This window comes from Musca autumnalis, unplaced genomic scaffold (genome assembly GCF_047663935.1).
Source record: "Musca autumnalis isolate F117 unplaced genomic scaffold, ASM4766393v1 scaffold_4, whole genome shotgun sequence".
Lineage (NCBI taxonomy): Eukaryota > Metazoa > Arthropoda > Insecta > Diptera > Muscidae > Musca > Musca autumnalis.
Genome location: NW_027411977.1, coordinates 73,195,951 through 73,340,129, shown reverse-complemented (window position 1 = coordinate 73,340,129; position 144,179 = coordinate 73,195,951). Strand labels below are relative to the sequence as shown.

General features: G+C 35.7%; 9 long non-coding RNA genes across 11 annotated transcripts; 2 read left to right on the top strand and 7 right to left on the bottom strand.

Annotated features, from left to right (window-relative positions):
* Positions 1-49,457: 49,457 nt before the first annotated feature.
* Positions 49,458-49,894, bottom strand: LOC141403511 (uncharacterized). Its single transcript, XR_012412825.1, has 3 exons — positions 49,768-49,894; positions 49,660-49,698; positions 49,458-49,568 (listed from the first exon to the last, which is right to left on the bottom strand). It is a non-coding gene; the product is annotated as an uncharacterized lncRNA (long non-coding RNA).
* Positions 49,895-64,939: 15,045 nt separating this feature from the next.
* On the bottom strand, positions 64,940-65,399 carry LOC141402245 (uncharacterized). Its single transcript, XR_012412572.1, has 3 exons — positions 65,227-65,399; positions 65,121-65,153; positions 64,940-65,045 (listed from the first exon to the last, which is right to left on the bottom strand). It is a non-coding gene; the product is annotated as an uncharacterized lncRNA (long non-coding RNA).
* A 6,775-nt stretch (positions 65,400-72,174) lies between these two features.
* On the bottom strand, positions 72,175-72,604 carry LOC141403510 (uncharacterized). The gene is made up of 3 exons (XR_012412824.1): positions 72,480-72,604; positions 72,365-72,406; positions 72,175-72,289 (listed from the first exon to the last, which is right to left on the bottom strand). It is a non-coding gene; the product is annotated as an uncharacterized lncRNA (long non-coding RNA).
* Positions 72,605-80,023: 7,419 nt separating this feature from the next.
* On the top strand, positions 80,024-80,448 carry LOC141403509 (uncharacterized). Its single transcript, XR_012412823.1, has 3 exons — positions 80,024-80,139; positions 80,213-80,254; positions 80,330-80,448. It is a non-coding gene; the product is annotated as an uncharacterized lncRNA (long non-coding RNA).
* A 3,556-nt stretch (positions 80,449-84,004) lies between these two features.
* Positions 84,005-84,439, bottom strand: LOC141403512 (uncharacterized). Its single transcript, XR_012412826.1, has 3 exons — positions 84,309-84,439; positions 84,199-84,237; positions 84,005-84,123 (listed from the first exon to the last, which is right to left on the bottom strand). It is a non-coding gene; the product is annotated as an uncharacterized lncRNA (long non-coding RNA).
* A 6,709-nt stretch (positions 84,440-91,148) lies between these two features.
* Positions 91,149-91,583, bottom strand: LOC141403513 (uncharacterized). The gene is made up of 3 exons (XR_012412827.1): positions 91,456-91,583; positions 91,349-91,387; positions 91,149-91,252 (listed from the first exon to the last, which is right to left on the bottom strand). It is a non-coding gene; the product is annotated as an uncharacterized lncRNA (long non-coding RNA).
* A 151-nt stretch (positions 91,584-91,734) lies between these two features.
* On the top strand, positions 91,735-92,419 carry LOC141402828 (uncharacterized). The gene is made up of 2 exons (XR_012412733.1): positions 91,735-92,209; positions 92,283-92,419. It is a non-coding gene; the product is annotated as an uncharacterized lncRNA (long non-coding RNA).
* A 6,251-nt stretch (positions 92,420-98,670) lies between these two features.
* LOC141403508 (uncharacterized) lies at positions 98,671-99,339 on the bottom strand. Of its 3 annotated transcripts, none has more exons than XR_012412821.1 (4): positions 99,325-99,339; positions 98,967-99,075; positions 98,864-98,902; positions 98,671-98,789 (listed from the first exon to the last, which is right to left on the bottom strand). It is a non-coding gene; the product is annotated as an uncharacterized lncRNA (long non-coding RNA). The 3 variants fall into 3 exon arrangements; XR_012412822.1 differs by lacking the exon at positions 99,325-99,339 and adding an exon at positions 99,202-99,216; XR_012412820.1 differs by lacking the exon at positions 99,325-99,339 and having other exon boundaries at positions 98,967-99,084.
* Positions 99,340-107,639: 8,300 nt separating this feature from the next.
* On the bottom strand, positions 107,640-108,054 carry LOC141402213 (uncharacterized). The gene is made up of 3 exons (XR_012412564.1): positions 107,937-108,054; positions 107,830-107,868; positions 107,640-107,735 (listed from the first exon to the last, which is right to left on the bottom strand). It is a non-coding gene; the product is annotated as an uncharacterized lncRNA (long non-coding RNA).
* Between the last annotated feature and the right edge of the window lie 36,125 nt (positions 108,055-144,179).

Sequence of the window (144,179 nt, the reverse complement as noted above, 5' to 3'; positions counted from 1 at the left end):
GAAATCGGGCGAAAATATATATGGGAGCTATATCCAAATCTAACCCGATTTTCACCAAAATCAATAGCGTTCTTCCTATGGCTAAAAAATTATATTAACCAATTTTCAGCTGAATCGGAAAAAATGCGACCTGTACGTTGCGAACAAAAATACATGGACAGACGGACATGTATAAATCGACTCAGAAAGTGATTATATGAACATCCCCAAAAGGAACTATTGGTCTGTTTCGTTTCCTATTGTATGTTACATACAAATGCAGAAAGACATACCCCTTACCACAGTGTGGTGTAGGGTATAAACAGGGTAAATGCACAAAACGACCACGAAAATGCCACAAAATCGATTAGTTGTCAATGAGAGCCTTACCTAAATTTTCTGAGCTACACTTTTGCAGAAAATTTAAAGCTGAAAAACGTCATCTTGTGGTACTTTTATAGCGGCTCTTAAAATAAAGGACGACAAGGACATTGAAGGAAGCGAGTTAGAAGCTTGAAGTGCGCTACGAAAATAATCCTCATTCGATTCGACTGAAGACATGTCATCACAAAAATAAGCTAAAGCAACAGTGAACAAAGACATAACGCTAATTCCTGACGGGTTACAGGGTCTCTAGCAAAAACTTCATCATGGCATAACGCGGATGTTCGACTCACGGCGGATCTGTCCTTCGGGGTGCTTAATATACTCAGTAAGGCCCTTCTTCAACAAGAGGAATTTTCCGTGCCCCAGACTTTCACCTCCATTTTGTTGCACAGTGTTATCTTTAAAACTAACGGGAATTGTCGTTACATTGACATATTTAATATAAACAAAAAAACAATTTAAATCTTTTTCTTATTATTTTTATTAGTTTTTTAGCTTACTGACCTTTTGTTATGTTTTTGCAAATAAAAGAATTTGTTTTATTGCATTTTTCCCGACGTTTCGTCGATGTTATGTCGACATCTTCTGGGGAATTCGTCTATTCGAAGAATTAATTTTACAATTTTCATAAATTCAAAACACAATTATTATAAACAACATCTTAACTTACAATGATAATTTATAAATCGCGGTTACATTAAACTTACATTTAAATTGAATATAAAACAATGAACAACGGCTTAAAATTACTGGTATCGCAGATTTGTTTATGTTATTGCCACTCTATAGCTTGCACTTATGTTATCGGTGTCTTCCTGTAAGTTCATCGTTACGTCAATTTGTTGCTGGATTCTTAATCTTTTTTTTTTCTTAATAAACACAATAAAGTTATATTATAAAATAGACTTTGTTCGAGCATCGTGTAAGGACATTTTGTTTTACTTATTCCGTTTCTAAGAATTTAAATGTTGTCAATATTTTCAACCCTAAATGCGTCAAGACACAGAAACAAGACTTTTCGCAATATTCACCCATATAATTAATTTATTTGAATTTGTTATTTTTATTTTTTTAAAAATCAATGATTTTTCATTAATTTGAAAGGGGCTCTCATCTGATTTTTAACCTTGGAAATACCGAAAATAAGGAAGACTGAATATCAAAAATCAGCCATTTATACGTGACAATGAGGCTGAACCCTTGAAAATACCGAAAATCGGGAGGCACCGTTTTATAGGGCCTATATCAAAACGTGGATCTGTACTAACGACAAAACGCCAAATTTCAACCACATTTTTGTGATAAGGAGGCTAAACGCATAAACATAGCGAAAATATGGAAGAAGTTTCTATGGTGAATATGTATATCAAATAGTAGACCTGAACGAACAAATTTCTAGGAAAAAGTTTTCAGCCCCAAAAAAGGCTAAACACCAAATTTCAGCCATTTCGTTGTGATAATGAGTTTACGAGTAAAACCTTCAAAATACTTAAAAAGGGAAGGTGCCGTTTCATATATCAAAACGTGGACCTGTACTGACCAATTTCTGGAGACAATTTTGCAGCCCAAAGGAAGTCTAAATGCCAAATTTCAGCCATCGATGAAATTCGGTATTTCGTATTCGGTGGGGGTATACAATTTTCCCCTAAAATTCGTCTTTATATGTCAAAGTTTTAAATTAGCCCTTGTAGAAGGGTACCCCTCCCGATTTCCGGTTTTTTGAAGGTTTCAGCGTCATTATCAAACCGAAACAGATACCATCTACTAAACTTTCCCCTAGAAATTTTGTTAGTACAGGTCCACGTTCTGATTTTTGTTGGGGGGTAGTGCCCCTCGTATTATGGTGGAGCGTATAATAACAATAAATCTTTGAACCTATAAAAACGACGTTACGTCCTATTCTTAAAAGTACCGACAGCGCTGGTCGATCGAGTTATTTTCAACTTCGGAAACAGTTTTTCTCTATCAGCTCTGAAGGCCCTGAACAATATATCAAGTTCAGGGCCTTCAGGGCCCTATTTTGGGGTTTGTACCCAGATTTTCGTCATCATTGGCCACCAGAAATATTTGTCGTTGTCTTTTAAACATCAGTTTGTTAAGAAGATGTCATTTGATTGATCTAAACTGTTTTTGTAACATTAATATTAAAAAGTTAAAAAAGTATCAGTCGGCTTTGCCGACCGAGATCTACCCTCAGCCTGTGTGAAGGTACCCTAAAGAGAAGACCGATTTGGTCAAAATATCAGCAGATCTTTGGATCCCATATTGTATCCCTTGGTCCACATCGGCATGTCCGTTTAAGAGATATAGTCCGTACCATTTTAGTGAATTTTTTTAAGATTTGTGGGGGAGGTACCCGAAGGAGTGGACCGATATGGCTCACCTTCGAACTTAAACCAAGTTTGGACCAAGTAGTACGAAGGCCAAACTTTGGGGCGAATCGCCTGATCCGTTCGAAAGTTACCGTGCTCCTGCGACTGATGTCGTAGGGGGTTTTACAGCTTTCCGGTCATTTTCTCAGGAACTATAGACTTGCCGCTGAAAAAACTTGTGCTTTCATAATGGGGACAACGAATACAAACTGCTACAACAGAATTTAAAGGGATTCGAGAGCAGCTCTTAAACTGCACTTTTCGGAAATTTTGTATGGGAGGTATCCGAAGGAGTTTACATGTATAGTCCATACTCGAATCTAATCTATGTCTCGTAGAAATATTGTGATGTACACAGTATGGACCAACTCGGTTACTACCTTCGAGAGTTACCGTGCTCACCAATTTAGCCAAAAGTTTAGAACTTTTGTGAGGAAGGTACCAGAAGGAGTGGGCCGATATGGCTCATTTTCGAACTTAAATCAAGCATGGATAAAATATTACGAAGTCCAAATTTTGGACCGAATCGGCAGATCCGTTCAAGAGGTATCTTGCGCTCCAAACATTACACGCGGCGTCATAGGGGTTTTTTGCACCTTTCAGGCTATTTTCTCAGGAAGTATGGACTTGCCCCCGATGAAACATGTAAGGTCGTATAAGGGACAGTGAATACAAGTTGTTACAACAAAAATCAAAGCGATTCGAGAGCAGGCCCTAAACTGAACTTTTCCGAAATTTTGTGTGGGAGGTATCCGAAGGAGTGGACCGATTGAGTCCATATTGGAACCTCATCTAAGTCTGGTAGAAATTTCACCATGTGCAATGGTATGGACCAAATCGATTACTCCCTTAAGTAGTTATCGTGCGAACTAATTTTCCGAACATTTTCAAACTTTTGTAGGGGAGGTACCGGAACTTCGAACTTAAACTAAGTTTGGACAAAATATTACGAAAGCCAGGTCCACAATTTTTTGTGGAAACGTTTTGTGACCACTAGGAACCCTAAGTACCAAATTGCAGCTAATTTAGTAGGAAAAGGTGGCATAAATCTTCAAAATACTGAAAACCGGGAGGTACCGGTATAAGGGGGCTATACCGAAATATTATCCGATATTGTTCCTATTCATCCAAAAATAATGCTACTGCATCTTTTGGTCAATACAAAATTCAAATATTAGCAAATGAGCTATTCACAAAAGAGTGGTAGAGGACGGCTTATTCAGTCGACGAACCACAAAAAAACTTTCATATCGACAAAAAAAAAAAGAAAAAGCCAGACTGGATTTCGCCAAGACCCATCTGAACTGTAGTATCCAAAAATGGAGGACTATGCTGTCTTCGGATGTATCTAAGTTTAATTTAAAGGACCAAATTATTGCAGAGGTGGAAAACGATGGTCTGGATTTTTTTTCTCGGGGCAAGGGATTGGGCCAATTCATAAAATTATTTGAATTATGGATCGTTTCAAATATCGTAACGTATTAAAAGGTGTGATGTTGTGTTAAGCTGAAGAAGATATGGCGCTTATATGGACATTCCTGGAATACAGCGAGCCAAAACATGTACCGAAAGTCGTTAAGGAGGGATTTCAAAACAATTCTACAGAAGTTTTCCATTGGCCTGCCCAATACCCTTATCTAAGCTCCCGACTAGGACTTGGTGGAGATCGTTAACACAAAAAATCAACCGAAAAAACTGCAAAACCAAAGAAGATTTATTTAATCCGCAAAAATAGCCTGGGAAGCAATATCGCCTGCAATAATTAATAATATATTATCCTATATGCCTAAAAGATGTACTTGTGTCATCCAGAATAGAGTATACGCAACGAAATATTGATTTCAATAGTATTTGTTGTACCTCATATTGTTATTTTAATTTTAACTTTTTTTATTATATTCTAAATTCTTATGTTTGTGATTTCCAATAATAAAGATATCTATATAAATAAAAATCAAATGTCGTTCGTTGGTAATGGCATCAGTTGTGAACGGCTGCACCGATTTCGATAATTCTTTCTGTAAAATGTGCGCCATAACCCGACTTGGGTTTTTATGTAAAGAAAATTTGGCCACGCACACTTTTATGCCACTTTTTTCAATTTTAAATTTTCCCATTTCTACAAAAACTACTGAACCGATTTTTCTGAAATTGCCAGGGAATGTACAAGGATGGCTCCCGGTTAACCCATTTCGTACTTGGTGTTCGATTTTTCGAACCGTAAAATCACTTTTTTCAAAAAAATATTTATGGATGAAAAAGGTTAAATTTTAAACAAGTTTTGGTATATCAGGAAATATGTCTAAAATTGTCTTTTCCATTTCAAAAAAATCAAAAAAAATTGTTGATACTACATCAATGATGTTTGGTACATAGATTAAGAAAAAAATCAGCATTCCAAATCTGTTTTCGTTACTAATTTTGATCGTTGCGCGCAAAAGATATGACCGTTTTAATTATGATAATTAGAAAAAATTCTAACAAAATCGCGGCTTAAAATAGTTAGCTGTTATATCCTATTATCGTTAACTGAATTCGTACCCTTCGCGATGATGCAAAAAATAATCGCAAAGTCTCAATGGATTCGCGAAAAATCAAATTTGTTAAATAATTTCACGTATTTACAAACATATTTTTAAAACAATAGCGCTCATACCTACGAAAAATATATAAAAAAAATTATAACAGCATCCAGACATTTTGAGGAATAAAATGAAACCTAAGTTGTGAAGGTTGGAGCTATAGTATTCATGTTATTTGCAAAAATACAAAGAAAATATGACGAAAAAAATAAAAATCATGTTATTCTAATTTTATTTTTTATGTTTTTATAGGAAAAGCTGGAGAAAAAATGTTTGAGTTCTTCGACATTTTCGTCAAAATTTCACGCAATAATGAAGATATTCCGTTGTAACAAATTTTTCGCTTATAGTTTTCCTATTGGATAATATTATTAGAACCTTATATTAAATCACAAGGAATTCCAATTGTGGCATAACGTTAAAATAATGTTATATTAAATATTACAACATTTGAGACGCATATAAACCGCGTAATTATGAAAATGACATGATGCGCATCCGATTTTCCAACACAGCGAATCAATCCCTTTTATTTGATGTACAGTTGGTCAAATTCTATTTGGCGGCCACGATGTAGCATCCGCTGCATATTAGGGTGCAAAATACAGTAAAATGGTCATAATTTCCGCGATGTTCATTTACATTTTATGCGCATCCGATTTCAATAATCACCATTAAAAAATACATCATTCTATGCCGTTTCAATGCGATCTATCAAGAACCGTGGATGTAGCATCGCACTCAATTTTTAGAAAAAATCTAGTATATCTCTGGATTTACGAGAGTTTTTAAATATCTGTTTTCGCGCAGTTTAAACACGCGTATCGATCTATTTATTTAAGAAGAACTGACACATCCAAAACGCGTTTTAATATGCGATATTTTCAAAATAATTTTTTGCAAATTTTCGAAATTTGAGGGGTATCATATCCGCCGATCTAGTGGGTGGATTTTTACGCGTCGTGGCTTGTTAGATTCAGAACGTAAAAAAACTAAATTTACGCGGGTTTCCACGGAAATCGAAAGACGTTTGTAAATTTTAAACCAAAAAAATAGGTTTTTGAGAAAAATTTACGCACAAAAATTTCGTGTTTGGGCGCAGATTACTGTGATTCTGTGAGGGCTACACCCTCATGTTATACATTAGAAAATGCGAAATCGCGAGTACTACAATCAAATAATAAGCTTTTAGGGAAATCCAGTTGCGCGTCGCGATTAAAGCAAAAATTCAAAAAACCCCATTTTTCAGGTTTCAAAATGTCAGCATCCGTTTGAGACAGATACAGTGGATATATTAAAAAATCATACATTAGAAGCTTCAACTCTGAAGTGCGCTCTTTAACTTTTCCTTTGAGCATTAAGCTCTACATTGTGTCGTAAAACCACTAATTGGAAAATAACATAATGAAACTCGTTTATTTCAACGATTTTTTCCGATTTTTTTACCTTAGTACGACCACAGCTTCCGCTCAAATTATTATTTTAAGAAACCCCTCGGTGAATTGGGCTAAAACAATTTATTTTACCGAAATGCGGTCAAAAGTTATGGTATAGTAAAACTGATCGCGAGTTACAATACCCCATACCTCAGTTTCAACATAAGTTAATTTTCTACAAAAAGCTTGATATGTATAAAGTATAATCTGTCAGCAAATAAAAAAAATGTTCCCTTGAAAACCCCTCCTCCCCCTCGATGTTAAAGGTAGATTTTTGAAATTAAACAAGTAAAAAAGCGTTAAGTTCCGCCGGGCCGAACTTTTCATACCCTCCACCATAAAATATTCTGAACTAAAATGGAATAATTAGTTTTCATTCCTGTCCCCAACTTTAAGTGGGTACGTTAAAATGTCAGATAATGTACATAAAATGTTTTATTCGGTAGGCCATTTTTTATGGTGCCTATATCTAACTATGTATGTTGACAATTTTTGGTGGGCTAGAAATTGGGAGGTACCGTTATATAGGGGTTATAATAAAACATGGACCTATGTTGACAGTTTTTGATGGGAGTCTTTAATGTCAAATAACTCCTAATTCGGTTAAAAATTGTAGCTAGAATCCTCAAAATACCGAAAATGGATACATAGCGTGGGAACTTCAAATGCCATTAACAGCTAGTTCGGAGATATGTGGGCTATACGAAAATATGAACTTAAATGAACAATTTTTGTTGGCTTTTAAATTTCTAATTACAGAAAGTTCGTCCAAAAAATAAAGCTAAGGTACGGAAAATCGGGAGGTTTGTTTTGGGGCTATACCAAAACATGGACCTAAGTTCGGTTAAACATTTTAAGTAAAATCCTCAAAGTACCTTCAATCGGGGGGTACCGTTATATGGGGGCTATACCAAAACGTGGATCTATGTCCACTAGTTTTGTTATATAAGTTTATTGACACTTAAGAACCCTAAATGTCAATTTATAGCTAAATCGGTCTGAAAAGGTAGTTAAAAACGTCAAAATACCGTAAATCGGGGGTACCGTTATATGGGGGCTATACCAAAACGTGGACCTATGTCCACAACTTTTGTTATATAAGTTTATTGACACCTAATAACCCTAAATGTCACATTATAGATAAATCGGTCTGAAAATGTAGCTGAAAACGTCAAAATACCGTAAATCGGGGGGTACCGTTATATAGCGGCTATACCAAAACGTCGATCTATGTCCACAACTTTTGTTGTATAAGTTTAGTGACGCTTAAGAGCCCTAAATGTCAAATTAGATCTAAATTGGTCTGAAAATGTAGCTAAAAACGTCAAAATACCGTAAATCGGGGGGTACCGTTATATGGGGGCTATACCAAAACGTGGACCTATGTCCACAACTTTTGTTATATAAGTTTATTGACACTTAAGAACCCTAAGTGTCAAATTATAGCTAAATCGGTTTGAAAATGTAGCTAAAAACGCCAAAATACCGTAAATCGGGGGGTACCGTTATATGGGGACTGCAAACAAAAGACGCATTTTTCCAAAATTTCAGCGTCCTATCTCCATTTTTGTGGATGCTAGAGTGATAACCACAGACGGACGGACGGACGTGCACAGATCGCCTCAGAATTTTACCCTGATCAAGAATATATATACTTTATAGGGTCGCAAATGAGTATTTCAATGCGTTACAAACGGAAAAACAAACTTAATATACCCTCCATACTATGGTGGAGGGTATAAAAAGTAATCATGGGGAATTATTGCCAATATATGTAGCCGTTTCACAAAATATAGAGAACATGATTTACATGCACAAGCGCGACTTTACAAATGTGCAAAGTTGACTGTTCGAAATTTCGAACGCTGGCACTTAACCTACATATCAATGGGTATATCAAAACGTGGAAATTTACTGACAAATTGCGGGGAAATGTTATTATAGTACCATATAAGACTAAATACTAAATTTCAGCCATTTCTAAAGGATAGTGCGGAAAGTTAAGTAGCCTCAAAAAAGAAAAAATATGTATTAATTTACATCCATTCCTGTAGGATAATGCAGCTAAATCCTTTAAATCACCCGAAATTCGATCGGTACCGTTCTATGGGGGGCAATCCAAAACGTAGACCAGTGCTGGCATATTTCGGGGAAAAGTTTTGTTGGCCCAAAGAAGTCTCAGTACTAATCTTTAACCATTTCATACAAAAATGTTGAAATAAATCAATAAAACGACAAATAATTCAATTTTATTTTACTTCCATACATATAGCTTAAGCGCCAGTGTTCGAAAATTCGAACATCACTTTCCGGGAAAACGAAAAATCGGGAAAAAATGTTTACTTGATTTTTGAGTGGCTCTTAATTATCCTAAAAACGTGCTTTGTTTTTAAAAAATAAATAAATATTTTGTCTCGGTACGATATGGGTAAAAATAGACTACAAATTTTGTTGAATTTCAGAAGGGGCGGGGTACTTCCCCTATACCTTATGTCTTTAAAAATTATATATAATATATAAAAGACAATGTGTGTATGTTTGTATGTTCCGTATAGACTCAAAACGGCTGAACCGATTTTCTTGAAAATTTCAGGGAATGTAGAGGAAACACCCTTGGTGAAAATAGGCAATGTATTTTTTTTAATTTCGGAGATGCCGGAGTACCTCCCCCATGCCCTATTTTTATAAAAACTGTATTTTATCACGCCCACTTTTTATATACATTGGGTTGAATTTCGAAGGCGTTTGGTAACTCCACTATGTCTGATTTAATAAAACCGCTATTTTAGCAAAAATGAAACGATTGATTGAATTAATTCTTCCGAACAACCACCCTGTGAACCACCCCGTTCGGAACCACCCTGCTGCGGACTTGCATTCTCTGAACCACTCCGCTCCGAACTTCTACCCTCCGAACCACCCCGCCCCGAACTTCCACCTTCCGATCCATCCTGCTTCGATCTACCACACTGCTGCGGACTTCCACCCTCCGAACCAACCCGCATTGAACTTCCACCCTCCGATCCACGCTGCTCGGAATTTCCACCCTCCGAACCGAAACCTCCCATCCACCACGCTCCGAACTTCTACATATCGAACCACTTCCACCCTTCGATTATCCGACCCTAGGTACTCCTTTTTGGACCATAAGACCCGACCACGCCCAATTTCTATCTCTGAAACTTCTAAACCGATTTTCCTACGAATTTCAGGGAATGTACCGGGATAATCCAGGTGAAAATAGGCTGCATATATGACCCACCCTGTGCTTGGTGAAAATAAACTATATATGTTGTGGAATTTCGGCGGAGCGTGGTTTGAAATTAATTCGATAGACAATGGTGGTTGTGTCTCCGACCCGAGGGACTTATTTGTGGCTTTAAGACGCGGCCACGCCCACTTTTTTAAATGTGTTATATCTTCAAAACTTCTAAACCGATTTCCATGTAATTTTCAGATGATGCACAGGGATGATCCTTGGTGGAAAAACTCTATAAATTTTGTTAAATTTCGGAGGTGTGGGTTATACACTGCGTCCTATTTTTTAAATGCGCTATATACGTAAAACCACTGCTATTATCTTAAATATGTTAAAAATCAATGAAAATACCAGATGTTATGCATAGCGAAGCTTTGGTCTTATTGGAAAGAAAGTATTTAAATTAGAAGGCAACATATCGATAGCTATGGCTTCATCAGGTATGTACATTCTAAGAAGGTGGAAGTTGGCCCTTAAGTTGCCACTGAACATTCATGTTACTGAAGGGCACATGTGCAATATTAAATATAAGTTATCACCTGGAACGAATTTACAATGGCATTTACGAAGCAATTCACCTTTAGATTTCAGACAAACACTTCCAATTATAATATTCCAACAGATGAAATAAATGCATGCCTCAAGTCATCAGCTTTTTGGCGGTATGTTAAAATTGCATATAGACACAAACATATCTGAAGATTTTTTTAATTAATTCTCTTTCGAGTTGAGTTGTTAGACCTTACATATACATTGAAAAATTAGGAGTCTACGCATCCAACCATTACGCTACGTTTCACGGGTGGTTAAATCGATCTTCAGACGTATTAGGATGTTTTTGTGGCAGACGAAGGCAAAGCTTGGTAACTAGTATATATATCGCACTTCATGAAGATTTTTTATTTATAATCACTTGCAGATCCCGACTAATTAGCGATGCAATAAAAATACAATCGCTGACTTAAGGTAGCATGAAACTGCTTCAAGGGCCAGCAACGCGGACCGGGTCGGCTAGGAAATAAATAAAATGAAAAATAAATTTATAACTTTGTTTTCTTAAAAAATTATCATTTTAAAAAAATGTACTAAGGGGGTGCTTTAGTTTTGGCCGACACTTTATAACGAAAAAATTGTCGCCATTACTTATTTTACATGCAATTTAATTGTAAACAACAACATTTTATATTTATTTTTTATTTCCTCAAACCAAACTTCCACAATTTTAAGACTTTTTATTGAGAAATAATCGGGCTTTGAAACGTAGTAATACCAATGCAGAAGAGTTTCAGTAATGTGTTATATGTGACAAAATCACGGCCAAACACGACCAATTTAGTAAAATTCTATATGAAGTGAGTTTAAGAAAAATAAAATATTCATTTCGGGCTTTTTGTGTTTTCTGAGTAGTTACACAAAATGTTTAAGCTATATTATACATATATTAAATAAATTCCACTCACAATTGCCAATCTAATCCATTTTACATATATTTATATTTGGTTTAGTTTTCGCGGTTTTCAACAAATTGAAATATGCCTTATAAGTTATTTTTTAGTTTTTCTTCGAAATATTCACTTTGACTGGAATTTAAACAGCGATAATGGTGCTCCCTTGTCCCGCCTGGGATGTTTGTGGAACAATTATTATTAATTATAATGGCGCCATTTTGAAAAATATCAATTATATTAATAAATTTTGACATGCTCTTTTTTCAATGTCAACTAAATAAATATTATTATTAAGATTTTAAAATCCAAAAATTAATTTATATACATATGTTATATAAAGTATGCATAACATACATAAGTATAGGCTGTCTTATTATATAAATACATATATGTGATATTCTCAAACAATCGTACACATCAACTTGCTATCGTACTAATGCGTGGTTTCTAAGGGCTTATAATAAGGATTTAAGTTGTCAACATATAAACGATATTTATTACTCAAAAATTATTATCGATTAAATTATTCAATAATATTTAAAAAAACATAGAATTATAATTAACCTTTTTATTAAACCTGATTTTCAAAATTCAACAATATCTTACATTAGTATCATCACTCGATGTTAGCCGATAAGATACTGGTGTGGAATATTGCGGATTGAACAAACGGGTGTCTCTGCAAAAAAACAAACATTATATATAGATCGCATTGTTACTTTTTTGACTCTCCCACAAAAAATGTGTATCTTTAACTTGTCTTGAGAATTTTAATTTATAAACAAAAAGATATGCCAATATACATAAACATTTGTATGTATGTATAATCGATAATAAACATTAAAGCTATACAAATAAAATTAAAAACCTTGTTAATGTTAAATACTTTAGTTACGCTTGTGGATTAAATGTTATTCTTAATTTAATTTGAATGACAATTGGATTAATACATAAATAATGTGTTTGTAAAAGTAACAACATGATTGCTGGTTTCTGATTGTCTGATAAATTGACATTTCTTACATATTTTTTGACGTTTCTGCCATTTTTCGTTTCCGTAGTTTTTGAACAAATATGTATGAGGAAACAAGCACGGTGCTCTTGAACCAACTTTAAATGAAAGGATTTTACACCTGGAAACTTCAATGCTCACAGATGAGAAAATTCAAAAAACATAAAAAATAGCCGGAGCACTTATTAAATAAATAGCGGTCAAAGTTCACGTCTTTGGGGTTTTTTTAAGTTATCACGATTTTGCTGGGAAATCACAAGCCCTATCAAAATAAAACTAAAAAGAAAATGTTGTAGCAATGAAAATTCTCTACAAAATTGTCCCTTATGATATTTTTAGAGTTTGAGAATTCCCGACTTCTTTTCATTCCCGGTAAATCGGGAATAAAATTTGCTCATACCCGGAAACCCGGGAATTCCCAGGACTGTGAGAAATCGAGTTTTTGGTTGGGGTTCAGATGGTTGCAGTGATGGGGAGAATGTTTTTACACATTTCGCTTCTTCGATGTCCAATTAATGGAAATCAAGAGCCATGTTGGCAATAGGTGGCAATCAAAAGATATACGAGGGCAGTTCGGAAACTTCTTAGCCTAGCACAAAAAGCGCAGTATAAACAGAAAAAAGTTAAGTGTTTTGGAAACTTCAATCGCTGTTATGAATACATGTTAAATTTTATTTCGATCTGGCAATTTTTTTACAATGGAAACATTAGAAATGCGTGCTGTCATTAAATATTTACATAAAAAAGGTTTATCGGGACAAGAAATTCATAATGATATGGTGAATGTGTTAGGTGAAAGTGCTCCTTCATATGCAACAGTAAAAAATTGGGTTGCTGAATTTAAACGTGGTCATACAAGCATTTAAGATGAACCACGTAGTGGACGTCCCAAAACAGCAACAACAACAGAAATTGTAGCCAAAGTGCATGATATGGTATTAAATGATCGACGAATAAAGGTGCGTGAAATTGCTAATATCATGGGTATCTCAAATGATCGAGTCCATTTAATTTTGCATGAAGAACTACAGATGAAAAAGCTTTCTGCAAGATGGGTGCCTCATTTGTTAACAGTCGATCAAAAACGCATAAGAATGAACATTTCTCAAGCTTGTTTGGATCGTTTTAAGCGAAATAAAATGGATTTTAAGCGTAGTTTCATAACTGTTGATGAGACATGGATCCACCACTATACTCCAGAGACAAAAGAACAATCCAAACAATGGACTGAAGCTGGAGGAAGTGCCCGAAAGAAGGCAAAAACAATTCAATCGGCTGGTAAGGTTATGGCAATGGTTTTTTGGGACTTCAAAGGTATTTTATTGATTGACTATCTGCAAAAGGGTAAAACAATAAATTCAGAGTACTATTGCAACCTTTTGGATCAATTAAATGTACAAATTCGAGAAAAACGTCATGGCTTACAACACAAAAAAATAATTTTTCTTCAAGACAATGCACCAGCACACAAGAGTGTTTTAACAATGGCTAAAATCAACGAATTAAAGTACGAGTTGCTTGACCACCCACCTTATTCTCCTGATTTAGCTCCCAGTGACTTTTACTTGTTCCGAAATCTATAAAAATCCTTGCTGGCAAGCGTTTTACCTCAAATGAAGATGCAATTACAGTTGTAAACCACTATTTTGAAGACCTTGATGAAAACTATTTTAATCAAGGGATAGAATTGCTAGAAAAGCGTTGGACTAAGTGTATTGAAGTTTCAGGAGATTACATTGAAAAATAAAAATATTTTTGAAAAACTAAATATTCTCTTTCATTGATAGGCTCAGAAGTTTCCCAACCGCCCTCGTACTCTACGAAATATTAAGAATTTATATTTTTTTATCAAATTTAATTTTTTAATTCTTGATAACGGTACTTTGTACATGTCCAGTTGATGTCAACTTGTATTAACATTTTATATCTATAGCTCGCCCACCCATCGCCATCGAAAACTTTTAATATTACACTGTGCAACATTTTTAAGGTGATCTTGTGCAAACAATTCGAACTGAGGATTTTTTGAAAGTACAGACCCAAACGACAAGAAACCCTAGTTGGGTTTTGTTGTGTCAGATCCAGCTCGGATTTTATGGCCCCATCTAAACATGGTTAAATATTGAGTTTTTAAAGAAATTCGGGGCTATATCTCTGAAACCAATGCGAATCTTCTTCTGACCTCTGAAACAAATTTGTAGATAAAGACAAGAATAAAATATTTTGAGAAATAATGAACTCGAAAAACTGCATTTATTGCCTCAAATTTCAAAATATATGCAAAAATTCCAAAATTTTTATACATTTCGCACCGTATCTCCAAAACCGTTAATTTTTTCTGAATACATTCTGAACTCTAAAATGCTTACTTCATGCTGTTTAAGCGGTATTTTGCATCATATCTTTTACAACACGTATTTCAAACACAGTTCACACCAACTGTTTATTCTCGTATTTCGGATTTCACTACATTATTGACATTTTTATAAAATCGTCGTTGAAAAATGTACTGAAAACAACGTAATAGAGGCATTTTACAACAATGACATGTTCTGAAGAGTTGTGTATTACATTCCAGGGAATATTTTTCCAAAAGAAAATACTCAAAAAAATTGACGGTTTTGGAGATACGGGGCGAAATGTATAAAAATTGTGGTATTTTTGCATATATTTTGAAATTTGAGGCAATAAATGTAGTTTTTCGAGATCATTATTTCTCCAAATATTTTATTCTTGTCCTTATCTATAAATTTGCTTGAGAGGTCAGAAGAAGATTCACATTGGTTTCAGAGATATAGCCACGAATTTCTTTAAAAACTCAATATTTAGCCATGTTTAGATGGGACCATAAAATCCGAGCTGGATCTGACACAACAAAACCCAACTAGGGTTTCTTGTCGTTTGGGTCTGTACTTTCAAAAAATCATCAGTTTGAATTGTTTGCACAAGATCACCTTAACAATGTTGCACAGTGTTATCATATGATTATCGCTTTAGATTACCTGGGATTTTCATATTTAAAGAGCTATAACTTCGTTATGGATTCACATATCGACGAAATTCTTTCAGATTCGTTTTATCTGATGTGTTTACTGTACACTTTTCAATTTTTGTCCTCTGCGGCAACACTGTGCGGCGTGTCGATCATAGAATAAATCTATTGGTAAAGGATTTTTGCAAGGTTGACCTTTTGTGTACAAGGTTTGACAATTGCACCACGGTGGCACCAAGGATATAGAGGCGTACTTATATGAACATACATGTAGTAATTATTGCTTAATTCCACACATTATACAGCTTTTAATATTACATACAATAATTTTGGAGAAAACAATTCGAATCAATCACAGATCGTAATTTTTACAGTTTGTTACAAATTATCGGGAATTTCGAATTATCTTGGCACGAATAATCGCTATTCCACTTTATTTCCAACATTAAATAAATATAAGAAAAATAATATACGACTTATATATGAAAATACAAATACCCGCATTCCCAAGAATTTCAAAAAATTTCCCGGGAAATCCTGGGTCAGGAATTCCCGACCCCCAACTCTAGATATTTTCGTATGTTTCACCAGTTCAAATTGGGACAATGAACTGACTGTATCCTTATAAAACAATGTCGTGACTGCAATTTCTCAACTTAAACTTATATATCTTAAAAATGGTATAACCTAGGAAAAATTACTAAAGTCAATCTTGTAGAGAAATTTCACAGCTATAAGATTTTTTCTAGTCCCATTTCGATAAGACTTACCGTTTTCAAGCAAATCGTGAAAACCTCGTGAAAAAAAAACAAAAAATCTAAAAATGTGACCTGAACGTCTATATATCAAAAACATAACGGTCAATCTTCTAGAGAATTTTCACAGCTACAAAATTTTCTTTAACCCCATTTCGATAGGGCTTGCGGTTTCCAAGCAAAAAAAAAACAAAAAATCTAAAAATGTGACCTGAACGTCTATATCTCAAACAAGTGAGAAAAGGCTATAGTCGGTACGGGGCCGACTATGTGATACCCTACACCACTACCTCTGTGAATAATCTTTTCACTTGAAAACATTTCTTTTATGGAGATACGAAAGCTTTCACCTATCTGGCTTTTATACCAAATGACTTAAGGCGAACTGAACCAAAATAATTAATATTTAATTTTATATTTGACTACTGTCGACATCACCAACATCAATAGGCTTCTATCTCTGTGAGAAAATTTCGTGATGATCCGATCAAAATTCCGACCTGTAGTGTGATTGCAGAAAAAGTGGAAAAAAGGGATGCATTAACGACTATTGAGATATCTCTATTATTTGACTACCTACGCCAACCTACTTCGCATAATTTCAAAGATGGGATTTTCTACTTTCAGGCTTTGCTTTTAGAAGGTCGCCAACCAAAGGTGTGCTATCCGTCAATATTATTAAAATCGCAAAAATGAGAAGTTGGGTGTTATTAACGACTATTGCGATATCTTCGTTGTTAGACCACCTACGACAACCTACGTTACATTGTTGTAAAGGTGATATTTTATACTTTCATTGCCAGGTTTTGCTTTTTGTAGACCCCTTATAGACGCTGAGATATTTGCTTTGGAATAAAATGTTGACTTTTTCTCCAAATAAGTTTTTGCTCATTCCGACCCCAAAATATTATCCGACCATCATCAAAATCAATAGGCTTCTTCCTCTGTGAGACCCACATTAACCCTCGAAATTTCGTGACAATCCGATCAAAATTGCGCCCAGTAGCGTGATTTCCAAAAAAAAATGGAAAAATGGGATGTATTATCGAATATTGCGATATCTCCGTTATTTGGTAACCTACGCCGACCTAATTTGCATCATTGTAAAGATAGGATATTCTACTTTCATAGTAAGGCTTTGCTTTTGGAAAGTCCCCAGCCAAAGGTGTGATATTCGTCATTATAACTAAAATCGCAAAAATGAAAATTTGGGTTTAATTTGCGACTATTGTGATATCTTCGTTGTTTGATCACCCACGAGAACCTATTTTACATCGTTAGAAAGGTGATATTTTATACTTTTATTGTCAAGTTTTTGGTATACCTCATATAGAAGCTGAGATATTCGCTTTGGAAAAAAACGTTGTATTTTTATCCACATAAGTTTTTTGTCCATTCCGACCCCTAAATATTATTCGACCATCACCAAAATCAATAGGCTTCTTCCCCTCCGGGACCCCGATCAACACCCAAAATTTCGTGACGATCCGATCAAAATTGCGACCTGTAGCGTGATTACAAGGTTTAGATGGACAGACGGACGGACGGACGGACACACATAGCCAGATCGACTCAGCTCGTCGCGACATTCATTTTGATATATATAAGTATGGGTCTACGACCATTATTTCGATGCGTTACAAACTTTTTGGCCAAAACCAACTTATAATACCCTCCCCACACAGTGGTGTAGGATATAAAAACATAAACATCAATCTTCTAGAGAATTTTCACAGCTACAACATTTTCTTTAACCCCATTTCGATAGGGCTTGCGGTTTCCAAGCAAAATCGCGAAAGCCTAGAATAAACCTAAAAATGTTAACTTTGACCGCGATTTATTTAAAAATCCCTCCAGCATTTTTTTCTTGTTTTTGGATTTTTCTCATCTATGAACATTAATGTTTCAGAATCCGCAAAAACTTCCCAGGTGTAAGCGGTTTTTATTTAAAGTTAGTTAAGGTGACATTGTTTATAAGGAGGCGATACTCTCAGCGCTTTGTCCCAATTTAAACTTCCATATCTCAAAAATGTTAAAACCTACGAAAATATCATAAAGGTCAATCTTGTAGAGCATTCTTACAGTTACAATATTTTCTCTAATCCTTTTGCGATAGGACTTGCGGTTTCGAAGCAAAATCGTGAGAACCTAAAAAAACCCTAAGAATGTAAACTATGATCGGGATTTATTTAAAAAGCGCTCCGGCGATATTTTTTGTTTGTATTTTGGTTATTCTCATCTACGAACATTGTAGTTTCAGAATCCGCAAAAAAATTACCCAGGTGTATGTTCCTTTCATTTAAAGTTGGCTCAAGAGCACCGTGCAGGTTTTGACACTGAACACTATGCATAAAAAACAATTGGGGACAGAAATTACATATTTTTGTATTCGTACCATCACCATCAGAATCAGTTTTATATTTATATATACATACATACATATGATTCTGCACCCATGCTTGGAAAAGCCATTGGTGGTACTGCACTACTTAATAAAACGGTTTTCATGTACTTACTTCAATCGTGAAATAATTCTCATTTACTTGGTAACAATGACTACTTAAGTAGTTAAAGGGCTTTGCTAAATAAGAAGGCCATTCTGGGTCCGCCAACTGACACGGAAGTGTAGCGGGTGTTGGAAATTTATTTTGTAGCATACTCATTAACTTGTGGTGGGCATTGTTTAACTCCACTTTAGAGTCTTGTTCCACTTCTTTCCCATTGTTGTCCCACTCCACCTTAGGGTTTAGTACCTCCTCGAAACATGGTTGTGTTCTGTATGTCACAACTACATCCATCGCAGGTCAGAATCGGTGCAATGCGAATGATCCCAGCAAACCAAATGTCTGATGTCCGACACGTCTGAACAATTTCGGAAACAAAGTCGTTCAGATTTCGTTCCGATTTCTAAACGATTTTTCGGAGAGGAAATAGTTCAGATTTTGTACCGATTTCGTTCCGATGTCGGAACGAATGTCGGCAAGAAATTTCCTTTCCGAATTTCCCAAGGATTTTCTTCAGATTTCGTTACGAAATCGGACCGAAAACGATCCGATGTCGCTCCGATATTTTGTTCCGAAATTATGTCAACCACTTCATACAACTTTCGTTAAGATATAGTTAAGATTTCGGATCAGATATTGGACGTATCGTCCGAATTTTGTTCCGATTTCGTTACGATGTCGGTACGATTGGTTTGCTGGGATGTATGGTTCGGGTGCACTGTTCCGGATTACGAGTAGGCCGGGTCTGAGACAACGACAATAGAGATTTTAAATTTTGAATTTATCAGAATTATGAGCCATTTTTTGAAGTCACTGTAAGCAGAAACATATATAATTGAAAACATATTTTAGAGCCACATGAGATGACCAAACTGACAAACATTCGGTTCTTACTAATTTTCTTTGTCATAAACGCTTTTTTATACCCTCAGCCTTTAGGCTAAGGAGGGTATATACACTTTGATACGATGAAAATGTGCCTCATCGAAATAATGGTTTTAGACCCCAAGTATGCTTGGACCAAATGTGTTTCAGACAATTTGAAGTCGATCTAGCCATGTCCGTCCGTCTGTCTGTCCGTCTGTCCTGCTGGCTGGAGCGCACGATAACTCTCGAACGGATGAACCGATTCGGTTCAAATTTTGGATTTCGTAATATTTTGTCCAAACTTAGTTTAAGTTCGAAGATGAGCTACATCGGTCCACTGCTTGCGGTACCTCCCCCACAAAAGTTTGAAAATGTTCGGAAAGTTTGTGCGCACGATTACTCTTGAAGCGAGTGACCGATTTGGTCCATACTTTGTATAACGTAAACTTTCTACCAGAGTAATATGAAGTTTCAATATGGTCTCAATAGGTCCACTCCTTCGGGTACCTCACACACAAATTTTCGGAAAAGTTCAGTTTAAGGTCATCTCTCGAATCGCTTTGATTTTTGTTTTAGCAGCTTGTATTCACTGCCCTCCATACGACAGTACAAGTTTCATCAGGGGCAAGTCCATACTTCCTGAGAAAATAGCATGAAAGTTGCAAAAAAAACCCTATGACACCGTGTGAGGTGGTTGGAGCGCAAAATAACTCTCGTACGGATTTGCCGATTCGGTCCAAAATATGGCCTTAGTAATATTTTGTCCAAACATAGTTTAAGTTTGAAGATAAGCCATATCGGTCCACTCCTTCGGGTACTTCCCCCACAAAAGTTCAAAAATGTTCGGAAAAATTGTTCGTACGGTAACTCTTGAAGGGAGTGGCCGAATTGGTCTATACTTTACACATCCTAATATATCTACCAGATTTAGATCAGGTTAAAATATGGACTATATTTGTCCACTCCATCCGGTACCTCCCACACAAAATTTCGAATAAGTTCACTTTAAGACCTGCTATCGAATCACTTTGATTTTTGTCGAAGCAACTTGGATTGGCTGCCTCAATTACGATGGTAAAAGTTTTTTCAGGGGCACATCCATACTTTTTGAGCAAACATCCCGAAGGGTGATAAAACCTACTATGGCACCATATGTAGTGGCTGGATCCATTCCTTTTAGTATCTCCTCCGAAAAACTTTTGATATTTAATCCTAATCAAAATTTTTGTCGGTTCAAACGCCCAAAGTTGTTAAAAACCCCTAAATACATACGTATTTTGGGAAAAAATTGTTTCAATATACACAGGCTGAGGGTATATCTCTGTCGGCAAAGCCGACTGATACTTTTTTACTTGTTCAAAAACAAAATTTTTAAAATAAAAACCCCTTGGTAAACATCGCCAATTTTTCCCACTAATAAATTAAAGTTGTTTTAATAAAATATTAAAACAACGAGTATGGGATTATGCCAGACTATTTGGAAAAGCAATAAAAAATCTATTTTTTTTCAAAGTAGTTTGTGGCTGAATAAATTCATGCAACAGGAAATAATTTTTGAGAATTATTGTAATAATGATTGTTGACCTTTGGACTTTTATTATCTTCTTTTTAGTTTTGTTTGGCTCGAGGTCATATGAAAAATAAAAACAAGATTTTGTTTTTTGATTTTTAATATTTATTTTTCCAATATTTCGATCATATCCTATGATCATCATCAGGGATTTTTGGCTTTAAAGTATAAAAACAATAACGAATGGTTCTAAATTAATATTTAAGCAAAAACGTTAACATTTTTATAATAATTACATTTATTTTTCTTTTTTAGCACCACATTTTATGTTGTGTTCACGTTTGAGTTTAAATTTCAACTAAGTTTTTCTGTGCTTTTCGATTATGTTTCTATATATTTGCGCACAGTGTTCAGTATCTGTTTTATAATTCATGCGCTTTTCGCCAGGAATATTTATTATATGTAGCATTTCCAACATATACCTTCTTTTGTAGTTGTTCTCTTGGGTTAAAATATCTACTTTTTCGAAGTTGGGAGTATGTCCTGTTACGGAACAATGAGCCGCTAGAGCTGTTTTTTGTTCTACAGGTTTATTCCTCGCTTTTTGGTCAGATTTGTGACCGCTTATCCTTGTTTTAAGCTTACTTTTTGTAGTACCAACATATACCTTCTGGCATATGTTGGACTTGTCACCATTCCAACTGATCTTGTACACGACGTTGGATTTATCTTCCAGTGGAGTTTTGGATTTTGTTTTACTGAAAAAGGCATTGTTGGTATTGCTGCTCTTTAAGGCAAGCTGAAATTGGTCTTTATTGTATAAATTTGATTTTGAAAAACGTTCGGAAAACCCAGGCACGTACGTAGACCTTTTATATGATTTCTCTATTCTTGGCTCTATATGTTGGGCTTTGTCAGTCTTAACATGTTTTATAAGTTCTGTGATGGTTTTGTTGGGGAAATCATTCATTCTCAGGATTCTTCTGATGTCATTTTCATTTTTAGAATGAAATTTGTTGTCGCTAATCTTAAAAACTCTTCGTATGAAGTTGGTCGCGGTGTTTATTTTTATCCTGCGAGGATGTTTTGAGTAGTAGTTGATTAATCGCCCGGAAGCAGTGGGCTTCTGATACCAATCTAATAATATAGAGTTTTCTTGTCTAATTACTTTGCAGTCAAGATACGGGAGGTGATTATTCGATTCACTTTCCATTGTGAATCGCAGCTGATGGTTATAAGAGTTTAATGCCTTAAGTGTATTGTCAATTTGGTCCTTTTTTATGATGCAAAATATGTCATCGACATATTTTGTCAATAGTCTAGGTTTTTCATTCAGGTTTCTTGTAACTGAGTCAAGTAGGGTTTCCATAATTATGTCGGCAATTACTGGTGAAATTGGTGACCCCATGGGCATTCCCTTTTGTTGCTCATATATTTTGTCCTTGTACATAAAATATCGGGAGTCCTTGATGCACGTAGTTAATATATCAATAAATAATTTTAATGGGATATTTGTACATTCTTTGATTATGTTCCATTTTTCTTTAATTGTGTTGATTGCCAAATTCACGGGTACACTTGGAAAAAGTGATATGACATCGAATGAAACCAGAATTTCCTCTTCGTCGATGTATTGGTTATTAACCCTGGATTTAAATTCTACAGCGTCTTTAATATTATATTTGGAGTCTTTCGTAAGGATTTTCAGTATTGTGGCCATGTATTTTGATAATTCATATATAGGTGAATTCATAAAGGAGCATATAGGTCTTACGGGGATTCCTTCTTTATGGATTTTCGGAAGTCCATAGATTTTTGGTGGCACTGACGTCTTTTTTATTAGTTTATTTTTCTCCATATCATTAATAATCTTAAGTTCGAATAGTTGCATTACCAGTTTATTGCATTTGTCTTGCAATCTTGTTGTTGGATCCTTTTTGATACGTTTATAAGTACACATATCCGAGAGTATTACATTCATTTTGGATTCGTAGTCACTTTTTAGCATTGCCACTGTCTTACCACCCTTGTCCGAATTGAGTATTAGGATATGATTGTTTTCCCTTAAAAACCAGGTCGTTTGTGTCACTGTATCTAATGTGTGACGATCTCTCTTACACAATTTTGTTTTCCTCATCTGGTCATTTATGAGTGTCACAAGGTTTATTCTCGCATTTTCTTGCCGTTCTCGATTTTCCAGAGTCTGAATACACTCTTCTCCTTCTGAAATAATGTTGAATAAAGGGAACGTTGTGTTTGTTGTAGGGAGAGCAAATTTTGGACCGAGAGAGAGAAGCCATTCTACGTTTGTTGGTATGTCAGTTTTTGTTGTATTAACAAACCACTCTTTGTTCTGCTTTAAGTTGAGCTCAGATCGTTGTTGTCGTTTTAATGTGTTTAATTTGGCAATGTGTGTTTGTGTTTGTTTTTTGGTCTCATTTTGCAGAATACTATTCTCACTCTCAATGAGTAAGTTAAAATCGTCTCTTTCTAAGAGATTGCTGAGTCGGTTTTTGGAGTTTTCTATCATCTCTTTTTTTCCATTTGACTGTTTATGTTTTTCTTGTATTAGTAATTTAAGTATTTTAATATGAAAATTGTAAATGAGTGTGTCTAGTGTTGTCCTTGTGTTTGTTGGTATTATGTTGTTGGTTTTGAATATGTCTCGTGTGTTCTTAGTTGAGTTAGAAATGAAGTTTGGTATTGCACCTGTTTGCTTGCATTTAATCAGAAAAGTTGTCGTCGATTTAAGACGTGCTGATTGCCTGTTACATTTTGCATATTCCTTGATGACGTTTTGTGTATCCTTGCTATATTTTTGCTTAATATTTGTATATAGATGCATGTTGATTGTTTAAATTTTACTCGGCGTGCCTTCCGTGTTATGATTATTGTAATAATGATTGTTGACCTTTGGACTTTTATTATCTTCTTTTTAGTTTTGTTTGGCTCGAGGTCATATGAAAAATAAAAACAAGATTTTGTTTTTTGATTTTTAATATTTATTTTTCCAATATTTCGATCATATCCTATGATCATCATCAGGGATTTTTGGCTTTAAAGTATAAAAACAATAACGAATGGTTCTAAATTAATATTTAAGCAAAAACGTTAACATTTTTATAATAATTACATTTATTTTTCTTTTTTAGCACCACATTTTATGTTGTGTTCACGTTTGAGTTTAAATTTCAACTAAGTTTTTCTGTGCTTTTCGATTATGTTTCTATATATTTGCGCACAGTGTTCAGTATCTGTTTTATAATTCATGCGCTTTTCGCCAGGAATATTTATTATATGTAGCATTTACAACATATACCTTCTTTTGTAGTTGTTCTCTTGGGTTAAAATATCTACTTTTTCGAAGTTGGGAGTATGTCCTGTTACGGAACAATGAGCCGCTAGAGCTGTTTTTTGTTCTACAGGTTTATTCCTCGCTTTTTGGTCAGATTTGTGACCGCTTATCCTTGTTTTAAGCTTACTTTTTGTAGTACCAACATATACCTTCTGGCATATGTTGGACTTCATACGAAGAGTTTTTAAGATCAGCGACAACAAATTTCATTCTAAAAATGAAAATGACATCAGAAGAATCCTGAGAATGAATGATTTCCCCAACAAAACCATCACAGAACTTATAAAACATGTTAAGACTGACAAAGCCCAACATATAGAGCCAAGAATAGAGAAATCATATAAAAGGTCTACGTACGTGCCTGGGTTTTCCGAACGTTTTTCAAAATCAAATTTATACAATAAAGACCAATTTCAGCTTGCCTTAAAGAGCAGCAATACCAACAATGCCTTTTTCAGTAAAACAAAATCCAAAACTCCACTGGAAGATAAATCCAACGTCGTGTACAAGATCAGTTGGAATGGTGACAAGTCCAACATATGCCAGAAGGTATATGTTGGTACTACAAAAAGTAAGCTTAAAACAAGGATAAGCGGTCACAAATCTGACCAAAAAGCGAGGAATAAACCTGTAGAACAAAAAACAGCTCTAGCGGCTCATTGTTCCGTAACAGGACATACTCCCAACTTCGAAAAAGTAGATATTTTAACCCAAGAGAACAACTACAAAAGAAGGTATATGTTGGAAATGCTACATATAATAAATATTCCTGGCGAAAAGCGCATGAATTATAAAACAGATACTGAACACTGTGCGCAAATATATGGAAACATAATCGAAAAGCACAGACAAACTTAGTTGAAATTTAAACTCAAACGTGAACACAACATAAAATGTGGTGCTAAAAAAGAAAAATAAATGTAATTATTATAAAAATGTTAACGTTTTTGCTTAAATATTAATTTAGAACCATTCGTTATTGTTTTTATACTTTAAAGCCAAAAATCCCTGATGATGATCATAGGATATGATCGAAATATTGGAAAAATAAATATTAAAAATCAAAAAACAAAATCTTGTTTTTATTTTTCATATGACCTCGAGCCAAACAAAACTAAAAAGAAGATAATTTTTGAGAATTTTTTTCATTTCATACATTTTTTCAAAAAAACTATTTTTTAAAATCGATTTGTGCGGGAACTTTTTTATATCTCAATGGAATAAACTTTATTTCAGTGATAAATAGCAAAAGTTCATTCATTCGTGCTACAGTAAATCGTTTAGATTAGCTGTGTACACTAGGGTTATGACTTTTTGATATTTTTTTTTCAAAAAAAAAAAAAAAAGAATGATTTCCTGTAGTGAGAATGAATGAACTTTGCCTATTAATGCCTCAAATAATATTCATTCCATTTTATTATAAAAAAGGTTCCGCACAAACCACTTTGAAAAAATAGAAAAAATTCTATGAAATGAAAAAATTTTTTTCTCAAAAAAATTATTTTCTGTTGCACGAATAGCCTTTTGTCTATTAATGACTAAAATAAATTTTATTCAAATTATTTATATCAAAAAATCATACAGGGATACGAGGTTGTAAAAAGTCATAACCCTAGTGTCCACGTTATTTGCCCAACATTCTCATTTAAGCCCCAGGTGACCACCAGAGTGGCATTAAGTTGGTTTTGCAGATTTATAACTCCACATTAAGGACTGTGAACGAGAACGCCCCGGACATCACCATCGTGTACCCTGGTTTGATCAACGACATCTCATGGCAAAGCGTCATACCGCTTGGAGCAGGCGTCTTCCTCCTCTAAAAGCCTCATTTTCATAAATGTTAAGAAAGCTAATTATGAAGAATTCGGAGAGATCGTTTCAGGGAACTACCTATACCCGTACATTCTGTGGTCGATCAGAAAATTTTCAGACATATTTTCAACTATGCACTATTCCTGCTGGAATAAAACCGGAGATAAGGCCTGCCTCCACAGCAGAGTCTGTAGAAATCACCTTGGATCGAGATAACGAGCACAAAACAAACATGGTCAGAACACCTGAAAACTGGAACTTAAGTAGGGGCACTTCAAAATAGCGGTCTGGTATTAAATTGCTTTCCAACACTGGTAGGAAAAACGGCCGTACATCTGTCATATTTGGCGACAGTGTCATGACAGATCAGTAGAGGTACGCCTGCCGATTCCACAGACAGTTTGTAAATGACCCGGAAGGTGATAGTACGAAAAAAAGGGTTTCGCGTCGCATTACAACTATTCCAGCAAAAGATAAGCCACCACAGTTCTCAAGTACAGAAGTCATTCAGTAAGCAAAATCTTTTAAAGCAATTAGCCCAAACCGAATCTCCATGGCCATGTTGAAACAATTAGGTGGCTATTAAGTAAAGTATTTAACAAAGGTGGTATATTTATCGTAGCAGCTGCTTTAGTTCACGAAGTGCGGAAAATCGGCAGGGCGATCACCTTTCAAATACCGAAAATCGGGAGGTACCGTTCTATGGGGGCTATTTCTGAACGTGGGCGTTTTGTAGCTGAAAGAAGACTAGATACCAGTTTCCGTCATTTCGTTGTGATAATAAGGCTAAAACCTGTACTGACAAATTTCTGGAGAAAAGTTTTGTAGCCCCAAGGAGAACATTTCGTTGTCATAATAAGGCTAAAACCTTTCAAATACCGAAAATCGGGATGCAGCTTTATATGGGGGTCATCTGAAAACGTGGACCTGTACTGAAAAATTGTTGGGAAAAATTTGTGTGGCCCCCAGGGATACCAAATTCCTCATTTTAGCTATTTCGTTGTGATAATAAGGCTAAAACCTTAAAAATACCGAAAATCGGAAGGTACCCTTCTATGGGGGTTATATCCAAAGGGTGACCTGTACTGACAAATCTTTGGAGCTTTGCGGCAGCATGGAAGACAAAATGCCAGCCAGTTCGTTGTTATAAAAGGACCAAAACATTCAAAATAGCGCAAATCGGGAGCTACAGTTATATGGGGTCATCTGAAAACGTGGACCTGTACTGATACATTTTTGGGGAAAAGATTTGTAGCCCCCAAGAAGACCAAATACATAAAAAGTATCGAAAATCGGGAAGTACCATTCTATAGGGGACACAACAAAAGGTGGACCTGTACTGAAAAATGTCAGCCATTTTGGTGTGATAAGGAAGCCAACATCTTCAAAATACCGAATATACGGAGCACCCGTGGTTTGGGGCTATCTGAAAACGTGAACCAGTACTGACAAATTTCTGGGGAAAGGTTTTGTAACCCCAAAGAAGACCAAATACCAGCCATTTCATTGTGATAATAAGGCTAATATCTTCAAATTTCCGAAAATCGGAGGGACCATTATATGGGGGCCACATGAAGGCATATACCTATACCGACTAATTTTAGGTGGAAAGTTGTTTAACCCCAATGAAAACTAAGTGTGATAATGATGCTAAAACCTTCAAAATACCGCAAATCGGGATGTACCATTTGCCCAAACTTTGTTTATTTTGGAAGATGGGTTATATCGGTCCACTCCTTCCGGTACCTCCCCAACAAAACTGCGGAAATCTTCGGAAAATTTGTGCGCACGATAACTCTTGAAGGGAGTAACCGATTTGGTCCACGTTTTGCACATCGTGAAATTTCTACTAGACTTAGATGAGGTTCCAATATGGACCCAATTGGAAAACTCCTTCGGGTACCTCCCACATAAAATTTCGGAAAAGTTCAGCTTAGAAGCTGTTCTCGAATCGCTTTGATTTTTGTTGTAGCAACTTCCATTCACTATCCCCTATACAAAGGTGCAAGTTTCATCAAGAGCAAGAAATTCATGAGAAATTAGCCTGAAAGTTGCAAAAAACTCCTATGACACCGTGTGTAGTGGTTGGAGCGCAAGATAAATCTCGAATCTGCCAATTCGGTTTAAATTTGGCCTTCGTAATATTTCGTCCAAACTTAGTTTATGTTCGAAGATAAGCCTTGTCGGTCCACCCTTTCAAGTTCAAAAATGTTCGAAAAAATTGTGCGCACGATAACTCTGGAAAGCAGCGATTGATTGGGTTCACACTTTACACATCCTAATATATCTACCAGACATACATTAGGTTCGAATATGGACTATATTTAACCACTCATTCGGATACCTGCCACACAAAATTTCGGTTAAGTTAACTTTAAGACCTGCTCTCGAATCACTTTAATTTTTGTTGAAGCAACTTGCATTCGCTGCCTCCATTACAAGGGAAAAATTTTTTCAAGGGCAAGTCCTTACTTTTTGAGAATATAGCCTGAAAGATGCAAAAAACCCCTTATGGCACCATATGTAATGGTTGGAGAGCACGATAACTCTCGATCAACCGATTTGGTCCAAAATTTGGCCTTTGTTATATGTTGTCCAAACTTAGTATCAGATCAGTTCGAAAATGAGCAATACCGGTTCACAACTTCCGGTAGTTGCTCCCAATATTTAAAAAATTTCACTAAAATGGTATGCATGATATTATGTCCAAATTTAGTTTAACTTATAAAGTGTCCCATATCGGTCCTATCCACCACAAAAGTTCAGTTTCAATTCACATGGACTGAGGGTATATCTCTGTCGGCAAAGCCGACTGATACTTTCTTACTTGTTTTGTAATAAAAAATGGGAATTATAAATAGGTACAATATATTGTTGTAGCAACCATATATTTTGTATCAAATGCCATAATAACTAACGCTATTACCTTTCTGTGTGCTTTATTAAAATGTAAATTTCGACGTGCTTTACTCTGGTGCTGCTAAATACCATGCTTTTGAAATTTGCAATTCTACTCTTAATTTCTCAGAATTAAAAATTAATGACCGAAACGAATTGTGTCAAAGCTTTACAATATGTGACCTTCGTTATTGGAGTAACATTTTCAAAAACAATTTCGTTTTCAAGGTTTGTCATTTATAATTGAATTAGTATATACTTTAAACATAGTAAAATTTTGTCAACTTTACAAACTATTTGAATTTATTGGTATTATGCATATAATTTTCTGTGATACCTTAACAGTGATAAAAATCGAAATTTCAAAAAGAATCCATAATCATAAGATCAACAACGAAAGAATTTTAATATTCTCATCAGATTTGATAATGACCGAGGTTGACATTCTGTATCAAAGTTTTGACATGAATATATGATGAAAAAAACTGAAAAACAGGGGTGGTCGAACGTTCAGAGCAAGGTCATTCTTAATATTTGAGAGACATACATGTGTCTTAATAATTTTTATACATACATACATGCATGCATACATGTACCTGTATGTATACATGTATATGATTTGAACTTATGACAATATTCAATTTGAATATGCTTAGAATTCGATGTTTCAAAATTCTTGTTTTCGAATTGAATTAATCTTCATAAAAATAACATAAATTTACGAATTCCTAATACAACTAGAAATTCAATTAATTAGTTAGGCTGTTTCTGTCAGATTCTTGTCTTGGGATAGTTTGTGGTTTGTGATGAATGAACAGATTAAATTTATTTTTTATTATTTGATTAAATGTTATTTCGTGATTGTTTCTTATCATATTTCGTGAAACTATTTAATTATTTTTTATTCATATTTTTATTTTGTTTTGCTTATTTTTTTAGATATTTCCCACCGAATAGTTCTGTTTGTGATAATACCAATGGTCATAATATATTTTTAGGCATAAAACACAATAGTATTCCATATTGATGTAATGTAAACAAACAATCGACATACAAAATAAGTTATATATATGTATGTGTTAATAAAATATTGATAACATAATTTTATAACATTTCACAATCATTCATAAGGACAGCGACCTAAATCCACATTTTCAATCGTCTTAACTGTATTTTTAAAATTTGGGTTTCGGAAACGTTGTTATTTTCTTTGTACTTCAGTCGGTAGTGCCTTTTTTTATTGGGTTAACAACCTGACACAAAAAATTAATCAGTACGGTTAACAAACAATTTTATTGTTCATTTTTATCTCTTTATTGATGAATATTTTGGAATTTTGTGAGTTCATTGACTCATAGCTCAGAATTATTGTCCATAAACTTCAGGCTAAATATATTTGTTCAGGTTAAATCTAAATTTGCTAGTTTGCTCATATTTCAAACATTGTCAAACGTCAATTTTGCAATTCATCATCACAAAATGAAGAATGCGTAAAAAATTAGAATGAAATATTTTGAGTAAGTAAATTAAATTTGATCAAGATTTATGTCTTCTTTGACACATTGTTAATTTTTGCGTATTAGTCACAAGTGACACTACAACTATTAATGGGTGTTCTTTTAGATGAATTGGTTGGAAATTGATTTTTAACAACTACTAGTTGAAGATTTATAAATGAGGGCTATGAATAATTAATTATAGCATTAAATAAATAAGTTTCAAATAGCATACTGCACTTGACCCATTCTGGATTTTCGTGGGAGCCACAAATAGGTTATAATTGCATATAATAAGTAAATTCATATTCATTCACAAAATCATAGTTGAAAGAAATTCCAATAGAAACCATCAATGATCAATGTTCACGGACGTAGGGTTATTCTATTTAAATTCATTTATAGTTACTTAAATTTGATTGTTGAGTTAAAGTTTTAATAATCACAACTATGTGAGTCCCAACCCTGCGTACGTGAACTCCGTTTGTGTCATCACTGGCCAACATCAATTATCAGTGCTCCCTTTTTCCTTTTGTTTTGTTTTGATCCATCATTAATTTCTTAGATCGTAAGTTGAAATTTAGATTATTAGTTTTTGGCATTCGAGCGAACAAGTTCTTCTCTAATCGTTTTTGTGTGTGCATTATTTAACTTGACAGAAACAAGCAGAATTATTGAAAAGTAGTGAAGAGTGTGTTATGTTCGCTAAATAGAAATAATATTTATTGATTGTAAACCAAAGTGAATTGCATAAACCAAATAAATTGAATGAGAAAATAAGCAAAATCAAATCCGTGTTAAATTATTTCATCAGTCAAATAATATACATACAAAAGTGTAGTGATCGGCATTTTGCTCCAACGCGATTGTTCCATCCTAAACTTGTGAAAGTTCTCTTTTGATGCGTTACAAACGTAAAGAGAAAAGTGTTGATTGGTTTTCTGCCCCATGATGGAGGTTTCAAACGCATAGGTTGTTAGGACGAAAATCGTCACTCATTCTCGGGCACACAAAATGCCTGTGGTGAAATGAGATGAATTTGTAGAGTCCATTATTTGTTTTTTTTTTTTTCTTTCAAATTATTATTTTGTTGTGAATTATTTTTCCCCTTCTCGTCATTAAAGCCTAGCTCTCCATTACATACAATGTATCATTATTGCTAAACAGTGTGGGGGAATCTACAGTTGAGACCAAAACACATATGTAGCTTGAGATCGACCGATTGTTTTTCATTGCCAACCATCTCCCCTTACTCGAAACACAAACAAGCTCCCGTTATTCGAGGGGCCACGTGGTGGGAGTAGAGGCAGAGAGGCAGCGTCGGGAAGGCTGTTGGAAAGAAACCTGGAAGTCAATACCGATGCAATAAAAGCGAGTGAGAAAGTGGGGATCAGTCCTGTACCACCCACCAGTGAACAAAGTACTACCAGCCGCGACACCAGCGAAGATTACAAATAAAGAGGAGGAGAGTTGACCTAGTGAAACAGTGTGAAAGTGCGAAAATTGTATAACATACCAAAGTTTGTTAATTTTTTCCGCGAGTCTTTGAGTCGACGTGGCCACTGACTTTAACATACAAAATTTTGTTAAATTTTCCGGCGAGTCTTTGAGTCGACGTGGCCATTGACTTAAATATATCAAACTTGGTAAAATCTTCCCGCGAGTCTTGGAGTCGTCGAGACCATCGACCATAATATATAGAATTCGGCGCAACGCAAAGCCAACATAGGCCGGAAAATTTTCAAGCTCAACGGAACGCGAGACAACGAAGTGCCCCGTGGACACCGACGAAACTCCAGCCCTTCTGAGACAGAAACGACCGTCGGACATTTCCGCCAAAGCCCAGCAACGACAGAGTTGCAGAGTTACCCTCGTAGAATAAGTTTCCTAATATAATAACCTTTGTGCAGTCGTATATCCACATCAATAAAGATCCTACACAAAACTTGTATCTCAAACCTTATAGTTTCACTCTCAGTCACTGCAAATATAAATTTTCTGTGGCGAGCCCTACCCCCGCAAGCGTATCCCAGCAAACGGAGGCAACTTGTCGTTACAAGGTTTACAGTGGTTTCCCGCCTGTCTCCTTGCGGCCGTTCCTGCATTCTCTTGACAGCTGAAGGTGTGCTGCGCGAGTCTTCAAGTATAACAATATTTGCCCGAAAGTGTTGTGTGGAAGGCGTATCTCCCAGCAAGTTTGGTGCCAGCTGTAAATTTGGTTTGGGTATCTTTGCTCCCCGAGGTTAGTGGTGTGTGGCCCTAACAATCAATTTCAAAGAATGATTACATGAGCATGCAAAGTGACTCAAGCTTTTATAGCATTTAAATGACACAAAACAAAAGAACCACAAGATAAAGTTTTTCAGCTTCGAAATGTTCTGCAAAAATGTCGCTCAGAAAATTTTAGGTACGGCTCTCATTGACAACTAATAGATTTTGTCGCGTTTTTATAGTCGTTTTGACATCTACCCCTGTTTGCTCAGAAAAAAAAACTGTGAAAAAAACCGTCTTTGTTTTGTGTTATTTTATGTTCTGTAACGAATATACAAACAAAGCAAGTTAAATAAAACACTGTAAAAACAAAATATAGTCATTCTAACTGTCGGTAGAACTTTACGACTGTTTTTTTATCGTCGCTAACTTACCGAAAAACATTGGCAATTTCCGAAATTATAAGCATTTTAATTTTACCGACAATTGTCGGTAACTCAGGGTAAATGCACAAAACGACCACGAAAACGCGACAAACTCGATTAGTTGTCAATGAGAGTCGTACCTAAAATTTTCTGAGCGACATTTTTGCAGAACATTTCGAAGCTGGAAAACGTCATCTTGTGGTACTATTATAGCGGCTCTTAAAATAAAGGACGAAAAGGACATTGAAGGAAGCTAGATAGAAGGTCGAAGTGCTCTACGAAAATAATCCTCATTCGATACGACTGAAGACTTGTCATCTCAAAAATAAGCTAAAGCAACAGTGAACAAAGATATAACGCTAATTCTTGATGGCTTACAGGGTCTCTAGCAAAAACTTAATCACGCCATAATTTTCCGTTCCCCAGTCTTTCACCTCCATTTTGTTGTACAGTGTTATCAAATACGAGTATAAATATATTTAAAACATATGGTTTTGAGATAAGAGTTTTATGAATCTAATAGGACAAGTACGTTTGTTGTTCCACGGTCAGGCAACATAAATATACAACGGTGGCAAAATATCCCTCAGTAATGTTGGCGACATTTCCTTCTCTACAAGTGGTGTCTCAGGACACGTCGTTCAGACTCCACGATAACCTACACTTATCATCGAGTCTGAACGGCGTATCCCATATCATTTAGCCAATATGAATCGGCGTGCATTCATTGATATGAGAGAAGTCTCCCTTTTCCCCCTCTTGGATGTTTGTGGAACAATTATTATATTGTTACTAGAATGACAACAAAGACTCTTTGTTTACTGTTCCACACATAGTATTCGGCTTTCTATTCCTCCGAGAGACTTCGGTTTCACTGTGCAACAAAATTAAATTTTTTTCAAAATGATGGGAAAAACCGATTAGATTACACTGTGACACAAAATGGAATTAAAAATCTGGGGGGTGTGTGGAAATTTTCTTTTGAATATGAAAGTCCTTGATGAGTATACTAAGAACCCAAAATGAAATGTTCGCCATAGGTCATGTTTATGAGATATCGCGCGATGAAATTTTTGATTTTTCCCCTATACTACTTGGTAAAATAGCTCCATATCCCTGTTGTTGTTGTAGATTCATTTTGAGGTGGCATGTCTTCAGTCAGAAGTTTGACATACGGCATTACTGTCGTTCCGGGTTCGTAATATTATCTTCATCGACTTTCATCGCCAAAAAGAATAGTTCGCCCCCAGCCGTTGATCACCATATTTGCGCGTAATGATATTTTTCCTTAAAAACGGTTTAAGAAATCGGTTTTTTGTTCTAGAACTGCAACTAAAAAGTTTTTAAAAGCGAATTAATTTGATTGACAACTCTATAAGCTTTATAACGGTATGCATATACGTTTAATCGGTTACTAAAAACCGGTTCAAAAAACCGTTTTAATGTCGGAATATCCGGTAGAATAGTTGGATGCTGAAAAATCTCATCTTGTGGTACTTTCACTATGGCTCAAGAAATAGAGGACGAAAAGGACATGAAAGGCATTGAGTTAGAAGAATGAAATGTTCTAAAAAAGATTCGCCAATCGATTTCACTGAAGACATGTCACCTCAAAATGAAGCTGCAACAACGCCAAACAGAGATATGGCGCTATTGTCCCAAGTATTATAGGGAAAAAATTAAAAATTTTATCGCGCGATGTCTCAGAAATTTGACCTATGGCTTTCATCTCCAAAAGAAATTTTCCACCCCCCAAAACTGCTGCTACACAGGTTTATGAAAGTAGAGCTAAAAATATGATACACGTGTATCGGCGTATCGGACGGGGCAAGTTCCGCCCAGTTCTAGTTTTTTCGAAATATTCCAGTTAAGTTATTATGGAATCCATGCATTTTAGGTATATAGTGTCTGTGGCGACTTTATAGAGGAGGAGGTGGGCAATATTTTTGTCTTTTTGGTTCTTTTTTCGAAAACCTTTCAAAAACTCCAAATATTCTACAAAATTGTTTGTCATAAAATTTTACTGTAGGTCTCAGAATACACCAAATCTGTAAATCTTATCTAATCGCCAGAAATCTCTAAAAATGAAAAACACGTTTAGGGTTAAAGTCCGACTTCATCTGAGTTTATTCAAAATCGGCCCAACAAAAATATTCTTCGATAAATATCACAATGGTTCTCCAAAGAAATGAAATCTCTATTTACATTATATATCATAAAAATAGCAGTATCAATTTTGCTGAAAAAAACATGAAAATATTTCCCAATTTTTTTGATGAAATTTCTTTCCTTCTTTTTTCGAGTTGATACATGAACGTAATATAAAACTTGGTTCTAGGCGAAAAGTTCCAAAAGATGAAAAATTCTACACCAAATTTCACTATGAGTTTCGGAATAAACCATATATCTAGGTATGCCATTTCCTTAAGAAAATTAGATTGCAAATGTATATATAAGGATGAAATTATGTGTTTTAATTTTGGACTGTTAATTTTAAATAATTCCATTCTGGATCAAATTCCAGCATAATCCTTTACTTTTTGGGAATATAGTTGAAGAATGAAATGTTCCAAATGAAATTTCATTATGAGTCTCTGAATAAAAGAAATCTGTAACCATAACATATACAATTTTTAGCAGCCCTTGTTTTTGATATATGGTTAGGACCATATTTTACAATTTTTGATTTAGATTGTCGTTGTGATTAAACACTATAAATATCAAGTTCATGGTTTTTCGTTATGAATTCATACAGAAGATATTGTGCGGTCCATTTAAACAGCTTTTGAAGCATTTATGGTGAAAATTATAGAAAACCCAGATCGGACTTCGTAAATTGCGTATTTTTAGTACATTTAACTTAAATTACGTAGTTAGGATAAGGCATTGGTTGTTTATATAGTATGTGAAAATAAGTGAGTGGTCTACGGCTATGTTGCTGTGTAAATATAAGTGTCATATGGGCTCTCACATGCACGATTTGGCGTGGTCCAAAATAATACAATGATAGGAGTAACTCCTGCTCTGCTGACATTTACGGTATTAACACTAGAAAATTATATAAGCGGCTATATTCTAACTGGATTTTTTATGGTCATTCATGAAACAGCTATTTATGTCTTTTTTAATTCCGTAAATCTGGATTTTTCTATATGTTTCAAAAGCTGTTTAAATGGAACGCACAACATTTTCTATATGAATTTATAACGAAAAATCATCAATGAGATATTTTGTTTTTCAAAATAGTGAGGCTTAATCCCATAGTCGTTGTTTTAATATTTTATTAAAACAACTTTAATTTATTAGTGGGAAAAAATTGGCGGTGTTCACCAAGGGGTAAGGCAGGGAATACTATAGTTTCAGATCTCGCCACAGATCTTCATCAGTTCCCTTATTTCTTGTTTTTTCAACAAGAAACTTTTTATACCCAAGTGTCAATTGCTAGCTCAAATAGATACGTGCGCAAAGAAACACTCTGATCGAGAATAGAAGTCGTCATCCCAAACAAAAAACGCCAACCCTAATTGTGAGACCGGGCACCGTCAAAATGTTGTTTATTGCTGTAGTATGCAATGCCAACAAATTCGTTATGTGTTTTTTCGAGAATCGACGAACACATAGCAGTGGGAAAAATTTGGTTTTGTTTGCAAGTGAAGTTGCTAGAGTTTAGGTAGTGCCAAAGAAATTCTCGATCAGAGTGTTTCTTTGCGCACGTATCTATTTGAGATAGCAATTGGCACTTGGGTATAAAAAGTTTCTTGTTGAAAAACAAGAAATAAGGGAACTGATGAAGATCTGTGGCGAGATCTGAAACTATAGTATTCCCTGCCTTACCCCTTGGTAAACACCGCCAATTTTTTCCCACTAATAAATTAAAGTTGTTTTAATAAAATATTAAAACAACGACTATGGGATTAAGCCTGACTATTTTGAAAAACAAAATAGAAGTCGTCATCCCAAACAAAAAACGCCAACCCTCCATCAATGAGATATTTATAGCGTCCAATCACAACGACAATCTGTATAAAAATTGTAAAATATGGACCTAAACCCTATATCAAAAACAAGGACTGCTAAGAATGTTATATGTTATGGTTACAGATTTCTTTTATTCAGAGACTTATAATTTGGAACATTTCTTTCTTTAACAATATTCCCAAAAAGTAAAGGATTTTGCTAGAATTTGATCCTGTATGGAATTATATAAAATTAACAATCCAAAATTAAAACAAATAATTTCATTCTAAAATATGTACAGTTGTAATCTAATTTTCTTAAGAAAATAGTATACATAGATATATAGTATATTGTGAAACTCATAATGAAATTTGGTGTAGAATTTTTCTTCTTCTGACTCTTTTCACCTAGAACCAAGTTTCATATTACTTTCATGTATCAACTCGAAAATAGAAGAAAAAAATTTCATAAAAAAATTGGGAAATATTTGCATGTTTTTTCAGCAAAATTGATACTGAGATTTTCATGATATACAATGTAAATAGACATTTCATTTCTTTTGCAACCCATAGTGAAATTTGGCGAATACTATTTTTGTCTTTGACGTCATTTCTCTAAAATTATGTTTTGTGGGACAATTTTGAATAAACTCAGATGAAGTCTGACTTTAGCCCTAAAACGTGGTTTTCATTGGCGATTAGATAAGATTTACAGATTTAGTGTATTCTGAGACCTATAGTAAAATTTTATGGCAAACATTTTTGTTGAATATATGGATTTGATTTAATCACATTCTAAAGGAGTTTTTGGAAGATTTTCGAAAAAAAGGACCAAAAAGACCCCTTTAATGAACCGCATGAAGGTTAAGATTCTTAACAAAATAGAAATATTCCCCACATCCTCCTCTGTAAAGTTGCCAAAGATACTATATACCTAAAATGCAAGGATTATAAAATATCTTAACTCGAATATTTCGAAACAACTACACTTTTTTCAGATGTAATTCGAATCATTTTAGTTGTAATTCTAGAATTCAATTTGTAATTCGTAACATTTTATTTGTAATTCGAGAATTACAATTGTAATTCGACTTACTCCATTTGTAATTCGAATTATTCAATTTGTAATTCGATTTATTTCATTTGAAATTCAAATTATTCCATTTGTAATTACAAATAGAATAATTCGAATTTCAAATGAAATAATTCGAATTGCAAATGGAATAATTCGAATTACAAATGAAATAATTCGAATTAAAAATCGAATAATTCAAATTTCAAATGGAATGTTTCGAATTATAAATGGAATAATTTGAATTACAAATGGAATAATTCGAATTACAATTGGAATTCTCGAATTACAAATGAAATGTTACGAATTACAAATAGAATTCTCGAATTACAATTAAAATAATTCGAATTACATCTGAAAAAGGTGTAGAATAATTCGAATAACAAATTGAGATGTTTCGAATTGCAATTGGAATACTCGAATTACAACTAAAATGATTGATAAAATTCCATCTGAAAAAGGTGTAGTTGTTTCGAAATATTCGAGTTAAGATATCTTGGAATCCTTACAATTACAAATAGAATAATCGAATTAAAAATGAAATGTTACGAATTACAACTGGAATGTTTCGAAATACATGTGAAAAAGGTGTAGAAATGGGCGGAACTTGCTCCGCCCACTTTGGTTACTTTCCGATGCAAACTTTAAAAACGCCGATACACTTGTCTCATATTTTTAGCTCTACCTTCATAATCTAATCAGTTTTTCCCATCATTTTGAAAAAAATTTAATTTTATTGCGCAGTGTTATTTTTGTTTCGTACTGTTTGAAATTTTATGTAACGTTTACAAATAGTTAAAGTTTATTACGAAAATTAGCGTTATGTGGGGGGAGTGTGTTTCGAGCCCAATTTTGTTCAGTTATGAGGCACATTACATGATTTATAGGTATGTAAAGAAGCAAAATTGCAAGAAGAGCAACTTATAGAAATTCAAGAGTAGCCACTTCATCCAGAAAAATAACGGTTTGTGGGTCGGTGGAATCGTCGGTAAGGATTTCATGGTCAATGGCGTGATAACCGACTATTTGATGTCTGAAATAGAAGCTCGTAATATCGGCGATATTTGGTTTCAATACAACGGCGCCACTTGCCACACATCGCATCAATTAATTGATTTATTGAAAGAACACTTATGTGAGCACGTTTTGGACCAGTCGATTGGCCACCAAGATAGTCTCATATCCCTCCGTTAGACTTTTTCCTGTGAGAATATCGACACCTCCAAATAATAGTATGCTAAGTCTAAAAAGTGAGTTTTGCAGGAGAAGCTCTCAAAGTGTGGAAATTTTTTTGAACTTCAGTACTATGCTAAGTCAATATTTGTTTATAACTTCTGTTCGGATTGACCGATCATTACCAAAATTTGACAGAATTTAAGTTAAAGGACGTTCGACACCTCCAAATAATAGTTTGCTAATTCTGAACAGTGAGTTTTGCAGGACAAGCTCTAAAAGTTTGGAAATTTCTTTGACCTTCAATACTATGCTAAGTAAATATTTGTTTATAACTTCTGTTCGGATTGTCCGATTATTACCAAAATTTGACAGAATTTAAGTTAAAGGACGTTAAATATAAAAATGTAAAGAACTTGAAAACATGCTAAGTCGACTTAGCATACTATTGTTTGGAGGCGTCGATATGTAAAGTCAAAATTGTATGCGATAAAGCCGCTTCGATTCCGGTCGTGGGGGAAAACATCAGACGTGCCATTCCACAGTGTCCGATTTTCCAAAAAACCTGGCCAAAAATCGAAAAAAAAAATTTATCAATTTACACTAAAAATGGTCAGATATTGCTTATAGGATCCCAGTGCGTGTAGTTATGAAAAAATATATACATTTCTTGTTTAATAAGTGGGTATAAAAGCAGGTCGAAATGACCCTATTTGGTTTTTTTTTCAATATTTAAGTTGTTTATAAATCTATGATAATATGCAAAATAAACAACGGTTATTAAATATTTTCTTTTTTTCTTTTTGTAATTGTAATGAAAGGTATGTGAAACGTATTTAAGAAGTTGTCGCCAATGAGTTGTGCGTTCTTTAATAATTGATGTCCGTACTTCTTAATTTTTTTCAAGATCAATTTTCACAATAAATTATGAAAATAGTTGTGAGTAAGATCGAGTTGGGCCGTGTAATTTATCATTTCAGGAAGGAAGGAAGGAAGGAAGAATATTTTGGTCTGATCCGACCACACTTTTATAGGAGATTTTAAAGATTTGTGGAAAAAGGGACCAAAAGGACCCCTTTTATGACTCGCACGAGGGTTAATTTTTTTAAGACAAATATTCCTCGCATTCTTGTCAGTAAAGTTGCCAAAGACATTATACACCTAAAGTGCAAGGATTCCTATTGATCTTAACTCAAATATTTCCAAAACTGTAGAAATTGTGGAAGCTTGTACCCCTATTTTAGTTTCTTGGTTTTTTGGTATGTAATGCATATTTCCTTGGTATGTAATGCAAATAGAGATTTCATTTCTTTGGTGACTTATAGTGAAATTTAGCTGAGAACATTTTTGTCTTTGACGCCATTCTTCTAAAATGATGCTTTGTATGACAATTTTGACAAAACTTTGATGAAGTACGACATTAACCCTAAAATGTTTTTCTAATTTGCATATTTCTGGAGTTAAGGTAAGATATAGAGTTTTGGTGTATTCTAGGACCTATAGTAAAAATTTATGGCGAAGAAATTTGTAGAATATTTTGATCCGATAAGATCACATTTTATAGGAGAAGGGACCAAAAATACCCCTTAAATGACCGCCTGGGGGTTAAATAATATCAAAAATGAATTCAGCGGCCTGAAAAACATAAGAACCAAAGGTTAGGTCAAAATCCATTCATTTTTAGAGTTTTGGCCAGGTTTTTCGGAAAATCGGACAGTGTGCATTCGCCAGTTACCAGTCGAAAAGCTTGAACGAGTCATTGAAAATTGGACTCAATGGATGGACGGTTTTAGTGGTAGCCTCGGCAAATATTTGTTAGACATAATCTGCAAACAATAAATGTCATCGAATGTTCTTTCGAATGATAATAAACATTCCCCATTCAATTTGATTTTTCTAAAGAAAGTAGGAACCTCTAAATGGATCACCCTTTATAACTGGAAATAAACTTTAGAGCAGCATGAGATAACCAAACTGACACAACATTTGTTTCCCACTAATTTTCTTAAATTTTAAGAATCATAAAAATGTCAAATATTTTCAAAGTGGTTTGTGTGTGACCTCTTTTATACCCTCCACCATAGTATGGAGGGTATATTAAGTTTGTCATTCCGTTTGTAACACATCGAACTAATCATTTGCGACCATATAAAGTATATATATTCTTGATCAGGATAAAATTCTAAGACGATCTAGCCATGTCCGTCTGTCCGTCTGTCTGTCCGTCTGTTGTAATCACTCTAGCGTCCGCAATAATTGAGATAGAGTTTTGCACCCGAGGGTCTTTTTTCCATAGGCAGGTCAAGTTCGAAGATGGGCTATATCGGTCCACTCTTTGGTATATCCCCCTTATAACGGTACCTCCGGATTTGAAGTATTTTAACGTTCTTCGCCACATTTGCAGACCGAATTAGCTATAATTTGGCACTTAGTGTTCCTAGTGATCAACAAACTTATATCCCAAAGGATATGGGCATAGGTTCATGTTTTGGTATAGTTCCCATATAACGGTACCTCCCGATTTTCGGTATTTTCAGAATTTTAGCCACAATTTTTAACCAAACTATCTGCAATTTGACATTTGAGGTTCTCCGTGGTCACGAAACATCTCCACGGAACATCGTCAACATAGGTCCATGTTTTGGTATAGCCCCCATATATCGGTACCTCCCGATTTTCGGTATTTTGAGAATTTTAGCTACAATTTTTAACCGAACTAGCTGTAATTTGCCATTTGAGGTTCCCAGTGGTCATGAAATATCTCCACCAAACATCGTCAACATAGGTCCATGTTTTGGTATAGCCCCCATATAAGGATATCTCACGATTTTCGGTATTTTGAGTATTTTAGCCACAATTTGTAACCGAACTGTCTGCAATTTGACATTTGAGGTTCTCCGTGGTCATTAAACATATACACGAAACATCGTCAACATAGGTCCATGTTTTGTTATGGCCCCCTTAAAACTGTACCTCCCGATTTTCGGTATTTTGAGAATTTTAGCTACAATTTTTAACCGAACTAGCTGTATTTTGCCATTTGAGGTTCTCAGTGGTCATGAAATATCTCCACCAAACATCATCAACATAGGTCCATGTTTTGGTATAGCCCCCATATAAGGATACATCCCGATTTTCGGTATTTTGAGAATTTTAGCCACAATTTGTAACCGAACTATCTGCAATTTGACATTTGAGGTTCTCAGTGGTCATGAAACATCTCCAGTAAACATCGTCAACATAGGTCCATGTTTTGTTATGGCCCCCTTAAAACTGTACCTCCCGATTTTCGGTATTTTGAGAATTTTAGCTGCAATTTTTAGCCGAACTAACTGTAATGATCGGTATTTTGAGAATTTTAGCTACAATTTTGTATATTAAAAAATAATCGTCAATATAGGTCCATGTTTTGGTATATCCCCCCATATAAATGTACCTCCCGATTTTCGGGAATTTTCAGTGGTCATGAAATTTCTTCTCGTCAACATGGGTCCATTTTTGAGGCTCTACATTATTTTGATAAAACTACCCTCAATTTGACTCTTGAAGTTCCCAGCAGCTATAAAACTTTTCCGCCAAAAAATTTAAAGATAGGTTGACTCTTTGATATAGCCCCGTAGGTGGTACCTTTCATCTAGCTGAACACATTTTTTTAGGTTAGATTAGATAACACTGTGCAACAAAATGGAGGTGAAAGTCTGGGGCACGGAAAATTTCTCTTGGGGAAGAAAGGCCTTGGTGACAGATCCACCGTGAGTCAGATCCGCCGTGAGTCGAACTTCCGCGTTATGGCGTGATGAAATTTTTGTTAGAGACCCTGTGGGCCATCAGGAATTAGCGTTATATCTTTGTTCACTGTTGCTTAAGTGCTCTACAAAAACAACAAACAAAGATATAATGCTAATTCATTATAGCTTACAGGGTCTCTTGCCAAAATTGCATCACGCAATAACGCGGAAGTTTGACTCACGGCGCATCTGTCCTTCGGTGTTTTTAATATACACACACCAAGGGCTTTCATCTCCAAAAGGAATTATCTCTGCCCCAACATTTGTGTTCACAGTGTAATTTAAGCAATAGTGGGAGGCAGTAGGATTCTATCCATTGTCGAAAAGTTGTTCCACCTAAAATTGTGAAAGGACCCTAATTATTCCATTTAAATTAAGACTATTTTATGGTGGAAGGTATAAAAAGTTCGGTCCGGCCGAACTTAACGACTTTTTACTTGTTCAATATTTGAATGTAATAAACGTTATTATAGTCATTTTTGAGAAAAAATATCGAATGTACCACTCTCGTAAACCGCATGAGTGGAGTTTATGCTTGAATACTTTATCCCATGCATGCGAATAAATTCATGCATAAAACAAACATTTCTAAATCAATTTAATAGTTTATCAAAAAAAACCCATCTGTTAATGAAAAAAAAATGTCGTTTTAATAAAATAACCTGTTCGGTTGTTTTTAACAAAGATTTATGCTGAAACCATTATCATTAAAGGTGAGAACACAATCAGCTCTTAGCTTAATTTTCCTGCTTAGCTTATTTCTTTACTAGGCCGTTTATTTCCTGGTATCACACATCGAAGCGTAAAATTCATGGGTGATATAATTATAATTATTTCAATATATCAAATAAAATTCAATTTTTTAATATGAATTGTTCGTAAGTAATTAGTACCGAACATAAAAATTACGGCCAAACAGTACAATTTCACTTTTGCGCTTTGAAGCGAGGCGGAAAATATAAGCAACAAAACTCCATTGTGTTCTCGCCTTAAGCGTGTGTTTCAACATAATAGTTGGAATCTTTATTTTAGAATTTGATTAAGAAAAATTACAAAAAGTTCTAGTGGTAACTTGTTGGATACAGGTTTTGAACTACTATCCTGTTATTATTCTTTAAAGAATTACGTAATTCTTTTCGTTGTTCTATTGATATTCTAAAATATTATTTTATATTTTTAGAAATAAAAAATAAATATTTATTGAGTTTAAAATATAAAATTCGAAAATGCATCAAAAGGCGCGTTTTACTTAAAGAGAACGATAAACAAATACGTACATATAACTGCGTTAAAATATTTAAGTTTTGGTTTATGTAGATAAAGGATAGTGACGTACGAGTTGAAAGATACCAAGGAATGGTATTGACTTTAACATGGCAAAGTCCAGGATTTATCTTGGTCCCTCTCGCATCTCAAGTGGACACTGACCTCCCCGTGGTGTCACCTGGGGTAGCTGCCTTTAACACCCGTTAATGGATGTCAGCTAAAATGTTCCGCTATAGGAACGTTTAAAACTTGGGTTTGGGCTCCGGGTTAGTAACCCTACCCTGGAAACAAGCTGCTTACTATGAAAAAACAAAAGAGAAGAAAAACAAATCCCTCTAAAGTTGACGACCCCCGCAAACGTTTTAAGGACTATGATCTGCGAATCTGCACCTGGAATGTTCGCACTCTTTATAGAGAAGGTGCAGTTTACGCATTGGCAGATGTAATTGAAAAGTATAATGCCGATATTACTGCCATGCAGGAAATACGATGGAATGGGACAACAACACCTAAAGATGACACACTGTATTATAGCTGACAAGACACAAAGCTTGAGTTTGTTTGCGGATTTGTAGTTGGTCGGAGGTTAAACCATCTGGTCTTCAGCTTCAAACCAGCAAATGAAAGACTTGCTACAATACGGATAAAGGCAAAATTCTTCAACATTAGCATTATATGCGCTCATGCACCAACCGAAGACAAGGGCGATCAGACCAAAGATAATTTCTACGAGCGCTTTGAAGAAACATATGACCGTTGTCCTGCCCATGACGTTAAAATTATTCTAGGCGATTTTAATGCCAAACTAGGAAAGGAGAATAGAATTGGCCCAACAGTCGGGAAATTCAGTCTCTATAGTGAAACATCTAATAATGGAATGAGGCTGATAGACTTCACAGCGGCAAAAAACATGGTAGTTAGCAGTACCAGATTTAAGCATCTCGATATTCATAAGGTAATCTGGCTGTCGCCAGATCAAAGAAAAAGAAATCAAATTGATCACGTTGTGATAGTTGGAAGATATTCATCAAGCGTATTGGATGTGCGATCGTTCCAAGGTGCAAACATAGACTCGGACCACGTACCAGATTAAACGTAGCAAATAAAGTACGAACAGACACAACACGAAAGTTGGACATCGGTAAGATGCAATCACTACAAATAGCCACAGCATATTCCACTCAACTGGTCCAATTACTTAATCAAAGCACTTCTCGGCCCGATAACATATCAGCACAATGCACTATAGGTCAAACGGGCAATTTTATTGGCCAAAATTTTTAAAGTGAAAACAAGTATTTGGTTTAAGTTAATATAGCGTTTTTAGATTCAGGGAGAAAAATGGAACAACGTGGGCCAAAAAATAACCCTTTATGGACCAAATACACAACTGGTACCTTAAACCTTTGGGGACAAAAACTGGAAGGTATGTTATTTGTCTACAGAATTGAAGGCATCGACGTCAGATAAGTTCAGAAGCTTTTTTGTTGTGTTTCGTTTTAGTTTTAATGTGAATATGCCTTAAAATTATTACCTTGAAAATCGCACAATATGATGTGACATATTTTGACTATAACTGTATATATTTATGAAAGATTTGAAAATAATTTGACTTTAGAACACAGCAGAATGCTGTAGACTCAAATTTGGCCAACATTATTTGGTAAGAGGTTTAACCCTGACTTCAAAAAAATCAATATTATGGAAAATATGGTAACCTAAAAAAAGTTGTATAATTCTTGTCGAGCAAATTTACGCAAAATCACATAAAATTATCTGAATTCGGCACGAGTTAATGAACCAATTCCAATTTTCACTTTCATTGCCGAAGGTGTCCGAGACTTTAAAAGCGTACATAACCTCAAAATGTTCTACTTTCTTCGAAAATTCAAAGTTAACACCCATTTAATAACTATTTATACACATAAACGATGATAGGAGGGCATTTTTGATAAATAGATATCGAATACTTTCTAATCAAATCGTTACTTATGCTAATATTGTGATTTTGTTTCACCCTGGACTTATATAAGTAAGCATATTTCGTTAACAAGTTTTTAAAGATATTTGGATAATACATATTTGACAGCCTGCCATAAAAGGGTATAAGTTCTCATACAAAAACAAAATTTATTTTTATTATATTTGAAGTGTATCTTACAAGAAAAAAAAAACACAAAATAAATGTAAATCATACTTTGGCCAGTAAAATGGGCTATTTGACCTATAGTGCAATGTAAAGGTAGTATTTTCTTCTTCCATTGACAGGCTTTGCCGTTAGAATACCCCTACTACACCTTTTTCAGATGTAATTCGAATTATTTTAATTGTAATTCCAGAATTCTATTTGTAATTCTTAACATTTCATTTGTAATTCGAGAATTCCATTTGTAATTCGAATTATTCCATTTGTAATTGGAATTATCGTCTTTTCCGCACGAAAAAGAGAGATGGAAAAGCGGGAGTGTGAAAAAATCGAGATGTACAGGAGGCAGAATGAAGTCCGTAAATGCTACCAAAGAGTGAAACATCAAACTGATGGCTTTGGTACAGGCACATCCTCTTGTAGAGACCAGCAAGGTAGGAAGAACGCGTACCCGACGATTGGAACCTAAGCATACTGTATCTCATCCATAAGTCTTATCCCTATTGCCTTCAAGATACTGTCAGGGATATTATGCGAACAACTAACGCCTAAGGTCAACGAAATAATTGGACCATAGACCTGGCAAGTCCACCGTTGACCAGATATTTACCCTGCGGCAAATCCTGGAGAAGTCCCAAGAGATGCAGATCGACACCGATCACATTTTTGTCGATTATAAGCCAGCCTTCCAAGCCATATCTGAATTTGGTATCACAGCAAATCTCATTCGGCTTTGTAAAATGACTTTAACTGACACGAGATCCTCAGTTCAAATGGGAAAGAACCTCTCCGAAGAGTTTTGTACCAAAAGAGGTTTCAGGCAAGGAGACAGCATTTCGTGTGATCTCTTTAACTTCCTGCTGGGAAAAGTTAACCGAGAGGCAAACGTTAAAATAAATGGCACAATCTACACCAATAGCCACATGTTACTTGCTTATGCTGATGATATAGACATCATGGGTCGATCAGTAAAAAAAAGCAACTGATTCCTTTATGAAGGTCGAAGCAGAATCTGCGAAAGTGGGTCTGGCGGTAAACGGCGAAAAGACCAAATTGATTGTGTCGACGCGCAAAGCGTCCATTGAGATCGCACCAACGGTGGAAGTTGGTTCCTATAATTTTGAAGTAGTAAAAGACATCGTCTACCTCGGCACCGCCGTAAGCACAACAAACGACATCAGTTGTGAAATAAAAAGAAGAATTGTATTGGCCAACAGATGCTACTTTGGTTTAAGTAAGCAGTTGATAAACAAAGCCACATCTCGTCAAACAAAAAGAACGCTTTACAAAACACTGATGCTACCCGTGCTGATGTATGGTTCCGAAGCCTGGGAACTTGCGCAAGCAGACAAGGCAGTGTTTGGTGTGTTTGAGAGAAAAATTCTTCAAAAGATCTACGGACCAATATGCGTTGGCGGTGAATATCGACGTCCTATGAACCGCGAGCTATATCTGCTATACAACGACACCATTATAGATAAACGCATCGAGATGCAACGATCAGGTATGCCAACTGTTCCGAGGTAAAAATCGCTACAGTAAAGTTTTGTTAAAAACTACCACAAATCTCTACTGGCTAAGACCAGAAAACACTACGAAAATCTGTAAAAACGGCAAAAATTATCAACTGTTACACAGAAAGAGAGAAATTTAAAAAATCGCACACACGTGTTTTTTTTTTTCATTTATCCATCAATAAAATATCCAAATTCCCATGATTTTTTGTATTTTTGAACCCTATCTGCAGTGCGATTCTCTAACTCCTTTTTTGAGTTACCGACAAAAATCGGTAACATTGAAAAGCAAAATTATGAATGAAAAGTTCAAATAAAAGTTGACAATACCGTTGGTATCGGTAGAATATTGCGAATACTTTTTATTGGTCGCTAACTTACCAAATATCATAGTTAGTTACCGAAATTATAAGCATTTTAATTTTAACGATTTTTGTCGGTAACTCCAAAAATGTGTTAGAGAATCGCACTACTGTAGTGGAATTCTGTAACTCATTTTACGAGTTACCGACAAAAATCGGTAAAATCAAAATGCTTATAATTTCGGTAATTAACGACATTTTTTGGTACGTTAACAACCAAAATAAAGTCACCGCTAAGTCCTACCGATAGCGAAAGTGTTGTTAACTTTTATTGATTCTTTTCATTCATAATTTTGCGTTTTAATTTTACCGATTTTTGTCGGTAACTCAAAAATGGGTTACAGAATTGCACTACTGGCCTCTAAATGTATGAATATTTCTCCCGCTGTACAATAACCGCTGTACAATAACAGTAAAAACCGCTACTGTAGCGATTTAAAATAAGTAATCGCTAAAACTCCTAAAAAGTGGTTTTTGTATGCCAAAAAAACCACCAACTTGGCATCTCTGGCAACGATTGCGTTGGCTAGGCCTTGTCATAAGAATGAGCGTTGATGAACTCGCTAAAAAGGCGTATAAACACGTCCCACATGGTGCTGCACGCAGAACTGGCAGGGCAAGGCTTCGATGGAGCAAATAAGTGGAAGAAGAGATGACAAGGCGCGGAATTCCAAAAAGTAAAGCAACAAATGGAGGGATTTGGAGATCTTGTCTTACTTCGGCTTTTGGAACAAATGTTCTGAAATGGGCCAGCTAAGTATGTAAGTAAGATAACGGATAGTATAGAATTTATCCAAGTATAAATTTCGTTATTTTCATTCACTACTCTTGGCAACATTATCCTTCCACAGAGCCTTAGAAAAAAAAAACAATTTAAAAGTTTTTTTTTTTTTGTGCAATATTCAATGATTTTATTAAGAGAAATATTATTCCATATGAACGGTTCACTCCATTGGCTTAATTAAAAACGATGAGATATGTGATTTAGAACCTAAAGAAAGAAAAAGTAATAAACATGTAAGGAAAACAAATACTCGAATGTTTTAAGACTGACAACAATTTTGAGCCCTTATTTAACTTACCTATTTATCACCTCCTCCGCCTGTTGGCCAACCAGGTCCCTATAGAAAAAAAATTGAAAATTTGTATACATTTGTATACACAACAATATAATGTATGTTTCAACTTACACATGGTTCGGCACTTGCATAACCTAAGAATAAGGCTAATGCGACAAATCCAAGAGATAGTAGTTTCATGTTTAAAGCAAGCAACACTGATGACATCTTAAATATCTGAGTGTTTTTATAGTAGAAAGTAAAGTTGTAAATAGTGTTGTGACTAATTTGATGAATGGAATATTCTCAGACAGACGTGAGCAGTAATACATTTTTAAAATTAAAGAAAATTGGACTTTTCTTTTGTTTTAATGCGAATTTGTTCATCCCTAAGTACAATGAAAATGTAAATATGTATACACCATTGTAAATATGTATAAAACATGGTAAAACAAGTAAAAACACACTTCCCCTGAGCACTAGTTTTCCGCGGAATGTATTTATATGATTGACAAGTCTCCCATGTTCCTTCGGGTATGTTGTGTGAAAATATGTATGTCTGTATGATTGCGACACTCATTATTTCGTAATGGACAGATGGAGCATTTTGGCCACATATACATAGATATTTCTGCAAAAAATTAAACATTTGTATTGAGAAAGAAAAAATACCAAATACTTATAATCAGAAGTAGCATGTAATTGTTCCACAAACATCCCAGGCGGGACAAGGGAGACTTCTCTCAAAGTAGCATAAAACAAGTGAGAAAAGGTTATAGTCGGTACGGGGCCGACTATGTGATACCCTACACCACTACCTCTGTGAATAATCTTTTCACTCGAAAACATTTCTTTTATGGAGATTAGAAAGTTTTCACCTATCTGGCTTTTATACCAAATGACTTAAGGCGAATTGAACCAAAATAATTAACGTTTCATTTTATATTTGACTACTGTCGATATCACCAACATCAATAGGCTTCTATCTCTGTGAGAAAATTTCGTGATGATCCGATCAAAATTCCGACCTATACTGTGATTGCAGAAAAAGTGGAAAAAAGGGATGCATTAACGACTATTGCGATATCTCTATTATTTGACTACCTACGCAAACCTACTTTGCATAATTTCAAAGATGGGATTTTCTACTTTCTTAGTCAGGCTTTGCTTTTAGAAGGTCCCCAACCAAAGGTGTGATATCCGTCATTATTATTAAAATCGCAAAAATGAGAAGTTGGGTTTTATTAGCGACTATTGCGATATCTTCGTTGTTAGACCACCTACGTTACATTGTTGTAAAGGTGATATTTTATATATATTGACTTTTTCTCCAAATAAAGTTTTTGCTCATTCCGACCCCTAAATATTATCCGACCATCATCAAAATCAATAGGCTTCTTCCTCTGTGAGACCCTCATTAACCCTCGAAATTTCGTGACGATCCGATCAAAATTGCGCCCAGTAGCGTGATTTCCAAAAAAATGGAAAAATGGGATGTATTATGGAATAATGCGATATCTCCGTTATTTGGTCACCTACGCCGACCTAGTTTGCATCATTGTAAAGGTGGAATCTTCTACTTTCATAGTCAGGCTTTGCTTTTAGAAAGTCCCCAGCCAAGGCTGTGATATTCGTCATTATAACTAAAATCGCAAACATGAAAATTTGGGGTTTATTTGCGACTATTGTGATATCTTCGTTGTTTGATCACCTACAAGAACCTACTTTACATTATTAGAAAGGTGATATTTTCTACTTTCACTGTCAGGTTTTGCTTTTGGTATACCCCATATAGAAGCTGAGATATTCGCTTTGGAAAAAAACGTTGTCTTTTTATCCACATAAGTTTTTTGCCCATTCCGAGCCCTAAATATTATCCGACCATCACCAAAATCAATAGGCTTCTTCCCCTCTGGGACCCCCATCAACACCAAAAATTTCGTGACGATCCGATCAAAATTGCGACCTGTAGCGTGATTACAAGGTTTAGATGGACAGACGGACTGACGGACGAACACACATAGCCAGATCGACTCAGCTCGTCGAGACATTCATTTTGATATATATAAGTATGGGTCTACGACCATTATTTCGATGCGTTACAAACTTTTTGTCCAAAACCAACTTATAATACCCTCCCCACATAGTGGTGTAGGGTATAAAAATGTCATGCACGGTGCGCCTTATCTAACCATAAATGGAAGGTGCTTACACCTGGGAAGTTTTTGCAGATTCTAAATCTACAATGTTCAGAGATGAGACAAATCAAAAAAAATCGACGAAGGGATTTTGAAATAAATCACGGTCGAAGGTCACATTTGAACAAGCGCATTTTTGGCTTAACGGGTTTGTTAATAAGCAAAATTGCCGCATATGGAGTGACACCAATCCACAAGAGACCCTACAGTCTCCATTACATCCAGAAAAATGCACCATATGGTGCGGTTTTCACGCTGGTGGCATCATCGGACCTTATTTCTTCAAAAATGAGGCCGGAGCTCGCGTTACGGTCAATGGAGATCGTTACCGCACCATGATCAATGATTTTTTGTTTGAAAATATGGATGACATTGATCCGGAGGAGATGTGGTTTCAACAGGATGGCGCTACGTGCCATACGGCGAACGCAACCATCGACTTATTGAAATCAAAATTTGGCGATAAGTTGATTTCGAGAAGTGGACCTGTCAATTGGCCTCCAAGGTCGTGCGATTTAACACCTCTCGAATATTTGCTGTGGGGCTACGTGAAGTCACTGGTTTATGCTGATAAACCAGCAACAATTGATGCCTTGGAGGCCAGCATTGTTCGTGTTATTCGTGACATACGGCCAGCAGTGCTCGAAAAAGTGGCCAAAAATTGGACGTCCAGAATGCACTTCGTCAAGAGCAGCCTCGGTGCCCATATGCCCGAAATCATTTTCAAATGTTAATGTCACGTATTGATCTTTCGAATAAAAAAAAAATAGATTACAATTTAATTTTTTGTGTTATTTTTTACAATTTCAAGTTCTATCGGACTTAAAAAAACACCCTATAGCAGTGACATAGTTTACATTGGATTAACATAGTTTCCAAGAATAAACATATGGTCATTGCCCTTAAAAAATTTTCACACAAAAGAAGAAGAAGAAGAATTTTTCTCTCAAACACACCAAGCACTGACTTATCTGCTTGCGCAAGTACCCAGGCTTCGGAACCATACATCAGCACGGGTAGTATCAGTGTTTTGTAAAGCGTTATTTTTGTTTGACGAGATGTGGCTTTGTTTTTAAACTGCTTACTTAAGCCAAAGTAGCATTTGTTGGCCAATACAATTCTTCTTTTTATTTCACAACTGATGTCGTTAGTTTTGTTTACGGAGTTTACGAAGTCTTTTACTACCTTAAAATTATAGGAACCAACGTCGACAGTTGGCCCAATCTCTATGGACGCATTGCGCGTCGACACCATCAACTTAGTCTTCCCGCCGTTTACCGCCAGACCCACTTTAGCAGATTCTCCTTCGACCTTCATAAAGGTATCTGTTACTTCTTTTACTGATCGTCCCATGATGTCTATATCATCAGCATAAGCAAGTAACATGTGGCTATTGGTGTAGATTGTGCCACTTCTTTTGACGTTTGACTCTCGAATAACCTTTTACAGTAGGATGTTTAAGAGATCACACGAGCGGCTGTCTCCTTGCCTGAAACCTCTTTTGGTACAAAATTCTTCGGAGAGGTTGTTTCCTTTATTAACTGAGGATCTCGTGTCAGTTAAAGTCATTTTACAAAGCCGAATGAGCTTTGCTGGGATACCAAATTCAGAAATGGCTTGGAATACCTTTGAAGGTAGTGGAATGTCGAAGGCTGCTCTATAATCGACAAAGAGATGGTAGGTGTCGATCTGCATCTCTTGGGTCTTCTCCAGGATTTGCCGCAGGGTAAATATCTAGTCAATGGTGGACTTGCCAGGTCTAAAGCCGCATTGGTATGGCCCAATTATCTCGTTGACCATAGGCTTTAGTCGTTCGCACAATATCCCGGACACGATCTTGTAGGCAATCGGGAGTAGACCTATGCCCCTACAGTTAGAGCATACAGTCTTATCTCCTTTCTTATGGACCGGGCACAGGTTACTCAGGTTCCAATCGTCGGGTACTCGTTCTTCCTGCCAGATGGTGCTAACTAGCTGATAAATACACCTTATCAGCGTGTCGCCTCCGGTTTTGAGCGGCTGGGCTGGTAAGCCATCGGCTCCTGCTGCCTTATTATTCTTCAGCCGGTTTATTGCTGTCTTTAGCTCATCTTGGCTGAGCGGTATACATTCGATATCATCTTCTGTGATTGGCTCTGTGGTATCTTCGTCGTCTTCGCTGGATACCAACAGGTTTGAAAAATGCTCTTTCCATATCCTGAGCACACTGTCTGTATCAGTTATCAAATTACCTTGCTGGTCTCTACAGGAGGAGGTGCCCGTACCAAAGCCATCAGTTTGATGCTTCACTCTTTGGTAGCATTTCCGGACTTCATTCTGGCTCCTGTACATCTCGATTTTTTCACACTCCCGCTTTTCCATCTCTCTCTTTTTCCTGCGGAAAAGACGTTTCTCCTCTCTCCTTTTCTCCCGATGTCTTTTTCGTGCGCTACGCGTTGCTACGGATTGTAAAGTAGCCGTATATGCCGCATTTTTCTCTTCGGTAGCAGCACGACACTCCTGATCATACCATGGATTCCTTGCGGCTGTTTGCATGGAGTGGGCAATATGTTGCCATTGCGCTGATATGTTATCGGGATGAGGAGTGCTTTGATTAAGCAATTGGGCTAGTTGAGTGGAATATGCTGTGTCTATCTGTTGTGTTTGCAGCTTACCGATGTCTAACTTTGTTTGCTACGTTTAACCGGGTGCGTACCTTTGCTGCAACTAGGTAATGGTCCGAGTGTATCTTTGCTCCTCGGAACGAGCGCACATCCAACACGCTCGATGAATGTCTTCCATCTATCACAACGTGATCAATTTGATTTCTTGTTTTCTGATCTGGAGACAGCCAGGATGTCAAGATGTTTAAATCTGGTGCTGCTAACTACCATGTTTTTTGCCGCTGCGAAGTCTATCAGCCTCATGCCATTATCAGATGTTTCATTGTGGAGACTGAATTTTCCGACTGTTGGGCCAAAGATAGTTTCCTTTCCAATTTTGGCATTCAAATCTAAGCGCTCATAAAATATGTCTCTGGTCTGTTCGTCCTTGTCTTCAGTGAAAGCATGAGCGCAAATAAAGCTGATGTTGAAGAATTTTGCTTTTATTCGAATTGTAGCAAGTCTTTCATTCACTGGTGTGAAGCTGGAGACCAAGTGTTTTAACCTCCGACCAATTACAAATCCGCAACCAAACTCATGCTTTACGTCATGGCAGCTATAATACAGTGCGTCACCTTTAGGTGTTGTTGTGACGCCTTTCCCGTTCCATCGTATTTCCTGTATGGTAGTAATGTCGGCCTTGTACTTTTCAAGTACATCCGCCAATGCGTAAACTGCACCTGCTCTATAAAGTGTGCGAACATTCCAGGTGCCGATTCGCAGATCATGGTCCTTAAAACGTTTGCGGGGTTCGTCAAGTTTAGAGGGATTTGTTTTTCTTTTCTTTTGTTTTTTGTTGAAAGGTCAAAAATTCTTCTTCCAAATATGACTTACGTAGACGGTACATGTCTTCCAGAAGAAGATCTATATTAAGAATTTTACAAATTTTCAAACAAAAATCTTGGCTTAAATTGGTTGGATTTATCTTGTTTTGGAGATTGTTTTGTTTCCCCATGCCTATTTTTGCATCATCAGATATGACATTTTCTATTAACAGCATAAAACAATTCATACCGTATACCACCTGCAGAGGGGAAATAGGGGAGAATGCTACGCTCATGGTATTTAAAACAATCTTGAAAAGATCACACGACAGTCAGTCTCCTTGTCTGAAACCTCTTTTGGTAATAAACTCTTCGGAGAGGTTGTTTCCCATTTCAATTGAGGACCGAGTATCAGTTTATGTCATCTTACAAAGCCGAATGAGCTTTGCGGGAATACCAAAATCAGACATTGTTTGAAACATCTTTGAACGTATAGGGCTGTCGAAGGCTGCTTTATAATCGACAAAAAGATGGAAGGTGTCGATCTGCATTCCTTAGGTCTTTTCCTGGATTTGTCTCACGGTAAATATCTGGTCAATGGTGGATTTGCCCGGTCTAAAGCCGCACTGATAGAGTCCAATTATTTCATTGACCATAGGCCAGATACTCTCTTATATGTAATAGGGAGCAGACTTATGCCCCTGTAATTGCCGCACACAGTCTTATCTACCTTCTTGTGGACTGGACATAGCATGCTCACGTTCCAATCGTCGGGTACGCGTTCTTCCTGCCATATAGTGCTAACTAGCTGATGCATTCACCTTAAAAGCGTTTCGCCTCCGGATTTGAACTGCTCGACTGGCCATCGGCTCCTGCTGCCTTATTATTCTTCAGCCGGTATATTGCTGTCTTTACCTCATCTTGGCCGGGCGGTATACATTCAATACCATCTTCGTTGTCTTCTTTAGTATTGGATACCAGCAGTTTGGAACAATGTTCTTTCCATATCCTCATTACTAGAGTTGGGTCATCTAGTTCCTAGTTCCTGGTACTAGTTCCAATGCGTATGAGTAACATCATTAAATATAACGTGTGATAGTAAGTATACGCAGTTTGTTCAAAGAAAAAAGGTGGGCCATTGGAACTGCGAAGTGAACGAGATAGTTCCATATAGTTCCTTTGGCACAACTCTACTCATTACACTATCTGTATCAGTTACCAAATTACCTTGCTGGCCTCTACAGGAGGATGTGTCTGTACTAAAGCCATCAGTTTGATGCTTCACTCTGCGGTAGAATTTTCGGACTTCATTCTGACTCCTGTACATCTAGACTTTTTCGCACTCACGCTTTTCCATTTCTCTCTTTTTCCTGGGGAAAAGGTGTTTCTCCCCTCTCCTCTTTCGTGCGCTACGCGATGCTACTGATTGTAAAGTAGCCCTATATGCCGCATTTTTCTCTTCGGTAGCAGCACGACTCTTCTGGTCATACCATGGGTTCCTTGGTGGAGGTCTCTGGTATCCGTGTATTGATTTTGCGGCTGTTTGCATGGAGTGGGCAATATTTTGCCATAGCGTTGATATGTTATCGGGACGAGGAGTGCTTTCATTAAGCAATTGGGATAGTTGAGTGGAATATGCTGTGGCTATCTGTTGTGTTTGCAGCATACCGATGTCCAACTTCCGTGTTGTGTCTGTTCGTGCTTTAGTTGCAACATTTAGACGGGTACGTACCTTTGCTGCAACAAGGTAGTGGTCCGAGTCTATGTTTGCTCCTCGGAACGAGCGCACATCCAACACGCTCGATCAATGTCTTCTATCTATCACAACTTGATCAATTCGATTTATTGTTCCTTGATCTGGAGTCAGGTGCCCTTATGAATATCGAGATGCTTAAATCTGGTACTGCTAACTACCATGTTTTTAGCCGCTGCGAAGTCTATCAGCATCATACCATTGCCAGATGTTTCACTGTGGAGACTGAATTTCCCGGCTGTTGGGCCAATTTTGGCATTAAAATCGCCTAGAATAATTTTAATGTCACGGGCAGGACAACGGTCGTATGTTTCTTCTAGGCGACCGCAGAATATAACTTTGGTCTGTTCGTCCTTGTCTTCGGTTGGAGCATGAGCGCAAATAAAGCTAATGTGGAAGAATTTTGCTCTTATCCGTATTGTAGCAAGTCTTTCATTCACTGGTTTGAAGCTGGAGACCAAATGTTTTAACCTCCGACCAACTACAAAACCGCAACCAAACTCATGCTTTGTGTCATGGCAGCTACAATACGTTTTTCCTAATCCAACTTTAGAGGGGTTTGTTTTTCTTTTCTTTCGTTTTTTTCATAGTAGGCTGCTTTTTTCTAGGAGAGGGATACTAACCCGACTCCCAAACTCAAGTTTTAACGTTCTTATGTTCGCGGCACATGTTAGCTCACTACATTTAACGGGTGTTAAAGGTGACACCACGGGGAGATTAGTATCCACTTGAGATGAGAGAGGGACCAAGATAAATCCTGGACTCTGCCATATTAAATTCGGTCAGGACCGTTGTTGTAACTTTCATCCCCTACGTCTTAACTTCACTTTTAAGTGCACCCGAAGGGGTGCACCGATATAGTCCATATTCGAACCTGGGAGAAAATAGTAATAATGCCTTCAACGGCTTTCAATCCATAACAAGTGAGAAAAGGCTATAGTCGGGACTTTGACTTTTCTCCACATAAGCGTTTTGCTTATTCCGACTCCTGAATATTATCCGACTATCACCAAACATAATATGCTTCTTCTTTCGAGGGACCCGCATCAACTCCCAAAAAATTCGTATTGATCCGATCAAAATTGCGAACTGTAGGGTGATTACAAAAAATCTGAAAATGAGATGCATTACCGACTATTGCGATATCTCTGTTGTTTGACCACCTACGAAAACCTACTTTACTTCGTTGTAAAGGTGATATTTTTTCTTTCCTTGCCAGGTTTTGCTTTTGATATACCTCTTAAAGAAACAGAGATATTGACTTTGAAGTAAAACGTTGACCTTTTGTCCAAATAAGTTTTTGCCAACCCCTGAATATTATCCGACCATCATCAAAATCAATGGGCTTCTTCCTCTGTGGGACCCTCATTAACCTGCAAAATTTCGTGACGATCTGATCAAAATTGCGACCTGTAGCGCGATTTCGAAAAAAATTGAAAAATGGGATGTATTACCGACTATTGCTATATATCGGTTATTTGGCCACCTACGCCAACCTACTTTGCAGTATTGTAAAGATGGGATTTTCTACTTTCATAGTCAGGTTTTGCTTTTAAAAGCTCCCCATTCAAAGCTGTGATATTCGTCATTATTATTAAAATCGCAAAAATGAAAAGTTGGGTTGTATTAGCGATTATTACGATATCACCTACGACAACCTACTATACATCGTTGTAAAGGTGATATTTTCCACTTTCATTAGCAGGTTTTGCTTTTGATATACCCCTTATAGATGCGGAGATATGCGCTTTGAAATAAAACGTTGACTTTTTCTCCAAATAAGTTTTTTTCCCATTTATACCCCTGAATATTATCCGACCATCACCAAAATCAATAGGCTTCTTCCCCTCCGGGACCCTAATAAACACCCAAAATTTGGTGACAATCCGATCAAAATTACGACCTGTAGCGTGATTACAAAGTTTAGATGGACAGACGGACGGACGGACACACATAGCCAGATCGACTCAGCTCGTCGAGACATTCATTTTGGTATACATTAAACCAACTTATAATACCCTCCCCACATAGTAGTGTAGGGTATAATGATCGTACATAACAATCATCTCAAGGTCTCATTATCTAAATTTATACGTAGTTTACACAAAATTTATACATAAAGAGATGGTATAAAAATGGTTTGAATAAGAATTGGTGAAGGAATTTATATATTTTTCAAATGTGAACAATGATGACCTTAAGGCATGGGTACATAAGCTACCTCGCCTGCTTGTCTTGCTTTCCTACTTCGTTTCTGACATAATAAAAATAAAAGAATAAAGAAGGGCGATCAAATTTCGAACTGGGTTGCCCTTTCCTTTTTTTGTTCATTTATCAGAAGCTAGCAAGCACCTTTACAATTTTAAATAGAAATAACAACAATACAACTGATCAATTTTACTTTCAATTCTCATTAAAATGTGATACTGATAAAATTTAATGTATTTTTATCTAGAATATTAATGACACAAAATAATCCTATAATCGGTTTATCATTTGGAATAAAACTAGATTTTGATCATCTATTTTCACAATATACTCTAAAAAATTAAAAATACACATACCATAAATATGTCAAGAGAACTTAAAATAAATTGATGAGAAGTATAAATTGTGTATAGTTTGCGAATGTCTGATAAGAAACCTGATTATCCGTCACGAACAATGTCTAGTTTCTGGTTTTCTTTCACGTGAAAACATCATCTTAACTAAGTCCCAACATAAAATGCAATTCCTAATATTTGCATAATTACTTCTTCTACTCATGGCAAATAAATTGACAGAAGAAGATGAAAATATGTCATTTTTGTATGTATTTATTTTGTTGTTGTTGATTTTCTTCTATCTTTGTTGTTCCAATCAATTTCAATTTCGTTTGTTTTGAACTTGACCAGCGCCCACACACTGATCTTAACAGGTTTTTGTTAATTGCTTGGATTATGTTCACATATCGCATTTCTTGGAACTACGAAGAAACATTTGCAATAAATGTCATTAGTGTCAAATCACATCCACAATATTAAAAAAAAAACTATTTTACGATAAAAAATATATTATCTGGCACCTATGTGACATTCAGTATTATATAATGTATTCTAAATCAATAGCACTGTACCATTTATTTATTCTTTAAAGGTTGAGACCTTTCCACCGTTTATTACTGCTTAAGGGGTTACCTCTACTTGTCACTTTCAAAAAATCGAAAAAAATGTACTGGCTTATTTTGAATACAGGTAGTATAGAGTATGTCGATCGGAGCAAATTTAGCTGAGATATGAGCATTGGAAGGGGGCAATTTATTACGAACTGTATGTAGCATGGAAACTTTAAACGCGTGTTTATCGAATTGACAGTTATGAAGTCGATGCCAACGATTTGCTTGAAAACGAATCGACCGATTTTCATATGGTTTGGTGAGCTTATTAAAAACATAACAACCTTGTCTTTAAGCGAGACTGATTTTTATAAAAACAATTTTGCCCGTTTTTGGAAAAGAAACGGTCAATTTTTTTTGTTAAAATCGTTAAAATAGAAGTGTTTGAAAAATTCCATCATGAGAAAGAATATATTTATTGAGGCTAAGCGACAAATTATTTTCTAGTTTTAAGTGCATTTCTAAATAAAACACTGAAACTTAATTTTTATACCCCACACCACTATGTGGAAAGGGTATTATAAGTTTGTTTTGGTAAAAATTCATGTAACACCGCGAAATATTCGTCGGAGACCCCCAAAGTGGTATACCAATCTTCATATCTCGGCGAGATAAAGCGATTTTGAGATGTGTGTCCGTCCGTCCGTCCGTGTGTCCGTCTGTCCATTATAAATTGTAATCAAACTCCAGGCCGCAATTATCGACCGATCGTCACGAAATTTGGTATGGAGGTCGGTTTCACATCAGAATAGATCGCTATTTAAAATGGTGATGATCGTGAAGTATTTAGCGGGTGAAATGGACCAGAAACATAATTTTTATCCGATTTTGTAGCTGCTCTGTAGGTCGCAGTAATAGTCCGATCGCCTCGAAGATTTAAATAAAGTTAGAGTATATGACAAAGAAAAAGCTTGCAATTAGAGATGGCGATCAGATAATATTTAGAGGGTTAAATGGACCACAACTTTTGTTTGAAAATTTTGAACATTTTTAATATACAGCTTATATATTTTTTTCTGGAAAGGACATTCCGGGCAAGTAAGCTATACATGGAAGAGGAACGCTTGACCTTTCCATTGATGCCAATTACTTTGATTTACGTGCTCAGATAACAGAGTTACAGCCTTATATATATAGTTTTTTGCTTGAAGTATAATCAAAAACACACTAGAGGCCGCAATTATAGCTCAATAGTCACGAAATTTTGCACGAGGTAAGGGTTTAGGTCGAAAAAGATGCCTACAATTTTGGATGATGATCCGATATTATGTAGCGGGTGAAATGGGCCATTACTTTTGTATAAAAAATATACAAATTTTATTTTTGGTCCACATTTAAATTCCTGGAGGGCATATACCGGCAAAGTAGCCTACATATGGGAAAATAAATACTGATATTTCCCCTGATGCAAATTACAATAATGTGTCTGCTAGATAACTGGCCTACTGCCCAATATATAATGGGTTTTGTGTAGAGAACCACAATTTCCTCCCATACTACAAATTGTCTCAATCATGACAGAGAAATTTTCAGTTCAGTTATCCAATTGAATTTTTATACAAATATTGCGGCATGGGGTCGCTTCGCCCCCTTATTTTATACCCTTAGCCTTTAGGTTAATACAAAATATACAAAATACTACCAAAGATGTGCCCATCGAAAAAATGGTTTTAGACCCCAAGTATGTTCGGACGAAATTCGTTTCAAACAATTTGGAGTCGATTTAGTACTGTCCGTCCATCTGTCTGTCTTACGATCTAGCTGGCTGGTGCGCACGATAACTCCCGAACGGATCTACCGATTCGAACCAAATTTTGCACTTCGTATTTATACCCTATACCACAATGTGGAAAAGGGTATTATAAGTTTGTTTTGGTATAAATTCATGTAACACCGCGAAATATTCGTCGGAGACCCCCAATGTGGTATACCAATCTTCATATCTCGACGAGATAAAGCTATTTTGAGATGTGTGTCCGTCCGTCAGTCCGTCCGTCCGTCCGTCTGTCCATTATAAATTGTAAACACGCTCCAGGCCGCAATTATGGACCGATCGTCACGAAATTTTGTATGGAGGTCGGGTTCAGATCAGAATAGATCCCTATTCTTATTGGTGATGATCGTGAAATATTTAGCGGGTGAAATGGGCCAAATACATAATATTTATCCAATTTTCTAGCGGCTCTGTAGGTCTCAATAATAGTCCGATCAACGCGTAATTTTAAATAAGGTAAGAGTATGTCACAAAGGAGAAGCTTGCAATTTGAGATGGCGATCGGATAATATTTAGAGGGTTAAATGGACCAAAACTTTTGTGTGAAAATTGTGAAAATTTTTAATATACAGCTTATATCTTAATTTCTGGAAGTGACATTCCGGACAAGTGAGATATACTTGAAAATGGAACGCTTGGCCTTTCAATTGATGTCAATTATGTTGGTGTGCATGATCAGATAACAGAGTTACAGCCTAATATATTCCGATATTTGTTTGTAGTGTAATAATAAACTCGCTAGAAGTCGCAACTATACATCAATAGTCACGAAATTTTGCACCGGTTAAGAGTATAGGTCGAAAAAGATGCCTACAATTTTGAATGATGATCTGATATTCTTTAGCGGGTGAAATGGACCATTACTTATGTATGAAAAATATAAAAATTTTATTTTTGGTCGATATTTTAATTGCTTCAGGACATATATATTTCGCAAAGTAGCCTACATATGGGAAAAACTACTGACCTTTACTCTGATGTAAATTGCAATAAAGTGTTTGCTAGATAACGGGCCTACTGCCTAATATATAATGGGTTCTGTGTAGAGAAACACATTTTTATCCCATGCTACATATTGTCTCTCCAAAAGTTTATGTAACACCACGAAATATTCGTCCTAGACCCCTTATTTGGTATGCCAAAATTCATATCTCGACGAGATAAGGCGATTTAGCGATGTGTGTCCGTCCTTAAAAAATTGTAAACAAGCTTAAGGCCGCAATTATGGACCGATTGTAGCGAATTTCTTAAGGAAGTTGGGTTCGGGCTAGAATAGAAATGATTAGTTTTTGGTGATGATCGTGAAATGTTCAGGGGATGAAATGGACCAAAAACAAAATTTTAACCAATTTTGTAGCGGCTCTGTAGGTCAAAATAATAACCCGCAAAATTTTAAACAAAGTTTGAATTTATGATGAAGAAGAAGCGCACAAACCAACGTGAAGATCAGATAATACTTAGCGGGTTAAATGGACTGAAACTTTTGTGTGAAATTGGTAAAAATTTCAATAACGTAGCGGTTAAACAACGGAAGTAGTAGTACTACATTAGTAGGTTTCATTACATTTTAGTTTGTGTGAACTAAATTTTTCTTCCCTGCTATAAAAATGTCTTCGTCATGCTAGATAACTTTTTGGTTTTGGTCATAAGTATTATACATTACATCTCTGATATTTGATAATTAAATTTTCACAATCATTGAAAATAAGTTCAGTGGAGAGCGATTGTCCAGGGATAGTGGTATAGGGTATCCCATGGTCGGCTCCGTCCGACTATAGACTTTTCTTACTTGTTTTGACTTGCATTTCAAATCTGGCAACTCATTTTTGACACAGTGTCAGTTGACCAATCGAACTAAAACTTTGCACACTTTTCAGATTTGGATGACAATACTCGTACATGAATATGAAATCAAAACCAATACTGGTCCATTCTTACCATTTTTACTGTGTTTGTACGGTGTTTTATTTAACTTGCTTTTCAAATCTGGCAAGTCATTTTCCACACAGTTGCAGTTGACCAATCGAACTGAACCTTTGCACACTTTTCAGATTTGGATGACAATACATAAATATGACCCATTTTTTCCTACAGCCCCCATATAGCTGTATCACCAGATTTCAGGTATTTTGAGGATTTTTTCTTCATTTTTGCCCGAATTAGCTGTCATTTGGCATTTCCAATGATACAGACGTTTCCCCACCAAAAATTGTGAACATAGGTCCAGGTTTTTGTATAGCCCCATTATAGCGGTACCACCCGATTTCAAGTATTATGAGGATTTTATCTCCATTTTTAGGCCGAATTGGCTGTAACTTGGCAATGGGACCCCCTTTGGTACAGAAACTTCCTCACTAAAAATGATGGACATAGGTACAGGTTTTGGTATAGCCCCCATATAGCGGTACCACCTGATTTCAAGTATTTTAAGGATTTTATCTTCATTTTTAACCCGAATAGGCTGTGATTTGGCATTTCGGTATCCCAATGGTACTGAAACTTCCCAACAAAAAATTGTGGACATAGGTCCAGGTTTTGGTACAGCCCTCATATAGCGGTACGGCCCGATTTCAGGTGTTTTAAAGATTTTATCTTCATTTTTAGGCCGAATTGGCTGTAACTTGGCATTTGGAGTCCCCAACGATAATACGATGGAAAAACTATCTATTGTAATATGATGCAATATTGAAAAAATTGATGTACTCGACTTTGGAAATCAAAAGCTTCAATTTAAAATTCAAATGACGAAAATTGTCTAGCAACTACAATATCTAATATGCCTGATGATGTTAACCTAATGAGTTAACGAAACGATCGTCGCATAGTGGTTGGTGTGTAGGACTTCGCTATATATCATTTTAGCAATATAATCTCCTTAGGTCATATAGCTCGATTAATTGAATTAATCTAAAAATCTCGCAACAAAATATTGTAGTTGGTTTGTTTTGTATTTCTAATTGTTAAAATTGTTATTCGACTTATACCATTCCTTAAAAATTAGTTTTATAATAAGAACAAATTTTTATTAAAATATTCAATGCCTTTATTAACACAAAAACATTATTTCATATGAACGTTTCTCACCATTGGTTCAGTTAAAAAGGATAATATATGTGATTTCAAACCTAAGAAAAATAGCAATTAAGAGAAAAAAATATTTTTTAAAACTGATAATAATTAAGACCTTTTATTTAACTTACCTATTTAAAATCATCTGATGGAAAAATAGGAGTCTGTACAAAAAATAAAAAAATTAAATGTTTATACCTTTACATAAATATGTATATAATGTATGTTTTAACTTACACAAGGTTCGGCACTTGCATAACCTAAGAATAAGGCTAATGCGACAAATCCAAGAGATAGTAGTTTCATGTTTACGGCAACACTGATGGCATCTACATTATCTGGGGTGTTTTTATAGTAGCAAGTAAAGTTCTAGTTAGTGTTGCGACTAATTTAATGAATGGAATATTATTCTCAAACAAACATGAGCATTAATACGTGAGCATTAGAACACTTGAGTTTACTTTAGTTTTAATTTGAATTTGTTCTTCCCTAAGTATAATTAACATATTATTCATAATGATAACGTAAACCCCAAACTGTAATAAAATAATTTTAAGATAGCTGATTGTTCATAAATAATCACTAATTAAAATTTGGCTATTATTACTATGCACACTATTATTATGATGCTACATTTTCATACCAAATTAAATGGTACTTAGGGTGCCTAGTTGTCACAAAACTTTTTTACCAAAAATTGTGGACATAGGTCCGCGTTTGGATATATTTGGATATATATTTTCCGACCAAATAAGCTGAACCTTGACATTGGAGGTTCTCACGTTATGATATAGCCCCCATTGTTGCTGCTAGTTACAGCCAAAATTTAGTTATTTGGAATCTAGGAAGTAATTTGTCAAAAAAAATAATTAGACCAAACATCGCAGATCATTTGTAGTTACCATCCAGTAATCAAAGCCAGGAGTATAACGAAGCTGAAAGTAAACTGCGTCAAACCATGATACGCACGAAAAGATGGTTGGATGAGCATGGTCTTCAACTAGCTATGCAAAAAACGGAACTGCTACTTCTTACCAAGCGACATATCCCAACCAAAATAGAGATGAATATAGGCGACATAGTCATCTCCACAAAGCAATCCGTAAAATATTTGGGTGTGCTATTAGACTCGAAGTTAACATACTCAAAACAGATTGAGTATGCAACCACAAAAGCTGCGAAAATAACCTCACAGTTGAGTAGATTGATGGCTAATATTGGTGGTCCCCTATTCAGCAGAAGGAAAATCCTCATGGAGGCGAGCACCAGCATGCTATTGTACGGGTCGGAAATTTGGGCTCCGGCTCGAACAACTCAAGTCAGGGCGAGTAAATTGCTGTCGGTACAAAGAACAGCCTACCGCACAGTATCTGCAGGAGCTATACTTGTTGTTGCGGGAATGATCGATCTGCAGGCAATGGAACACCATAAGATTTTTATTGTCAAACAGTGAAGTCAACTACTACGTAACGCAGATGTTAACTGGTCACGGATATTTCCGGAAGTACCTACACACGGTGTGCCTTAACCAAATTTAAATGAAAGGTGCTTACACCTGGGAAGTTTTTGCAGATTCTGAAACTACAATGCTCATAGATGAGAAATATCAAGAAACAAAAAAATCGCCGGAGGGATTTTCAAATAAATCGGGATTTAAGTTCACATTTTAAGGGGTTCTTTAGATTTTCATGTTTGTGCTTGGAAACCGCGAGTCCTATATAAATGGTCCTAAAGAAAATGTTGTAGAAGTGAAAATTCTCAACAAGATTGACTTTTATGATATTTTCGTAGATTTTACCGTTTTTGAGATGTAGAAGTTCAAATTGAGACAATGCATTGACTGTATCGCCTCCTTATAAAACGAAATCATGTTCAGTGCGCCTTAACTAACTTTTGATGAAAACCACTTACACATGAGAAGATTTCGCGTATTCTGAAACAGCAATGTTCATAGATAAGAAAAATAAAAAAAAAAAAAAAACAAAAAAAAAATCGCCGGAACGCTTTTTAAATAAATCGCGATCAAAATTCACAATTTTAGTGTTTTTTTAGGCAATACATAAAAAGATGTTGGTGAGAAACACCACACGGTTCCGAGGTGGAGCGAACCCCCGGGGAGGAAGGAGGTGGGTTTTAGCCGGTATACTTTTGAGTCCGGCATACGACGACGTAGCCAGATGCGTAAATCATTTTCCCATCTCTAACCGCAACAAATATTATTATTATTATTAGTTTTATTATTATTATAATTAAAATGTGCCTCATCGAAATAATGGTTATAGACCCCAAGTATGTTTGGACTAAATACGATTCAGACAATTTGGAGTCGATTTAGCAATGTCCGTCCGTCTGTCTGGCTGGTGCGCACTATAACTCTCGAACGGATCAACCGATTCGAACAAAACTTTGCACTTCGCAATATTTTGCCCAAACTTAGTTTAAGTTCGAAGATGGGCTATATCGGTCCACTCCTTCCGGTACCTCCACCACAAAAGTTCGAAAATGTTCGAAAACTTTTGAAAGGAGGAACCGATTTGATCCAAATAAAATTTCTACCAGACTTAAATGAAGTTCCGAAATTTTGTGTGGGAGGTACCCGAAGGAGTGGACCGATTGAGTCCATAATCGGTCCACTCCTTCGGGTACCTCACACACAAAATTTCGGATAAGTTCTGATTAGGACCTGGTCTCGAATTGCTTTGATTTTTGTTGCAACAACTTCTATTCACTGCCCTCCCATACGACGGTACAAGTTTCATCAGCGGCCAGTCCATACTTCCTGAGAAAATGGCCTGTAAGGTGCAAGGTGATACAATGTGTAGTGGTTAGAGCGCAAGATAAATCTCGAACGGATCTGCCGATTCGGTCCAAATTTTTGGCAATCGTAATATTTTGTCCGAACTTTAGTTTCAGTTTGAAGATAAGCCGTATCGGTCCAATCCTTCAGATACCTCCTCCACAGATACCTCCTCCACAAATATTCGAAAAAATTGTGCGCACAATAACGTTTGAAGGGAGTGACCGATTTGATCCATACTTTACACCTCCTAATATATATACCAGATATAGTTCCGGTTCGAATATGGACTTTATTTGTGCACTCCTTCGGATACCTATCACACAAAATTTCGGATAACTTCAATTTAAGACCTGTTTTCGAATCGCTTTGATTTTATTTCAAGCAACTTGCATTCGCTTGCTCAATTACGACAGTAAAAGTTTTTAGGGGAAAGTCCATACTTCTTGAGAAAACAACCCGAAAGGTATAAAAACCCCTTTGGTATCATGTGTAGTGGCTGGAGAGCACGAACTGATCAACCGATTTATTCCAAAATTTGGCCTTCGTCATACTTTGTCCAAACTTCTGTTTCAGTTCGAAGATGGGCAATACCGGTCCACAGCTTCCGGTACTTCCCCTAATATTAAAAAAATGTCACTAAAATTCTCTTGAACATTTTGTCCAAATTTAGATAAACTTCTAAAATGTCCCACATCGGTACTCTCCTTACGATACCTTCCCCACAAAAGTTAAACATTTGTGGCTAAGTGCAGTTAACGGTTTGTTCGAAAATCCTTTGGAAACGTATGTATACCAATGCTGTTCGATATGGTCCTGTTTACAGCGATATTATGTTTTCCGTGAACAAGTCGATGCTTTCTGGCATACTGGTCCAAAAGTTATACGATGACCCACTAAAATGACTAGTGGGCGCGATATCTATAGAAAAGATATGACTCCCAAAATAAGATCCACTTCGATAATGGACTATGTCGTTCTATTCCTCCTCCACAACACTTTTGAACTTTAATCCTAATCTACATTTTTGTCGGCAAGTTCAAATGTCCAAAACGTGTTTCATTTCATATGGGCTGAGGGTATATCTCTGTCGGCAAAGCCGACTGATACTTTTTTCTTGTTTTCTTTAGGTTTTAAATCACATGCCGTCCTCTAATTTTAACTGAGCCAATGTAGAGAACCGTTCGTATGAAATATCCCGTTTTTATTTTAAAACATTTTTTAAAGATTGAAATGTGTTGAGTGAATACTCAGAATAAATAAATGCTAAAATGTAAATACTCTGTGAATGGTAAATATGCTTGGATAACTACTACTACGGTCCAATTTATGTAAGCCTTGCATTTTAGGGTATTCTAACTCACTTTTAAATGTTTACCGTTACTCAAGTAAATCAAGTCCATTGAGAAATTTTCGAAATTTGACATTTTATTTATGGGATTGTATAAGAGGGCTATAGTCTGACAGGACCCATTATGTGATACCGTGCACCTCTTCCCCTAGAGACTAGTTCATCACGCAATCTGTTTTACACATACATATTTCTTCCAAAAATGAAAATTTGTTTCGAGAAAAAAACTTTAAAGTTATTTAGAAATAGCCTCTCTAGCCAATATTTCAAGGTATTACACTAATTTGTAATCAAGGACAGCACAAAAACTTCAAGACCCCGTACAGCATTGCAATTAGCATCTATTTATAGAAAAAAATGGAATCTCTGTAACAAATTTCTAAACTTTTCTATCATGATCTAGTTCACAGTTCTCTGTCCTAGTTCAAAAAAATATGAGAAACGTCATACAAACTACCATGTCAAATTACGCATAAGCAAACGACCGGAGTCCATTGATCTAGGTCGATAATTTGAACCAGATTGCCACATGAAAGGAACCCGACCTCTACACAAAATGTCATAACTATTGGTCTATATTTGCGGTCTGGAGTTTGATTACAAATTTTAATTGTTGCGTTTTCTAGTCCCTCAACGAAATAAATGAAGTTAAAGGAATGCGTTTTTGAAGGACATTTTTCTTTAGACTTCATGAAAATAAAACATGTTTTTCTTTTGTTAAATTTGTTTCCAACTTTATCAATAACGTTTTTCTTGTTATAAGAAAGGAAGTAATTAATACCTGCTTCGGTTATATCAAATCTAAATTGGAAGAGTTTTAAATTCATTATATAAATTAATATTCGACAATATTCGTCTCAATTGATCCAACCAATGTGTGGTATTTCGTTTCATCCTGCGTAACTCCAGCATTAGAAATTGACTTTCAATTTGCCGGAACCAAAGCTTAGGATTTGTCTTCCAAATACCAAATTTCATATGGGAAGTTTTTTACTTCAAATGATGACTAAACACCAAATGTCGGTTAATTCGGAGGAATATTGAGACCACAACCTTCAAAATATCGAAAATCGAGAGGTACCGTTCATTGGGGCTATATGAAGGGGTGAACCTATAATGAACAAAATCTGGGGAAAATTTTTATACCCCCAGCGAAGACTAAATAACAAATTTCAGCCATTTCGGTGTAATATTGAGGCCACAACCTTCAAAATACCGAATATAGGGAGGTACCGTTCTATGGGGGCTAAATGAAGGCGTGGACCTATACCGAAAAAATTCCGGGGGAAAGTTTTATACCCTCAGCGAAGACTAAACACCAAATTTTAGCCATTTCGGAGGAATATTGAGGCTCCAACCTTCAAAATACCGATAATCGGGAGGTAACGTTCTATGGGGGCTATATGAAGGTGTGAACCTATACCGAAAAAAATCCAGGGGAAAGTTTTTTACCACCAGCGAAGACTAAATACCAAATTTTAGCCATTTCGGAGGAATACTGAGGCAACAACCTTCATAATACCGAAAATCGGGAGGTACAGTTCTATGGGGGCTATATGAAGGTGTGAACCTATACCGAAAAAAATTCCAGGGGAAAGTTTTATACCCCCAGCGAAGACTAAATATCAAATTTTAGCCTTTTCGGAAGAATATTGAGGCCGTGACAATGCTATCACGTACATACATACCACAACAACACATAATACGGCTACCCCTAACTACGTAGCAGTCATACTGAACAGCCATTCAATAAGCAACAGTCACTGCATTACATCCATTAAACCGTAGTGAAGTAGCATGTAACACAACGGAAAACTCGATTCCTATTTACCATAATCGTTGTTAGCGCTTACGCAACCAATTCTCATTTACTTTATACTTTAGGCCACTAAAGTATTTCAGAAATGGTTGAGGACGGGGAGCTTACTACTTCTGGGGGTTAGCGGTGCTAAAGCGTTGGGAATACTTTTAGAGGGCTACCCATTAAGTTGTGGTGGCTAATACATACACAGGGCTTCCGAGCCAGCTGTTCCACAGGGCCTTCAGCAGTTCCACTGGGCCTTCGGGTCAGCTGTTCCACTGGTCCTTCAGGTCAGCAGTTCCGTAGTTAAACATTAGTAGCGCATGGTAGAAATTAGACTAACTAGACTAACACCCGAACCCGTCGTGTCCCCGAGCATCTGCAGTCGAACACCGAACTCATCGTCATCCCGATCATCTGTAGCCGAACACCGATTTCATCGTCATCCCGATCATCTTTAGCCGAAGACCGATTTCATCGTCTTCCCGATCATCTGCAGCCGAACACCGAATTCATCGTCTTCCCGATCATCTACAGCCGAACACAGAATTCATCGTCTTCCCGATCATCTACAGCCGAACACCGAATATATCGGCATTCAGATCATCTGCAGCCGAACTCCGAATTCTTCGTTTTCCCGATCATCGACAGCCGAACACCGAATTCATCGTATTTCCGATCATCTACAGCCGAACACCGAATACATCGTATTCCCGATCATTCAGACCCGAACACAAACAACACCGTTTCCCTCGAAGAAGAACCCGGTAATTCAACACTAGCTCCTCAGCTGCCAAATCCCAGAATTCATTCTTATCGCATTTAAACACAAGTAGATTGTAAATTGATATTTATTAAATAAATCCCCGATTTAGCCCCCAGGAAGAGGAGAATACTAGTCTTATCATTTCGTAAGGTTTAGTGGGTCCTTATGGAGACACTGGACGCGACTGATCTTACCCCAGCCGACGAGAAAACCACTGATCAAGAATATATATACTTTACAGGGTCTACGATGAATATTTCGAAAATTTAATTATACCCTCCATATTATGGTGGAGAGTATAAAAATGAGGTCGCCTGTGCTCATATTGACATTATACGCTGTTGATTTTGAATCGCCTTTTCCCTATGTGTATTCAAGCATAGGTTCCATCCACAAAGCATTTACTCAACTTCAACTCATGTCAATCCTTTAAACTTTGTTTTATAATAAAAACAGTTTAAAACAAACAGTTTCTGGAATATGCAATGATTTTATTTACAGTAAAATTATTTCATATGAACCGTTCATAACGAACGATTCACTCCATTGGGTCAGTTAAAGAGGATAAGATATGCGATTTGAAACCTAAAGGAGGAAAAATATCAACATATATATTAAGAGAAAAATTACTTTTTAATTAAGACATTTTATTTAACTTACCTATTTATCACCTCCTCCTCCTCCTGTTGGCCAACCAGGTCCCTATAGAAAAAAAAATAAAATTTATATATGTACATTTGTATAATGAATGAATATAATGTATGTTTCAACTTACACATGGTTCGGCACTTGCATAACCTAAGAACAAGGCTAATGCGACAAATCCAAGAGATAGTAGTTTCATGTTTAAGGCAACACTCACTGATGGCATCCAAATTATCTAGGTTGCTTTTATAGTAGAAACTAAACTTCCAAATAGTGTTGTGACTAATTTGATGAATGGAATTAATATACTCAGACAAACGTGAGGAGTAATACAGTTTTGAAATTAGTGACAATTTGAGTTGTTTTAAATTCTAATGTGAATTTATTATTTATCCCTTACTGCAATTAATGTTAATGTAATACCCAAAGAATGAGTGAAAACCTTGTACCTGTTTGCAACCCATAATAATTATAACAACTTTTTCACCCAATATTAACTGTAATAAGATTGTGTTAATATACCCTGCCAGCAATTGGAAGTGAATTTTATCTAATTTTATAAATGAGGATATTTTTGGTGTCTAATTTTCTGTAAAAATGCGACATTTGTCTAATATACAATAACAATTGCATTGTTATCCCATTTGTATCGTATCCAGTCACCATTTAGAAAAGAATACGATAGACAAATAACAACAATAACATATGTATCTAAAAATAAATGTAAGCTATCTCATTTATATCCCAATGAAGGATGGAAATTAGATAGACATATCTATTTTCCATCCTTTATTTGGATACAAATTAGACAGCTTACATTTATTTTTAGAATTGTTGTAAGTTAAAGAAATAAGACATTTGTACACAAATGGTTATATACGCAGGTGGTGCAATGGTAAGCATGATCGCTTTGCAATCTGAATGTCCGGGGTTCGATTACCAGGTCAGGCGACATCACATTTTTCAAATGACAAAATTAATATAAGCGACAATTTCTGAAACAATTATAAAAATATAAATAATGAATTAAATTAAATAATAAAAAACCAAAAAGTCAAAAATAACCCAAACAAAGGATTAACGACACAACAACAACAATAAAACAAAACATAAAATAAAAAGGAATTAAGTTAAAAAGAAAATCAAAATAAAATTTTGTTCTTTTTTATTTATTATTATTTTTATCAAGTTTTTAGCTATATTAATGTTTTATAGTTAAGAAAAAGATTTGTCATTAAAAAAATGTCGACTGGCCTGGGAATCGAACCCGGGCATTCAGATTGCAAAGCGAGCATGCTTACCATTGCTCCACCGATATTATCGTTTTAATAACTTTCTGAAGTGTCCAATTAGACACTCAAAAAAGTATCTAATGAGTGGAACAGTTATTCCCGAGAGCTTTATCTTTTTGGATAAGAATGCGACTATCGCATTCGTTTGTGCAATCTAATTGAAGTGACTCATTGGACAATAAACAGATAGCAAATGTTGGCAGGGTAGACAATTCAAGACTAGACTTGTTCTCTAAACACACATAGAAACAAATTGTTGATATTTATAGCCTACACAAAAGAGGGGAGAGATTATTATGGGTTTGTTTTGCCCAAAATTTATGTAACACCATGATACCTGCAATCGTCCTGGACACATTAAGCGGTATAACATTTCTCATAACTCGACAAACTAAAACGATCAGTTTATAAATTGTAATATAATTTCAGGCCCCAATTCTTGAGCGATCTTCATGTGATTCTAAATAGAGGTTGGGATCCATGCACAATATACACCTGTAATTTTTTGGTGATGATTGTAAAATAATTAGCAGGTTAAATGGACAAGATATGGAACTTTGACCTAAATTTCCCTTTTCACTACAAATTATAATTATACTCCGAGCAGCAGGAAATTACATAAGAGGTTAAAGCTTTTAACACCTAAGAAACCTACTGTATGATGATCAATTAATATTTAGCGGGTGAAATTTATCATAACTTTTGTTTGTTTACGGGAAGTAAGCACCCCGGAAATTTTCTCAACCGGTTGAAAAAATTTTTGGTTAAATACGGGGATTTCTGAGTTAAATCGGACAGTTTTTCAAAATGAGGGTTTTGGTTTGCTTTATTTTTTGCTGTAGTTATGCAGATCATTAGCAAAACATTTCAGTATATTTTCAGATTTTTTTGACCAATGGCTATAGAAATATCGCGCCTTGAAAAAAGTCAAATTCTGCAAAAAACTATATACAGAGAAATACTCATAACTTCTTTAATATTGGTCCAATGTAAAAAAAAAACTTTTTTGTATGCTTTCTTGTTTTACAAGCTATTTAATAAAAAAAATTAAAAAATTGCACAGTGGGCTTAGGTACAATTTCTAACAAAAAATCAATTTGTAACAATGATTGACCCCTTCGATTTTCTTGAAAATTTTTTGTATTAAATTATGATCAATTACAAAAATGTTAATTCCTTTTTGGTAGTGAGATTCGAATTATTACTATTTTTCTTAATTTTTTAAAATTTGTCAATACAATTTTTCTTTTACACCAGTGCACAATGGTCAAATTTCCGAAAAACCTGGCCAAAAATCGAAAAAAAAAACAATTATATCAATTTACACTAAATAGTGTCAAATATTGTTTATAGGATCCCAATTATAAAAAAATATATACGCTTCTTGTTTAATAAATGCCCAGCAAAAATTCGGATCCGTTAGTAATTATGTAACCCATTAAAAAGTAATGTAAACAAAAATAACTACTTAAATTACTTCTTATTAAGTTATGAGAACTGTGGCACAGAGCTAGTGTGGCCGACTACAAATCAGAGTGTTGTGTGTTCAACGCTCACCGCCGGCCGGGTACTGTTTATTTAAAAAACCAATGAACACTTGGAGGTGCACATGTAAACATTGAAACAACCCTTAATGTTCGTGTGCGTGGCCTAGTACGAGTATGTAATGTGTTCGGTTACAAAGCAGAAGTTCGTGTAAGGGGAGAAATAAAATAAAAATATGAAGTCTGTTGAAATTGAAAACAAAATTCCACCTAAACTGTTCTAAAAATAAAAAAAAAAAAATTTTAACATATAGCTTATTTTTCAACTTACAGTGGCCGTAGAATAACCAGTTATTCTAGTGGTCATAGAATAACTAGTAATTCAGCGCGACATGCCCTTGTTAAAATAATGGGTTAGTAGGGGGATTTGTAAGTAGTTACGGCTGCCAAAAATCGCTTACAAAACTTATTATTTTGGGAGGATTTTTTGCTGGGTGGGCATAAAAGCAAGTCAAAGTGACCCTATTTGAAAAACAAAAAAGTTCTCATAATTTAAGTAGTTTTTTAAAATAATATTATATCCAAAATAAACAACGAGTTTTAAATATTTGTTTTTGTAATTGTAATGAAACGTATGTGAAACGAATTTAAAATGTTCAGTATCGCCAACGAAGTCCGCGTTTTGTAATAATTGATGTCCGTACTTGTTGATTTTTTTTCAAGGTAAATTTTCACAATAAATGATGAAAATAGTTGTGAATAAAATCGAGTTGGACTGCGTATCTTATTATTTCATAAAAAGGGAAGACTTTTTTTTACCAATTTCCATCGAAACATCCTGCACTTATTTGCACTTTTCATTTTTATGTGATATTTTGTCTTGCAGATACATACCCAGCAAAATTTGAAGGAAGGGGTTCCATGCGATGACGTGATTTCATGGCATCTATTGCATTGGTTCAAACGAAGTCGTGAAAGATCCGATATTTTCATTATCATTTGAACCCATACAAAGGAAGTCGTGAAAGATCCGATTTGAACCCATGCAAAGGAAGTCATGAAAGATCCGATCTTTTCATCAGCATTTGAAACCATTCCATCGATCCAATAGAGGTGCATTTTTATTTATACACATTTTTCTAAATATATAAAATTAATTATTTACAATAGTCTTGATGTTGTCGGAGACTCGAAATCACACTCGAATTCAACTCTCGTCGTAATGATAATGTCATTGCAAAGAGTTGGTGGAAATGACATGCCAAAGCATTGGAGAAAATGACATGTCAAAACATTGGTGTAAATGACATGCTTTGGATTCAAAAATGAATAGCAACTTTTGGGGTCCATGCTCATGTAAAATTCATCGATGAAGATGCTAAAAAGATGACATGCCAGATCACTTGCACCCATGATTGAATAGCATCTTTGGCATCGAACATTTTGCTGGGTATATACACATTTTCGTTGATTTTGAATGTCAGGGTAACTTTCTGGCGTTTCGGTAATATTTAGAGTTTTGATGTATTCTAGGACCTATAGTAAAATTTTATGGCGAACAAATTTCCAGAATTATTTGATCTGATACGATCACATTTTATAGGTGATTTTAAAGATTTGTTGAAAAAGGGACCAAAAAGGCACCTTTTATTCCTCGCATTGTTGTCAGTAAAGTTGCCAAAGACACCATGTACCTAAAGTGCAAGTAATCTTAACTCAAATATTTCCACAACTGTAGGAATGGTAGGAGCTTGCACCCCTATTTTAGTTTCTTGTTTTTTTTTTTTTTTTTTGCAAACTTGATACCGATTTTTCCTTGGTATGTAATGCAAATAGAGATTTCATTTCTTTGGTGACTTATATTAAATTTAGCGGAGAACATTTTTGTCTTTGACGCCATTCTTTAAATATGTTGTTTTGTATGACAATTTTGCCAAAACTCACATAAAGTACTACCTTAACCCTAACATTTGTTTTTAATTTTGTATATTTCTGGAGTTTAGTAAGATGTAGAGTTTTTGTGTATTCAAAGACTTATAGTAAAAACTGATGGCGAACAAATTTGTAGAATAATTTGATCTGATTCGATTACATTTTATAGGAGAAGGGACCAAAAAACCCATTTAGTGACCTTCTGAGGGTTAAAAAATATGAAAAATTAAACCAGCGACCCGAAAAACATAAGAACCCAAGGTTAGATTTAAGTCCATTCATTTTTAGAGTTATGTTTTGTTGTTTTATTTAGAACTTTGTCTTAAACATCTTAAAAACTTCTTCATTTTGCGATTTTAAGAAAGGTTTAGCAATTAGTGTACCAGCATTAGTGGGTATTACTATTTTTTGTGATCACGGTAGGTTTAGTCATTGCATATTTCAAATTAAAATCCTTTTTCGTATTTTATCCACTTAGTGCCGTGATTTTTTTTTGCGAGAAATCTTAAAATTTTATATGAAAATTATATTTTGAAGTTTTCTAAGCATTTATAATAAAATAATTTTTTCTCTAAGACGTAAAGTTTTCATGTAATCTGGCCTTCTTTTAAAAATGCCGAAAACTTGGAAGGGTGATATCTGTGTATTCTTACATGACACTAACTTGGTTTTTGATGAAGAAAATACTCTTACTATATTCCTAACAAATACCTGACTTTATATGAATGTAACATTTATGATTAAATTTTTAACGCATATATAATGTTTTCATCGAAAAACAAAAATTAGAAAATTTCGGTTTTTCTGAATTGCTTCCGTTTTAGGCCATGGACCGAATAAATCTTTATAAGCGTGGAATGATAGATAACAGGCAATACTATAGCAAAATGCAAAAAAACACACCAAAAAAATGCGAAAATACCATTTTTTGTGGCGTTTAAACGACCAGTGGCTTTAAGTGGGTTATATAATCATTTTCTGAAAAAATATTACTTTAATATTTGGTAGATTATTCGGCTCGGATGCCCAGTCATATAATTCCCGAGATGTATGTATTTGATTATTAATTTAGTTAGTTTATTTTTCGGCTGGTACAATAATTGCTAATCCATTTTCAAAATTGAAAAATGAAGCAGTTTTTTAAGTTGTTTGAGATAAATTCCTAAATAAAACAACTAAACAAATTTTCGAAAATTTAATTTTGTATTTTTTTTTTTTTTTGGTAAAATAACAAATGTTTCAAAACTGTATAAAGGACAAATTGTATTGATAAATTTTAAAAAAATTAGAAAAAATAATAATCATTCTAATCCCACTGCCAAATAGAACTTAAATTTTTTTACCCTGAATGTATTTAAGATATTTTCAGAATTTTGTGGCCCTATTTTGGTAATTTGAATTTGCCGACAAAAATGTGGATTAGGATTGAAGTTCAAAAGTGTTGTGGGGGAGGTACTTGAAGGAATGGACCGACATAGTGCATTATGGAAGTGGATGTTATTTTGGGAGTCATATCTTTTCGATAGATATCGCGCCAACTGGTCGTTTTAGTGGGTCGTCGTATAACTTTGGACCAGGAAGCATGAATTTGTCCACGGAAAACATAATATCGCTGTAAACAGGACCACAACGAACAACAGAATATATTTCCAAAGGATCTTTGAACAGAATCTAAACTGCCCTTAGACACAAATGTTGAATTATTGTGAGGGAGGTACCCTAAGGAGAGGACCGATATGGGCCAATTTAGAAGTTAAACTAAATTTGGACAATATATTAGTAGATCCAAAGTATTTACCAAATTAATTGCCCCGTTTAAGGGTGCATACCATTTTATTGTCATTTTTAAATATTGGGGGAAGTGCCGCAAGTTGTGGACCGGTATTGCCCATCTTCGAACTGAAAATAAGCTTGGACAAAAATACGACGAAAGCCAATTTTTGGGCCGAATCGGCAGATCCATTCGAGAATTATCTTGCGCTCTAACCACAACACACGGTGTCATAGGGGTTTTTTTGCAACTTTCAGGCTATTTTCTCAGGAAGTGTGGACTTGCCCCTGATGACACTTGTCCCGCCGTGTGGGCGGTAGTGAATACAAGTTGATACAAGAAAAAATCAAAGCGTTTCGAGAGCAGGTCCTAAACTGAACTTTTCCGAAATATTGTGAAGGAGGTAGCCGAAGGAGTGGAGCGATTGAGTCCATATTGTAACCTATTGATGATTACCTGATATAAAGTCTTAAAGTAACAATTTTGAAATTTTCAAACAAAAGTTATGGTAAATTTCACCCGCTAAATATTAATTGATCATCATACAGTAGGTTTCTTAGATTTTACAAGCCTTAACGTCTTAAGTAATTTCGTGTTGATCGGACTATAACATTTCGTTTCTTTTTCATTTAACCTGCTAAATATTTACGATCATCTCCAAAAAAAAACTACAGGTGTATATTCTGCATGGAACCCAAACTCTACTCTGAATTACATGACGATCTCTCAAGAATTGGAGCCTGAAATTTTATTACAATTTATAAACTGATCGTTTTAGTTTGTCGAGTTATGAAAAATGTTATACCACTTAAGGGGTCTAGGAAAAATGTATCACGGTGGTACATGAATTTTGGGCAAACCCTCTCCCCATTTTTGCGTAGGCTATAAATATCAACAAGTTGTTTCTATGTGTGTTCAGAAGACAGGTCTAGTCTTGAATTATCTATATTAACATAATCTTATTACAGTTAATATTGAATGAGAAAGTTGCAAACAGATACAAGATTTTCACTTATTCTTTGGGTATTACATTAATATTAATTGTAGTTAAAGATAAATAATAAATTCACATTAGATGTTAAAAAGCTCAAATTGTCATTAATTTCAAAACTGTATTACTGCTCACGTTTGTCTGAGTATATTAATTCCATTCATCAAATTAGTCGCAACACTATTTTGAAGTTTGGTTTCTACTATAAAAGCAAGCCAGATAATTTTGATGCCAACAGTGTTGCCTTAAACATGAAACTACTATCTCTTGGATTTGTCGCATTAGCCTTGTTCTTAGGTTATGCAAGTGCCGAACCATGTGTAAGTTGAAACATACATTATATTCATTCATTATACAAATGTACATATATAAATTTTATTTTTTTTTCTATAGGGACCTGGTTGGCCAACAGGAGGAGGAGGAGGTGATAAATAGGTAAGTTAAATAAAATGTCTTAATTAAAAAGTAATTTTTCTCTTAATATATATGTTGATATTTTTCCTCCTTTAGGTTTCAAATCGCATATCTTATCCTCTTTAACTGACCCAATGGTGTGAATCGTTCATTATGAACGGTTCATGTGAAATAATTTTACTGTAAATAAAATCGTTGGATATTGCAAAAACTAATGTTTAAACTGTTTTTATTATAAAACAAATTTTTAAGGATTGACATGAGTTGAAGTGCTGAAGTGCACAAAGGGAAAAAATTCGATTCAAAATCAACAATAAATGCGGCCTCTAGAGTGATTTTGTGAAAAATTTTCTTTGGTCCCACACAAATTTGTATGTCGCCTTTGGCGAATTTCAAAGAAATCGCTCTATACACCACATTTACTGTCCAATCGATGCAAACAGTTTACCAGTTCTTTGTAGTGGCTAAGTAAGTAATCCTACAAAAAAATTTTGAAAATCGGATCAGATTTTAATATTGGCTATATAAAGGGCCCTTGGAAACTTTGAGGCCCCAGTGGCACGTGTTAACATATTCTGATTGAGCTCAAACTTTGGCAATCTTAATTTTTAACATGACTAAACATTTTAGAAGGGTGCCGCATAAAAAAATCCGACATCGATTTTTTTCCTTTGAGTTAAAACCAGTCAATCAGCACGGGCGAGCTCATTTTTTATACCCTCCACCATCGTATGGAGGGTATATTAAGTTTGATTTTCCGTTTGTAACGCATTGAAATAATCATTTGCGACCCTATAAAATATATATTCTTGATCAGCGTAATGAGTCGATCTGTGCATGTCCGTCCGTCCGTCTGTGGTAATCACTCTAGCATCCATAATAATGGAGATAGGATTAGGAAGATGCGTCTTGAGTTTGCAGGCAGGTCAAGTTCGATGACGGGCTATATAGGTCCACGTTTTGATATAGCCACCATATAACGGTACCGCCCGATTTCAGGTATTTTGCCGTTTTTAGCCACATTTTCAAACCGAATTTGCTATAATTTGACACCTAGGGTCCCTGGTAATCAACAGGCTTATATTTGACATTTGAAGTTCTCAGCGGTCATGAAACTTCTCCACCAAAAATCGTCAACATAGGTCCATGTTTTGGTATAACCCCCATTCAAAGGTACCTCCCGATTTTCGGTATTTTGGGGATTTTACGTACAATTTTTTACCGAACTGCCTGTAATTTAACATTTAATTTTACCAGTGGTCGCAAAACATCTCCACCAAAAACCGCCAACATAGGTTCATGTTTTAGTATAGGCCCCATATAACGGTACCTCACGATTATTGGTATTTTGGGGATTTTAGCTACATTTTTTGACCGAACTGCCTGCAATTTTACATTTGAGATTGCCAGTGGTCACAAAACATCTCCACCAAAAATCATCAACACAGGTCCATGTTTAAGTATAGCCTCCATATAACGGTACCTCCCGATTTTTGGTATTTTGAGGGTTTTAGCTACATTTTTTGGCCTAACTATCTATAATTTGACATTTGAGGTTCCCAGTGATGACAAGACGCCCGCACCAAAAATGTTTCCTAGCGGTCATGACACCTCTCCACTGAAAATTGTCAATACAGTTCTATGTTTTTTGTATAAGCCCCCATATAAAGGTACCTGCGATATTAGGCGTTTTGGGGATTCTATCCACATTTTTTGATCCATGATTTTGTTTAGCTCTTCCTATCTTAGGTATTTTGACAATTTCAATTACATGTTTTCACCGAGCTATCTATAATTTGGCGTTTGAGTTTCCCAATGGTCACTGAACTTCTACCCCAAAAAAATCAACATTGGTCCATGTTTTGATATAGCCCCACATAAAGGTGCCGCCCGATTTAAGAAACCTTTGACACCATCTCGTTGTCAAACTGACAACGGCGTGCTCATTTGATCAGAAACGGTGTTGATACTCTACCGATCTTTTAAGATATTCGAATCCACTTATAAATTGAGGAAGGGTGTATTAAACTCAATGAATACGAGGGCGGTTCGGAAACTTCTTAGCCTATCAATGAAAGAGAATAGTTAGTTTTTTAAAAATATTTTTATTTTTCAATATAATCTCGTGAAACTTCAATATACTTAGTCTAACGCTTTTCTAGCAATTCTATCCCTTGATTAAAATAGTTTTCCTCAAGGTCTTCAAAATAGTGGTTTACAACTGTAATTGCATCTTCATTTGAGGTAAAACGCTTGCCAGCAAGGAATTTTTTTAGATTTGGGAACAAGTAAAAGTCACTCGGAGCTAAATCAGGAGAATAAGGTGGGTGGTCAAGCAACTCGTACTTTAATTCGTTGATTTTAGCCATTGTTAAAACACTCTTGTGCGCTGGTGCGTTGTCTTGATGAAAAATTATTTTTTTGTGTTGTAAGCCAGGACGTTTTTCTCGAATTTGTACATTTAATTCATCCAAAAGTTTGCAATATTACTCTGAATTTATTGTTTTACCCTTTTGCAGATAGTCAATCAATAAAATATCTTTGAAGTCCCAAAAAACCGTTGCCATAACCTTACTAGCCGACTGAATTGTTTTTGCCTTCTTTGGGGCACTTCCTCCAGCTTCAGTCCATTGTTCGGATTGTTCTTTTGTCTCTGGAGTATAGTGGTGGATCCATGTCTCATCAACAGTTATGAAACGACGCTTAAAATCCATTTTATTTCGCTTAAAACGATCCAAACAAGCTTGAGAAATGTTCATTCTTATGCGTTTTTGATCGACTGTTTACAAATGCGGCACCCATCTTGCAGAAAGCTTTTTCATCTGTAGTTCTTCATGCAAAATTAAATGGACTCGATCATTTGATGTTGGCAATTTCACGCACTTTTATTCGTCGATCATTGCACTTTGGCTACAATTTCTGTTGTTGTTGCTGTTTTTGGACGTCCACCACGTGGTTCATCTTCAATGCTTTTACGACCACGTTTAAATTCAGCAACCCCAACACATTCACCATATCATTATGAATTTCTTGTCCCGATAAACCTTTTTTATGTAAATATTTAATGACAGCACGCATTTCTAATTTTTCCATTGTAAAAAAATTGCGGATGCGTCTTTTTTCAACACCTTCAATTTAACATGTGTTCATAACAGAGATGGAAGTTTCCAAAACACTTAACTTTTTCCTGTTTATACCGCGCTTTTTGTGCTAGGCTAAGGAGTTTCCGAACTGCCCTCGTATGTATTTCTTTATTTAAAATATAGAATTAGTCCCAATTTACATTGGGCGAGTTTACTTGCGGCAATTGTCATTTTGTAGGAGAGAGAGGTGAGGCATATGGTAACCCTTTGCCTCTCAGCACCCTCTCTCACCTACAAACTGACAATTGCCGCAAGTAAACTCGCCTAATGTAAATTGGGACTTATCGCTATAGGAAATATGAAAAATCTTCCACGTCCCTTAAAAAAATAACCCAGCATAATAAATTTGATTTGGTTAAGAAAACGGTAGTACTCCACTGCTACCTTATGAAGAAGTCCGCCGATAGTCATGACACTCCTTATAATGTGTTACTGACTAGACAGTTACTGCTGGCGTAGTAACTGCTGTGTTATCCCAGCAATAACACTGCGATGGAAGATCTACCACCTCGGCACTTTCGTAAGGACTTCTGATGCTATTTTGTACATACACGCAGAAAAACATATGTTAGAAATATGTTTGGATCAATCCTTAAAAATGTGGTTTATAATAAAAACAGTTTAAACATTAGTTTTTGAAATATTCAACGATTTTATTTACAGAAAAATTATTTCATATGAACCGTTCATAATGAACGATTCACACCATTGGGTCAGTTAAAGACGATAAGATACGTGATTTGAAACCTAAAGGAGGAAAAATATCAACATATATATTAAGAGAAAAATTACTTTTTAATTAAGACTTTTTATTTAACTTACCTATTTATCACCTCCTCCGCCTGTTGGCCAACCAGGTCCCTACAGAAAAAAAAATTGAAAATTAAATATACATTTGCATACACATGAATATAATGTATGTTTTAACTTACACATGGTTCGGCACTTGCATAACCTAAGAACAAGGCTAATGCGACAAATCCAAGAGATAGTAGTTTCATGTTTAAGGCAACACTGATGACATCTAAATTATCTGGGGTGCTTTTATAGTAGAAACCAAACTTCAAAATAGTAATTTGATGAATGGAATTAATATACTCAGACAAACGTGAACAGTAATACAGTTTTGAAATTAATGACAATTTAAGCTTATTAACTTCTAATGTGAATTTATTATTTATCTCTAACTACAATTAATATTAATGTAATACCCAAAGAATAAGTGTATCTGTTTGAAACCCTAAATAATTATAACAACTTTCTCATTCAATATTAACTGTAATAAGATTATGTTAATATAGATAATTCATGTCTAGACCTGTCTTCTGAACACACATAGAAACAACTGGTTGATAATTATAGCCTACACAAAAATGGGTAGAGGTTTTGCCCAAAATTCATGTACCACCGTGATACATACATTTTTCCTAGACCTCTTAAGTGGTATAATATTTTTCATAACTCAACAAACTTAAACGATCAGTTTATAAATTGTAATTTAATTTTAGGCTCCAATTCCTGAGAGATCGTCATGTAATTCAGAGTAGAGTTTGGGTTCCATGCAGAATATACACCTGTATTTTTTTCGGTGATGATCGTAAAATATTTAGCAGGTTAAATGGACAAGAAACTAAATTTTGGCCTAAATTTCTTAATTCACTACAAATTATAATTATAGTCCGATCAGTACGAAATTACATAAGAGGTTAAGGCTTGTAGCACCTAAGAAACCTACTGCATGATGATCAATTAATATTTAGCGGGTGAAATTTACCATAACTTTTGTTTGAAAATTACAAACTTGTTACTTTAAGTCTGTATATTAGGGAATCATCAGAGAAACAATTGGGCTTTCCAATGATGTTAATAATGCCAATTATGCTGACTTTTGTGGTCGGCTTATTGAGCTATAGCTAAAATATACAAGGCTGCCACTACTAGTATTGTATGTGGTATATAATAGCCATACAGAAGCTTGCAGTTATACACGCAGAGAAAAAATATTTTTCGCTTTTGTTGGAACAAAAATATCTGTTTTGGTTCCAAAAATGTACTTGTTTTGTTCAAACATTGTAATCCAAATCCAAAAATACCATCTTTTGTTCCAAACATAGAAAACAAAAACAACTTTCGAATTTCCGCAATGTTGTAAAAATCGTTAAAAATACCGATTGTAGGAACTATCATAATCTAATTTTGTTTACAAAAACTATTGTCAACCCAGAAAACCAGCCCAGAAATTTTTGATTTGAGTGTATATACTTCTCATATACACTTTTCACATAACTTGGATATAAATGTCGCGTATAATATTGCAATCATTGATGAACACAATAATGGTTTGCTGCATTGGCTGACAACAAAGACAAACAAAAAGCCACAAGCACCCACCACAACATAAGGAATAATTAAACACCATAACAAACTCCGGTATAACACCAAACCTCAAAGCACAATGAAGATAGAAGAATGAAACAAAACAGAAACAAATAAAAACAAGAGTCTCATTGTTGGTATACATACACACAAAAAACAAAGATAAAGGCATCATGTCATACAAACAAAACTCACCATAATTGTTTTTTTTTTTCAACACGGCATCGAATAGCGAGAGAAGAGAAAATATTGTCGAAGAAAAGAGAGAACTATTGTCCAGTTGACAAAAACTATTTTTGGATTTAGCAAAACCCAATTGTTGGAATCACAATACTACATTTGGAATTTAACAATATCTTTACAATACATATTTTGCTCTTCGAATATTGTTGGATCAATCATATTTTATTCTCTGCGTGTAGTTCTATTGCTATGATATTTAGCATGGTAGCAAAGTTACGGGGAAGTAAGAACCCTGCGGAACTTTTCTCAACCGGTTGACAAAATTGTTTGTTAAATTCGGGGATTTCTGAGTGAAATCGGACACTTTTTCAAAATGAGGTTTTTGGTTTCCTTTATATGTTGCTGTAGAGATGCTGATCATCAGCAAAACATTTCAGTATATTTTCAGATTTGTTTTTTTGACCAATGGCTATGGAAATATCGCGCCTTGAAAAAGTCCTATTCTGTAAAAACAGTATACAGAGAAATACTCTAACTTCTTGTAAATGCTCATAACTTTATAATCTACCCAGCAAAATTTGAAGGAAGGGTTCCATGCGATGACGTGATTTCATAGCATCTTTTGCATTGGTTCAAACAAAGTCGTGAAAGATCCGATCTTTTCATTAGCATTTGAACCAATGCAAAGGAAGTCGTGAAAGATCCGATCTTTTCATCAGAATTTTAACCCATTCCATCGATCCAATAGAGATGAATTTTGTGTTTTTATTTATACACATTATTCTAAATATATAAGATTAATTATTTACCGTAGGCTTGATTTTATCGGAGACTCGAAATCACAACCAACGTTGTTAAAACTCTCGTCGTAATGATAATGTCATTTCAAAGTTATGGTGAAAATGACATGAAAAAGCATTGGTGAAAATGACATGTCAAAGAATTGGTATAAATGACACATGCTGTGGATCCAAAAATGAATAGCAACTCCAACTATGGGATTAAGCCTGACTATTTTAAAACCCAAAATAGACGTCGTCATCCCAAATAAAAAACGCCAACCCTCCTAATCAAGAATATATATACTTTATGGGGTCTTCGATGAATATTTCGATGTGTTACAAACGGAATGAAAAATTTCATTATACCCTCCATATTATAGTGGAGGGTATAAAAACGGCATTGAAAAATTTAGAAATAAATTTAACAAAAAAAAAAGAAAAATTGTTTTATCTTCATGTAGTCTAACTATATCAGATCTAGAAGACGCAATAACTATATAATCCAGTTTCTCAGAGATGATGCTTTATTTTATAATAAAGAAATAAATTTCATTGAGCTTTATATAAGTTCTTCAATTAAATAAATAAAATTAACCCTCCATTGGACATCCGAGCCAGGCCTTTTTCATTTTATTTCGAAGTAACATTTGAAATCGAAGTAACTAGCCATATCTTAACTGAATTTCTTATGATCGTTCATTATACATACATGTATGTCAGTTTCTAGGGTTAATTCAGTCAACTTAATCAGAGCAGGAGTAGCTGTCATCATTATAGTATTTAGGACCATGCCATGGATGTTAGGACTCATATGTCAGATATATATTCACTGGACAATAGCCGTAGACTATCCCCGTATTTTCACATACAATATCAGGAACCAACGACTTATCCTGATGACTTTAGTTTAGTTTACAGTACTAAAATACGTAATTTGGCAAAGTCCGATCTGGGTTGTCAATATTTTCCCTATATATATTCACCATAGGTATTTCAAAAGCAGTTTTGGATCGAGCACACATAATCTTCTAAAAGAATTTATTATGAAAAAACATCAATAAAATATATTTTGTGACCGCAGATAACGAAAATGTGAATAAAAACGGTAGAATATGGTCCTAAATCGTATTTAAAAGGGAAAGCTTCGGGAGATGTTAAATATTATAGCTATAAATTTCTTTTGTACAGAGACTCACAATGAAATTTGATTTGGAATATTTCTTCTTTTGAAACAATCCCCAAAAACTGAAGTATTTTAGGAGATTTTGACTCAGTATGGAATAAATTTTAATTAAGAGTCTAAAAGTTTAACAAATAATTTCTACCTATAATATCTAATTTTTTAATGCCATTTTCTTAACAAAGTGTTTTACTTAGATATATAGTTTGTTCTGGAACTTATAGTGAAATTTTGTGTAGAATATTTCTTCTTTTAACAACTTTCGTCTAAAACTAAATTTCATGTTACTTTCATGCATCAACCCGAAAAAAGAACAAAACTAATTTATTCAAAAAATATTTGGGTGTTTTGTTGGCAAACTTGATGTATATATTTTCTTGATATATATTGTAAATACATATTTCATTTATTCGGTGAGTTATATGGAAATTTGATGGAGAATATTGTTGTCTTTGACGCCTTCTATCTAGAATGAAGTTTTGTGGGACAAAACTTAATAAACTCAGATAAAGCACAACATTAACCCTAAAACGTGGTTTTACTTTTGGCAGATTCCTGGCGTTTAGGTACGATTTAGAGTTTCGGTGTATTCGGGGACCTATAGTAAAATTTTATGACAAATAATTTTGTAGAATATTTTGATCTGATGGGATCTCATTTTAAAGGACTTTTTAAACGTTATTGAAAAAATGGACCAAAAAGACCCCTTTAGTTACTCGTATGAGGGTTATTTTTTTCATAAAAAGATACCCCGCATTGTTTCCAGTAATATTGCCAAAGACACTTTACACCTAAAATGCAAGGATTCCAAGGAATCTGTTGTCGAATATTTCAAAACCTGTAGAAATGGGCGAAACTTGCCACGCCTATTTAGGTTACTTCTCGACGTAAACTTTCAAAACGCCGATACACGTGTCTTCTTTTTTTGGGTCCTCTTTCATAATCTGGCCGAATTATATTGTAATTATTTTTTGTGTTGTACAGTGTACAGTTTAGCTTGGATTAAAAGGAGAGAAGCACGCATGGTTGCAATTGAATTCAATGGAGAATTTTCATAATTTGTGTTAATGTAATAAAGTTCTTAATATTTTTGTTTTACACAAATAATAAATGCATTTTATTTGTTCTGGGATATTTTGTAATGACTTGCATACATTCCGCAGAATGTAACAAAACACGTGCTTTGGACTGCATCCTATTCTACCCCCAAAGGGTTAGTTAAAATGCAGTGCCAGAGGGTCAGTTAAAATGCAGTGCCAAAGGGTCAGTTAAAATGCAGTGCAATGGAGTGCATCTTTCAGTAGTCACGCTCTTGTAAAAATCATGAGTGAAAATGCATAATTTGATGCACTTCCGAATCACTTGTACATATGATTTAACTGCCTCTTTGGAGGCAAACTTTTTGCTGGGTATATATCACATCCCAGCAAAATGTTTGCCTCCAAAGATGCAGTTAAATGATATGTACAAGTGATCTGGATGTGCATCAAATTATGCATTTTCACTGATGATTTTTACAAGAGCGTGACTACTGAAAGATGCACTCCAAAGCACTGCATTTTAACTAACCCTTTGGCACTGCATTTTAACTGACCCTTTGGCATTGCATTTTAACTAACCCTTTTGCACTGCATTTTAACTGACCCTCTGGCACTGCATTTTAACTGACCCTTTGGCATTGCATTTTAACTAACCCTTTGGGGTAGAATAGGAGGCAGTCCAAAGCACGTGTTTGGTACAGGCATTCTGCGGAAAGTGTGCAAGCCATTACAAAATATGCCAGAACAAATAAAATGCATTTATTATTTGTGCAAAACAAAAATATTAACAACTTTATTACATTAACATTAACAATTATGAAAATTCTCCATTGAATTCAATCGCAAACATGCGTGTTTCCTCCGCTTGCATTTGTTCCAAGCTGAACTGTTTTTGCTTCATTTGCTAAATGGGTTGTCTTCCCATCACCAGTTAAGATTTCGACACGTACTCCAACAGCACTCCATTCGGAAATTTTCTTCTGGTGAGTTGCCGGAAAAATGTTCACAAATTAAATATTATTTAAATATTATTTAGTTTGTATTAACAAATGTTTGGACATGTTAACATGCTTATCTCTTTTTGGAAAATGAAAGCCGCTGCCTGTAGAGATGTACAATCTGATTTATGTACATATAGGGATCTCTAACAACTGCTAATAAAATGTAGCGAACGGAGTGCCTTTTTCACGACTCCGTTTGGACTGCATCCGGATGCTGTTAAATTGTGAGGAATTGGAGTGCATTTTTCACGACTCCATTGAAGTGCATCCGGATGTTGTTAAAATGTGACAAATGGATGTGATTCTTTGGATTGCATCCAAATGCGGTTAAAATGTGAGGATTGGAGTGCCTTTTTCACGACTCCGTTTGAACGGCATCAAAACATGCCGTGATAGAAGCAGTCTACATTGCACTACTTCCAATTTATTTTGCTGGGATTCGGAACACATGAGTCTTTTTTTGTGAAAAATGTCGGAATTTTTGCATTAGATTTTATTAGGTTTATTCGAACATCATTTGACAAAGTGAACATCCCTTTATGAAATATGTCGCATACCACCCCACCATTTATTCAAAATTACACATAAAGAGGTCGCAAAAGTAGAAGATGGGTGTAAAATCGGTGAAGATACCCCAACCCAAATAATTCATTGGTAGTAGAGTTACGCATTTACGTCAGACAATTTAAGATATTTCTTCTATTTTTGTGGGCTGGATTGGTTAAAATATAGGATACTCCATACGATTGAGAAGACAATCCTTATGATGTATATCTTCATTTACCTCTTGATGCCATCGTTATTACACTGCAATAAACTGTGAAGTTATAAAATAGATCCTTTTCTTTCTGAGTAATCCCCCATAACTAACTATAATGTTGTAAGTTGGAATATAAATAGGTTTTTCGAGAATAGACACAAGAAACATACTAATGTTTATTTCATGGGTACATGCCCGTGTTTCGTAACTCGATCATATTACATATTTAAACTATTAGTTTTTCTCCAATTTTTTTTTCTTCTTTTTTTGACAAGATCCGATTTTTATATAAAATTTCAAATTGAAATACATGTATTTTGTTTTCTAAAACGCACACGCAACACGCAGAGTTATAGGTTTTGACCTTAAGAATTTGTTTTTTTCTCAACATTTTCATTCAACTCATGTCATTCCATAGGGATTTGCTTGAAAATAAAAATAGTTTCAAAGTTTATTTTTACAATATTCAATGATTTTATTCATAATAAAATTATTTCATATAAACATTTTACTCCATTGGTCCAGTTAAAAGGATAAGATATGCGATTTTAAACCTAAAGAAAGAAAAATATTAACATGTGTATGTACATATTTAGTGAAAAATTATTTTTTTTAACTCTGACAATATATAAGACCATTTATTAACTTACCTATTTATCACCTCCTCCGCCTGTTGGCCAACCAGGACCCTACAGAAAAAAATTGAAAATTTGTATACATTTGTATACACATGATTATAATATATGTTTTAACTTACACATGGTTCGGCACTTGCATAACCTAAGAATAAGGCTAATGCGACAAATCCTAGAGGTAGTAGTTTCATGTTTAAGGCAACACTGATGGCATCTAAACTATCTGGGGTGTTTTTATAGTAGAAAATAAAGTTGTAAATAGTGTTGTGATTAATTTGATGAATGGAATATTCGCAGACAAAACGTGAGCAGAAATACACTTTTTTAAATTAAGGAAAATTGGATTTTTCTTAATAACTAATGTGCATTTGTTATTTATTTCGAACTAAAGTTAACGCTAATTTAATAACCAAAGAATAATAGAAAAACTCGTATCTGGTTGCAACACCTCTAAAATAAAAAATAATCTATATAAATAAAAATCAAATGTCGTTCGTTGGTAATGACATCAGTTGAGAACGGCTGGATCGATTTGGATAATTCTTTTTTTGAAATGTTCGCCATAATCCAACTTAGATTTTTGTGCAAAGAAAATCTGACCAAGACAATTTGTAAGCCCACTGTTTAAATTTTCTATTTTAATATTGTCTACAGACTCTACTGACCTGATTTTCCCGAAATTGTCAGGAATTTTACAAAAGCCCAGGTGAAAATAGGCTACAAATTTAGTTTCGGAGGGGACGGGGTACTTCCCCTATACCCTATTTTAAAAAAGGCTATATTTACAATAATTACGAATGTGTCGGTTTGTGAAATTAATTTGCAAGACAATTATGGTTGTGGGTCTGCCCTTGCCTACTTTTTTAGGACCAAAAGGTTTGACCTGGATCACTTTTTAAAATATTTTACATCTACAAAACTACTGAACCTATTTTCCTGACATTTTCAGGGAATATACAGGGTTGCCCCCGATGAAAAAAGGATGCATATGTTCTTGAATTTCGAAGAGGGAGGGGTACTTCCCTTTGCCATATTAAAAAAACGCCATATCTTTATAAATAAAAATAAAATGCCGTCATAACTCAACTTAGGTTTTTATGGAAGAACATTTTAACACTCCCACTTTTTTCAATTTAATTTTTTTCTTCAAAAACTACTGAAACGATTTTTCTGAAATTGTCAGGGAATGTACAGGGATGGCCCCCGAAAACAGGCTACATATTTTATTGAAGACCAGGCGAGCGGGGTAAGCTACATTTGCAAAAATTACGCATGTATCGGTTTAAAAATGTACGGATTAATCTACAATCTAGGTACTTCATTGGGGCCTAAAGACCGGAGCATGCATTTTTATACCCTACACAACACTGTAGTACTACGTCTTTGTGCATTTGTATGTAGAGGAAACGAAATAGACCCATAGTTCCTTTTGTGATTTTCTGAGTCGATTTATGCATGTCCGTCCGTCTGTACATGTATTTTTGTACGCAAACTACAGGTAGCATTTTTTGTCCGATTCAGCTGAAAATTAGAGAGTATAATTTTCTTAGCCATAGGAGGAACGCTATTGCTTTTGGTGAAAATAGGTTCAGATTCGGATATAGCTCCCATATATATTTTCGGCCGATTTGATGTATTTGCTGCACCAAACACGCTATATACGCCCAATGTTGATGAAATTTGGAAGGTGTGACTGAATTCGGTCTGGAAATAAGTGTGTCAAATTATATCGAAATTGGTTAAGATTTGAATATAGCTCCCATATATATTTTCGCCCGATTTCACGTATTTGCTGCACCAGACATGCTATTTATGTTTGATTTCGATGAAATATAGAATGTGTGACTGAATTTGGTCTAAAAATAAATGTGCCAAATTACATCGAAATCGGCTAAGATTTGGATATAGCTTCCATATATATTTTCAGCCGATTTGAGGTATTTGCTCCACCAAACACGCTATATATGTACGTCCGAAGGTACGGAAGTTGTGACTGAATTCGGTCTAGAAATAATTGTGCCAAATTATATCGAAATCGGTTAAGTTTTGGATATAGCTAGCATATATATTTTCGCCCAATCTGTCCAATTTTGATGAAATTTGAATTATATGACGGAATTTTGTCTAGTAATAAGTGTACCATATTATATAGAAATCAGTTCAAATTGATATATATCTAATATATATTTTTTTCATATTCACAGTGTTGTAGGGTTTCATACAGTCGGCCCCGCCCGACTACGATCTTTTCCTTACTGGTTTTTAAATATGTTATATTTCCAAATTTGCAGCAAAAGCTCAATGTTTGCCGTCGTTATGTATATTTTATAAATTTCGGAGGAGGTGGGGTACTTTCCCCACGTCTTTCTTTTAAACGCTATATGTCTAAGCCAAACTTATGATTATATCGGTTTTAGCATACATTTTGGGAGGCAATGGGGTTCTCTGTGCCCTAGGTACATATTTGGAGTCAAAATACCGGCCCACTTTTTTAAATATATTATATCTTGAAACTGATTATTTTTCCAAAACTACTGAAGCCAGTTTCATAGAATTTTCAGAAAATGTTGAAGAATGTCCCGTGGTCCAAAATGCTGTATATTTGTAGACGAATTTCGGGCGCATATTGTTTTATAATCGTTATATTTGCTAAACTTATGAGTAAATCGGCTTACAAATTAATTTTCGAAACAACGATGGTTGGCCCCCGATCAAGAAAAAGAACATATTTACAAATTTCCTTAAATAGTGAGGATCAACGGTCCATCAGCAATGAAAAACCAAAACATATACATAAGTCACAATAAGCAGGAGACTTCGACTTAACCATTTCTTTTAGAATAAAGACAGTGGACATGGGCGATAATAAATCCAAAACAGCATCAATGGGAGAAAAATCCAACAAAGTCCGTAAGCAAAAGAAAGAATACAGACAAAATCTATTGATACATTTTAAATTCTCCTCGATTTTACAATGGACCGAAGAAGTGGTGTAGAAAATACCTATTTTTGAATTGTCAAGCATAAAGTCCATAAAAAGTTGTCATTAAAATTCATTACGACGGGCCAGCAACGCGGACCGGGGTCTGCTAGTTATATAAATATTTTCCGCTGAAAACTAGTGTCCAGGGGAAGTGGTCGGGCCCCTACCGACTATAGCCCGATTTTACTTGATTTTTATTTATTTTTTTTTTTAACATTTTCATTCAACTCATGTTATTCCATTGGGATTTGTTTGAAAATAAAAATAGTTTCAACGTTTATTTTTACAATATTCAATGATTTTATTCAAAATAAAATTATTTCATATAAACATTTTAATCCATTGGTCCAGTTAAATGAATTATATAATAATAATATAAGTCGAATTACAAATGGAATAATTCGAATTCCAAATATAATAATACGAATTGCAAATGAAATGTTACGAAATATAGCTGAAATTTTTTGAATTACATCTGAAAATGGTGTATTTATATGTATTTGCTGGGATTTGGGCAAAATAAATGATTTTATAATTCTTTCATGTACGTTTTCGGTAGTTGGATGTGGGACAACATCGACCAAAAGTATTCTGTACTTTAAATGGGCTTCATATCCATGTTAGAGTTATCTTCGATCTGAATATTCTCTACAAAAAATTTATAGAGGGAAGTTCGGGGTTTCATTGTTCATGCACGATTTTATAGACAATGCACAGTTGACGTTGCCATTGGCCAAAATACAAAAATGGCAATATTTTTTTTTGGTAAAAAATGTGTTTACATCTGCTCTCTAAAATAAATGTGAAATTCATTACTTTTTTTCCGGGGCTGTACTGAACTGTTTGTATTGATAAAGGCATGGGAATTTTATTTATTATTTATTTATTAACAATGTAGTAAATACATAGTTAGTAAAGCAAGATTTAGCATTGGCTACAGGGAATTTTTTTAGCCGTTTTTTCAATAAAAGTTCGGACACAGTGGAAGGAATTGACATGTACAAAATAGCATCCGAAGTCCTTACGAGAGTGCCGAGGTGGTTGATCAATGATCATCCATCGCAGTGTTATTGCTGGGATAACACAGCAGTTACTACGCCAGCAGTAACTGTCTAGTCAGTAACACATTATAAGAAGTGTCATGGCTATCGGCGGACTTCTTCATAAGGTAGCAGTGGAAGTACTACCTTTTCCTTAACCAAATGAAATTTATTATGCTGGGTTATTTCTTTAAGGGACGTGGAAGATTTTTCATATTTTCTAGAAGAATTTCCTATAGCGATGATTCTTTATCTATACTTATAAAAGAGTTCAGTAATGATGACTCACTGACTCACTGACTGACTGATAATCAACGCCCAGGCTAAACGGCTGGAGCTAGAATCTTGAAATTTGGGGTGAGGGTCACTCATGGTCCGAATAGGTCAGATAAGGCTCGGTTTTTGGAAATTCGAACTAGAACAGTACGAAAAGTACTAAGAGGTACTAAATATGGTACCCTTAGTATTAGGCAAACGCGAAGAGCTTTGAATGAGGTTCACTGATGGAGAGTTAGAAAGGTGTACCAAAGGGTTTTTGGAAATTCGAACTATAAGTGTACGAAAAGTACTAAAAGTTACTAAATTTAGTACCATTTGGTATTACGTGAACGGATAGAGCTAAAATCTTGAAATTTGGAATGAAAATCAAGGTTTAGAAGATGAGTTGATATAAGGAGGTGGTTTGAAAATGTGTACTCATGTGTACCAATAGTACTAAATTTGGTAATATGTGAATTTGGGCGAACCGATAAAGTTGGAATTCTGAAATTTGGAATTACTATTACTGTTGGAGTTTGAGATATGGAGGTAGTTTACGAAATTCGTACATATGGGTACGGAAGGTACTAAATAGTACCAAATAAGGTACAATTTGGATTTGGGGGAACGGATGGACCTGGAATCCTGAAATTTAGAATTAGGATTACTGTCGGAGTGTAGGATAGAGGTATTTTGTAAATTCGTACTTTTGGGTTCGAAAAGTACTAAATGGTACCAAATTTGGTACAATATGAATTTAAGTTATCGGATAGAGCAGGAATAATGAAATTTGAAATTATGATTACTATTGGAGTGTGGGATTGGGGTACTTGTGAAAATGTTTACTTATGGCTACGAAAAGTACTATATGGTACCAAATTGGGTACAATTTGTATTTGGGTGATCGGATGCAGCTGTAATCCTGAAATTTAGAATTAAGATTACTGTTGACGTGTAGGATTGAGGTAGTTGTGGAAATTCGTACTCATGGTTACGTATAGTACAAAATTTGGTACAATTTGGATTTGAGTGAACGGATATAGCTGGAATCCCGAGTTTTGGAATAAGGAGTACTGTTGAAGTGTAGGATTGATAAAGTTTTGGAAAGTTTTAGTTATCAGTGGGAAAAGTACTAAATGGTACTAAATGGTACTAAATTTGGTACAATTTGGATTTCAGTGATATGATACATTTGGAATCGTGAGATTCGGAATATAAATTGATGTTGGAATGTCGATAGAGGTAGGTTTGGAAATTCGTACTTTGGATACGAATAGTACTAAATGGTACCAAGTCTGCTACAATTTGGAATTGGGTGAACGGATATAGCTGGAATCCCGAGATTCGGAATAAGGATTACTGTTGGTGTGTAGAATTGATGAAGTTTTTGAAATATGTAGTTATGGGTACGAAAAGTACTAAATGGTACCAAATTTGGTACAATTTTAATTTGTGTGATCGGATACATTTGGAATCCTGAAATTCGGAATTACGATTACTGTTAGAGTGTTGATAGAAGTAGGTTTGGAAATTCGTACGTTGGATATGAAAGTTACTAAATGGTACCAAATTTGGTACAATTTGGATTGCGGTGATTGGATGCAGCTGTAATCCGGAAATTTGGAATTAAGATTACTGTTGGCGTGTAGGATTGAGGTAATTGTAAAAATTCGTACTCATGGGTACGAATAATACTAAGGTACAATTTGGATTTGGGTGAACGGATATAGCTGAAATCCCGAGATTTGAAATAAGGAGTACTGTTGGGGTGTAGCATTGATAATGTTGTGGAAATTTTTAGTTATGGGTAGGATAAGTACTAAATGGTTCTAAATATAGTACAATTTGGATTTCATTGATACGATACATTTGGAATCGTGAAATTGGGAATTAAAATTTATGTTGGAGTGTTGATCGAGGTAGGTTTAGAAATTCGTACTTTGGATACGAATAGTACTAAATGGTACCAAATTTGGATTTGAGTGATCGGATATATCTGGAATCCTGAAATTTGGAATTAAGGTTATTGTTTGAACATAGCACTGAGATAGTTTTGAAAATTTGTACTTATGGGTACGAAAAGTACTAACTGGTACTAAATTTGGTACAATTTGGATTTGTAGAGCTGAAGTCCTGAAATGTGGAATTAAGATTACTGTTTAGTGAAGAATTTAGGTAGTTTTCGAAAACCTTACTTATGGGTACGAAGAGTACGAAATGATACAGTTTGGAGTTGGATGAACGGATACACCTGGAATCTTTAGATTTAGAATTACGATTACTGTTTTTATTTTGTATTCAAGTTAGTGTAGGATTGAGACATATCGTCGAAAAACGTGCTATAAGTGTACTCAATTTGTTGGGTGTAGGGACTGTGCTGGAATCTGTATGTTTTGGAGTTAGAGTGAGTACTGCAACGTTTGTCTCGCTGTTATTGTGTAAAGGTGAGATAAGGCAGATCTTTTTGAAAATCGAACTAAAAAGGGACGAACAGTACTAAAATAAATATTGATTAAAATTCGCCATTTTCATATTATATATTGTTATTTGTTTTTATACCCTTGTCCGCATACGAAGTAGCGGGCACTTTGCTAGTTTTAAATAAAGAAATAAATATTCACTGAGTTTAATACACCCTTCCTCAATTTATAAGTGGATTCGAATATCTTGAAATATCGATAGTGTATCAACACCGTTTGTGATCGAAATGAGCACGCTGTTGTCAATTTGACAACGAGATGGTGTCAACGGTTTCGAGAATTGACAACGTACTGTGGTCGAAGTGAGTACGATTGTGATTGAAATATTAAAAATTGAGAACGCATGTGCTGATATTGACACGATTCGTGGTTAGATTCGAAAATGGCAACAGTCGTGGTCAAAAAAAAAAAAAAATACTACTAATGAGCTCGCCCGTGCTCATGTTGACACTATACGGTGTTGATTTTGAATCGAATTTTTTTCCTTTGTGTATTCAAGCATATGTTCCATCGACAGAGCAGATTCTCTTATGTCAATCCTTAAAAATTTGTTTTATAATAAAAACAGTTTAAAAATTTGTTTTTGCAATATCCAACGATTTTATTTACAGTAAAATTATTTCATATGAACCGTTCATAATGAACCATTCACACCATTGACTCCGTCAAAGAGGATAAGATATGCGATTTGAGACCTAAAGGAGGAAAAATATCAACACATATATTAAGAGAAAAATTACTTTTTAATTAAGACATTTTTTTAACTTACCTATTTATCACCTCCTCCTCCTGTTGGCCAGCCAGGTCCCTATAAAAAAAAATTGAAAATTAGTATACATTTGTACATGAGTATAATGTATGTTTTAACTTACACATGGTTCGGCACTTGCATAACCTAAGAATAAGGCTAATGCGACAAATCCAAGAGATAGTAGTTTCATGTTTAAGGCAACACTGATGACATCCAAATTATCTGTCGTGCTTTTATAGTAGAAAGTAAAGTTGTAAATAGTGTGGTGATTAATTTGATGAATGGAATATTCGCAGACAAAACGTGAGCAGTAATACATTTTTTAAATTAAGGAAAATTGGATTTTTCTGAATTACTTATGTGAATTTGTTATTTATTCCTAACTAAAATTATTGCTAAAGCCATAACCAATGAATAATAGAAAGCCTTGCATCTGGTTGTAACCCATCTAAAAAAAATAATAATAACGGCTTTTTTACTCAATATTAACTGTATTAGCAATACTTAATGTAGGTAATCTATGACTTTGCTTGTCTTCTCAACACACATAGAAAAAATGTTTTTTTTTTTTTTTTTTTTTTGTAAGTTCTTTTGGCCCAAACTCCATCTAACACGGTAAAATATTCGTCTTAGACCCCTTAAGTAGTATACCATTTTTGATATCTCATATCTCTACATTGCAATAAAACTGCAAAATAAAGACTTCAGTTGCCAATCAACATTATAATGGATTTATTATATACACATTTGTTTTAGTAAAGATATTACACAAAACAAGTAAAAAAGTATCAGTCGGCTTGGCCGACAGAGATATACCCTCAGCCTGTGTATATTGAAACAATTTTTTCCCAAAAAAACGCATGTATTTAGGGAATTTTGGGCGTTTGAACTGACAAAAATGTTGATTAGGATTAGAGATCAAAAGTTTTGCGGAGGAGATACTAAAAAGAATGGATCTCCAGCCACTACATATGGTACCATAGGGGGTTTTTACAACTTCAGGGATGTTTGCTCAAGAAGTATGGACTTGCCCCTGAAACAACTTTTACCATCGCAATTGAGGCAGCGAATGCAAGTTGCTTCAACAAAAATCAAAGTGATTCGAAAGCAGGTCTTAAAGTGAACGTATCCGAAATTTTGTGTGGGAGGTACCGGATGGAGTGGACAAATATAGTCCATATTTGAACCTGATCTATATCTGGTAGATATATTAAGATGTGTAAAGTATGGTCCAATTCGGCCACTCTCTTCAAGAGTTATCGTACGCACAATTTTACCGAACATTTTTGAACTTTTGTGGGGGAGGTACCTGAAGGAGTGGACCGATATGGCTTATCTTCGAACTTAAACTATGTTTGGACAAAATATTACTAAGACCAAACTTTGGACCGAATCGGCAGACCTGTTCGATAGTTATTTTGCCCTCCAACCTCCTCACACGGTGTCATAGGGGGTTTTTTCAACTTTCAGGCTATTTTCTCAGGAAGTATGGACTTGCCCCTGATGAAACTTATACCGTCGTATGGAAGGCAGTGAATACAAGTTGCTAAAGCAAAAATCAAAGCGATTCGAGAGATGGTCCTAAACTGAACTTTTCCAAATTTTTGTGTGGGAGGTTCACGACGGAGTGGACCAATTGAGTCCATATTAAAACCTGATCTAAGTCTGGTACACGCTCCACGATGGGCAAAGTATGGACCATATCGGTTACTCCCTTCAAGAGTTATCGTGCGCACAAATTTTCCGAACATTTTCGAACTTTTGTGGGGGAGGTACCGGAAGGAGTGAAAAACACCCCAGATAATTCTCGAATGCAAGCAGTGTTGCCTTAAACATAAAACTACTATCTCTTGGATTTGTCGCATTAGCCTTATTCTTAGGTTATGCCAGTGCCGAACCATGTGTAGTTGAAACATAAATAATATACATACATATTTATGTATATTTATATAAATTTGCACATTTTTTCTCCAGATACCTCATTTGCATGCCGGAATGAAGGAAGTAAGTTAAATAAAGACTCATAACTGTCAGTCAGTTGTAAAAAACCAATAACTTTTCTATTCATATATAAAATCACTTTGAGTAGGTGTGCCGAGTGCCGAAACATATGTAAGTTGAAACATAAATAATATACAAAAATATGTATAAGTATATAAATTAGAACAATTAATTCTACAGGTACTCGTACTACATTGACATAGCGGAGGAGATGAAGTAAGTTAAATAAAGACTCAAAATTGTCAGTCAGTTAAACAAATAAATAACTTTTCTATTAATATATAAAATGTTTTCTTCTTCTTTATTTGCCAATCCGTGTTCGGATGTTAGCGATCATACAATTATAATGCAGTGTTACATAAATTAACTTAACTAATTGTTAATATTATAGTACAATTAAATATGTTCTATTCAATTATCGAAAGGCTTCGGTTTCTGGCGGCATTTAAAAGAATTCGTTCGTTTTGCACACCCGTCCATTCTTTAATGTTACTTATCCATGTTGTTTCTTTTCTTCCTCTGGGTCTTTTTCCTTCGATATTGGTCTGTATAATGGCTTGGAGCAGCTTATATTTTTCATTCCTCATTAAATGGCCCAAATAGGCAGTTTTTCTGGTTTTTATCATACGTGTAATTTGAAGTTCGGTATTCATGCGTCTAAGCACTTCTTCATTTGAGATACGTTCAGTCCAACGAATTTTTAAAATACGGCGATATATCCACATTTCAAACGAATTTAATCTTTTCTGATCTGTTACTTTTACCGTCCAGGTTTCGGCTGAGTATAATAGTACTGGCCATATGTAACATTTAACAAAGCGCATTTTTGTTGTTAGGCTTATATCATGACTTGTAAGCATTTTTTTATATTTAAAAAATGAATTTCGTGCCATTTCAATTCTGCACTTGATTTCTTTCGACATATCCCACTGATCATTAATCTGGACTCCCAGGTATTTAAACGTTTTAACTCTTTCTATTTCGGTATTACTTATTAACATAGGTGCAGTTGTTTCCACAGACTTTCTGCTCACAATCATATATTTGGTCTTTTTTACATTAATACGTAATCCATATATTTCGCTTGTTTTCACAAGTACATCTAATAATCTTTGTAGCCCCGCAAAACTGCTTGCTAGTAACGTAGTATCGTCGGCGTAACGGATGTTATTAATTAGCGTATTGTTTATAGCAATACCAATGTTCTTTCTAGCAATGGATTCTACGAATATTTGTTCTGAATATATGTTGAATTGAAGGGGAGACAAAACACATCTTTGTCTTACACCCTTTGAAATTTGAACATTGTCTGTTAATTCACCATCTACATTAATATTTGCTACTTGATTCCAGTATAAATTTTTAATGCATCTTATATCCCATTCGTCTAGCCCAATAGAAGTCAAGATATTCATCAGTTTATCATGTTTCACCGTATGAAATGCTTTCTCATAATCCACGAAGCAAATATATACGTCTTTTTGAACTTCTCGACATTTTTGTATTAATACGTTAAGTCCAAGTAGTGCTTCTCGCGTTCCCATACCTTCATTGAATCCAAATTGCGTCTGCCCCATGTGTGCCTCACATAGTGGGTATATTCTTCTGTGTATTATTTTTAGAAATATTTTCAGGGCATGGCTCATTAAACTAATTAACCTGAAGTCGCATTATTTTTCTTGGGTATAGGTATAAATGTTGATTGGAGCCAATCTTGCGGATATTCCCCGGTAATATAAATTTGGTTAAACAACCCCAATAGTAGTTGTTTATTGTTTCCTTCTATTAATTTTAGTACTTCGACAGGTATATCATCTGGCCCCGGTGCCTTTTTGTCTTTCATAGATTTTATTGCCGATTCCAATTCTTCCTCATTGATTAGTCTTCCTGGAATACCGATTTGGTGTGTATTGGTTAGGAACTGGGTTCGACTCTCGTCAGTAAATAAATTTCTGATATATCTCTCCCATAGTTTACTCTTATCCTCACGTTCGTAGTGAGCTACATTATTATCGTCGCAAATAAACGCGGACGTTCTTTTTGCATATATACCGGATGCCTCTTTCATTTTTTTGTGGAGATTGAAATCGTCATGGAGAAGTTGTAATCTTTCAATTTCCTGGCATTCTCTGTTTATTTGTGCATTTTTCGCGGCACGAATTGCGGTTTTAATTTCTTGATTCAATTCCCAATATTTTTCATAGTTATTATTTCTGTATTTGCTCCGTTCTTCTCGAAGTGCACGTATTTCTTCTGTTATCCAGTTGTTCTTCTTCCGTCTAGTTGTAGTTGTACCTAATACATCTTTCGACACGTTGTTGATGGATTCTTTTAAACTGTTCCATTGCTGTTCATTGTTGTCCCCAACGAAGGATAGTTTGGCGTTTATTTGATCTTTCATTGTTTGTTTCATAAAGGGGTCGCTAAGCTTTTCGAAATCTATTTTCTTCCGGGGGTTTCTCCTGCGGGTGATAGCCAATTTTATACCAATCTTACAAAGTAGGAGGGTGTGATCTGATGGAACGTCAGCACCGGGATATGTGGAGCATCTACTCACGCAGGAAGAATATCGCTTATTGATAATTATGTAGTCGATTTGGTTTCTGACTATATTATTATTGCTGTCTTGTGGCGACTTCCAAGTATATAATCGTCTCGGATGGAGATTGAACATAGTGTTACTAATTTTAAACTTGTGTTCTTGGCAAAATTGAATTAGCCTTTCTCCTCTTTCGTTACGTTGGCCCAACCCAAATTTACCTGTAACATCAGTTGTTTCTTCCTTTCCAACTTTTGCATTAAAATCCCCCTGTATAATTGTGATATCATGGGGTTTCGTCATTATCAACACTTTTTCCACATCACTGTAAAATTGTTCTACCTCGAGATTGTCGCCATCACATGTGGGTGCATACACTTGTATTACGTTCAAGTTAACCGGTTTTCCGGATATTTTGATCATCATCACCCTATCCGAAATTGGGAAGCATCCTGTCACACTGGGTGCAATGTTACTTTTAACTAAGATAGCAACGCCCTTTCTGTGGATTCCGTCAACATTGCCTGAGTGATAAACCTTTGTATTTTCAGAGAAGAACTCTGAGCTTTCGGTCAACCATGTCTCACTTATACCCAATATATCTATTTGCAGCCGCTTCATCTCGCTTATGGTATTATCCAATTTTCCAAGCTCATAAAGACTTCGAACATTCCATGTTCCGATGTTAAGTTTTGTTTTACCTCCGGGGATTCTTAGCACCCTCGTTTGGCCGGAGACTGAGGGCCGATTGTTATTTTGTGTTTCCATTTTCATTGTATGATTTTCATGGGATATTACTTTAGTGGTTTCCCGTTGCCTTCTAAAGGGTTTGGAGTTTACCGTCTCCGCATTCAGCCGCTCCACTGGAGTACAGACGCTGTTTGCAGTCGCCCAATGTGGGAACAGACACTGCCTTTTCCCCCTTTTTTTTTGGTTCGCCCCGCATATTTTATTTTTGCGGTACCCTTCAGTGAGCAATCGCTGACGAGCATTCCCCTATCCACCACCTGGGGAGGCGTCCGATAGGAGAAAAAAAGTGAAGAAAAACAACTCCGCACGGAATAAAATGTTTGATTATTCCTTAAGTTTGAAATCAAATACATTCCTCATCCTTCCTAATCGAAACAGTGGCGTAAATTCTACAATTAATAAAGTCATTGAATATTGGGAAAAAATAATAAATTGTCTGTCTTATTCTAAAATATGTCATCTTTTGAATGACTATGGTCAACAACACGGTGCTCTTGAACCAACTTTAAATGAAAGTAGCTTATACCTGGGAAGTTGTTGCGGATTCTGAAACTACAATGTTCATATATGAGAACAAGTAAAAAAGTGTCAGTCGGCTTTGCCGACAGATATATACCCTCAGCCAATGTGAAGCGAAACTTTCACCTCCGGACAGATCGAATCTATTTAAGGTGTCTTCAGAATTGTGTGGCCCTTTATGGACATTTGAACTTGCCGACAAACATGTGGATTAGGAATTAACTGCACTAAGGCAGAAATGTTGAACCATTTTAGAAGTTAAACTAAATGTTGATAACATATTAGGAGATCCAAAGTTTGGACCAAATTGGATGCCCCACTTCGTCCTAGGATTTTAGTGACATTTTTTACATATTGAGGAGAAGTACCTAAAGTTGTGGACCGGTATTGCCCATGAAACAAAGTTTGGATATAATATGACGAAGACCAAATTCTGGACCAAATCGGTTGAACAGTTCGATAGTTATCGCGCTCTCCGACCGCCACATATGGTGACATAGGGGTTTTTTTACACCTTTCGGACTGTTTTCCCAAGAAATATGGACTTGCCCCTGAAAAAACTTTTACCGTCGTAATGGAGGTAGTGAATGCAAATCGCTTCAACAAAAATCAAAGTGATTCGATAGCAGGTCTAAAAGTGAACTTATCCGAAATTTTGTGTGAGAGGTACCAGAAGGAGTAGAAAAATATAGTCCATATTCGAACCTGATCTATATCTGGTAGATATATTAGGATGTGCAAAGTATATATTACATCGGTCACTCCCTTCAAGAGTTATCGTGCGCAAAAATTTTCCGAACATTTTTGAAGTTTTGTGGGGGAGGTACCGGAAGGAGTGGACCGATATAGCCCATCTTCGAATTTAAGCTATGCTTTGATAAAATATTACGAAGGCCAAAATTTGAACCTAATCGGTTTATCCGTTCGAGAGTTATCGTGCGCACCAGCCAGCCAGACAGACAGACGGACAGACAGACAGACAGACGGACGGACATTGCTAAATCAACTCCAAATTGTCTGAAACACATTTCGTCCAAACATACTTGGGGTCTAAAACCACTATTTCGATGAGGCACATTTTGCCCGTATGAAAGTGTATATAACCTTTCTAGCCTAAAGGCTGAGGGTATAAAAATCAAAAAACAAAAAAATGGCCATAGCGCTTTTTTATGTCAATCGCGATTAAAGTTCACATTTTTAGGAGTTTTTCAGGTTTTTGCTGGGAAACCGCAATCGCGATTTAATTTAAAAGCGCTCAGGCGATTTTTTTTTCTGATTTTTCTCCTCTATGGACATTGTAGTTTCAGATTCCGCAAAAACTTTCCAGGTGTAAGCACTTTCCATTTAAAGTTGCTTCAAGAGCACCGTGTGCTCTGTTGGGGAACTTCACGTAATGTTGGAAAATATTTAAATCAGCCAGTTTTCCAGCAGCAACATTTTCTATTAATATGTTAGATAGGTTCACTAGCGCTAATTATATTTTAGTAGCATCTTTAAGTGTTTAGAGTCATAAATATAAATGTAGCTGTAATAAAAATATGAAAGTACTTAGCACTTAAGTGATAATACTTTCCTTAGCGGAATGTGCACTGATAATAAAGTGGTAAAGAGATTAGTGATATGTGCGCTTACTTTAAGGAATTATAATTAGTCCCCTTAGAATTCTAATATAACTTAGCTCTTAAGATTAATTTTAACATCAATAAAATCTGAATTGGATATTCAACCAAAAACAATGGTTGTGTTCTCTTCTCGCCTATATAATTGGTTCAAGAACACCGTGACAAGTGTCCAGTATGTTTATAAGTAAATAGTCAAGTCAAAATAGACATGCGTATAAGGGGGCAATAGCTGAATTTTGTGATATCTCCGGAATTGTTGAACCTCTACCTCTCCTGTATTATGCATATTTTCTTGAATTTCGAAAGCTGCGGGATGCTTCCCTTTGCCATATTTAAAAAAGTCATATTTTTATGAATAAAAATCAAATGCCGTCATAACCTAACTTAAGCTTTTATGGAAAGAAAATTTGTTTAAATTTTCAATTTTAATTTATTCAGCAAACCCTACTGAACCGATTTTCCTGAAATTTTCAGGGGATGTACAGGGATGGCCCCCGAAAACAGGCTACATATTTTATTGAATTCCACAGGGGGCGGGGTGCCTTCCCTATGCGATATTAAAAAAACGCTAAATTTGCAAAAAAAAATATGCATGTGTCGGTTTAAAAATTTGCGGATTAATCTACAATGTAGGCCTGTTTTTTTTTAAATATGTTTTATCTTCAATACTATTGAACCGATTTCCAAAATATTTGGAGCAGAAGCTCAATGTTTGCCGTTGTTTTGTATATTTTATGAGGTGGGGTACCTTCCCCACGCCTTTCTTTTAAACGCTATATGTCTAAGCTAAACTTATGATTATATTTCGGTTTCAGCATAACCTTTGGGAGGCATTTGGGAGGAGCCAAAATACCAGACCACGCCCACTTTTTTAAATATGTTATATTTTGAAAACTGGTGACCACGCCCACTCTTTTCAATATATTATTTTTCAAAAGCTACTGAACGTAATTCCATGCTATTTTCAGAAAATATTCAGAAATGTCTTGTGGTCCAAAATGCTATATTTTTGAAGACGAATTTCGGATGCATATTGTTTTATAATCACTATATTTCCTAAACTTATGAATGCATCGGCTTGAAAATTAATTCTCGAAACAACGGTGGTTGAACCCCCAATAAAGAAAAGCGATATATTTACAAATTTCCTTGAATGGTGAGGTTCAACGGTCCATCAGTCATGAAAACCTAAACCATATAAGTCTCAATAAGCGGGAGAATTCGACTTAACCAGTTTTTTTTTAATTTTATGATTAGATCGAATTAGGATAAAGACAGGAGACATATACGATAATAAATCCTAAACAACATCAATGGCAGAAAAATCCGACAACGTCCGTAAGAGAAAAGAAAAAAATACAAGTTGTTTTTATTATGCAATTCTAAATGACTTTATTAACTGCAGAATTTACTCCATTGGTTCAGTTAGGAAGGATGAGGTATGTATTCGATTTCGAACCTGCGGAAAGAAACAAGCATAGCATTTGATACATAAAGAGAAAACTATATTGTTTGTAAGACTGATTGACAACTATGACCCTTTATTAACTTACCTATTTATCACCTCCTCCGCCTGATGGCCAACCAGGTCCCTATAGAAAAAAATTTTAAATGTATATACTTTTGTATACACATGAATATAATGTATGTTTTAACTTACACATGGTTCGGCATTTGCATATCCTAGGAACAAGGCTAATGCGACAAATCCAAGAGATAGTAGTTTCATGTTTAAGGTAACACTGATAGCATTCGAATTGTCTGCGGGTGTTTTTATAGTTAAAAATAGAGTTTTAAATAGTGTGACTAATTGAACTAATAAAATATTAACGTGATCAGTAACACTTATGACTTGACATTATATTTAAACAAATGTGTAGACAAATCAATTATAATGTTAATTAGTATATGGTAAAAAACCAAAATTCCTATGCAATTCTATTTGGAAAAAATCGAAAAAAAATTTTGCACGTCTACGATTTTTGGTATAGAGGTTAGGGAAAAAATTCTAGTTTCAAATCTGTTCGCGTTCACAAAATTGGCCGATGCGCGCAAATTTTAAAATGTTTTATTTTTGTTATGAGAAAATTTATGCATAAATCGTTAACAGCATTCCTTATCTATTCGTAGATGTTTAAATAGATGGAATACCATCTTGTTGCGCGTCCGGATTATTAAAAAAAAAATTCAAAAAACCCCGAAATTCCGGCTTCAAAGTGTCAGCATCAATTTTAGATGAATGCAGTGGATATATAGAAAAATCATATACTAGTATCATGTTGCCCATGGAGTACTTTGTGATTCTTTCTTTTGACATAGGTCTATAAAATGTAAGGTTAAGTCAGAAATCGGAATGGAACCTAAAAAAACTTGTTGGCTTCAACCCGTTTTTACCCATTTTTCTACATTGATGCCAACACAGCTTCCACGTAAATTAATTTTAATGGTCAACATTATGGGATCCATCCTAAAACACTTAATTTTAAAAAGTTTCAGTCATACTATAAAAATATGTTACCAGTTCGCGAGTTCTGAAAGGGTAAAACTCGGATTCATCGATTGTAAAACATTTTTGGTTTTTGCCATATGTAGTTCATCTTTGTCCTAAAGTTACTAAGAAATCAATATAACATTTCTAGAGAAAATAACCGTTTTTGATACACAAAACCTATTTCTACGTTTATTATCAGACTAAGGAACATTTCAAACAAGGTGTAAACAATATTTCAGTGTTCTAATTTGATATTGGTGATTATAGACTAATTAGTCTAATGTGTCATGCCCTAAAAATATTCATTAAAATATTAATTAAAATACTACATAAAAGAATCTACCCTAAGTGTGAGCCAAATATGGGGAGAACACAATTCGGTTTCATAGAAGGCATGGGAACGCGAGAGGCGCTACTAAGTATTCAAGTCCTTATTCAAAACTGTAGAGATGTTCAAAAAGATATATTCTTATGTTTCGTAGACTACGAAAAGGCTTTCGATACGGTCAGACATGAAAAAATGATGGATATCTTGATGGATACCGGAATAACAGAAAAGGAAATAAGATGCATAAAAAACCTTTATTGGCCACAAACTGCAAAAATTCAAGTTGATGGAGAACTCACTGACAATATCCCAATATCCAAAGGCGTTAGACAAGGATGTATCCTATCACCTCTATTATTTAATTTATACTCCAACAAAATATTTCAAGAAGGAGTTGAAAACGAGCAAATTGGCGTAAAGGTCAATTACTCTGAATTAATAAACAATATACGATACGCCGACGACACAGCATTAATTGCCACTAGCCTATACGGTCTACAGAAACTGGTTAACTCACTTACTCAAAAAAGCGAATTATACGGTCTTAAGATTAACATTAAGAAAACGAAATATATGGTAATAAATAGAAAAACTTACCAAAACAACACATCATTGAAAATAAAAAATGACGAAATAGAACGGGTAGAGAGTTTTAAATATCTTGGGGTCCTTATAAATGACCAATGGGATGCCTCGAGAGAAATAAAATGCCAAATAGAAGTAGCTAGGCAATCCTTTTTTTAACCATCGCAAAATATTAACAAGTCATGACGTCAACATCACAACAAAAATGCGCTTCATAAAATGTTATGTATGGTCTACTCTACTATATGCTGCCGAGTCAATAAAGTCAATAGACGAACAAAAATTGAACGCATTTGAAATGTGGATTTATCGCAGAACACTGAAAATTCCTTGGACTGACCGAGTACCAAATGAAGAAGTCCTGAGAAGAATGAACACTAAACGACAACTTCTTGATATCATAAAAAGTAGGAAGATATCCTATATGGGACACATAATGAGAAACGAAAAGTATTCTATCATCCAGAGCATAATTAAATGTCAAATTGAGGGAAAAAGGCCAAGAGGAAGAAGAGAAATATCCTGGATAAAAAACATTTTGGAGTGGACAAATCAACCAAATGAAAGAAGCCTTATCAACGCTGCGAGGAATAGAGAGATCACCATTGCTGAATAATTTACCACAACATATTCATAAACATATATCTATATATACAGCTAAAAAATACTTAATTTGTTATTGTATGATCGCCAAAATCCGAATGCGGATCGGCAAAAAAAAAGAAGAATTTGATATTGCAAAACTTTCATTTACTCAAAGGCTGTCGTAACTACAAGAAAAATCAAGTAAAAAGACGATAGCAAAATGCCCTCAGACTAAGACTCTACAAAAAAGCAATAACAGGAGTGTTGGGCGTATTTGGGCGTATGCACCGACTAAAGCATGGATATGATTAAAGCTCAAAAAAATTGCGGGGATATCGATAGATAGGGCTTTTTTATCACACTAGCCTACGAAAAACATAATATCGCTGTAAACAGGGCCACTAGGAAATAAAAATGTCCAAAGGATCCTCGAACAGACCTTTAACCACACAAAAATGTTGAACATTTGTGTGGGTGGTACCACAAGGATTGGACAGTAGGCCGGGGCGATTTGAAAACCTTAATGAGCCCTTCGCGTTTCTGATTCCTGGGATTGAACTGAGCAAAAAAGTCCACTGGACCATATATCTACCGTGAAAATCGAGCCTCCCGATTTTGACTTTAAGTTTTTTATTGACTTTTTTAGATATTTTGGCATATAACAGCCAAACCATTGAGATTTTAGATTCAACACAAAGACAAAAATTGTAGCCAAGACAGTAATTGAAAACTCTCTAATACATCGCAAAAGCATTGGAATGCTCCCTCAGGCAGTTTTGTCCTTGAGAAGGTACAAACTTTTCGAAAAATGCCGATAAATGACACTGGGCTACAAAAGTTGACCAGAAAAATATTCAAGTGTTCTGATGCAAAATTATATCGTGTTGGGATCCATGGACAACGACAATACCTTTAGTTCGTTGGGATCACATCGTTTAATTTTTTTATAACGGTAAAAGTAGTGAAAATCTGGGTTTCTTACATTTTCAAATTTAAACGGACATATCTTCATTTTTTCACAACGGATTTCTAGTGATCCTTCTTTCTTTTAAAGGGGTGAATAATATCTTTAAAACAAGTTAGTATTTGTTTAAATCGGTTAACAAATGACTAAGTTATAGTGGTTTAAGCCTGAAAACCCCATCAAAAAAACTATAAAGGAATTTCTCATAATTTTCAAAAATATAATGTTTTTTTTAATTAATTCTCTTTCGAGTTGAGCTGTTAGGCCTTTAGAGATACATTGAAAAATTAGGAGTCTACCGAAGTCCCACGCATCCAACCATTACACTACGTTTCACGGGTGGTAAATCCGATCTTCAGGTGTATTAGGATGTTGTTTTTGTGGCAGACGAAGGCAAAGCTTGGTAACTGGTATATATATCGAACTTCATTAGATAAATGTATATGCGAAATTATGTCAGTTAATTGAAACTCCAAACTTTTCCTATAGTCCTGCTTTGGTAATCCCATTGAAACGTAGTGTAATGGTTGGATGCGTGGGACTTCGGTAGACTCCTAATTTTTCAATGTATCTCTAAAGGCCTAACAGCTCAACTCGAAAGAGAATTAATTAAATATCACTATAAATGGCCTTCGCCTTAATAAGGCAAAAATAAAAAATAATTTCAGCATGAGCCAGGCTGGGATTCGAACCTGGGTCTCCGACAACTGAGTGTCAAGGTTGCCGGCGTCTTAGCGTTCTAAGCCACCATCAACTTGTCAAAACTTTAGTAGACAATAATTGATGATCAAAAAATAAAATCTTCTGATATAGAAGAGCAATTACTAATGATGTAGGAATAAAACTTACCATAGTATTTGTGAACATTGAAAAATGGGATTACCAAAGCAGGACTATAGGAAAAGTTTGGAGTTTCAATTAACTGACATAATTTCGCATATACATTTATCTAATGAAGTTCGATATATATACCAGTTACCAAGCTTTGCCTTCGTCTGCCACAAAAACAACATCCTAATACACCTGAAGATCGGATTTACCACCCGTGAAACGTAGTGTAATGGTTGGATGCGTGGGACTTCGGTAGACTCCTAATTTTTCAATTTCAGCATGAGCCAGGCTGGGATTCGAACCTGGGTCTCCGACAACTGAGTGTCAAGGTTGCCGGCGTCTTAGCGTTCTAAGCCACCATCAACTTGTCAAAACTTTAGTAGACAATAATTGATGATCAAAAAATAAAATCTTCTGATATAGAAGAGCAATTACTAATGATGTAGGAATAAAACTTACCATAGTATTTGTGAACATTGAAAAATGGGATTACCAAAGCAGGACTATAGGAAAAGTTTGGAGTTTCAATTAACTGACATAATTTCGCATATACATTTATCTAATGAAGTTCGATATATATACCAGTTACCAAGCTTTGCCTTCGTCTGCCACAAAAACAACATCCTAATACACCTGAAGATCGGATTTACCACCCGTGAAACGTAGTGTAATGGTTGGATGCGTGGGACTTCGGTAGACTCCTAATTTTTCAATGTATCTCTAAAGGCCTAACAGCTCAACTCGAAAGAGAATTAATTAAATATCACTATAAATGGCCTTCGCCTTAATAAGGCAAAAATAAAAAATAATGTTTTTTTGTTTTGTTCAATAATTATTTTCAAAATTGTGAGAAATTAAGTTATAGTTTTTTTGAGGGGGTTTTCAGGCTTAAACCACTATAACTTAGTCATTTGTTAACCGATTTAAACAAATACTAACTTGTTTTAAAGATATTATTCACCCCTTTAAAAGAAAGAAGGATCACTAGAAATCCGTTGTGAAAAAAGAAGATATGTCCGTTTAAATTTGAAAATGAAAGAAACCCAGATTTTCACTACTTTTACCGTTATAAAAAAATAAAACGATGTGATCCCAACGAACTAAAGGTATTGTCGTTGTCCATGGATCCCAACACGATATAATTTTGCATCAGAACACTTGAATATTTTTCTGGTCAACTTTTGTAGCCCAGTGTCATTTATCGACATTTTTCGAAAAGTTTGTACCTTCTCAAGGACAAAACTGCCTGAGGGAGCGTTCCAATGCTTTTGCGATGTATTAGAGAGTTTTCAATTACTGTCTTGGCTACAATTTCTGTCTATGTGTTGAATCTAAAATCTCAATGGTTTGGCTGTTATATGCCAAAATATCTAAAAAAGTCAATAAAAAACTTAAAGTCAAAATCGGGAGGCTCGACTTTCACGGTATATATATTGTCCAGTGGACTTTTTTGCTCAGTTAAATCCCAGGAATCTGAAACGCGAAAGGCTCATTAAGGTTTTTTTTCTTCCACACAAATCGCCCCACCCTATTGGACAGATATGGCCCAAATTTGAATTTGAACTTAAACTAAGTTTCGACAATATTTAGAGATCCAAAGTTCGGACCAAATCGGTTGCTACGTCTATGAGAAATCGCGCGTACCATTTTAGCGAATATTTTCGAACTTTTGTGGGGGAGGTACCGGAAGGAGTGGACCTATAATCACCACTTTCGAATTTCATCTAATATTCGAAGAAATATTACAATATCCAAAGTGTGGACGAACGCAGTATTCGGTTCGAGCTCTCCAGGCACTACATATGGTACCATAGGTTTTTTTTACAACTTTCGGGCTGTTTTCCTAAAAAGTATGGACTTTCCCCTAAAAAAACTTTTACTGTCGTAATTGAGGCAGCGAATGAAAGTTGATTCAACAAAAACTAAAGTGATTCGAGATCAGGTCTTAAAGTGAATTTATCCAAAATTTGATTTGGGAGGTACTCGAAAGAGTTGACAAATATAGTCCATATTCGAACCTGATCTATATCAGGTAGATATATTAGGAGGTGTAAAGTATGGACCAAATCGGTCACTCCCATCAATAGCTATCGTGCGCACAATTTTTCCGAAAATGTTTGAACTTTTGTGGGGGAGGTACCTGAAGGAGTGGACCGATATGACTTATCTTCGCAAAATGCACAAAATATTACGAAAGCAAAATTTTGGATCGAATCAGCAGATCTGTTCGAGAGTTATTTTGCGCTCCAACCACTACGCACGGTGTCATAGGGCTATTTTTGTACCTTTCAGGCTATTTTCTCAGGAAGTACTTGCCCCTAAAGAAACTTATACCGTCGTATGAGCGGCAGTGAGTACAAGTTGCTGCAACAAAAATCAAAGCGATTCGTTAGCAGGTCCTAAACTGAACTTTTCCGAAATTTTGTGTGGGAGGTACCCGAAGGAGTGGACCGGTTGAGTCCATATTAGAACATCATCGAAGTCTGGTAGAAATTTCACGATGTGCAATGTATGGACCAAATCGGTTAATTCCTTCAAGAGTTATCGTGCGAACAATTTTTCCGAACAATTTCCGAACTTTTGGGGGGGAGGTACCGGAAGGAGTGGACCGATATAACCCATCTTCGAACTTAAACTAAGTTTGGACAAAATATTACGAAAGCTAAGTTTTGGACCGAATCGTTTGATCTGTTCGAGAGTTATCGTGCGTTCCAGCCAGCCAGACAGACGGACGGACAGTGCTAAATCAACTCCAAATTGTCTGAATCACATTTCATCCAAACATACTTGGGATGTAAAACCATTATTTCGATGAGGCACATTTTGCCCGTATGAAAGTGTATATACCCTCGTTAGCATAAATGCTGAGGGTATAAAAAACGAGTTCTTCATCAGTGGATTTTAACAAATATTAGAATTTATAAAAATGGTGGACAGTTTATATTTTACCTTAAAATCCCTCTTTTTGCCCATAAAAGGCCAATTTTTAATAATGAAACTATCGTTGAAGGACTAGACTTCAAATTGTTATTCCACGTTAAATGAATTCTTCCATTTCAGTGCTCATATCTCGGTCAATGTTTTTTTTTTTCAGATCCGAAGACAGAACAGTTAAAACTTTGTGCATTTTTGTGTTTCAGTTCTAATTAAATGTTTATACTATCAGCTAATATTTCTGCGTTTAGAAAAAAATTCTGTTGGTGTTAATTTCATTTAAATTACCAATATTTACTTTGGTTGATCAATAACACTGTGCAGCAGCATTTTTGGGTGGTGGAAAATTTCTTTTGGAGATGAAAGCCCTTGATGGGTATACTAAGAACCCAAAAGGAAATTTTCGCCATAGGTCAAGTTTCTGAGATATCGCGCGATAAATTTTTGATTTTTTCCCTATAATACTTGGCAAAAGAGCTCCATATCTCTGTTTGGCGTTGTTGTAGCTTCATTTTGAGGTGACATGTCTTCAGTCAAATCGATTGGCGAATCTTTTTGTAGAACATTTCATTCTTCTAACTCAATTCCTTTCATGTCCTTTTCGTCCTTTATTTCTTGAACCGTAGTGAAAGTCCCACAAGATGAGATTTTTCAGCATCCAAATATTCTACGAAAATGTTGCTCAGAAGATTTTAGGTACGGTTCTCTTTGACAACTAATCGATTTTGTCCCGTTTTCATTGTCCTTTTAGACATTTAATCGGTTTTGGTTCAGAAATAAACTATGTTTTGTTTTTCTGTATATTCGTCATTGGTTTTTTATTGGTATGTAGACATAACCATTGGTTATTGCTTATGTATACATCTTGGGTGCTTCTGAAATATTTACCACAAATAGCTATTGTAATGGTGAACACGTTAATAACAATTTTTCTTGGAGGATAGATCCGGTTATCTCAATTTTGGAGCCGGATATTCCGACATTAAAACCGATTTTTGAACCGGTTTTAAGTAACCGATTAATCTTATATGTATACCGTTCAAAAGCTTATAGAGTTGTCAATCAAATTAAATTAATTCGCTTCTGAAAACTTTGTTAGTTGCAGTTCTAGAACAAAAAACCGTTTTCTTAAACCGTTTTTAAGGAAAAATATCAGTACGCGCAAATATGGAGATCAAAGGCTGGGGGGCGAACAATTCTTTTTGGCGATGAAAGTCGATGAAGATAATATTACGAACCCGGAAGGACAGTTATGCCGTAGGTCAAACTTTATACCATGAGCAAAATGAATTCTTTCTTGACAAACTATACATACCAACGTGACAAAAAACCTAACGCCATAACTCAGAAGTTTGACCTACGGCATAACTGTCCTTCCAGGTTCGTAATATTATCTTCATCGACTTTCATCGCCAAAAAGAATTGTTCGCCCCCCAGCCTTTGATCTCCATATTTGCGCGTACTGATATTTTTCCTTAAAAGGGTTTAAGAAAACGTTTTTTTGTTCTAGAACTGCAACTAACAAAGTTTTCAGAAGCGAATTAATTTAATTTGATTGACAACTCTATAAGCTTTTGAACGGTATACATATAAGTTTAATCGGTTACATAAAACCGGTTCAAAAATCGGTTTTAATGTCGGAATATCCGGTTCCAAAATTGAGATAACCGGATCTATCCTCCAAGAAAAATTGTTATTAACGTGTTCACCATTACAATAGCTATTTGTGGTAAATATTTCAGAAGCACCCCAGATGTCTACATAAACAATAACCAATGGTTATGTCTACATACCAATAAATAACCAATGACGAATATACAGAAAAACAAAACATAGTTTATTTGTCAACCAAAACCGATTAAATGTCAAAAAGGACAATGAAAACGGGACAAAATCGATTAGCTGTCAAAGAGAACCGTACCTAAAATCTTCTGAGCAACATTTTCGTAGAATATTTGGATGCTGAAAAATCTCATCTTGTGGTACTTTCACTACGGTTCAAGAAATAAAGGACGAAAAGGACATGAAAGGAATTGAGTTAGAAATGAAATGTTCTACAAAAAGATTCGCCAATCGATTTGACTGAAGACATGTCACCTCAAAATGAAGCTACAACAACGCCAAACAGATATATGGGGCTTTTTTCCCAAGTATTATAGGGAAAAAATCAAAAACTTCATCGCGCGATATCTCAGAAACTTGACCTATGGCGAAAATTTCCTTTTGGGTTCTTAGTATACTCATCAAGGGCTTTCACATTCAAAAAAATTTTCCACCCCCAGACTTTGAGTTCCATTTTGTGTCACAGTGTAATTAGTTCAGATCTGATTCGAAATCCGTTTGAATGCTTAGTTTGTATTCTGGGCTTACTGTAATTGCAGCTTGAGTTGAAGTTTATATGAATATTAAAACAGACTTTCATAAAAATGAATTCAAGTTTGTACGGATTAACTATACTCCAAATTGTTGGCATTAATTTCCATCGGCATCATTTCATATAAATCATTATATAATAAAGATTTTGTTTTTCAAAATAGTCTGGCTTAATCCCATTTTTGTTGTTTTATTATTTTAAAACAACTATTTTAAAACAACTAAAAACAACCACCGAAGTTATTTTTCAATAAATTCTTCAACAAGAAACTTTTTATACCCAAACATCAATCGTCAGCTCGAAGTATAAAGCTGAACAAAGAAAAAACTTCAATGAGAAGTTTTTCTTTGGCAGCCTAACACAACTCCGACGAAAGTGTTTGCGAAACACACCAAACCTTTTCCCACTGCTATGTGTCGTCAAATTTCGACGAATGCACATAACAAAATGTAGTTGGTAGCTTGTCGCAGCCAACCATACAAACGGTGCCAGTGTTTCTCAAATCGAACATTGCACGGTGGTCGCTGCCATTGGCCAAAATTAAAACATGAAAGTCTAATTTTTGGTACCAAATGTGTTCATGTCTACTACTAACATGTTAAATTTCTCTAAAATAAATTTGTTATGGATTACTTCTTACTGTACTCTTTAAGAATGGCACCAAAAAAGAGAAAATTTAACAGGTTGGATTTCTAGGTGAATTCAGTGCAAAAGTTAGGTGAAAGTAAAATATCAATATCAAACTAAATGAACTCTATATTGACCAAACTTAATTCGAATATTGAAAAACAATGTATTAACTCAATTTTTATGCAGTTTTGTGTTTGTTAATTTTTGGGATTCATTATTAAATACGTGTGTTGACTAAAGGACTTTTGTAATGTCATTTCTTTAATATAATTCAATTTCATGTAAAGTTTTAATTATGTTCCCCCTCTTTCCCCCTAACGAAATTTTTTTTTAAAGATCAGTAGTAGTCTAAGGATTATATTTTTCAAACTTTCAGCTGCATCTTTCCGCATCTTTGGAACTGGTTCCCAAAATACTAAGGGTACATTTCTGGGTGTTTTTGTCATTTTTTCAAATGTGCAGGTGATACATTTCAGCTTTTTAAATATATAGAAGAGGCATTATGATACGTTAAAATGTGGTACATAATGTTAAATTTTAAAAATTCAGCCATTTTGATTGATTATTACGGCTGGAACCATAAAAATATCGAATATTGGGCGGGTACCTATTTATGGGGACAAAATCAAAAGGTGGACCTACATTAATCGACAATTTTCTGGGGGTAGCCTACATCCACGACAGACTAAGTGGCATTTCGGCCATTTCGATTTAATAACTTATATGAAACCCTCAAAATTCCGAAAATCGGGCAGTACAATTACATGGGGACACTACCAAAACGTGGACCCAGTTCAAAAAAATGTTGCTAGAAGGTTTTCTAACTCTAGGGAATACCGGTAGCCAAATTTTAGCCAATTTCACTGAAAGATGTGGTCAAGACCCCCAAAATGCCTGAAATCAGGGGTACCATTCTATGGGGGCTATACCTAACCTTGGACCTATATTGATTTTTTTTTTTTTGCTTATTTTTATTTGTGTTGCTAAACTAGCCTTTACTGAAATTTTCGTATTGTTATCTGCTCAGGAAGTATTTTTCGCCGCTCTTCCCATACAAGTTCGACCACAGTGCATTGGTGGCGTCGTTTTTTATTGGGATAGCTAATACAATTTTGTTTTTCAAAATACTCTGGCTTAATCCCATTGTTGTTGTTTTATTATTTTAAAACAACTAATTTATTAGTGGAAAAACTAGTCTTCCTTGCCTTACCCCTTGGCGAACAATGCCAACCTTTTTCCACTAATAAATTAGTTGTTTTAAAATAATAAAACAACAACAACGGGATTAAGCCAGACTATTTTGAAAAACAAAATAGTATTAGCTATCCCAATAAAAAACGACGCCACCAATGTTCGATATAATAAAGATTATTATATGTATATAGTACCGATTATTATATATAGTACCGATAACATACTGGTCACCCAGCACACGTAGTCATATGTAGTCATATTTAGAGAACATGAAGACAAAACCCCAAAATGCAAAAATGCGACTCATTACAATTTTCACAATTTCTTACATATCTCAAAATGCGCAAAAAAACCGCATTTGGTTTTAGAGGAAAATCAAAAAGAACATTAAAGAAAAATATTAAACAAAATTCTCACGACCTTCTAGACACTATTTTTTCTACATTCCAATAAATTTCAAAATTATAGAAAATTTTGACATATTTTGAATATTTTTTTAGACATATTTCTGCAACATTTTTTATAGAACAATTGTTTTCTAAAATATGGAGAATTATCTCCTTTTGATATATCCATACTAAAAATGACAATTTTATACAACAAAGACTACGTTATCACGGTTCACAACAACCCAAATTTATGCTTTTTTAACAGTTCGCAAATATTTGAAAAATTTCACAACTTCAACAAAGTGCAACGAGAAAAATAAACAACATACGACATTGCCACTTTGGATATTAGGCTAGGCTTTCGTGCTCTTTAATCCTGTCAAGACAGATTATCAAAAAAACTATGTTTTTATTTTTCAATTAAACACCGTTTTTTGAATTTTAACCCTACGTGCGATGCCCTCTTTAATGCCAGTTTTTGTCGATTTCCGACTGCCATCAAACAAAATGTACGTGTACCGACAAACATAGACGATCACAATGTCAAGCAAGCGACATAAGTAGCCTTGTTTTCGGGAATCATCACTGTACATTCCCTGACAATTTCAGGAAAATCAGTTCAGTACTTTTTGTAGGAAAGATAAAAATCGGTCCAACCTTTTTCAACTGATGCCATTACTAACGAACGCCATTTATATATGTAGATATAGCATTTTTAAAGAAGTAGGGTATAGTGGAAGTAGCCCGCCCCTTCGGAAATTCAACAAAATATCCCTGTACATTCCATGACAATTTCAGGAAAATCTGTTGAGTCGTTTTTGTAGAAAAGATTAATCAAATTTTCTTTGCATAAAAACCTATGTTGGGTTATAACGAACATTTCAAAAAAATTATTCAAATCGGTCCAGCCGTTCTCAACTGATGCCATTACCAACGAACGACATTTAATTCTGCCCTCAGCATTTATGCTAACGAGGGTATATATGCACACTTCCATACGCGCAAAATGTGCCTCATCGAAATAATGGTTTTAGACCCCAAGTATGTTTGGACGAAGTGTGTTTCAGCCAATTTAGAGTTGATTTAGCCATGTCCGTCCGTCTGTTTGTCTGGCTGGCTGAAGCGCACGATAACGAATCAACCAATTGGGTCCAAAATGTGGCTTTAGTAATATTTTGTCTAAACTTAGTTTATGTTCGAAGATGGTTTATATCGGTCCACTCATCCGGTACCTCCCAAACAAAAGTTCGGAAATGTTCGGAAAATTTGTGCGCACGATAACTCTTAAAGGAAATAACCGATTTGGTCCATACTTTGCACATCGTGAAATTTCTACCAGACTAAGATAAGGTTCCAATATGGACTCCTTCAGGTATCTCCTATACAAAGTTTCCGAAAAGTTCAGTTTAGGACCTGCTCTCGAATCGCTTGGTTTTTGTTGTAGGAACTTGTATTCACTGTCTCCATTACGAAGGTACAAGTTTTATCTGGGGCAAGTTCACAATTCCTGAGAAAATAGCATGAAAATCCCCTATGGCACAAGTGTAGTGGCTGAAACAACTTGTGTTTGTTGCCCCTATTACGACGCCGCAATTTTTTTAGAGGCAAGCCCATATTTCCAGAAAAAAATAGCCCGAAAGCTGTAAAAATCCCTATGGTCCTATGCGTACGATAACTCTCGAACGGATCAGCCGATTCGGTCCAAAATTTGGCCTACGTAGTATTTAGTCCAAACTAAGTTTAAGTTTGAAGATTGGCACTATCGGTGCGCACCTTCCGATAGCTCCCTCTTTATGTTTTTCGTGAACAAGTTCATGCTTCCTGAACCTCTAAGTTATACGGTGTCCAACTGAAATGACTGGCGGGCACAAAATCTATCGAAAGGATTGAATCCCAAAATAAGATCCACTTCCCAAATTGACTATGTCGGTCCATTGCTTATAGTACATCCTCCGCAACACTTTTGATCTTCATATGTTTGTCGGTAACTTTCAAAAAGGGCTACAAAATCCGTAATACGTAGATTCGATATTGTCTATAGATGGACGTTTCAATTCACACAGGCTGAGTGTATATCCCTGTCGGCAAAGCCTACTGATACTTTTTTGCCTGTTTCGTTCGTACTTCATCAACGTCGGCAGATCAAAAATTACACAATTTGCATAATTGCAATGAATATTGCCAAAGCAGCACAAGGAAAAATAGAAAAAAATCCCTTCAGAGAGAGAGAGATAGAGAAAAAGGTTCGTCAGACTAAACGGAAAAAAATTCCGGCTTTGAGCAGACTCGTCGGACGTCCGACATTGTGTTTGCTGGGCAGCGACAAATGGCTGTTCGATACTGATCTAATCTCTGACGGGGTTGGGAATCGGCCAGAATTCTGTACTTATCTTTAATGTTGGACTTGCTTGTTGTTATCGGCGACTCCGATTCAGGATGTTCATCATTATAATCGTATTTTATATCAATGCTAAGTTGTGCAAAACTTATATAAGTTTACTCAAATAATATAGTAGTCGACTTAAACAATTTTATAATATTTTTAATTAGCCAAAAGTGTGTTCTCATTTAAACAAAAATAAACTTTGAATTTTAATTATTGTTTTAATCAAAATTATAACGGTTTATTAAAAATATACTATTGCAGCCTAACACGTTTCAATTGGACCGTAACCGATTTATTTTTGTTGAAATAACAAAAAATAATTGTCAAAAAAAATCGAATATTTTAAGATTTGTTGTTTTAAGACTTGTTCTCTACAATTTCTGGGTAATTGCAGAATAATTAAATTTAACCGATAATATTGATATAATGGAAAGAGCTTGTATGTGTGGCGTAATAAAATAAGTCAATCACGAATTCGGCCGAACGGAATCGACTGACATCGACAATTTTATATATATGTAGGTGTATATCGATTTGCAATTTCTTGCAATCTAACTGTATTATAGCCACTGTATACATTATTCCGAAACGTGTTAGATGATATTGGATTTTACAGTAATTAAAATAGCTTGTTCATAAGTGCCGGACAATAAATGATCATTTGCAACCATGATTTCATCCACCTCTCATATCTCGTTAAATGCAAACAATGCGCTTCGTGTTTAGTTCAATATCGTATATTTTTTACATACGATCCAAGATATCACCCATCTTACGATTGCTGTCAAATATTTAGGAATATTGAGGACAGCGAAAACAAGGTGTTACAACAACAAGTTACAACAAATACCCTCCACCTCGAATTGTATTGACGTGTGTACTAAGGTATTCCGCCTATTCCTTGCAGGAGCAGAACAGTTTAACTGATAATACTCCTTTTAAATGAGCTTATATGGGGCGTCATCGTTGTTGTTTCCAAAACATGAACCAATATTTACAATATTCCGAATTTTGTATCCTTTTGCAACTCACAATATTAAATTATGGCAAATTCGGTTGACAATTTTACAAAAAACCCTCGAAATTCACAAAATAGGGCAACACTGGCTTGATTTAAACCTGCATATACAGTCTGTCGCAAAAGTTAGTATACACCGTTGAAACCAAAATATATTAGGGATAAATATCACAATAACTTATTGAAAACAACAAACAATTAGTTTTATTCGATAGACAAGAAGGTTGTCTTCCGTAATAACAATTAAAAATGCGCAATATTTGCATACATTAGAAAATGTACGGTTCAAATCCCAAAAAGACCAAAAGTTATGTCGCAAAAGTTAGTATACAACGGAGAATCCTCGTGGAACTATGTAAAAAATTCTTGATATTTTTGAACAAAATGAAACTAAATCTGTACTTAAGATCATAAAGAGTATATTAATTGGTTTTAATGGCACTTATAGTACTTATAGTGATAAGTCCAACGTACACTGGATTGTAAAATCCACAAAAATTGGTCATATAAAATACAACAACTGTAGCGACAAAATTCCGAGTTTATGTCCTGTTTATGAATTCTAAAGCCATGAAATGCTCAGAAAAGCTTTAAAGTTTCAATATGGGGTGATCTTGATCGAGTTTCGACTTGTCCTGTTTGAACAAACGGGAATTTCTTGAAGGAAACCCATAATTTTGGGACCATTGTCCTTTTGAAACATGCAATAATCCTTAATCCTTACACTTGAGGACTTTCCTTTTGAGTTAATTTTCTCACAAATGTTGCCCCTTTTCATATTCCACCAAAAGTAAATAGTAGGAGAACCTCAAGGTTCATTGTAAGCCCTACAGTTATACTGTCCTACCGCCCTTTTAGCAGTATCGGACATTCTTCTCGTGTCCCTAGTGTCTAATGTACTACTAATGTCTAATGAACTACTTCTAACTGATCCATTTAGTTGTATTTTGGTCCTAAGTGAAGCGAACACAGCTTTTCAGAACGTTTTTGCACAATCTATGCGTTATAACAGCAGAGAAAGCTCTGTATTAAAATTTTAAATTAGCTATCATATCCTTCTGTGGTGGTGAAGTATCACTGTAGGGCTTACACCAGAACTTGAGGTTCTCCTACTATTTATTTCTGGTGGGATTGTGAAAAGGGACATAATTTGTGAGAAAATTAACTGAAAAGGAAAGTCCTTATGTGTAAGGATTAAGGATTATTACATGTTTCAAAAGGACAACGGCCTCAAAAGTATGGGTTTCCTTCAAGAAATTCCCGTTTTTTCAAAAAGGACAAGTCGAAACTCGATCAAGATCACCCCATATTGAAACTTTAAAGCTTTTCTGAGCATTTAATGGCTTTAAAATTCATAAACAGGACATAATACCAGGAATTTTGTCGCTACAGTTGTTGTATTTGTAGATGACCAATTTTTGTGGATTTTACGATCCAGTGTACGTTGGACTTGTCACTATAAGTACTATAACTGTCATTAAAACCAATTAATTTACTCTTTATGATCTTAAGTACAGGTTTAGTTTTATTTTGTTCAAAAATATCAAGAATTTTTTAAACAGTTCCACGGGGATTCTCCTTTGTATACTAACTTTTGCGATATAAATTTTGGTCTTTTTTGGATTCGAACCGTACATTTGGTAATGTAAGCAAATATTGCGCACTTTTAATTGTTATTACTGAAGACGACCTTCGTGTCTCTCAAATAAAACTAATTGTTTGTTGTTTTCAATAAGTTATTGTGCTTTTTATTCCTAATACATTTTGGTTTCAACGGTGTATACTAACTTTTGCGACAGACTGTATGTACATATATGAATAGTTTTTGGCGAATAAGTTTTCTATCTTCTGGGAACGCAAAATTCCAATTAACCACCGATTCGGTAGAAAAATGTGACTAAAGTCTTAAAAAAATCTTAAGTATGCTAACCTTATATAACTAAATTCCAAATTTCAGTTATTCCGGTTGAATAATGTGACTAACACTTTCAAAATAACATAAAGTTGAGTACCGTTCCAGGGAGACTGTATAAAACGTTGACATATGCCGATCAATTTCTGAAGGAAAGTTCTGTAACGAAGACTAAATACCAAATTTCAGTCATTTCGGTGTAACAATGTGACTAATATGGGGGGGGGGGGTACCGTTCTATGGGGCCTGTGGGCCTTACACTGTTTCTAAATCAAAGGGACAAAATCGATGTCGGAATTTTAAAACGTGCTACTGGGGCCTCAAGGTTTCTATAGTAATTTATATGGAGCCAAAGCCGAAGAGAAACATTTCTGTGGCTAAACAAGTAATCCAACAAAAATTTTGAAAATCGGGTCAGATGTTAATATTATCTATATATAGGGTCCATGGAAACCTTGGGGCCCCAGTGGCACTTGTTAACATATTCCAGGTGGGAAGTTTTACATTCCGCCAACGAAGACTTCATACCAAATTTCAGCCATTTTGTTGGGATATTGAGGCCACAAACTCCAAAATACTGAAAATCGGGAGGTACCGTTCTGTGGGGCTCTATGAACATTAGGGCCTATAACGAAAAATTTAAGGTGGAAAGTTTTATACTCCCCACGAAGATGAAATCCCAAATTTCAGTTATTTAGGCGGGGTATTGAGGCCACAACCTTTAAAATACCGAATATCGGGAGGTACCGTTCTATGGGGCTACGAGTACATAAAGACGTGGGCCTATTCCAACGATTTTCAGGCGGAAAGTTGTATGCCCTTAACGAAGACCAGATACCAAATTTCAGCCGACAAATTTCAGGTGGAAAATTTTATATATCCAACGAAGACAAAAATACCAAATGTCAGCCATTTCGGTGGGATATTCAAAATGTCGACAATAGGGAGGTACCGTTCTGCGAAGGCTACATGTAGACGTGCACCTATACTGACAAATTTCGGGTGGAAAGACTAAATGCCAAACTTCAAACTTTTCGATTTGATATTAGGCTACAAAATTCAAAATACCGGAAATCGGGGGGTACCGTTCTATGGGGTCTATTTTAAAGCATAGACCTATACTGACAAGTTTCGGGAGGAATGTTTTATATCCCCAACAAAGACTAAATACCAAATTTCAGCCATTTCGGTGGGATATTGACACTACAACCTTCAAAATACTGACAATCGGGAGATAGCGTTCTATGGGGGCTATATGAAGACGTGGACCTATACCGACAAATTTCAGGTGGAACACGATAACGATCGAACAGATCAACCGATTATGTTCAAAATTTGGCTTTCGTAATATTTTGTCCAAACCTAGATTAAGTTCGAAGATGGGTTATATCAGTTCACTCATTCATGTACCACAACCCCCCCCCCCCCCCCCCACAAAAGTTCGAAAACTTCGGGAAAATTTGTTCGCACGGTAACTCTTGAAGCGAGAAACCGATTTGGTCCATACTTTGCACATCGTGAAATTTCTACCAGACTTAGATAAGGTTCCAATATGGAATCAATCCAGTCCACTCCTACAGGTACCTCCCACACAAAAAAAAGTGCAGTTTAGGACCTGCCCTCGTTTTGATTTATTTTGTAGCAACTTGTATTCACTGCCTCCCATACGACGGTACAAGTTTCATCAGGGGCAAGTATATAAGCTATATCGGAAAAATTGTGCGCACGATAAATCTTGAATAGAGTGACCGATTTAGTCCATAATTTATATATTACTAGCAAAATGCCCGCTACTTCGTAAGCGGAACAGGAATAATATACAAATAAACAATATTTAATATTGAGAAAACAGAAAATGTTGATGTTCTAATACCTATTTGAATTGATATTTTATTTCTTTCAAGTACTGCTCGTATACGTTTTGTTCAAAAAAAAAGACCTCTACACTTCAGCAGCGGCCTGCATTTTAAATTCCAGTCTTATTAGAACGGTATGTGTATTTTGAAAATTTTATCCACATTTTCCAACCGAATTTTGGAATTTGTGATATCAAAATGTAAAAAACCATTATTCAGAAGATGTTACCCTATATAACAGTTAATTTTTGAGACATCTTATTTTAGGCCTTTTTTTCTCAGGATGTAAAAACCTTTTTGTAAAACTTTAGCCGCATAGATCTACCTTTTTAAATGAACTTACTATAACGTTTAGAATAGACAACAAAGATAAAAACAACTTTGTTGAAAAGGTACGTTTGATTTTTTGATTTCAGTATATTATTTAGAAACCGAATTCGTGTTAACCTAGAAGCAATAGTACATTATTCAGTTCAATTTTAAAAATGCAGGATCTTAGCTCAAATGTTACAGTTTTAGCTCTACATGTTCACCCAATGTCAATGCTATTACATGTAGAAACCTTTCATACATTTAAAGGCGGATTTAAATAAACATTCGGATCCAATCTCAACAGTTATCCTCATAACAAATTTCATTATTGATTCACCCAATACCAGTGCTTCAATATTTAGTATTATTTAATAGAAGTATACACTTATTGTACGACGAACTCTAACAATGAACCTGACAAATCAATAATGTATCAGAATTTCACTTCTATTCCTTAGCGCAATACCAAATTTATTGCAATTTTGCACTTTTCACGCACTAATGATGACATAATTCCATCTGCACTGCTACACCCAATGTCAAATTTAATAGCATTTAGTACATTTCGCATTTCTCAATAAATCATCCAGCCCTCAGCCTAATTTTATAATTTGTATGCATTTCAAAAAATCCGTATCTAAACACAACACAATCCCTCATTCAACAATTCGAAATTCCACCTATATCCCATCATGCAACACCAAACTGGTACCAAATTTAGTACTTATTGTATATAGAAGTTTCAAAAATTACTTCCTTTTATCCAAAACTATATCTTAACCGCGATTTAGTATTTTTCGTATACATTAGTACGAATTTCCAAAACTGCCTCTTTATCTCCACTCTAAACGTCAACTGCTATACTAATACCGAATTTCACAATTTCAGCTCTACCCCTTTACACAATAACAATTTGGACCAAACTCTATGCATTTAGTAATTTTCGTACACTTATTGTACGCATATCCACAACCACATACATATCTCAACTCTACACACCAACAGCGGCTATAATACCAAATTTTCGAATTCCACCTCTATTCATAATACCATTAATACTTTTCGTATGAAAGTACGAATTTCAATAACTATCTCCAACAGTAATTGCGAATTTCAGGATTCCACCCCTATCGGTCCACCCAAATCTAAATTGTACCAAATTTAGTACCATTTATTACTTTTCGTACCCATAATCCCGCACTACAACAGTAACCTTAACTCGAAATTTCAGGATTCCAGCTCTATTCGTTCACCCAAATATAAATTGTACCAAATTTAGTACCATTATGTACTTTCCGTACCCATAAGTACGAATTTCCAAAACTACCTCAATGCTATACTCCATAAGTAATCTTAATTATAAATTTCAGGATTCCAGCTCTATCTGTTCACCCAAATCCAATATGTACCAAACTTAGAACCATTTAGTACTTTCCGTACCCATAAGTACGAATTTCCGAAACTACTTCAATCCTACATCCCATAAGTAATCTTAATTCCAAATTTCAGGATTCCAGCTCTATCCGTCAACCTTAATTTAAATTGTACAATATTTAGTACCATTTAGTACTTTCCTTACCCATAAGTACGAATTTCCAAGATTAAATCAATCCTACAGTCCAACAGTAATCTTACTTCCAAATTTCGGGATTACAGCTCTATCCGTCCACCTAAATTTAAATTGGACCAAATTTAGTACTTTCCGTACCCATAAGTACGAATTTACGAAACTACCTCAATCCTACACTCCATAAGTAGTCTTAATTATAACTTTCAGGATTCCAGCCCTATCTGTTCACCCAAATCTAAAATGTACCAAACTTAGTACCATTTAGTACTTTCCGTACCAATAAGTACGAATTTCCGAAACTACCTCAATCCTACACTCCATAAGTAATCTTAATTCCAAATTTCGGGATTACAGCTCTATCCGTCCGCCTAAATTTAAATTGGACCAAATTTAGTACTTTCCGTACCCATAAGTACGAATTTCCAAGACTAAGTCAATCCTACAGTCCAACAGTAATCTTAATTCCAAATTTCAGGATCCCAGCTCTATTCCCCCCAAATCCAAATTGTACCAAATTTTGTACTTTCCGTACTCATAAGTATGAATTTCCAAAACTACCTCAATCCTACACTCCATCAGTAATCTTAATTCCAAATTTCAGGATTCCAACTCTATCCGTTCACCCAAATATAAATTGTACCAAATTTAGTACATTAAGTACTCTCCGTACCCATAAGTATAAATTTCCAAAACTACCTCAATCCTACACTCCAAAAGTAATTAAATTCCAAATGTCAGGATTCCAGCTCTATCCGTTCACCCAAATCCAATTTGTACCAAATTTAGTACCGTTTACTACTTTTCGTACCCATAAGTAAGAAATTCCAAAACTACCTCAATCATTCACTCCATCAGTAATCTTAATTCCAAATTTCAGGTGTCCATGTCTATCTAAATCCAAATTGTACCAAATTTGGTACCATTTAGTACTTTTCGTACACATAAGTATGCATTTCCAAAACTACGCCCATATCTCAATCGTACACTTCAACGGCAATCTAAATTCCAAATTTCAGGTTTTCAGCTCTATCCGTTCACCCAAATCCAAATTGTACCAAATTTAGTACCATTTAATACTACTCGTACACATAAGTACGAACTTCCAAAATCATTTCCTTATATCAGCACCACTTCCCAACCTTGATTCCCATACCAAATATGAAGATTGTAGCTATATCCGCTTAAAATATACAATTGGTACCAAATTTAGTAACTTTTCGTACACTTATAGTTCGAATTTCCAAAAACCCTTTGGTACATCTTTCTAACTATCTATCAGTGACCCTCATTCCAAATTTCAGAATTCTAGCTCTTCCCGTTTGCCTAATACAAAGAGTACCATATTTAGTACCTTTTAGTACTTTTCGTACCCTTCCAGTTCGAATTTCCAAAAACCCAGCCTTATCTCACCCCTACACACCAACAGCAACCCACACTCAAAATTTCAAGCTTCTAGCTTCAGCCGTTTCGTCTGGGCGATGATCTGTCAGTCACTCAGTCACTCACTCACTCATCACTAAGCTCTTTTATATATATAGATTGTTCCACAAACATCCCATACGGGACAAAGGAGACTTCTCTCCATAATTTACACATCCTTATAAATCTACCAGATGTAGATCAGGTTTGAATATGAACTATAGTTGTCCTCCCACACAAAATTTCGGATAAATTCGCTTTAAGGCCCGCTCTCGAATCACTTTGGCAAGAGTTTTTTCAGAGGCAAGTCCATACTTCTTGAGAAAATGGCCTGAATGTTAACCGAGGCTGTTCGTTATGGTCCCGTTTACAGCGAGATTATATTTTCCATGGACAACATGCCATACTGATCCAAAAGTTATACTATGACCCACTAAAGTGCCTAGTGGCCGCTATATCAATAGAAAAGATATGACCCCCAAAATAAGATCAACTTCCATAATGGACTATGTCTGTCCATTCCTTCAAGTCACTCCCCCGCAACATTTTGAACTATAATCCTAATCAATATTTTTGTCGGCTAGTTCAAATGCCCAAAAAGAGCCACAAAATTCGGTACGTAGATGAAAGTTTGGATTCATATAGGCTAAGGGTATATCTCTGTCGGCAAAGCCGACTGATACTTTTTTACTTGTTTTAATGTTACGAAGTACAAAATATGGTTCAAGTCGGTTGATTCGTTCGAAAGTTATAGAAAAGCTGAAAAGGACTAGTTTCATAAACATTTCAAAACTATCCTCGAACAACCTCTCAAAAGCACTTATATTAAAATTTTTAACTTTTTTGAAGGAGATACGCGGAAAAATTTACAGATTTCAAAATTATTTCACCCATTTGTCGAATGTTCCCAGTGATTCGTATTCTTAGCTTTACTGAATATGATTTTCGCAGAAAACACATAAAACTGAACGGTACTTTTACTGTTTGATAAGCATTGCAAATCAGTGTTCTCACTTGTAACGTTGGACCTCTCTTTTTAGATCATGAATATTCTTCCTCGCATGTTTGGGTGAGGGGGATTGTATCCAACATATGATGATTAGGATGGCTGTCACGGTAACACCCTAGTAAGTACTGCAGCCAGAGCTCCCATTGTGTTGTTGTAATGGACGAATCTTGTCACCTCATGTAGATGATCCATTGAATACATGAGGAAGCACCTTTTTGCAATTCTCAGAGCCTGGATAGGTTTGAATATTTTTCCTTGGCGTTCCGCTTATATTCGTGGACCACACTGGCGCCACATAGTTTACCCCAGACAGACCTATCGGGTTTTATGTCGTCACCAAATTTTCTTTGTCTGCACCCCAAGATAGCTTTGGCATGCGCGGACCGAGTAAACTTGCTGTCGAATGTGAGCCCTACAATCTTGGCATAGTTCGGAATTCTGCTCCCATCGACCAGGACATTAAGCTCTGTGCATACCTTCCCATTCCTCGCCCGGACAAAAGACGGTAGTATCAGGTAAACGGGAGATCAGCCTTTCACAAATGACATCATGGAAGAAACCTGACGCCCGGAACGTACAATAACCCGCATGTGTTACGATCTCAATGCGGGAAAAGGTAGTGAGATCATTCATTCAAAAGTTCAGTCTTTCCCAAATGACATCAGGGAAGGTACATGACGCCAGATTGTGGAATCATTCGCATACGTTGGGTGGCTAAAGGCAGGTTAAGAACTTTGGTGAGATATTCGATTCCCGGTTCATCCGAGATTCCATCAGGGCCGAACCCGTTCCTAATGACATTCGGAACATTGTCCATTATAAATTGTGGTGGTTCCATCTCGGCAGAAAAGGTCTAATTCCCCGTCTCGCATGGGGTGCTCGATCAACTGTTGATCAAAAATATTAGCGTCTTTCTTTCGATCAGTCAGCGTAACGTCTCCAAACGTGACAGAGGTCCTATCTCCCTACTGTCCAGGGTTCGAGAATGACTTAACCGTTGCCCCAAATTCCGGCTCCAATGCTGCAACTCTTTAAACGATTTAGCCACTTGTTCCGCTTATGTTCACCGACCAAGCTGTTAACTTCCAGTGTCTGCTCCCTGACTCCAGGGTCACTGGGATTGGCTCGACGAAGCTCATGATGGTCATTTGCTAATCCGGCCGCCTTAGTTCGATTATTCGGCCAACAGATATATAGCATGGGGCTTCAACAATCATGATGTCTCGGAACGGCCTCTGTGCTACCCAAACATCAGAAGATTTGGACAGATCTCTGAAACGGTGATTATTGAACTCTCAGAAACTCGTCCAATTAGCTTTCACAAGCAACTGTACCGCGTCAGTTCCACGCCTGGTTGCTAACACCATATATTCCATGTAATCCCCAACTTCACTTCTGGTGCGATCCTTCCTCAGTGAGTTGTAACCATCACCACTATCATATTAAGATTTCGTTTTTTTAATCAAACCATCAATTTTGACAAACTGTGCGATTTGCCAAAAACTGGACATCCGAGAACTGCAATCACACCATATGTACATCAACTCCCTTGACTATTTATCTGCATCAACCTTCACAATTCTAGTATTTGTTGCTGTTTTGTGAAACGTTCTTCATAAAAACAATAAGGGGCCTGTCAACACCACCTAACTTGTTTTACCCATATCTTGTAATTATTATTGTTTTTTGTTTGTTAATAAAACAACTCTTAACCCTTAATTATTTCCTATATGTATTTAAGAAGTGAAAGGTATCGGACGCTTATGCAAAACAACATTCTCTTCATTGTTGCATAAACGGTTCTAAACTCACACACATATAAACGCATCACCCATCGTCATCGTGCCGTTAATCTTATTTAACATTCAACAATTCTCGTTAGCTGTAATTTATGAAAACTTGTGGTATTTCCTTCTTTCAAAATTTATCTTAAATTAACATTTATTTTAATTTCAGTATCTGCCACAACCTTGGCTCATCGTGGGTATTCTCCAAGCAACACAGAAGTCATTTACACCGGAACTGTTTTAGCTGCTCTGGTCAAGCAGAATACATCATTTTACCTGAATTTTGCCACGAATACAACACCAAAAGATATTCAATATTTTACTAAAGACGTTGCAAAAGGATGCATACACAATAAAACAACAAATTTATAAAACACGTAATACACGACAGAGGTCATCGGACACGATTGACCAGTTTTTTATGTAGACAAAATATTGCATAAAAAATCATAATACTGTTGTTCTTGTTGTAACAGTGTTTATTATTATGTTTGTATGTTCGTTCCTCTGTTCAATCTGGCTCTAGGTGTATCTCCAGTTCAAAGAAAGTGGCTTCTTTGATGGGATGTAACGACAGATCCACTGGAGTTAGATGTGTAGATGACGTGTACGGAGCGGTCTATTTTGTCCCAATAAGAATTTAGGCGACTGCAATATCCCAAGCGTAGTTGAGCCAAAACTGCTCTGGTTTGTCGTTGCAGCTGACGTTACTCAGCTTCCATAGATGTGGGATGTACTCCGAGGACTTTATTCACACTATATTTGCTTATGGCCTTAGCAACTGCATTCGTGTCAATACTATTTAAACGTGCTTGGTATGCCTGTTGATCTAGGGGTTCTATCCTATATTGTTGAACCTCCCATTCTAGAACATGAATATCCTTCCTGATATGCCTGAATGTGTCGGGCATAGACCAGCAGATGGTGATTAGGATGGCTCTCACGGTAACACCCAAGCAAGTACTGCAACGAAAGCATCTCATTGTGTTGCTTTACTGGAAGAATATTTGCCTTCTCATGTAGATGGTCCACTGAAGACTTGAGGCTGTTCTCAGGGCGGCATTCTGACATGTTAGGGACATGAGGACCTCGTTCCTGCTTTTCAGTTTGTCGCAGATAGCTGTGGCGTGCGCGCATGACTTGAAAGTAGTGTCGAATGTGACCCATAAAATGTTGGGGCAGTTTGTGGTCGAAATTCAGCTACCGTCGACCACGACGTTCAATTCTCTTCCAAACTGCGCTGTCCATGTGCTGAACCGAGTGACTGCAGATTTTGTTGCTGAAATCTGCATATTCCTCGAGGGGAAAAAGGTGGTAAGATCGGTTAAATAAGAGTTCACTCTCACACACATGTCATCCGGAGATACTCCCTGTTTTACTCTACGAGGTTTCGATTTCTTGTTCCTGAATTCCACGTACGACTGGCGTCCACACATATAATTGATTACAATGTCCGACAATTTTCAAAAAATACGTTTGAAAGTATAGGAAAAAATGGAGTATAATGGTATTTTTAATTTTTCGTTTTCTCATCGTTTTGACCTTTTAGAGGTCAAACAAATTTCAAAGGTCAACATTTTTCAAAAAAATATTTTATATACTTGTAATCGTCGTACGATGCTGGTATTGGTATCATATTAAAAAGGAGAGTATAGGCTTTATATAATAATTATAAATTATTGCATTCCAGGATAAAAAGGACCTCAAAAATATCCTTGAAAAATTAAGTCAAAAGTAAGCGGGGGACCAAGGCCTCAAGGGTCTTTGCTACGAACGACAGAAGCGAAATCGGCCTGTACGATTCACTTTTGCTGGTATCCTTGCCTGGCTTCCGTAACCGCACCTCCCTGCCCATTTCCCAGACTTCGAGAACAATGAGGGTGGCTACCGACAAGTTGAGAACTGGCTCATCCAGCTGCTTCAGCATTACTATGGAGATTCCATCAGGGCCCAATGCTTTCGATGGTTTAGCGTTCCTGATGGTAATCGCAGCATCATTAATTGTAAACTGTGATGGTTCATCCTCGTCAGGAAGAGATCTGACGATCTGTCACCTTCGCGGTGTTCGACAACCTTTGATTGAAATAACTTCCGCACCTCTTCGGGTCAGTCAACGTAACGTCGCCAAACGTGACTGAGGTCCTATCTTCCATCCTTCCAGGGTTCGGAAGTGACTTTACCGTTGCTCACAATTCACTTATTCTGGCTCCAATGTTGCAACTCTTCAGATTATTAAACAGCTTGTTCCGTATATGTTCGCCGACCAGCCTGTTAACTTTTAATGACAGCTCCCTGACTCTGGGGTCATTGGTGTTGGCTCGACGAAGCTCATCACGCCAGAAGGATTGGGCAGTTCTCTGAAGCGGTGATTAGTGAACTCTCTGAAACCCGAACATCAGAAGGATTGGGCAGTTCTCTGAAGCGGTGATTAGTGAACTCTCTGAAACTCGGCCAATCAGCCTTCCTTTGACTGACTAACGTGCGGCGTTCAGAGGTGATGAAATCGGGTGATCTCCTAATGGAGACAATTATGGGGAGATGGTCTGATCCAAGGGAAATGACGGGTTGCCAGGTAACGTCATTTGTCAGACCAGGTGACACGATGGTTATATCTGGCGAACTGTGACACTCTCCTCTAATTCTGGGCCTCATTGACCGTGCCAAACGTAGAGCTATCAATCTGCTCAGCCAGCGCTATACCCCTCTGGTCGTTTCCGAAGGCAGAATACCACATCTCATGCGCATTAAAGTCCCCAAGGACCACACAGTTATGACCTTCCAAAAGCGGGCTAATGTCAGGCTCGTAATCTGAGATTCACCTATTTCTCGGCGGGATATACGTATACGTTCAGCAACTCTATTTCGGCAGTTCCACACCTGAATGCTACCCCCATACATTCCATGTATAGGCTCAAGCTAGATAGGTCTGTATTGGACAAACTGGTGCAATAGGAAATCTAATTCCCCACCTCCACTTCTGGTGCGATCCTACCTTAATACGTTGTAACCATCACATCGTTGTAAGCTACAGATGTAGTTGAGCTTGGTTTCTTGCACCGCCACGACCTTGATGTTCTTCCGACTCATGAAATATACTATTTCGTCGATCTTACCTCGCAGTCCATTGCAATTAAATGGCAAAAAGGATAAACGGAACTGGATGAACTGGAACAACAACGGCTGGTGTTAAGTGCTGCGTGTGCTATTGCTGCCGAGGGGACTGCGGGTGAGTTTCGTAATCTGACGACAAGGCAGTTTCGTAATCTGTCGACTCACTGGGGACTGTATCCACGCAGCATGCACCAACATATTAGCTGTCGTAATCCCTCACGTGGACAAGTCCAGAGTAACCCCTTAGATGCACCCACTCCTGACATCTATTGCATATCACCGAAAATTGGATATGGGTGAAGATGCGGATGTGACAAACTGAGCGCAAATAAAATGGTCCTGAATTTTCCTCCGTCCCGGCAGGGACCCAAAAAATTCGGAGCACGCATTCCGGGATATGCTGCTCCCAACACAGAAAAACGAAACAAATACAAACACATGTACACTAGGGCTATAACCAAAAAAATACCACCACATAGCCGTGTAGAGCATGGAAAACTATTATGAAATACGGTGTAAATTTTTCTCTATCGCGAAAAAAGTTTCCGCACCAAATGCATTGAAGTTCAGTAATGCATTTTTTAATTTTATCTGTTATAACAACATATTTGCTTTTCATTAAAATTTTTATTTTTTTGTAATCTAATTTAAAATCATTATCAAACCGTTCTGGACCAATTTGTTCTCAAATCGCGCCATTTCGGAGCATATTAGGAACTTTTGACACTTTTGCAATTTTTGGTTTTTATACCCTCAACCATAGGATGGTGGTATATTAAGTATGTCACTACGTTTGTAACTACTCGAAATAATTATTGTAGGCCCCACAAACTATATATATTCTTGATCAGCGTGAAATTCTACATCGATATAGCCATGTCCGTCCGTCTGTCTGTCTGTCCGTCTGTGGAAATCACTCTAGCGTCCGAACGGATTGACGTAGGTGGATGACATTTTGGGAAAATCTATTATTTGTACGTAGGACTTTTGGTATTGAAAGCGGGCTATGTAGATCCACGCTTTCGTATAGCCCCCATACAAAATGAAGCGTGACGCGTCGTCGTTTTAAGGAATTTTTAAGATATTTGTCCCATTTTATCACCGAATTGGTTGTAATTTGGTATTTTGTGTCTCCAGAGGCCAAAAAACATTCCTACCAAAGTTGGTTTATATAGGTCCACGTTTTGGTATAGCCCCCATATTTTGTCCTAATAATGAAAACGCGTTTCTAAGATCGACTCAGTGAAAAAGTTTCCGCGCCGACTGTGATTACTAAAACACCTTTGATATTTTTTCTACATAAAATTTTAAATTTGCTTTGTTTGAATAAATATTTATAGAAAGTTCCTAATAAGCTCCGAAATGGCGCGATTTGCGAACAAATTGGTCCAGAACGGTTTGATAATGATTTTAAATTAGATTACAAAAAAATAAAAATTTTAATGAAAACCAAATATGTTGTTATAACCAGGGTTTCGGAGTCGGAGTCGGAGTCTACGAGTCGGAGTCGAGCAATTTTGCTGAAGTCGGAGTCTGAGTCGAAAAAAATAACTTGATCCAATTGATTCTTTACATTTTTGCAAACAAAAGTAATGCTCTATGACAATCGAATTAAGATTGGACCTGTAACCTCTTTCGTCAGAAGTCTTACTGCTCTTCTCACAAAGGTCTATTGGTATTCTCATCCAGTGATTTATGAGAAGTCATCCTTGTCTTCTATTAAAGACAGTGTGGTCTCTATGGGAAATCTTACTGAATACCCTGTGGCACAAAATGGAATTCAAGGTCTAGGGGTGGAAAAATTCCTTCTCGGAATGAAATCCCCAATTGAGAACTCCAAAGGATCCCATAGCTGAAATTTCTGACTTATGACATAATGAATTTTTTCATTGACCCCCCCATCCATCATTGAGAAAATTGCTTTATATCTCAGTTTGCAGACATTGTTTCATAATTTTTAGATGACATGTCATCTTTCTATATACTCGATGAGGGCTTTAGATGTAGACATTCAAATAAGCGGATCTGTCCGCCAGGAACAGATATAGTTCATGTGTATCCGAGTTTTCTACACAATCACATACGAAATTCAATGAAATATATAATCATAGTTTTCATGAGAAAGGATCGGGTAAAAGTGATAAAGAAGTGAACACATGGCAATATCGATTTCTTGTCCTAGTGGACCGACCCTACATAAAATTTTCGTAGCAAAATTTTTGTAGAATATTTTCATGCACGAAATCTCATCGTGTGCTAATTTTTCAGTTCCCGAAAACTTCCATCTGCCTACGTGCTGGGTAGAATACACACTATATCTCAAATATTTCCACACCAATGTTCAAAATATGAATAAATTTCAGAAAAAGTAGAATGTATAAATATCATAGAATATGTAGTCAAATTTTTAAGTCGATCGGAACAATATTGCCTTAGTGTGAGCGTTGGATTGGAACAATTTATTTTATTTTGTTTGCAGCATAAACTGTGTTCTTCTCGAAATCGGCCACAAAAATATATGACAATTGGTTTATTCGTTTTCAAGCTAAAGTTGGCACCCCACAATGCTTTAATAAAAACAGGGTTTGGTAGACGGCCTCAAAACTTCGTAATATTTTTCAGTACATTTTTTCAGATGAAGAAAACAAAACTGCCAAAAAGTTACGTAGTTTTCTCAGAAAAAAATCAAGAAAAATTACTGTTATTGAGCTTTACAACTGGGGGTCTCCTTTTTATGCTAAGCACACTAAAATGTTGGCTTACATCCAGTTTGAAAATTGGGCATGAATTGCCTATAATTGTTTTGCATGTAGTCCTTATGATTTGTATTGCTCCTTCATTTTCACTTACTTTGAAAGATTAACGATATTCTGACGCGGAAAAATTCCGTCGAGAATATACTCGTGCAAAAAAGGATAACCGACAAAAACGTTCTAACTTTGCTATTTTTCAATGTAAGATTCGGCAGAAACAATATTGATATGTTCGAATGTATTCGAACGAATGTCTTTTATAATGAATAGCTGAACCCGGTGCGCATTGCTGCCCCGACTTAGATAAAATATAATGGAATGCTTTTTTAATATTTTAGCGTATAAATATAGGAGATATGAAGGCGTTTTCTACCCACCCAGGGCTGTTTTGGAGCTACAATGTTATTTTTGTATGTTTCAGGAGGTAACACTCCTCCTAAAGCCTTTTCGACTATAAGTATTCCTACGGTAGTTATATACTCTTACGGTATTAATTTCTCTTTATTTGTACAGATTGGATTTGGAGTGAATAAAATTAAGAATAGAACCAGGTTTGAGATTCTTAGGTTTGAGGATAGTTGTAATTTATGTTATAAATGGCTCTTATTATTTCCTGGTCATATACATATTAACATATTGTGATATCTTAATTTAATCTTGTTTTTTCAAAATAGTCTGGCTTAATCCCATTGTTGTTGTTTTAATATTTTAAAACAACTATTTTATTAGTGGAAAAGATTTGGCATTGGGATAACTCCCATTTGGGATAACTCCCACTCGTATTCATAATTTTTACTCAAATAATGATTTAGTTATATCATATTAAAACATTATTCTTAAGAAGTCTCTCAAAGATATAATATTTAAAGCTGTAGCCTTGGTCAATTCCTTCTCAACCATAAGTACTTGTGTATATAATGATGACTTCTAAGTATCTTCAAAATTTCATTTGAAATTGGACATACGTAACAAAAACATGAAAATATATATAGTAGCTATATTCCGATCTGAACAGATCACGATATCATTTTGCACATTTATTTTTACACCAAATCCCGCCTCACATTCCAAATTTCAATGAAATTGAACATAAATAGCGTGTTTGGTACATCAAATGCAGGAAATCGACCGAACATATATATGGGAGCTATATCCAAATCTGAACCGATTTCGATATAATTTGGAACATTTATGTCTAGACCAAATTCCGTCAGACATTCCAAATTTCAGCGAAATTGGACATACATACAGTGTTTGGTGCATAAATTACAGAAAATCGGCCGAAAATATATATAGGGGCAATATCCAAATCTGAACCGATTTCGATATAATTCGGCACATTTATGTCTAGGTCTAATTCCGTTACACATTCCAAATTTCAGCGAAATTAGACATATATAGCGTGTTTGGTGCATAAATTACAGAAAATCGGCCAAAAATATATATAGGGGCAATATCCAAATCTGAACCGATTTCGATATAATTCGGCACATTTATGTCTAGGCCTAATTCCGTTACACATTCCAAATTTCAGCGAAATTAGACATATATAGCGTGTTTGGTGCATCAAATGCGGAAAATCGGCCAAAAATATATATAGGAGCTATATCCAAATCTGAACCGATTTCGATATAATTCGACACATGTATTTCTAGGCCAATATCCATCACACATTCTAAATTTCAGCGAAACTGGACATAAATAGCATGTTTGGCACAAAAAAGAAGGAAATCGGCCGAAAATATATGTATGTGGGAGCTATATCCAAATTTGAACCGATTTGAATATAGTTTGGCAAATTTATTTCTACATCAAATTCCGTCAGACATACAAAATTTGGAGATTGTATCTGTAATAGTTCTAAAGATATTTGCATACAAAATCTATATTTTTTTGGAGGTACCTCCGGTTTTGATGCTATATCTCCAGATCAACCCGAAATTTCAAAAAATGATATAGCCTATTTTCATTCCAGGCCATGTAGCAATGTACCCTAAACATCTCAGTATGATCTGTTCAGCGGTTTACGCGTCTATAAGGCACAAACAAACAAACAAACAGACAGACAAACAAATTTCAATTTTATATATATAGATTGTAAGGAAAAACTAACACATTAGCCTATATAGGCCAAAATATAGGAAAAAGTTAACAATTTGTGCAAATTTTATTCATTTTTAGTGGTATAGGATTTTACTCTCGGAGTCGAGCCGGAGTCGGAGTCGGAGCCGGAGTCGTGAAAAAAACTCGTCTGGAGTCGGAGTCGGAGTCGAGCCAAAAAAACCTCGACTCCGAAACCCTGGTTATAACAGATAAAATAAGACAATGCATTACTGAAAATCAATGCAATTGGTGCGGAAACTTTTTTCGCGATAGAGAAAAATTTACACCGTATTTCATAATAGTTTTCCATGCTCTACACGGCTATGTGGTGGTATTTTTTATATTTGCAAAAAAGTGCAAAAAGTTATATCCCTAATGTACACTGATGTGGCAGCCGCTAGCCGGAACGCTGATGTTGTGTGGTTCAGGGTCAATCCGGTACGAAAGAACCCGCTGCAGTGGGATTGTCGTAATACTGTGGTTTGTAGCTTTTCCACTGAATGCAAATGATTGTCAAACGCAATGGACGACTAAGCCACCATCAAAAATTTCCTCAGGGAGCTCAATCTATAGTTATCTTCCGCAAAGTCCACAGTATCCTTATGCACTTCCTCGATAAGAGGTGTGCATACAAAGTTTGATATTTTCGTCGATGACAGACATATCTTCAGTGTTCATAATCCAAGGATCCTTGCGGTAGTCTTCGGCAATCTTCTTCACTTCTCTTCGCACCCCATCCACACCAAGCAGAAGGTGAAATCCAATAATGAAGTCATAAAATCATTAGCTGGCTCCTCTTGTGGCGAGGACAAGGAGACATTGATAGCGACATATATAAGGCCATTCGTCGCTACGTTTTCCACGATGCCGCCCCGGTCTATACTTTCTTCTTGTGTACCCCACAATGGAGAATCCTACAGACCTCAAAAAAATAATGCTCTCCGGATTCCTACGGATTGCATCCAGATAACAAATGCGGATCATCTCCATGGTGGACACCAGGATGCTATCAGACAATATATTATGTTGCTAACTAGACAGTTCCTATTGGCATATTACACGCTGAGTTACTCTATCCATCACGTAGTGATGGAAGATCCACCACTTAGACGCATCCATAAGGACTTCAGGTGCTATAGTGAAGAGATCTATGACGTCATTCTAGCGGACGTCCACTGACTGCGGATCACAAACTCTCTGATTACCGTGCACCAACAGACGGTCTCCGAAACCATAAATGGCTACAGAAGCAACAAAGTCCTTAAGAAACATCCTCCAGCTATTTCAGATAGTGAGCGGCTTCTTCCAAGACAAACACATTCCATTCCACATTCCATATTGGCACAACATAGGTCCAGTTACTGAGCAAGGATCGTACCATAAGTGCAGATGTTGAATTAGCTTTCCGGTTAACCCATCTGTTCAATACAAACCTTTCTTATTTGAGCCTGGCTCTAATGAGCCGTACATGGGATGTCAGTGTGGAACTGCCGAGGCAGCTGGGTTAACATATACATCTCGCCAATAAAAAGCTGTACTCCAGGTTATAAAACCGTCATGAGTTGTGGCATTTGGTCATCGGAAATGAAGTTTTTGCACGGTCAATGCCTGGTACAGTCACCTGACAACTCCCCCTTTCTCTTGAGTCAGACCATCTACTTATAATTGTTTCCATTAATAGACCACCGAACTTCATCACCTCTGAACGCCGCACTTTCTTCAATCATGGGAAAGTTAACTGGCCTAGTGTTTGACAGTTCACTAATCACGGCTTCAGAGATTAGCCCAACCCTTCTAATGTTCGGGTAGCTGAGAGGATGTTCCGAGACATCATCACTGCTGCAGCTTTCCCAGTAGAGGCGATGAGCGTGAGCGTGATGAGCTTCGTCGAGCCAAGCCCAGTGAAAGTTGACACTGGAAGTTAACAGGTCGGTGAACATGTGGCTAAATCATCTGAAGTGACACAACATTGAAGCCGGAGTTAGTGAATTACGGACAACGGTTCAGTCACTCACGAACCCTGGAGGGAAGGAATATAGGACCTCAGTCACGTTTGGCGGACTGATCCGAAGGTGACAGCTGTGTATGTTATTTTAATTGACAATTGTCGTGGGCGCCGGGAGTGGTAGGATGAAGGGGAGATTACTGCGTCGCATCAAATCTCTTCCTGCCGAGGAGCTACCATAACAATTGACAATGGATAATGTAGTGAATGGCATCCTGATCGCTAAATCTTCCATATCTTTGGGCCCTGGCGGTATTTCCGTGACAATGCTGAAACAGCTCGATGAACCAGGAGTTGAGTTTCTCACCAAAGTACTGAAGTTCGTGGTCGAAGTCTGGAAAACGGGCAGGGTGGTCCAGCTACTGAAGCCAGCCCTTATGTCCCCGTAGCAAATAGTCTTGAGGCTGTACTCCTATCTATAGTCAAAAATATCTATCCAGTTGCCGATAATCAACATGGGTTATGTAAGCAGCAGGACAAGAGCGCTGCAAACCATATCCACAAATATTAGTCAAGAACTAGACCAATACAAGCTGTGCAAAAGGAAATTGTAGGAACTGTGTCCTCAAGTCCCTAGAGGACAGCACTTAAGGGGACAGTCAAAGAAACCTTGGTAGCTATGCGACGTTTGTGTGTTCCGCGAAAATAAGCCCAACGCAATGGAAAATATTCAAACCTGTCAGAATGCCACCCGTAGAACTGCAACAGGGTTCCTCTTCACGTCTTCAGTGAACCATTTACAGCATCACAATGGCATGATCTTGTAGTAGTAGTTTCTCGGGTGTTATAGTGAAAGCCATTCCAATCAGCATATGCTGTATAGGAAATCCCCCCATTTTAGGAGCAATCTTCATGATATAGAAATGAGGTCCAATGTTACAAGAGAGAATCCCTACATCAGCAAGCATATCAAGCAAGTCTAAATAGCATTCATACAGATGCAGTCGCAGATGTCATATAAAGCTGTCGTATGAATGCGGTCCTCGGAGAACATCCCGTCAGCTGCATCAGCTTCCATGACAAACCAGAGTAGTATTGGCTTAACTAAGTGCGGGATGGTGTAGACGTCAGAATTCCTATATCTGCTCAACATGCTGTACAGGGCCGTACGACACATTGCACCATTTCAACTGCCCTGCTAAAACTATTCAAGTAACTCCAGTAGCTTTGTTGTTACAACCTATCGAAGCAGCCATATTCCTAGAAAAATTTAATTAATTAATTAAATTATTTGGCTCATGCATCTACCAAATTTTTGCAGGACGGTCGGCATCAAAACAAGATATATACTTCGTCCAATTTTAGAAATTTTGGCAAAATATGACAAAAACAAGTTAAAAAGTATCAGTCGGCCTTG